General features: G+C 38.5%; 4 protein-coding genes across 4 annotated transcripts; 2 read left to right on the forward strand and 2 right to left on the reverse strand.

Annotated features, from left to right (window-relative positions):
- The first annotated feature begins 27,627 nt into the window (after positions 1–27,627).
- LOC121999735 (ethylene-responsive transcription factor ERF110-like) lies at positions 27,628–29,459 on the forward strand. The gene is made up of 2 exons (XM_042554376.1): positions 27,628–27,970; positions 28,988–29,459. Exons 1-2 carry the CDS (start codon positions 27,628–27,630, stop codon positions 29,347–29,349), a joined length of 705 nt encoding a protein of 234 aa, XP_042410310.1. The 3' UTR covers positions 29,350–29,459.
- Positions 29,460–38,301: 8,842 nt separating this feature from the next.
- Positions 38,302–40,676, reverse strand: LOC122002672 (thioredoxin Y, chloroplastic-like). The gene is made up of 5 exons (XM_042557940.1): positions 40,437–40,676; positions 39,581–39,669; positions 38,844–39,021; positions 38,682–38,755; positions 38,302–38,576 (listed from the first exon to the last, which is right to left on the reverse strand). The coding sequence occupies exons 1-4, from the start codon at positions 40,614–40,616 to the stop codon at positions 38,690–38,692; spliced, it is 513 nt and encodes a 170-aa protein (XP_042413874.1). The 5' UTR covers positions 40,617–40,676; the 3' UTR covers positions 38,302–38,576; positions 38,682–38,689.
- A 1,314-nt stretch (positions 40,677–41,990) lies between these two features.
- LOC122002673 (probable helicase MAGATAMA 3) lies at positions 41,991–87,207 on the reverse strand. Its single transcript, XM_042557941.1, has 21 exons — positions 86,893–87,207; positions 86,589–86,801; positions 86,359–86,506; positions 86,133–86,269; positions 85,846–86,043; positions 78,002–78,199; positions 77,872–77,907; positions 77,014–77,099; positions 76,799–76,849; positions 76,169–76,277; positions 75,986–76,091; positions 62,032–62,129; positions 61,839–61,955; positions 61,669–61,761; positions 49,195–49,248; positions 43,489–43,547; positions 43,304–43,388; positions 42,881–43,240; positions 42,681–42,803; positions 42,508–42,594; positions 41,991–42,423 (listed from the first exon to the last, which is right to left on the reverse strand). The coding sequence occupies exons 2-21, from the start codon at positions 86,694–86,696 to the stop codon at positions 42,196–42,198; spliced, it is 2,481 nt and encodes an 826-aa protein (XP_042413875.1). The 5' UTR covers positions 86,697–86,801; positions 86,893–87,207; the 3' UTR covers positions 41,991–42,195.
- A 50,543-nt stretch (positions 87,208–137,750) lies between these two features.
- LOC122002675 (abscisic stress-ripening protein 5-like) lies at positions 137,751–138,496 on the forward strand. The gene is made up of 2 exons (XM_042557942.1): positions 137,751–138,054; positions 138,132–138,496. Exons 1-2 carry the CDS (start codon positions 137,812–137,814, stop codon positions 138,312–138,314), a joined length of 426 nt encoding a protein of 141 aa, XP_042413876.1. The 5' UTR covers positions 137,751–137,811; the 3' UTR covers positions 138,315–138,496.
- Positions 138,497–144,179: the final 5,683 nt, after the last annotated feature.

Consider the following 144,179-nt stretch of genomic DNA (forward strand, 5'->3'; position numbering starts at 1 on the left):
TATTATCAATGATTATTTACACAATTGGAAGGAGTGACCAATTAGACCATGTAAGAATAACTATATCTTATTCAAACCTCAACCTCACTTCTTTATTAGTCCAATTGCAAAAAATAAAAAATATTTTATGTTAATTAATTTGGCAACGAATAATAAATTACTATAATATTATTAATATATATTTTAATTGCTATTTTTTAAAAAAATATATCAATCAATTTTAATTTTGATAAAGGAAAGTCTTAACGCAGTGGTAAAATTATTATTATATGACCTAGAGGTAATAGGTTCAAGTCGTAGATATAATCAGTACATACAGTTGGCTCTTCCCCAGGAACTCTCATTAGCGGGAGCTTCGTGAACCAAGTTACCTTTTTTATCAATTTTAACATCGATAAATTATCAATTAAATTTATTTAGCCAAAAATATTTAGTTAGTAAATATCAACAATGAATTATTAAAAAAAATACCCTAAACTCTAAACCCTATAAAAAAATATCAATTAAATATAACCAATAAATATTTTAAATTTATAAACCAAAATTAATTTCAATTAGTAAATTCAATTTTCATAAAAAAAATAAAAATTATGAAGTAAATTTAATAAAAAATAAAAATAAATGATCACCCAAATCTAACTTTAATAGTAAAAAATTAAAATTATTAATTAAAAAATTTAAAATTATTAAATAAATATAATTTGAATAGTAAAAAAATTAAAATTAATGTTGAAAATAAATCTTGAATAAAATTTATTTTAATCATGATTTTAAATATTTAATATCCAAACTCATATTATATATATATATAGCGAGTAGACGAACACTGGATAGACGGCGCTCACGTTGACTGGCTGTCGACCGAAGATGACGTGATCCTCCGACGAGCTAAGCCTGCAACTACAAGTCGTTAGTGCTGAGCCGAAGAGGGGTTCCCCAACGATGGCCCTCCGACGCTCAAGTCAATCACAAGCAAGCGAATGAAGAATGAAGTAGAAAGGAGCAGCGTAACTGTGACTACAGTGATCAAATCATACCTCCGATAATGCTTTGGGACTTCTTATATAGAGCTCCCAGGAGGTGCGCGCATGCTTCTCGAGATGTGCACCCTTCCTAAAGTATACCTGGAAAGGTCGTGTTAGAAAAGCGTGTCTGTCGCCATACCTGAATAGACCGAGCATATCCTTGGCATGACAGTGGAAGCTTCCACCGTACGATCCTCTGCCTGGCCATGCCGCTGATCATGCCGGCTGTCGATGACACTGGTCCCTAGGAAGATATTGTCAACTGCTCCCGTTGTCTGCTATTAGGCCAAGTGGGAGAGCCGCTCGGCCAGTTCGTCGTTCAGGTGATGCGACGGCAGGGCTGAGCGTCCGCTCGGCCCATGAGCTGCTGTCCGGCTCCACCCAGTCGAGCGAGGGAGCCCTAATTGTCGGGTCGAAGCCGTGTCGCTTGCTTAGCCGAGCGGGATGTCCGCTTGGCCTTCGTCTCTTCCCGCTTTGCCTTATGAACGTCGGAAGCTCAGTGTCAAGTGAAGCTGTCGAAGTGTCGGGTCGGCTACTCTTCCTGCTGATCGGGAAGGTAGCTCGACCAATCGGGCACATACCCCGAATGTTGACCACTTTGACCTCCTACCGAGCGGGCCCCACCTTACCACCGGATCACATGTCTCCCCTTCAAGTCTAGTCGAAGGAGGCTGCAAGTCCGACTCACTGGACAAGTAGCCCGGTGAACGGTTGGCCGGTCAGCTAATAGGTGAGTTGGATCCCGCTCGGTCTTTGTAGGACTGATCTTTCTCTCCCGGTCGGTGCCTTGAGCCTTTGTACTTGGATATTTTTCCTCATCGCTTTCGGAGGGCGCGAGCCGGACAGTCAATGCTGACGCCGCCTGAATCTCCTCGTGATACGCACAAACCACCCTTATTAAGGCCGAGCACACGCCCCTTAAATGTTGCCTTGTGGGAGGACGCCATGTGTCGCAGGCGCAGCCACCGCACGTTCGAGGTGACAGCTACTGATGTGGCGTTTGGCGATTCGAATTCAACGGTCGGATGTGCACTCCAATTCCTGTGCCCTAATCGGACGCCTCCGGTCGGTCGCGTCTATCTTTATAAAGCCTCAGCGTCACCCTTTCCTCCTTTGCGTCTTCTTCGTGTAATCGTGTCCCCCGACAGTTTTGTTTCGGCAATTCTTCTACGTCCAGTGCTCCGACAGTTCTTCCATCTTCAGTGCTTCGGCGATCTCCTCCCTCTTGTAATCTTTCCCTTTCCATCTCCATTGTTGTTTTCCCGTTGCTCCTTTTCAGTCACTGTACTTTTCAGTCTTGTGTTTTCCGGCCATCTTTCCTTTCGTATCCTCTGCCTTTTTGCTTTGCATCAATGGCAAGCTTCTCGCAGCCGTCCGACCCCGCTCCCGGTTTCTGGTACACTACCATGGAGACTCGGTTCGAAGCGGGCGACGCCACAAGTCTCATAAATGTCTACGACATCTCCTCTGACCATGAAATAATATTAGCCTTCTCGTTTGATCGGCCCAATGACCCGCCGATCGGCACAGTTTGTTTCTTTTGGGATCAGTTTGTGGTCGGTCTTCAGTTTCCCATCCACCCCTTCATAACTGAGGTCTGCAATTACTTTCACGTCCCGCTCGCCCCCAACTCTTTCCGCTTGCTATACGACGTGGTAGTGTTGTTCCGAGTGCACAACATTCCACTGACCCCTCAGGTCTTCCATTACTTCTACTATCCCAAGTAGTCCGAGCTGGACACATACCTTTTCCAATCTCAGATCGGTCTTGTCTTCTTCGATAAAATGCCTACCTCCAACAAGCACTGGAAGGAGTACTTCTTCTTCCTGTGACCCCCCGAGCGGCCTTGCTTCCAGACCAAGTGGCAGGTCGGGCTCCCTACTCAGCCAGATCTGAAGAGATACAAAACCTGACTGAATTATCTCCACGCTGCTAATATGTTGGCCGGCCTGAAGTTCGACATTCACAAGCTGTTGCCAGAGGGAGTAATGTACGCGTTCGGGCTAAGTCCAATCTGAACGAAGCTCCCGAGCAGCCTAGGTGTGACATTTCTCAACCTTCTTCCTTTGAGTCTAACTGATTCTGTTTTTTCTTTTGCAGCCGACATCATGATGCGCGCCTGAGCAGCCACCATTATGAAGGCCAAGTAGGCCGAGATTAAAGCAGTCGCGGCCAAGGAGATGGAACGGCTCGGCCTGCCTCCGGTCGACTCACAGGAGGGCACAACTGAGGAAACAACAACTGCGGCGACGGGATCGCCGAGCGGACGCCCAGCGCGAGAGGGACAACCGACCCAGGATCGGTCCGAGCAGCGCCACCCATCATCCTTGCTGAGGGTTTGGGGTCCTCAGGCGATGAAGTGCCGCTGTCTCGCAAGAGACGTCGAATGGACGCACCTTCCCGTTCCACTACCTCGGTCGTCCAAGCCTCTGCAGGGGGAGGCACCCCCTCCCCGGCTCCTGCAACATTGGAGGCTATCTCTTCTGATCGAACGCCGTCTGTGGCTGAGTTACTAGAGCCGCTCGCCGTGCAACCGATCGCTTCCTTACCACCATCTAGGCGGAAGATAACCCGCTTCGCTGTCCTTCCAGTTCCCCCTGCCCACACTTCAGGCCTGAGCACTTCTTCTCACTCTGCGCCGAGCGAGCGACGATCTGTCACTGCCACTCTTCGCCTGTCGATGGAGGGCTTTCTTGCGCCCGACGACCAACCCAGCTCTCCCAAACATCACGTCTATTTTCATGGTCGGCTCACTCATATTTGGGAAGAAGCGAGGGCCCGAACGGCCATGAAACCCCCGGGCGTGCTTGCTGATAGTCATTTGGAGATGTCCACCGGGGTTAGTATTTTCAACAATCAATTCATAAGTTACCTCCGCTCGGCACTAATATTTGTTTGCAGTATTGGGTGGAGAATATTGCCATGTGTCAGTGACTAGCACAAGTGGAGGACGAGCTGAAGAGGCTCAAAATTTTTGGAGAAGCCTCTTCCCAAGGGTCGACGACCGCCCGTCTACAGGCCTACCTGAAGAAGGCCCAACAGCTCCTCGTGGAAGAGCAGCAGAAGTCGGCCGAACATGCCATTAGGATGGGCCAGATCGAGGCGCAATTGAAGAACTACGATCATAAACTCGAGTTGGCTAGCAAAAGGAAACAGCGAGCCATCACCGACCTGGAGCAGAAAAACCAGGATGCTCGGCAGTTGGCCGAGAAGCTGAAGAAGGCGGAGGACTTTCTGATGGTCGAGTGGGAGAGCCGCTCTGCTAAAGAGGCGGAACTTAAAGACCAAGTGAAGCACCTCGAAGAAGAGTTGGTGGCGTCCCGTGCTACTCTGACTACCTACCAAGAGGCCGAGCTGAGTCGCTTCGCGGTCCTGAAGCAACAATACCTTCGCTCAGACCAATTTCTGTAGAAGGCGACTGATCGGATCATCCGATCGTTTGAGCTAGCGATCGATGCGACGCTCGGCCAACTGAAGGCGAATGGTCATGTCTCCGAGGCTCTGTCTAATAAAAACGTGAACTGCGTCCAGCTCCTTGAGTCCATTCCTGACGAGGCCTTTGAATATATCGAGTGAGCGAGAGGTCGGTGGAGAATGTTTTGAATGTACTCATGTCGTTCGGCAGTAACAAATTATCAATGAAATCTTTTTGGGCTCTTTGTTCACATGCCATCTATTCGCTTAAGTATTTGGCTATATGGTTCCAATCGACTATTATGACCGTACTTTCATTATTGAAATATTCGATAGGTTTATACCTTCGGGGTTTATAGTCGTCGCTCGACTCTGGGTTTTAACGTCTCCACTAGACGATCTTCCAAGGCAAGAGTTTAAGGTCGTCGCTCGATCATCGATGGAGACATGGGTTTAACGTCACCGCTCGATGATTTGGTGAAGACCGGGGTTTAAGGTCGCCGCTCGACCGTTGATGGAGACATGGGTTTAACGTCCTTGCTCGACGATTTGGTGAAGACCGGGGTTTAAGGTCGTCGCTCGACCGTCGATGGAGACATGGGTTTAACGTCGTCGCTCGACGATTATTTGGGTAACCTTTCGTTTTTCATTTCAATCCTGCAATCAAAGGACACAGGAAGAACGGAAAGTACATCTCAATTACATTGGCGCACCTTTCATCCAGCTTCATACGGCTGGAGGTGGTCCGCGCTCCAAGGACGTTCTAGTTGTCGACTGTCTTCATCTTTCAGGTAGTAAGCGTCCGAGCGAAGCTTCTCCATGACTTTGAATGGTCCGACCCTCGGAGCCTCTAATTTAGTAATATCGCTGACCGGCTTCACCTTCTTCCACCCGAGGTCGCCGACCTAGAATGACCTCGGGATCACTCGTCGATTGTAATTCTGCCTCATCCTCTGCCTATAAGCCATCAGCCGAACGACTACTTTGTCACGTGTTTCGTCCACGAAGTCCAGCTCCAGAAGTCTTCGCTCGGCGTTGTCTTCATTATAGTGTTGTATTCGATTGGACTCAACTCCCACCTCGACCGGGATGACCGCCTCACCGTGGTATACGAGGTGGAACGGGGTTACACCCGTGCCTTCCTTAGGGGTCATTCGGATTGCCCATAACACGCCAGGGAGCTCGTCCACCCAGCTCCCTCCGATGTGGTCGAGCCGAACTCGTAAAATTCGCAAAATCTCCCAATTGGCGACTTCAGCTTGCCCATTGCTCTGAGGGTATGCTACGTAGGTGAAGACCTGCTGGATGTCATACTCCTCACACCACTCTCTGAGTTTCTGTCCGACGAATTGTCTACCATTATCTGAGACGAGTCGACGCGGAATGCCAAATCGACAGATGATATGTTGCCAGATGAACTTTTGGACCATCTGCTCGGTTATTTTGGCTAATGGCTCAGCTTCGACCCACTTGGAGAAATAGTCCACCGTGACGAGCAAGAACTTTCACTGCCCGGTCGCCATGGGGAAGGGTCTCATAATATCCATGCCCCATTAGTCGAACGGGCATGACACAGTGGAGGTCTTCATCTCCTCAGTCGGTCGGTGGGAAAGGGGGTGATACTTCTAGCATGATAGACAGTTGACTACTGTCCGAGTGGCATCTTCCTGTAGAGTCGACCAGAAGTACCCAGCCAGCAGAATCTTCCTTGCTAGCGACCGACCGCCCGGATGCCCTCCATAGGCCTTGGTGTACTTCCTGTAGTATATAATCGGCATCCTCTGATCCGACGTATTTAAGCAATGGCCTGGAGAAGGTCTTCCTGTAGAACTGGTCCCCGACTAAGGTGAAGCGACCGACCCTTCTTCTCAATAAGTGAGCTTCCTACCGATCGGAAGGCATAGCTCCCGATCGTAGGAACTCTATTATTGTCGTTCTCCAATCGCCAGGGAAAGTGAGTCCCTCCATCCGATCAACGTGCGCCACAAAGGATACTTGCTTGATCGGTTGAGTAATGACGATCGATGAGAGTGAGCTCGCTAATTTGGCCAGCTCGCCCGCTGCTTTATTCTCCGCTCGGGGGATCTTTTGGATGATTACCTCCTGAAAGCTTGCCTTCAGCTTTTCGAAGGCTTTGGCGTACGACTTGAGCCGCGTGTTGCTGATCTCAAAGGCTCCAGTCAGCTGTTGAGTGGCTAATTGAGAATCTGAGTGGATAAGAACCCTACCGGCGCTGACATGCCGAGCGGCTTGCAAGTCGGCTATGAGGGTCACGTACTCAGCTTCATTGTTAGTTACCCGGTACTCTAGCCGAACGGACAACTGCACCCACTCTTCTTGTGGGGAAATAAGCAGTATGCCGATCCCACTACCTTGCCGTGTAGACGACCCATCCACATATATTTTTCATACTGAGTCGGGCTCAGGGTTTTGCACCTCCATTACAGAGTCGGCTAAGGCCTGCGCTTTGATGGTCATTCGGGGATGATATTGGATATCAAACTCGCTGAGCTCTGTTGTCCAATTGATCAGCCGGCCGGATGCCTCTGGGTTAAGAAGGACTCTTCCCAGAAGGTTGTTGGTCATCACTATGATAGTGTGAGCGAGGAAATAAGGAAGAAGCCTCCGAGTGGCGAGTACCAATGCAAATGCTAGCTTCTCAAGACCGGTGTAGCGAGATTCAACATCCTTTAATATATGACTTAAGAAGTACACTAGTTGTTCTTCGTCGTTCTGTCGAACCAACACCGAGCCGACAACGTGTTCGGTTGAAGACAAATAAATCCGGAGTGGCTCATCGGCAGTAGGCTTAGCTAGTATAGGTAGTGAGTTCAGATATACTTGGAGTTCCTCAAAAGCCCGTTCACACTCCTCGTCCCACTGAAACTTGGTGGCTCGACGCAGGATTTTGAAGAAGGGAAGGCTCCGGTCGGACGACTTGGAGATGAATCGTGACAATGCTGTTATCCTCCCGGTAAGTCGTTACGCTTCCTTCAAGTTTCTTGGTGGTGGCATATCTTGGAGTGCTTTTACCTTGCTGGGGTTTGCCTCGATGCCCCGTTCGGTGATGATATACCCCAGGAAGTGCCCGCTTTTAGCGCCGAACAGACACTTCTAAGGATTTAGCTTTATTCCTTACGTCTGAAGAGTCTGGCAGGTCTCCTTGATGTCTACACAGAGATCGACGGTTTGGAGGGATTTAATTAATATGTCATCGACATATACCTCCATGTTGCGGCCGATCTGTCGCCGGAAAACTTTGTTCATCAGCCGCTAGTAAGTGGCTCTCGTATTCTTCAAACCGAATGACATTACGTTGTAGCAGTACGTGTGTAACAACCCACCTTCTACACTACTACTACTACTCTAAAGGTGGATGCTACTTAACTACTAACTCTACTTAACCGATATAATTAAAAACCACATGAAAACCCTACCAAAAAATTTCGACAGAGTCTCCCCTGTACCGGTGACCTTAAACTGATATACAAACACTATATATGCAGCCACAGGCGGCTGGAACTTATTTCAAACAACCACGCAGTTTATATATAACAAAAAGAAGCAAAATACCAAAGGAAACCAACTCTATCAAAAATAATACAAAACAATCCAAAAAGTAACATGTACAAGTTCTAAATACTTTAAACAATTAAACCAAAACACTCTTAATAAATTCTTGACAACTTCTTAGATCACTCCATAGTCCAAACATCACACGCCCATCAAGCCTCCCCTTGTCGCCTCCTTCATATCGTTTTGGCTTTTCCTTTATCTACAGTAGGAGGAAATGTAAACTATAAGCATAAAGCTTAGTGAGCGCTATCTAACTCACAAAAACTCGATATGCATGTATATAAATAAAAACATGCTAAAACTGAATGCTAACATGTAAAGCTACTCATGCTCATACATAGCAAAGGAATCATACTAACTGAAATACTAAACATGTATAGGTAATCATGCTCATAATCCAATACAGGAATCATACTAACTGAAATACTAAACATGTATAGCTAGAAATAAGAAGAACTAAACTTACTGATTCTAAACATATGTGAAGCTTGTTTTACTTGTTTAATACTTATACTTTAATACTTTTATACTTCAAAATAATAATAAACTTCTCTTGGACCCGGCATTGTACCAATTTACGCGCATCCTTAATAAGAGTCGAGGTAGCTAATCTCGAAACTACTAAGGTACTTCTAGGCGATCTTGTGCCTAGGGGCGATCTAGGAGCCCACCCAATGGACCTTGTGTCCGGTACATGTCATTTAAAAGTAAAATACTTATTTTCTTTTTAACTATTACTTCCTTATACTTGTTATTCTTTTAACTCTTCTAATATAAAATGCCTTGGCATTTCTTCAAGCACCTTGCGTGCTGCTAATCCTCAAATGTTGGAATTTGGGATCGTTACCAAAACTGAATGCTAGCATAGCTACAAGAATCCCAACTGAGTACTCAAAGAAAACTAACAATAAGAGTAGGAAAACTGAACTGAAATGCTAAAACACATGCTGTTCGTGCTCACTGAAATAACAAGAATTCCATAACTGCATGCTTAAGAGAAAGGCTGAAATCTGAAACTGTAAATAACTAAAGGCTGAAAACTAAATCTACATGCTTAAAACTTACAACGGAGAGATCTAAAACAACAATTAAACTAAAGGCGAAACTGAAATGCTAAATCAAGGAATCTGGAACACATGTTAAAGTAGCACTAAAAGCTAAACTAAAACTTAGTTTAGTTGCTCAAGTTAAACCGATCTTGCTTAATTATTAGCAAATGGATAATTGCTCATGCTTAACTATCAGCAAACGAAAACTAAACAGCAAGGGAATAATCTAAACAACATAGGAAAAATCTAAACAACATGCTAAACCCATTCAAATTCCTTCTCCTCTTCTTTAACAAACTCATGGCAGCAAAGGTAGATTAACCAAGCTAGGGCAGCAAAAAGGAAATTAACCAACAAAAGAGAATTATCATTGATAACCTAGATTTGAATCTGTTCTTCATGCTTACTGCCTAAAACAACAAAAGACCGAAACTAGAATCTGCTGAAGTTTAAAACCTATGTAAAGCTTGGTATGGCAGCAAAGGAAATTACATCTAACTTATCAGTCATCTTAATTCATAGTTTAGGAAGAACAAATCAAGAATCAACTAAATTAGTTATTGGTACAATCAGTGACCAAGTTTAGTATATATCAATTGATCCGGCGGTAAGAATGGGGGACCCATTTCCTAAGGGTCTCAGCTTGATGACCGATGAAGGGCTGACTAAGCGGTTAATGGCTACGCCGAGCAGCTGAGTAGGTCCGAGCGGAGCTAGAGATAACCCATCCAGGGGCTTGGGTTTCTGACGCCAAGGCAGGAGAATCGAAGGGCCGAGCGAGATTCCGCTCGGCTGGAACCGAAGGGCCGAGCGGGCCGTCCGTTCGGCCAAGATAAGGGCGAGGGTACAAATGTGGCCGAGCGGCCTATGCGCTCGGCTCGGGATATGGGACATCAGCAGAAGCATGTCTGATGAGTAGGCCGTACACAAGATCGCACAAGGGAGGATCTTGCCGTCACATCATGGCAAGGTTGATACAGTAGCAATATGGCCTCATGGACATCTTCCTGACATATCCATATTTGGGCATGGCCCTTCTGACAGACCCATACCTGGGCATGGTCAAAGGTAGGTGGTTACTTTGATTGGTGCGCCCAGGCTTCTTCAGGAGGTCTATATAAGGCCTCCATTTCTTCACTGGAGGTATGAGAAATCTTGATCTGGAGACCACCTTCTTGTTATTCCTCGCCTGACTTGAGCGTCGGAGGGCCGTCGCCGAGACACCCCTCCCGGCTCGGTTTTGCTGCAGGTTCACCGGAGCCCTCGAGGACCCAGCAAGGAGCGCCACATCCCCAGCGTTCGTTGACCCTTGGTTCGAACAGGATCAAATTGGCGCCGTCTGTGGGAACGCACCTGCATTCGAACAGGAACAATGGATGAGGCTGGACGACAACACATCGTGACGCTTTCAACAGAAGAACTCGATGCTCTAGTCGAGATGAGGGCCACCAAACTCATGGAGCAAAAACAAAAAGCATCAGCCGAACAGCCGGAGCAACAAGCAACATCTGCGTCTGGTGGCCGAGCGGAAGCACCTCAAGCCACCGTCGCATTCCCTCGGGCCTTATTTCGCACCCCTGAAGCCGCACCAGCTCGAAGAGATAGAGGCTCTTCTTCAGACGAAATGCCAAGGCGGGATGACAGGAAGGGGAAAGCTCCCACGTTTCCAAGCGACTGGAGGACACCTATTATAGAATTCCTCCGTTCGGGCACCACACCCTCCGATGAATATGCAGCCCAACTCCTCAGGAGAAGAGCCGGTCGGTTTACACTCATTGGAGATCAGCTTTACAAGAAAGCTTTCTCGCGCCCAATGCTGAAATGTGTAAGCTCGGAGGACTCAGCTTACATCCTCCAGGAAGTACATCAAGGATCATGCGGGGGTCATCCGGGCGGGCGCTCATTGGTCAAGAAGATCCTCTTGGCCGGATACTTTTGGCCAACTTTACAAACAGACGCCGCTCGGACAGTATCTACCTGCCTTTCATGCCAGAAGTATCACAACTTCTCCCACCGACCGGCCGAAGAAATGAAGGCGTCAAGCGTTTCATGCCCGTTCGACCAATGGGGAATGGATATTGTCGGTCCATTTCCGATGGCGTCCGGACAGAGGAAATTTTTACTAGTGGCGGTCGACTATTTCTCCAAATGGGTGGAGGCCGAGCCGCTGGCAAAGATCACTGAACAAATGGTTAAAAAATTCATCTGGCAACACATCATTTGTCGTTTCGGCATCCCTCGTCGACTAGTGTCCGACAACGGGCGGCAGTTCACAGGGAAGATGTTAGAGGATTGGTGCACGAGCTACGGCATTGAGCAACATTTCACATCCGTGGCCTATCCTCAGAGCAACGGTCAAGCTGAAGTGGCCAACCGGAAAATTCTCCGTATCCTGCGCGCTCGGCTCGACCACTTGGGAGGAAGTTGGCCAGATGAAGTGTCGAGCGTTTTATGGGCCATCCGAACAACTCCTAAGGAAGGAACGGGCGTTACATCTTTTCATCTGGTGTACGGAGGTGAAGCGGTCATTCCGGTTGAGGTCGGCGTTGAGTCCATCCGGGTCCAGTGTTATGATGAAGGCAACGCCGAGCGGAGGAATATGGAGCTGGATTTGGTCGACGAAGAGCGTGCCAAGGCATCCGTTCGGCTGATGGCGTACCGTCAACGGATGAAGCAAAACTACAACCGGCGTGTCATCCCCCGATCATTCCAGGTCGGCGACCTTGTCCGGAAGAAAGTCAAGCCGGTCGGTGACGTCGGCAAGCTTGAAGCTCCGTGGGCAGGTCCCTTCAAAATCATCGAAAAGCTCCGCTCGGGCGCGTATTATTTGGAGGATGAGGACGGTCGGCAGTTAGATAGGCCGTGGAGCGTGAACCACCTCCAGCCTTACCGGGCGGGGTGAAAGGTGTGCCAATGTAAATCATTCTATGTACTTTTTTCAACTAATACTGGAAATGCAGAAATGAAGAATCAAGAGAACAAATATAAGGCATTGGCAAGAAACGAAGGCCACGAGCCGCTCAGCCGGAGGTAAATGGGTCGAGCCAAGCGCTCGAGGATCAAAGACCCAGTACCTTCCGGATGGAGATAAATTATCCGAGCCAAAATGCTCGAAGCAGACCCTGAGCCGTTCGGCCAAGAGTACGTTTTCCAAGCTGGGTAAAAGGGGCATATGGATTATCCGAGCCAAGCACCCGAATAAGTGAAGGCCTCCCAGCCGATTAGGTTCGCAAGCAAATGACCCATGCCATTCGGCCGGGCACAAAGACTGTTCAAGCGCGAGATAAGATATGAAGGCCAAGGTCGCTCGACCTGGTAAGGAGTTAGTCGTGAAGGCCGTCTAGCCCAGACGTTAAACCGTAGAGTCGCGCCGACCGGCTATAAATAACCGCGCCGTCTAGCCCAGACGTTAAACCGTAGAGCCGCGCCGACCGGCTATAAATATCCGCGCCGACGAGCACCGTCGTTAAAAATCGAGAGCCGCGCCGATCGGCTATAAATAACCGCGCCGTCTAGCCCAGACGTTAAACCGTAGAGCCGCGCCGACCGGCTATAAATAACCGCGCCGTCTAGCCCAGACGTTAAATAGAGCGCTACCGACCGGCTATAAATATCCGCTCCAACACCGCCGTTAAAAATCGAGAGCCGCTACCGATCGGCTATAAATAACCGCCGTCTAGCCAGACGTTAAACCAGAGCCGCCCGACCGCTATAATATCCGCTACCGACGAGCACCGTCGTTAAAAATCGAGAGCCGACGAGCATATCCGCGCCGCGACGAGCACCGTCGTTAAAAATCGAGAGCCGCGCCGATCGGCTATAAATATCCGCGCCGACGAGCACCGTCGTTAAAAATCGAGAGCCGCGCCGATCGGCTATAAATAACCGCGTCGTCTAGCCCAGACGTTAAACCGTAGAGCCGCGCCGACCGGCTATAAATATCCGCGCCGACGAGCACCGTCGTTAAAAATCGAGAGCCGCGCATCGGCTATAATATCCGCGCCGACGAGCACCGTCGTTAAAATCGAGAGCCGCGATCGGCTATAAATATCCGCGCCAACGAGCACCGTCGTTAAAATCGAGAGCCGCGCCGACCGGCTATAGATATCCGCGCCGACGAGCACCGGCGTTAAAATCGAGAGCCGCTACCGATCGGCTATAAATATCCGCTACCGACGAGCACCGTCGTTAAAATGGAGAGCCGCACCGATCGGCTATAAATATCCGCACCGACGAGCACCGCCGTTAAAATCAAGAGCCGCGATCGGCTATAAATAACCGCGCCTACGAGCTCCGTAGAGCCGCGCCGACCGGCTATAAATATCCGCTACCGACGAGCACCGTCGTTAAAAATCGAGAGCCGCGCCGATCGGCTATAAATATCCGCGCCGACGAGCACCGTTGTTAAAAATCGAGAGCCGCGCCGATCGGCTATAAATATCCGCGCCGACGAGCACCGTCGTTAAAAGTCGTGAGCCGCGCCGATCGGCTATAAATATTCGCGCCGACGAGCACCGTCGTTAAAAATTGAGAGCCGCGCCGATCGGCTATAAATATCCGCGCCGACGAGCACCGTCGTTAAAAATCGAGAGCCGCGCCGATCGGCTATAAAAACCGAGCGGAAAGACCGACGAGCCCCGTCGTTAAAAATCAAGTCGGTCCGGCGACTATAAATACCCCGAGCGGACGAACGAATATCAGAGATCGCGGAAACTACAAATATTAAAACATTCAGGCCCGATTGGGGGTTGGTCCTCCAATACTCGGCGTTTGTTGACTTCACGCAGGCAGGATGCGTGCAGAGCGAGTATTCCTCCTCGCTCGGACTTTATGCAATGTGCCAAGCCGATCGGACGCGTGAAGGAGAACGCTTAAGAGCATGACTGACTCTAAGCATCAACGTTAGGCAAACAGAAGAATATTATGGACAATGAGTAGGAAGACAAGCAAAGGGGCATCGTTACATTAAAAGAAAAATTATGCCGAACGGCACGTACAAAAATTTTACATCCGCCGAGCGGATGAAATACAGAAAGTACTTGAAATAACCCGCATCACTCCGGATCCTCAAAATTAAAAAAGGTGTCCGGGATGTCGTCAATCATGACTGCCAGTTCGGGAGGGGGAATGCTCAGGTCAGCAGGAAGATGCCCCCCCTTCTTAAAGTACGCCGTGGTGACCTTGACCGCCTCGAGGAAGGTTGAGGAGACGTTGCCACCAAACTTTTCGCCAAAGCGCTCCGAGCGGAGGTATTCCTGGCGCGCTGCTGCTAGCCGACTTGGCTCTCCCTCCTTATATTTCTTGAGTGCCGCTCGGGAAGCGGTTAAGGTATCTTGGACAGCCTTCAAGTCCATCTCAGCTTTTGTGCGTTCGGCTGCACGGATCTCCCGCTCGGCATTCAGATCGGCCTCTAGCTTCTTAGACTGCTGATCTAGGGCCCGGACTTCGACTTTCATTTTGTCCAGATCAGCAATCGCCCGCCTCTTCCGGCCACTGGCGCGTTTCACGTCCCCGTCCCGCTTCTTCACCAAGTCTTCGAGTCGGGCCACCTCTGCAGCCAGATCAGCAGCTTTCTTCTGTTCGGCCTCGAGAGTTTGTTTCTCCCGCTCGGCCGATGGACCCGGCCCCCTGATACTTGGAGTTTTTCTAGGAGATCCTCCAGCTCGGCCAGCCGGTGGCTGGTGGCGATTTGCTCAGCCCAACGCTGTAAGGAAATAATAAAGTCAGGAGTCAAACAATAGCATGGCACATGAAGAGAGATGAATTTACCTGTGTGGCCTGCTGCATATTGTTATTGCCGAGCTGCTTGGGCGTCATGAGGGCAACCTGAATCTGGGCGTCCTCAAAAAGCTTGGCGAGCGGACCCGTCAAGGTTATTTCGTGAACAGGGCTCGATGGCCGATCGGCAGACAGTAAATATTCCTCCGATGGGAATCGGAGGGTGGTCTTGATGGTCGGATGGCCGGACGGCGCTTCTTCAGCTGTAGCCGCTTGTTGCGAAGACTCCCCTATGGTGGAAGTTTCGCCCAACCGACGTAAACGGCGACGAGTCCGGGGAGGAGAGCCGGAAGGCTGTGCGGTAGGCGAGGCCGCTGGAGTCCCGATCTGTGATGGCGTGCTAGCAGGCGAAGTTACGCCGATCGGCACCTGTGGTGCTCCCTCTTCTTCGACGCTTTCGCCGAACTTCCAGCGGTGGATCCCCGACCTGAGGGACCCCCAGCTCGGCGGGGGCTGAGGAAACAGGATCTGCCTCAACCTCTGTTGAAGCGGATGGGACAGCATCTGTTTCAGGGGCGGACTGCGCCCCCCCCCTCTCCCGCGTCTGCCGGGCGGCTGGGAATGAGACCCCGCTCGGCGAGCTCCTTTTTGGTGGCCGCCTCAATTTCCACGGCCTTCAGTTTCAAATGAGCAGTAGCCTTAGAGCGCCACATGACTTCAGCTGCAGTAAACGAAATTAAAATCAATTAGACAAAAAAGACTAAGAGAGTAAAGAATCCTTACTCATGCGGACGGGGAGATTTTCCCGAACGGGAGACAATCCGAAAATATACAACACCCCCTTGAGCAGCAACTGATCGATCTTGTATCGCTGACCGGACAACCTGTTCGCCGCATGAAGATAGGCTGGATTGCTTCTGAACTTACCGAGCTCCGGCTGAGTCGGCACAGCGGTCTGCCATTTGGTTCGGAATGCTGGCCGCTCGGGAAGTCGGATATAAAAGAAAAACTCCTTCCAGTGTTTGTTGGAGGTCGGCATATTGTCAAAAAATTTAAAGCCTATTCTACTTTGGAAAATAAAAGTCCCCAGCTCGGATTGTTTGGGGTAGAAGAAGAAGTGGAATATTTTAGGATCAAGAGGGATACTGTGCAGCTTGAAGAGGACGACCATCCCGCTCAGCAGCCTAAAGGAATTCGGCACAAGTTGGCCGAGCGGGATGCGAAAATAGTTACAAACCTCTAAAATAAAGGGATGGGTAGGAAATCTAAGGCCACCTTGGAATTGGTCTAAAAAGAAACAGATTGTGCCGATCGGCGGGTCATGTGGTCGGTCGGTCGGGTCGGCTACGACTATTTCATAGTTATCGGGAATTCCATACGTCCGAACAAGACGCCGAGCACCCTCCTCATCAAATCGACTCTCCATGGTCAGGTACCAAGGGCCATGAACACCAACAGCGGGTGCAGAGGAGCTTGCCATCTCGGAGAAGCGAAAGAATGGCAAGAAATCGAAGGAAGGGAAACGAAAGGGGCGAAATGAGCAGAGAAGATCTAGTAAGTGAAGGAAGAAGACTCACTGGGAAGGAAACGGGTGGAAAGAATCACCGATGATATGATCGCCGCCTAAAAACAGACACTAGATCGCCGGAGACCGCAGCAACAGAACGAGGCAGAAGGCAACGCGCGAGCTAATATGCGGCCAAAAAAGGGAAGGAGGCTTTATACGGCCGAGGACAGCCAGCCTCCGCCGTCCGATCTAGGTCACGAGAAACGAGGACGCCCTCGGGCCGTCCATTTCAAACGGGGGCGTCCCATCGTGAGTGACGCCGCTGTCACACAATGGGCGACACGTGGCGCCCTGTCACCGAGTGCAATTAATGCGCCCATACCGCGCATGCTCCGACTTAATGGAGAGGATTTGCATGATTTTCGAGAAGATCTAGACAAGCAAATATCCACATTAAGCGACAAGACAACCGAAATAAAGAGCCGAACGGCTGAGTTTGGCAGAAGGGCCGAACGGCCCCAGGGATATTATAAGCTACGGAAAGGCGGCGACCGCCCGCTCGGACACATACAGTCCAGTCAGTCGGACTCACTGCCTCCTTCGACTAGACTTGAAGGGAAGGCAAGTGATCCGGCGGTAAGAATGGGGGACCCATTTCCTAAGGGTCTCAGCTTGATGACCGATGAAGGGCTGACTAAGCGGTTAATGGCTACGCCGAGCAGCTGAGTAGGTCCGAGCGGAGCTAGAGATAACCCATCCAGGGGCTTGGGTTTCTGACGCCAAGGCAGGAGAATCGAAGGGCCGAGCGAGATTCCGCTCGGCTGGAACCGAAGGGCCGAGCGGACCGTCCGTTCGGCCAAGATAAGGGCGAGGGTACAAATGTGGCCGAGCGGCCTATGCGCTCGGCTCGGGATATGGGACATCAGCAGAAGCATGTCTGATGATTAGGCCGTACACAAGATCGCACAAGGGAGGATCTTGCCGTCACATCATGGCAAGGTTGATACAGTAGCAATATGGCCTCATGGACATCTTCCTGACATATCCATATTTGGGCATGGCCCTTCTGACAGACCCATACCTGGGCATGGTCAAAGGTAGGTGGTTACTTTGATTGGTGCGCCCAGACTTCTTCAGGAGGTCTATATAAGGCCTCCATTTCTTCACTGGAGGTATGAGAAATCTTGATCTGGAGACCACCTTCTTGTTATTCCTCGCCTGACTTGAGCGTCGGAGGGCCGTCGCCGGGACACCCCTCCCGGCTCGGTTTTGCTGCAGGTTCACCGGAGCCCTCGAGGACCCAGCAAGGAGCGCCACATCCCCAGCGTTCGTTGACCCTTGGTTCGAACAGGATCATCAATCAAACAATGTAATATTTTCAATACTTCTTTTATTTGTTATAGAAATTGTAGTTGATTCCTCATCATGATTAATAATATCAGTTCTACAATAAGATCAGAAGGTCAATGATATCAAGATGATGGCAGGTTAGTATATTAGGAAGGCATCCCTGTCATGGTCAAGAGTTCCAACTAGCCTATCCACATGGATATAAAATTTCGCATCAACTTCAAAGTTCTGAATATACAATACTAATTACAAGGCTTGGAAGGAATTCTAATCCACCCGCTTGAACTGAACTAACCCTTCCCTTTCTTTCTTTGGGGTTCACGACAGCAAGCAAAAAAACAAAAGCTCCATGAAACATGCTCCGAAATCAACACAAGAACTAACATAAATCCGAAACCACTCCTACAACAACTCAGTGAAACAAAATCACCCAGTCCGAATGAATCTACCAAAATCAAACTACAAATCCCGAAAGCAAACAAAGAAGAATCAAAGCTCGCGGAACTACTCCTACTACAGGTGAGTAGCAACTCACCTCGCTGTTCATGGACTTACAACCGAAAAGAGAAATCTAGGGTTCGGCTAGCTCAAAATCCAGCGGCTCCTTGCATCCTCCGTGCTCTCTTCGACGAGGGTTCGTGAAGACGGGAAGAACTTCTTGGATTGAACCCTTGGCCGGCCACCGTGACGAAGCCCTAGCTTCGTTCTTCAATTCCGCCCGGGAGGAGCCGGCGCCGCGCACGCGTGAGGAAGAAGAGAGGTAGAAATTAGGTCACGGGAAATCAAGCCCTAAGTTCTCCCTTTATAACTCCAATATTTCTATTATCAACTATCCTTTAAATTATTTCCGTTCTTTCCTTAATTAACAAAACTCGCTAGCACAGCTGTCAACCGGCTTTTAACCGAAGCCACAGATCGTAGCTTCGATCCCTCAGTCGCGCCTTCATTTTTGAATTTCTTTTAAATGTTCCAACTACTGCATATATACATTTCGTTCCATATATATTCACAAAAGACCCGCGGCTCACTTGGTTGCCTCGCTTCGCTTAAGGCTTATGACTTGTTCGAGGTCTACGGGTTGAATCTCGACTTACACAATTTTTATCTAAACTTCTTTCGTTTTGTAAAAATACCAAACGACCTCCAAAAATTACGTAAAAATATTCTAAAAATTTCTAAAAATCTCTAGAATATTTTAAAAGTATTTCTAAATGTTTTTGAAGACATTTAGAACTCGAAATAGGAAAAATTAGGTCGTTACAACGTGTCATCAGCGGTGATGAAGCTGACTTTCTCTTAGTCTTCACGGGCGCGTGACACTTGATGATACCCCTGATAGGCGTCCAGCATGCATATCAGCTCGCATTCGACCGTGGAGTCTACCATCTGATCGATCCTGGGCAAGGGATAAAAGTCCTTCGAGCATGCCTTGTTAAGATCCCAAAAGTCGATGCAGTCCCTCCACTTGTTGCCCAGTTTGGAAACCAGCACCACATTTGCGAGCCAGCTCGGAAACTGAACCTCGCTTATGTGGCCGACCTCCAACAGTTTCTCAATCTCCGCACGGATAATCAGGTTTTGCTCGGCATTGAAGTCCCTCTTCCTCTGCTTCACCGGCCGAGCGTCCGGTCGGACGTGGAGCTCATGGTGTGCGACGTTCGGGGAAATGTCGGGCAGCTCATGGGTAGACCAGGCAAACACGTCATGGTTCTGCTAGAGACAACTAATCAGCTCGGCCTTCTGCCCGGCCTCTAGGTAAGACTCTATGAAGGTCGTTGCCTCCGCTTGACCCGGATGTATCTGTACTTCCTCTTTTTTTCATAAATTAAAGTAGGGGGTTTCTCAGTTATGGTGTTTACCTCCATCCGAGGTGTCTTCCGAGCGGTCTTTGCCTCGGTCTTCACCATCTCGACATAGCATCTCTGAGCAGCCAGCTGATCCCCCTATACTTCTCCAACTCGATCTTCTACTAGGAACTTAATCATCTTGCAGAAGGTTGAAACGACTGTTCAGAATTCATTGAGGGTCGGGCGGCCCAAAATGATATTGTAGGCTGAGGGGGCATCTACTATGATGAAGTTCGTGGCCCTTGTCCTCTAGAGTGGTTCCTCCCCGAGCAAGATGGACATCTTGATCTGGCCGATCGACAAGACTTCATTGTCGGTGAACCCGTACAGAGGGGTCATCATTGGCAACAGTTCGCCTCTGTCAATTTGGAGCTGGTCGAACGCCTTCTTGAAAATGATGTTAACCAAGCTGCCTGTGTCAACGAATATACGATGAATAGTATAATTGGCAATTACCGCTCGAATTATGAGTGCATCATCGTGCGACACTTCGACTCCTTCGAGATCACGAGGACCAAAGCTGATCTCGGGTCCGCTGGCCTGCTCCCGACTGCAGCCCACCGCATGGATTTCTAACCCCCGGGCGTGAGACTTCCGGGTCCGGTTGGAATCCCCACCGGTCGGCTCGCCGACTATGATGTTGATCTCACCTCGAGCAGCATTGTTTCGATTTTCTTCCTCCCAGGCGGACGACCTACTTCGCTCGCGCCTAGCTCTTGTTGGCTCCGCGCTTCTAGGATGAGACCGCCTTGGTGATCGCCTGGCTTCTTCCCGTTGATCGGCCCGAGGATGCTCGTGTCGTCAATCGGGCGAAGGGGATCGGCGCCGATAACTCCTAGGCGCCAGTTGGGCGACAGGATCGAACCCGCCACAGTCGCGGGTGTTGTGAGATGCAGACTGGTAGAATGAGCAGAACAAAGGGGTCCATACCTTCTCCTTGGGCTTAGGTCGTATTGCGGCAACATGCTGGACGACATGTGGCCTTGCTTCCTAGTGTGAGCGTACTCCCTCAGCTCGGGGCCCGCTTGGAGGTTGATGGCTGGACGACGGACGTCGCTCGGTCGGTGCTGATGGTTCGAATGGAGCCTCCTTCCTCCGGGTCACCTGGGCTTCTTCCACATTTATGTACTCATTGACCTTCTTTAGCATGTGGTCGTAGTCGCGGGACGGCTTCCTGACGAGCGTTCGGAAGAAGTCCCCGTCCACGAGCCCTTGCGTGAACACGTTCATCATGGTCTCGGATGAGACCGAGGGGATATCCATCGCCACCTGGTTGAAGCGTTGGATGTAGGCTCGTAGAGTTTCCCTCTGGCCCTGCTTCATGGAAAACAGGCTGACGCTTGTTTTCTGATAGCGTCTGCTGCTCACAAAGTGATGAAGGAAGGTCGTTCGGAAGTTTTTGAAGCTTCGGACAGACCCGTCAGGCAACCTTCGGAACCACCGTTGAGCCGAGCCAGAGAGAGTGGTAAGGAACACTCGGCACTTGACTCCATCTGTATACTGATGAAGAGTGGCGGCGTTATCAAACTTACCGAGGTGGTCGTCTGGATCAGTCGACCCATTATACTCCCCGATCGCCAAGGGAAAGTAGTGCCTCAGCAGCGGATCTTGCAAAATGACTTCGGAGAATTGTCAGTTGATCCGCTCGGGCGACGAATCAGCTCGGGGCGCTTTGCCTTTTCTTTCGTCCCGAGCGGGGGCCTCATCTGAGGAACCCCTATCCTGGTTGGTCTGAGCTATCTCTGAGGGTGTCTGAAATAACGCCCGATGAAATGGAATGGGCGCTGGCGGAACTTCCCCAGGAGTGCTGGTCGGCATCTTGTTCTGTCCCCATATGGAGAGTTGCTCCGGCCGGTCTTCGTGCGTCGCTCGACCTCCCGAGGCCGATGTTGCTTGTTGTTCCAGCCGATCGGCCAGCGCCTTTTGTTGCTGCTGTTCGACTAATTTCGTTGCTCATATTTGAATGAGCGTGTCAAGCTCTTCCGGAGTGAGTGTCACGGTATGGAGACGTCCAACTTCCTCTATCTTCTCCGCTCGGGTTCAGGTGCGTTTCTACAGACGACGTCAAATTTGATCCTGTCCGAGAGCGAGTAGACGGCGTTGGGTAGACGGGGCTCACGTTGACTGGCTGTCGGCCGAAGATGACGTGATCCTCCGATGAGCTAAGTCTGCATCCACAAGTCGTTAGTGCCGAACGGAGAGGGGTTCCCCGGCGATGGCCCTCCGACGCTCAAGTCAATCACTAGAAGGTGAATGAAGAATGAAGTAGAAAGGAGCAGCGTAACTGTAGCTACAGTGATCAAATCATACCTCCGATGAAGCTTTGGGACTTCTTATATAGAGCTCCCAGGAGGCGCGCACATGCTTCTCGAGACGTGCACGCTTCCCAAAGTATACCTGGAAAGGTCGTGTCAGAAAAGCGTGTTTGTCACCATACCTGAATAGACCGAGCATATCTCTGGCATGACAGTGGAAGATTCTACCGTACGATCATGCCAACTATCAATGATATTAGTCCCTAGGAAGATATTGTCAACTGCTCCCTTTGTCTGCTATTAGGCCGAGTGGGAGAGCCACTCGGTCAGTCCGTCGTTCAGGTGATGCGACGTAGGGCCGAGCGCCCGCTCGGCCCATGAGCTGTTGTCCGGCTCCACCCAGTCGAGCGAGGGAGCCCTAACCGCCGGGTTGAAGCCGTGTCCCTTGCTTAGCCGAGCGGGATGTCCGCTCGGCCTTCGTCTATTCCCGCTTTACCTTATAAACGTCGGAAGGTCGGCGTCAGGCCGAACTGTCGAAGTATCAGGCCGGCTACTCTTCCTGTTGATCGGGAAGGTAGCTCGATCGATCGGACGCATACCCCGAATGTTGATCACTTTGACCTCCTGTCGAGCTAGCCCCATTTTACCACCGGATCATATATATATATATAGTCGGCCTTGATAGATCAAATATAATAAGATTTAATTTAACCCGATTGATTATATCTAAACTCATCCGAAATCCTTACACCTACGATTTGAGTGAACTGCATCTTTTTGATAAACTCAGCAACCTCTTTAAGCATATTCCACTACACTAAGGACTTCGACCATGCATGCATAGTGCTCTATTTTCAGCGGAATGCCATAGAGGAAGTCATGGCATCGAAGATGCTGCGAGCTTCGGTTACTGCCCCGGCATGAGCATAGGCCGACATCACCGTCGTGAAGGTCACATCATCATGAATGTCACATCGTCGGGCTTGATTTCTGCTTTGAGCATTTCATTGAACAAGTGAAGGGCAACTTCTATGTCACCATGAGTAGCGGAGGCTGATAAGATTGCAGGCCAAATGACGAGACTTCTACTGATCGTTGCATCGAACAGTCGTCGAGCGGCTTCAAGTGAGTCAGCTTTCGCGTAGGTATCGATGAGAGTAGTTGCTACGTAGATGTTTTGCTCGTGGTAACTTCTGATTGCGAAACCATGGACTTGTTTAGCGCCAGTTAAGTTCGAATAGAATGCAGGTGTTAGGAAAACAGAAGAAAGTGCTACTGCACTGGGACAGAAACCAGAACTTGACCATGGTTGTCATTATGTGCTAGACCAGCGATCACAGCATTCCACGTACTAAGAACTGGAGAATCCACTCTCTGGAAGAGCTCAATAGTCGAAGCGACAAGCCTGTAGCTCATGTACCCAGTGATCAACGTGCTGTAAGTGACACGTAACATCTCCGTCGCTCATTTCATCGAACATTTGGCTGGCAAAATCCAAGCACCCACACTTCGTGTAGAAATCGATGATCAAACTCTAGCCAGCATGGTCCATCTTGACATCATGCTCCACAGCGGCGTTAGGAAGGACGCCGTCAGGACCTGCTTCCATTTCCCGATACAATTTCAAGCATTCCTCATAGTGGCCATGTCCCTCGCGAGCATTTCGTCGAACAACCTTCAAGCTGAGACTAAATTATCCGCGTGCGCGTATGAGGTGTTGAGGTCGTTGGACACGAAGATTTCGCTGACAGGGTCTCGTTGGGGGCAAGAATGTGTATGGACCGCGAGAGAGGCGTGGCCATGGAGAGCATAGGCAAGGGCGCCGAAGACGTCTTCGGCGCCGAACCAACCCTGTCTCTCACCTCATCATCATCGGATGAAGGATCTACCGTCTACGATAAAGATGCCAAATAAGTTTGACTTCACCGTACGTGGCTGATTAAGCTTCACAAAAATAAGTGCCATGGCATCACGCGTGCGTAAACGGTGAGCAAAGAGCGCGACCAACTGATCGATCGAGTTGATTGCAACGTAACTCAGAGAAGAGAAATATTGAAGCGTTCAACGCCCTGCACGACAAAAAATTGCATACTCCCTGTAATATTTATTTAATTTGACCAATAACGGCAACACCAGCCTGCCAAGTCAACGTTGTCCTAAAGAAATAAAACGTAGGATATACTCAACTTATTGCTGGGTATGCAGAAGAAACAGCGTGGAAATGGAATGAGGGCTTGCTCAACTTAATTTATACTCTCTCTCTCTGTTAAGAAGTAAATTGTATATATTAAAATAAGTCTACTTGTTGCTCATCAAAGGGACAATCGTTCCTAACTCTCCATACAATATGTATCAAAGCCGACATTATAAAATATCTGGTTTTAATTAAGATTCGGCCTCTGATGCTCCTCTATAATGCCGCCAAAGGAGAGCACAAAAACAATGTGTCTATGTGTCTTCATCTCCTACCTATAGAATGCGCATTAGGACTGATACTCTAAGTATTTATTCTTGTCTCTAATAGAAAATCACCTCTAAGCTATCATCTAGAGTGTAACTGCATGGTTAGCTTATATATAAGATTTTCATATCATCTACACCCAGGGCATTTTAGGGTTGAGACGTCTAAAGAAGTCGTATACCCTGTTCACCTCTAGCCTATTCGAACCAATATCTGCCAGTCTCTACATAGCACTTGCCATTGACCCATGGTACCCGCAAGAATGAGGCCCTAGATCTGTAATACCTACTTGATCAACGGGAAATCCGAGTACTCTACCTCCCAAATCCATATGTTCGTCTGTCTAGATAGGTATGATGCGTCCACTTGATCCAAAGAACATCTTTCTTTACATGAATCTGCCAAAGTACCTTAGCCAGTAAGATAAGATCCAAGCTTTCAAGTCATGGAATCCTAGTCCTCCATCCACTTTAGGCCTACACATATCCACTCAAGACATCGAGAGATGTTTAGACATCCATATAAAAGACCAGCAAAACCTATAAATGAAATCAATAATTAATTCTCAAAGGAAACTGCATAACAAAATGTCTTCTTCAGTCAACAGTTAATCTATCAGACTAGTTAGTCAAGAAACAGATTATAATATGAAATTCTTAGACGCTCTACAGTAAATAGTATCCTAATATACAGAAAAGGCATGGTGCCCTACTGGAAGTTCATGAGAGAGAGAGAGTAGTCACATGCATGTTATGTCATCCACTCCGATTAGAAATATGTTCGACTTCTGAAGATTAACCCGAAGACCTATCGTCACCCCAAACTCTTGTAGATATAAGAAGATAATATTAACCCCACGGATAACTCATCCCCTGACTGAATAATAATATATCATCTGCATATGTCAATTGTGCCAAGTTGAGGTGCCCAGTACTATGAGGATGGAATTTGAAATCTAATTTGCCCGTATATTGCTATATCTAAATCCAAGAATCTCTACACATACTAAATATATAAGGGAGAGTAGATCCCCTGTCATAGTCTTCTAAACCCATTAAAGAATCCAAATGACCTTCCCCGCTCCTCCAATGGCCATCGAAAATGATATGGTGGTTGTACATTCATTATCTAGGATATAATTAAACAACGTATAAAAATATAATCCAATAAGTGCCTCCCGTAGAAAATCCCAATGCACCACGTTGAAAGTTTTCTGAAGGTCCATCTACCTTCACAATGCATCTATGAGAGATGTTCTTCTTATAATACCTCTGGAATAGCTCTTGTGTCAAATAGATATTATCATATAGTGGTGAAACTAATATCTTCGTGATGACTTTATAAAGTGCAGGGCAATAGGAGATTGACCTATAATCTATCATCTTACTAGAATATGCTAACTTTGGAACAAAGGCAATCAAGGTGTAGCCACATCTCCTCAATAATCTCCCACTAGTTAAAAATTCCATAACTACAGTGAAATCGAACATTGCAATGCTCCAAGAGCACTTGAAGAACTTAGAGTTATATCCATCCAATCCGGACACCCTCTAATCTCCAATGTTAAATAACGTCACCTTAATTTCCTCTGTTTTAGGGAGACACTCCCGAGCATCATGTTGATCCGAGATAACACATTGGTCGAAACTTATACAAGATTGAGGAAAGGAGGCGGTTCTCCCCGGAGCCAAACCTACCTGGTGTGGAAGTGATCATTGAATGCCTTTACCACTTCTTTAAATGATTCTGAAAGATTACGATCCGATTTTTCCATAATAATGATCTCATTGTGCTTGTTGTTATGCTTCACTAGTGAATGAAAGAATGATGTATTTCGGTCCACCTGTTTGAATTATTGGATTAGAGTCGAATAAAATCCATCAGATAAGCACGAAGATAAAAAAAAAAATATGTTTGTTCGAATCGAAATTATTTTTGACTTGATTTATCAAATTATGGCCGAACTAAATTTAACTGGGTTAAAGTTGTTTAATCAATTTAAAATGAGTTATGGATTATGTCAACGCCTAAGACAAGAAGCTATGGATTGAGGTCCTACGCGAGATACTCGAGCACGGCCTCGCGTAGCGCTCATAGATCAACTACCTCTACCTCACTACTGGCAGCACGCTCTCTAACACTGTGTCAACTGTCAGGCCTTCCGCCATGACCTAAATGTCCAACATCTATGAATTAGATATCATTATTAGTAAATTAACTTAAAATTTTCATAAATAATAAAAAAAATCATTCGATAAATATTTAAAATTTGATAAAATACAAGAAAATGCAAGATGGTAACATGCTTGCACATAATAAACTCGGACCTTTTCTAACTCTGGCTAACTCGAAATCATGCCTAAATTGATAAGTTTTCATACTTAAATATTTTTATGTTTTATAAATTCTCTAGTGTCATCCTACACCTTTTTTTTCATTTACCATTCTAATTTTATTTATTTGTTTCTGTTTTTTCTTTTCAGTAGATTCGGTAAAGCATTAATAAATTTAACAATTCTATTAAGGGGGAACAATTCAATCCAGCCCAGGGCTTCTTCTGAGAGAAATAAATGGGAAGCATCGTATCAGCGGCCCCTAGAATAAACAGGCAGCGATATCTCAAGGATTAACCTCTGTCTAATTCAAACAAATTATCATACTGCCATCTATGCTAGGGTACCCTAAGGAAACTTCTTCAGAGAGAAATTGGTAAAAGAGGTCTGCATTCAACCCCGCGCCCTGTGAACCTGTCCCCAAAAAAATCTTCAGAAACCCTGATAACTGCGAAACGCTCAGTCAAATTAATGCATGGGAACGACAATTTCTTCCGGATATAACATGATACACGTGGCGCCCAGACTAATAGACACAATTCCCGATGTGCATGCATAAACCCTCTACGTGGCTTCGCCTGTTTCATGCACCCGACATCAACTGAATTGGCTTTATATAAACTTCAACGGCCGGCGTGCCAACGTTGTTGACGTCCGTGTACCACCACCTCTTGGCTAGCTACCAAACATGCCAGTGTTCTAAATGCAAAACGTTTCAATTTAACGATGGCACAAAAAACATCTGCCGAATCCACAAAATCTAGCACGCAGAAGCTCGCACTGTTCATTCCATCCAAGTAATAAATTATGTCGGAAAGTAGCTTGCTAGCTAGCTAGCTAGGCGAATCAGGAGGTCTTGACCGTCTAAATAATCGGTAAAACCTCGGCATCTGAATTATTAAAAAACTAAATAAATAAATTGGAGTGTGTTTGTTTGATGGAGCCAGCGGCGGCGTTTGTACAAGTTTGAAAATCTATAATTATTATTTTAATTTGTGTATATTCGACGACTTCCACCGCTATATAATCCTCCATTTCTTCTTCTGATCTAATGAATTGTTGAATTGAATCGATCCTCTCCTCCTCCGCACCATGGACAGCAGCCTTCTTCGGGATGACCTAGACGTCGACGAGCTCGATTGGCTACTCGGCCAGAATATCCCGGCGAGCGCCGCCGCTTCTTCGTCGCTTCTGCCGCCGGCGACCGCCCAGCTGTTCGCAGAAGGGAGCAGGACCGAGCGCGAGCTGTCGGCGATGGTGTCGGCGTTGAGTCATGTCGTTTCCGGAGACCAGCAGGTCGCGTACTCGAGCGGTTCGGCGCTCCCGCCTGAGAGTATCGCCGGAAGGAAAAGGGAGCCAGCGCCGGAGGGCGGCTCGACTCCGAAATATCATCGAACGGTCGGCGATCAACTCGGCTGGCCACCAGCAGGAGGAGGTAATTTAATGAATGATTTTCAGAATGTCTTCGAAACGTTTTTTTTTAAAAAAAAATAAATCAATATATATTTTTCAAGTTAAACTAAATTAATTTTTAAAAGTTAAAACTCGTAGTGCGCAAAAGAATAGGGAAATTGAATAGGGAGTAAAGGGGGGTTAAGTGGGCATTTGGGGTTTAATTTGGGGATTTTCTATTCAAAATATATTATTTAGAGTAAAAATTTTACTATTAAATTTAGATATTCAGTTTTCAATATACCACATATCAATTTTTATATTTTTTTCTTTCTTTCTTTATAAAATTTAGGGATTTCATTTCTTAAATTTAATGAAATACGGTTAATAAATGTATAATTTAATAAATGGATAGTTAATAAATGTATAATTTAAGAAATAAATAGTTAATAAACGCAAAATGAATAGGGTATTTGATGAGTTGGATCATCTGTCCTCAAATTTTTCTGTCCCCGTATCCTCTTACCGATTGGACGGATCAGATTACATCTCAAGGATGCCTCGCACATCATGAGGATTATTGCACACATCTTAAGGATGTCATGATACCTTGAGATGTAATCTGGTCCGTCCGATCGACAGGAGACACGGGGACAGAGAAATTTGAGGAGAGAAGATCTGAACTGGTATTTGATTAGGAAGTAAAGGGAGGTTAAAGGAGCATTTGGGGTTTAATTTGGGCATTTTCTATTCAAAATATATAATTTAAGAAAAAAAAATAACTTATTAAATTTAGATATTCAGTTTTCAATATACAATATATCAGTTTCTATATTTCTTCTTTTTGTCTTGATATATTATATTTCTTCTTTCTTTCTTGTAAAATTTAGTGAATGAGTTTTATTTCTTAAATTTAGAGAATTGTGGTTAATAAATATATAATTTAGAGAATGGATAGGGTAGTTGATGTAAAGATTTTTTAGTTACCTTATCAAAACTTTAAAGTAAAACTTTTGAATAGGGTATCTGATGTTGATATTTTAAATTTGTATTACTACAGCAGCACCAGTTGGCAGAGGAAGTAGTATGATCCCATCTCCGACGATGGAGATAGCAGAGCGAAGGAAGTACAGAGGAGTGCGGCAGCGACCGTGGGGTAAATGGGCGGCGGAAATAAGAGACCCCCAGAAGGCGGCGCGCGTGTGGCTGGGCACCTTCGAGACGGCTGAGGCTGCGGCCCGAGCATACGACGCGGCTGCCCTCCGATTCAGGGGCAGCAAGGCCAAGCTCAACTTCCCCGAGGACGCGCGACTCCTCCCTCGGCTGCCGCCGATGATGCGCTCTGCTCTTCCGGATGCACCTCCTGCGCACAGGAGGATGCCATCGCCACCACCGTCACCGTCTTCCTCCTCGCAACTTTGACCTCTGTTTTTAAATTGTCGTGGCCGCGCGTCTACTTGTCCGCATCATGTTTGTTGCTACAATTGTGACTGGCTAGCTCGTCGTCGCTGCATGGGCAGTAGCAGCTACGTACGATTTGACAGTGATTTTTTTTTAAGCATGAAATGTATTTTAGTATTTCGTGTTGGAGTTTGATTTGTACTCCTCCGATCCGATGGGTGGAGAAAGTTGGCAGTCGATGGAAACGCCAGGTTCTCTGCATCAGCGGGACGATGCCAAATTGGCTTCCTCTGGTAAACGAAGAATGACTTTGTCATGGGTCGAGTCCAAAATCTGAAGAGACTGCTTTTAAATATTGTTTGGTAATTATCAAATCGAGCATTTATTTTATTATATATACTCCTCAATACGACAATATATGTGGTTATTAATCCCCTCTTTGAAATTTTTAAGAACATTAATTTGGGTCAATAAGTAAAAAAATAACATAAATTGATACGTAAGAGCATGGCAAAATCCAATAATGTCCTTTTGAAAATTTTTTAAGGTTAATTGACATAAGTTGAATAATTAGTGCCAATTAAAAAAATTTTTAAAAAAAATAAAGGAAGATAATAATGATCATATTTTGACCGTTATCAAGGCCAACAAGCTTTCTTATTTATAATGTTAAATTATGGTTATTTGTAGGAAACTACCTAATCCTATTGGTTGCTCATACAAAGTTTTTTAATCATGCTTGATGCTTTGATAATGTTTTTTTTTCTTGGTCAAGTGCTTTGACAATATTTTAAATATTAAAAAAAAAATTAATCCAACCTCTTTAAGATTAAAATAATAATATTTGAGTTTTGGAAACGTCTAAGATTTGTTTCAAAAATTAGATAAATATCAGAAAAAAATAGATGCAGAGAATATTATGATCATCAATAAGCATACATTATTGACAAGTAACAATGAAACGAAATTGATAGAGCAAAAACAAAAAAAAACAAAATAACCTCAATTAATTAAAAAAAACTCTATGAAAAAAGAAAAATTGAAATATTATAAAGGACTCTGAACTTCTTTTATAAATTTGACTCACATGACAATAAATATGAAAATATTTTAAATAAAAAAAATAGTCTAATCTTATTACAATTATTTTCTATTTACTATCAAAATAAAAATAATTAGTAAATAACAAAATTAAATCTTTAATTTGTTACAAAGTAATCTTTAATATCTGTAATTTATTTTTATTTATTACAAATGCAATAATTTTAAATATTTAATATATTTTTTAAAAATAAATCAATTTCTTTCCTTATATCATAGATGATTTCAAATCAATCACGTAGCACCTATCATAGTGTGCTACGAGTTCACACACTGAATTTAGTGATCCTCACATTTCACAACTCATATAGAAAATATATCATGTCGCAATAAGAAGAAACAAAATTGATCAATCGTATAAGTAATTATAGAATTATCAATTCAAATAAAGGTGATACAAGTTTAAACATAATATCAAGTTTCATTTTGATGTACACTAAATTATCTTGAGTTTATAACCATGAGTCATAAGCTATAAATAATTCAGAAATATTATCATCGATCATGGATTTAATTAAAGATCATGGGTAAAGGCTATATCATTAGGTTTTGCATTATATATACTCTTAATATTTCATCATCAAGATGATATATCAAGGTCAAGGTACAAGGAAAATCACACAGAAGGTAATTAATTAGTTTCTAATGGTGACATCCTATGGATACAAATTCATAGCTTACTTAAGTTTCTTTTATTCCCACAAATCTAGAATATTTAGATCATCTAATTAAAAAATTGAATTAGCTAATTAGATTAAACCAATTATATTTTTCTTACAAAGAACCTTACAAGTAGTCCACTTGGTATTAAACAATCATATGGTCTAATAAGATCATGTCAATCTAATCAATTGCTCTATGCACATTGTAAATTAGTGGAACACTATAATTACACCTAACTCAATGACATTGACGAAATGAGTGATTAAATAGGTTTGACTACTTAATGAAAGCCAATCATTCTACAATTCTCGAATAAGAATTCAAGCTCACTAATTCCAAAGTATGTGTTTATCTAAACTACCAATTCGTCTTGATCTACTATATCCAAATTCATCGTCCAAATGGACATAGGCTAATAGTTCTTATTCATTACCTGATAATTTAATTATGGTTGGAATATAATTAAAGTCTTATATTGAAAAGATATAAAAAAAATCATAGATTTAAAAGGATACAAGATACTCCATTGACATGAGACTTTTTTTTGGATAGAATCCAAAAATAAAGTCATAAGAAAAAAAAAATGTGGAACCGCCACATCAGCGGCCTCCCTAGATCCGGTCCCACGGATATGGAGGGAGGTAAATGCAGGTACACAGGTGGAAAGTGCATAGCGGAGACGTTAACCCCAGGCAGTGACACCCCAGGGATCGACCCCTGGACCTTTCAGTCACAGAACCATGCACTCCCCATCTGTGCTACGCCCTGGGGACAAAAAAAAAATAGTATCAGAACTATGATCTAGACCAGATACCATGTGGAGCGGCCTTGAACGAAGTTGCATGAGGCCTGAAACAGGTCAGCGGTGACTAGATGCTCGTGGGGAGGCTCGGAGCAGGTCAAGAGTGATCGGATACTCGCGGAGAGGCCCGAAACAGGTCAAGAATGACCAGATGCTCGCGGGTGTTAGGGATACAATTAAAGTCCCATATTAGAAAGATATGAAAAAGATCATGGGTTTAAAAAGATGTAAGATATCTCTATTGGCATGAAATCTTTTGAGTAAAGAGCCTAAAAGTAAAATTATGAGGGTTTGAGCCCAAAGTAGAAAATATCATACTATTGTAGAGATATGTGAATTCCTTTTGATCCCAACAAATGGTATCAGAGTCATGGTTCAGACCAGTGTCATGTGAGGTGGCCTTGAACGAAGTTGTGGGGAGGCTCTGAACAGGTTAGGGTGACTATGTTAGTATTAGCCCTAGTACAAATTATGAGATGATTGAAAAGAGCACTTTTTGTATCATATTTCACTTATTAATAAAAGACAAAGCTGGTTATTATATTTATTTCAGTTCAGTGCCGAATGAATAAATATAATAATATCCTAGGGTAGTAGGTTCTAGTGTACATCATATCAATTGGTTGAATTGATAGTGGGATGTTGTGGATATATAGAACACTACTTTTAACTATTCCTAATCAAGCATTAATATACAAGGATAATATTAATGCGTTGAGACTAGTATATAGGTCAACGGATGCCTTAATCTTATAAGTTATGGATATGAGATATCAGGTTGACACAAGAATATATATTAGAGAATGTGTACTAAATGACATGCCATGAGAATATTTCATAGATCATTATATGAGTGTCATAAACATTCTCATGTGACTATTAATATAAATAGTCCTTAGACCTAAAGTCATTACGGTTCCCTACATAAGGAGTTGTATACTTTGGTATCGATAAACGTCACCTGTAATAGGGTGGACGATAAAGTCAATCACTGGTATACAATAAATTATGCGAATGGATGTGAGTGATGTAGATAGGATCTATCCCTTTCATATGACGAAAGTGATATTTGTGGGCCCCTTGATTAGTAGGATATCAGAATGCATGGTCATGCTTAAATGAGTCAATATGCGATATTGAACTTACTTGATTGAGTGTGTCTTCTTAGAAATCAAGAAACACAAAGATTGATAAGAGGATGACACGGTCTATGCCTCATTGATCAATTTAGATATCAAGGATTGAAGGATTAAGTCATACAACATAATAGATACGGAAATGTTAAGTCGGTCTCAATATTCTCGCGACTTGGATAACAATGATGCCTTGTTAGATGTCACTCATTGTTTATATATCTAAAATAGTTTTAGAGACATTGCTAACGTTACAAGAACCTATTGGGTCATACACAAAGAACAAGTCAATGGAGACGGATTCATATGATGGATCATTGGATTAAGTCTAATTCAAATTGGACTCATTGAATTAGACTCAATTGGATCTGACTATTAGATTGAGTCCAATTCAAATTAGACTCATTGAGTCAATTTAGATTGATGATCAATGAGTTAGATTCATTGAGTGAATTAATGAATTTGTATTCATGAAGGAAGAGGAGTGATCAATTTGGAATTGATCATGCATTGAATGAAGAGTGATCAATTTGGAATTGATCATGTATTGGATGCATTAAGGCAATTGGCATTAAGGCTATTTTTTATGAATGAGTACAAAAGGGTTTTTTTATCCATTTTCATAAAAGTGGATGTGTTCTTGCTCTTCTTCCTCCTCCTCTCTTCACTTGGCCGAAACCTCCAAAGGGTTGCTAGCACAACCTTTGGTTGTTTCTTTTCTACACTTCTTGAGTTCATGAGACGGACGAGGAAGATTTGTTCGTGTGGATACCGAAAGAGGCTCGAACATTTAATCGTGTTGAGATCCTAGCGACCAGGAGTTCGTGTGTTACGCAACAAAGATAACTCCCTTTTAACAAAACTTAGTATATGGTTTAATTCGCATGGATCTTCAGAAAAGGAACTTATTTTTCCACTGCGCTTTTCGACGTGTTTAGCGCTATAGTTCCTTAAAAACTAGATGCTCACGGAGAGATCCGAAATAGGTCAAGAGTGACCGGATGCTCGTGAAGAGACTTAGAACTGATTAAGAGTAATCGGATACTCGTGGGGAGGCCCTGAGTAAATCAGGGTGACCGGATGCTTGAGTGGAGACTCGGAACAGGTCAGGATAACCGGATACTCTCAGGGAGGTTTGAAGTAGGTCAAGAATGACCGGATGCTCTCGGGGAAGGTCCGGAGTAGGTTAGGGTGACCAGGTGCTCGCGGAGAGGTCCAGAGCAGGTCAAGAGTGACCAAATACTTATGGGGAGACCTGAAATAGATCAAGAGTGACCGGATTGCAGAGAGACACATACCATGAGAGTAATAACAGTCCTTCATTTGAGGGGAGGATTGTTGGGAATATAATCAAAGTCTCATATTAAAAAGATATAGAAAAGATTATGGGTTTAGAAGAATGTAAGATATCTTGGCATGAGATCTTGTAAATAGAGGCTAAAAATAAAGTCATGAGAGTTTTTAGGTCCAAAGTAGATAATATCATGTTATTGTGGAAATATGTGTATATCATTTAGGCACAATAACTGAGAGACCCCAACCATAAGAGTAATGGTGATCCTTCATTTGAAGAGAAAATTATTAAGTATATAATTAAAGTCCTACATTGGAAATATATGAAAAAGATCATGGATTTAAAATGATATAAGATATCTCCATTGACATGAGACATTTTGAATAGAGCTAAAAAAAAGTCATAAGGATTTAGATCCAAATGGATAATATTATATTATTATAAAAATATATGATTTTTTTTATTATAACAAATCTAACTAACTTTTGAAATAGGGAGAAGATACTAAGTACAATCTATTCAAAGTTCACAAATTTAAGTAGTTGACACGAGCAAGTCAAGTCAATCACTAATATTACTGATTTGTTAACTTATGGAGCAAGACCAATTAAATTAACAACACGGAAATATGCTTGTGAATGGGAATCCAGATTATTATGATCTCCTTGATCTTAAAAATATTCTATACCGTAGACGTCATAGAGAGCTGAGAATTCTAATTTATTTTAAATCTCCTAATTAGGATGTTGTGAATAGAAATCAAATATTTTAGAATGAAAATAATATACAAAACTCCACATAATTTCTGAATGAAGACAAAGTCTTAATCCTAATATAGATTCAAATATAAAAATATAAGTTGTTTCTTTAGCCTCCCACTTACCTATTTAGAAGATTTAGCTTGTATGAATGGTTTGAATTTCTCAAAGTTGCATCGTACTTTTGGTTTTTACTAAAATATTTCCTATCTATTTTAGGCTTTAAATTAAGGTAAAAAATTATTATTATTTAAACAGTATCAAACGAATCGAACGGAATTAAAAAAAAATAATTATTGAGTTTCATACAAAAGCATACTAAAAAACTCAATTTTTTTAAAAAATTACTCATTAAATTTATGATGTTCGATTTCCTAAATCTATTCAAATTTTTTTATTTTAAAACTTTAATTAAAAATCTTAAAAATACAAAAGAAGATTAATAAAAAAAATTTAAAGTACTTTTTTTAAAAATTTTTTTGCTATTTAATATCTAATTACAAGAAAATAAGAAAAAATAATAAATAATAAAAATAAACAAAACAAAAACACTTAGTTATTTTATCAAACGCTCTAATATAAAAATCATTGACAATTATAAAAATCTAAACTCTATGTCAAGTTAATATTATTCACTCTGAATCACTTTAATTTATTTATATAGTTTATTAAAAACATTAAGATTTTAAGTACATCAATAAATTTTCGATAAAAAATATTGATGGCTCTAAACAGCACACTTTTATTTTAAATTTATATCGTTATATTCATTGTTCTCTAAATTTATCCATTTTTTTAATTTTGAAACCTTAATAAAAAAAATTAAAAGAAAGTTAATAAAGCAAAAAACAAAAAATTTCTATAGTTAATTACAAGAGAATAAAAGAAAGTGAAACAAAATTAAAAAGGAAAAATTAAAAATTAAAAAACTACTTTGGTTCTACTTTAGTTAAGGAGCATCATCACCTTTGTGCTACTTTTGTTAAAGAATCACCATTGTTGATTTCGTCAAAGCATCATTATTTTGATATTAATTTCATTAAACCATCATCATCTTGATGCTTCAAAGATGGAATATCATCCCTACGACTATGATACCACGGTAGAACATTCAGGTTATTACTCAGGCACCTACAATTCGATCCCCAGCTATGGTGTATTTATAGTAATTTTTTCTCCAAATGAAGATCGTAATCAAAGGATGTTGGACTTTTGGGTTGTCCGTCATATGCGCTTCTCGATTTACCTTAACTTGATGACCGATAGAAAATTTTCGTAGGACCAAATCAGTTGCCCTACAAATATTCAATAAGGCTAACTCAAAAGATTTAGTCCAATAAAATTTTTTCACTCTTTTATATCTCATCACGCAAAAAAAAAAAACACTAAAAACACTCTTCATTCATGAACCCTGTAAGTTTAGAAAAATTGTTTAAAAATTCCAGTCTTCTTGACTTTAAGATAGTGTCAATGATGATTAATTTCAAATCAAACTTTATTTGATATGATTCTTGTATTCTCTTGATCTTCTGTACTAAAGTTTTAAAATTTTAAAAGCATGTAAGTTAAGTGTTTTGATCAAAACTGACCTAAATTAATTAGTTTCAAGTTAAACTTTTTTATTTGATAGGTTCCTTTCACTCCTTGATTCTTACTATATGAAAAAAAAACTATTGATTCATGGCCCATATCAGTTTAGAGAATTTGTTAAAAAAAATTAATTTTCTTTACTTTTGACATAGTATGATATCTGGAGCTAAACATGTTCAAAGTTTATCTACCATGCTTAAAAACCCTTGATATATGATATCTGTTAGTTTAGAAAAATTATTTAAAAAATTTAACATTCTTTACTTTTAGTATAGTGTTACCTAGACATCTCTGATATACTTAGAATAACACCAATAATTTTCTTGTCCTGTCCCACTCTTATCCATGTTAAAGTTTTAAAATTTTAGAAACATCTAAGCCATCAATAAATTTTGAGACCTAGATAACTCAATTTGAGACCAAACTTTACCTAATAAATTCTTTCACTCTCTTTATCCTTATGACTCTATCAATTTAGAATAATTGTTTTAAAATTTTATTTTTTTTATTTTTTTTTACTTTGGCACAATGTCATATTTGGTCTTATAAACTTTTCATTTACTCTTCGACGATATCAATATCTTCCGTGAACTAAAATGTTAGGATTCCAGAAGTAGGAAAGTTATTAGTATTGTCCTATCGTAAATTAGAGATGTTTAGATCCAAATATAATACTATGTTAAAAATAAAGAAAACTTTATTTTTCCGAACGAACAATCTTGCCCCGCAATGTTCAACTCTAATTTTTTTATTTACATTCTCACAAATGGTTATGGGATTGATCGTATGGGACCGCTGGATGGTAGATTTCACCTTTTGCTATAATAAATCAAGAGTTTTTGAATATAATGACACTCAAGGAAGTGAAAGAAACTTATTATATAATTTGACTAAAACTTACTTATTTAAGTTCATTAATGAATTTTGATCAAAATTTATTAATAACATAAATGCTCTTGTAATTTTAGAACTTTCGAACAGACAAGATTAGGAGAGTACAAGAGAACTATCGATGTAATATTAAAATAAAAGAGAGAGATATACAAAAAAAAAATTTTGACCTTGCATAACATGGAGTGCAAGGTGGTGATATTTTGATGGAATCAATGCCAAGGTAATGATGTTTCGACGAAATCGATACCAAAATAGTGATGTTTTAACCAAAATATTTTTTTTTCACTTTTTTTATTTCTTTCTCTCATAAATTAAAGATGACATCCTAACTATTGGAGACATTCTTATTCATCATCTGATACTTTGATTCTAACTATAGCTTTTGGAATAGGGAGGAGATAGTAAATGCATTCTAAGTTCACAAATATACGTTAGCGCGAGCAAGTAAAGCCACTAATATTACTGATTTATTACCTTATGGGGCCAAGACCAATTAAATTAATCCCTCTATAATTTGGTAAGCAAAGGTTTGAACCAAACTTTAATTAGCATTTAATCAAACAGAGTATCTACTCAAAGAGACATGTAATTAAACATTCTTCATATTTAATTACAGTATCTTGGTTTAAAAGATTCCATCATAATTTTTTGTAACCCCTTTGGTAACTCCCATAATTTGAAGAAGTCAAACAATGAAATCTCATATGATAATAAAGATCTTTTTGTTAAACAAATAAATTAAAAATTAAGACAAAATATTATTTTTATAACATCAATGCTTATAACAAGATTGTTGGTGATAATTTCATGAATCAGAAGAAATCCAAGATCAGTTCATTTTAAGAAATTCAAAATCTTGAGAATTCCAATGCAACAATGCACAGTATTACTAAATGAACTGGATTGTTGGATCTACAACATGAGCTCATATCTTGTTGCATTGAAACTACACTGCTGCAGTGACTCTATCAACCTCCTGAATCAGAACTTATCAAATACCACCAATTTTAGAGCTGTTTGATAATGGAGAAAAAACAATCAACAATCCAGTAACTTATAAGGAAAGGCAAACAGTTTCACCATTAAACAAGGAGATCAAGTTGGTCTTAGAACCTTACTTGAAAAGCTACTGATTCACTTTCAGTGCAGCTTCAATGCGTTGGATAAGCTGATTAGCAGGCAGAGCTCCTTCCTGGGTATTGAAAAAGATGCACCTTAGTCTAACAGCATGGGCAGAAACAGTGAAATATAAAAGGCAAGCGATAGTATGTATATCTTACAAAGCGGTCAAGTGGATTCCCATCCTTGAAAATAATGAATGTTGGCAATGCCTCAATTTGGTAGTGGCTGGCAATGCTAGTGTATTTTTCTGTATTGATCTTGATCACTTGAATTTTATCTTTCATCTTTTCACCCACTTGTTCAAGAATAGGACCCATTAATTGGCAAGGACCGCACCTATAAAGTCCATCAGAAGAAACAAAGCATCTTCATACAAATTGGAGACCCTCAGCAAAAGCTACTTCATTTCAAGACCATTTTTTTATCACTATAATTATACAAATGATGCATAATTGTTCTCATGTTTTACCCATTATATATAACAAAGATAAAAGAAAGCCTTAGCACAACAGTAAAGTTGTTGCGGCGTGACCTAGTAGTCACAGGTTTGAGTCATGGAAAAAGCCTCTTATAATGCAGGGTAACGCTACGTACAATACACCCTTCCCTAGGACCTCACAACGCCATAATAACAAGAGCTTCGTACACTAGACTGTCCTTTTATATAGAACAAAGATAACCTTTGGTTGCACAATACGTAAATCTAGCATCCTAGGACCATCAAATATAAGAGAGATATTCTCAGACTTGGTAAATATATTAACTAAACATAAGCTCAGGACTATTGGGTGAGCAAAAGAAGATGCTTTCTGCAAAATGATTTTGTCCCCATGTTGCAAAACAATTGCATCAATGAGAAAGAAGATAAGTTCTACAAACCATAGAAAGGTATTACCATGTTGCATAAAAGTCAACCAAGACAGGTTTATCAGATTTCTCCAGTAATTCATCAAAGGAAGAGAAAGATTGCTTTTTTGCTCCTATCTGTAACCAGAGGAAATATATGTTGTCAATTGCAATGATTTTGTTTGCTAACTGCAATTAGATATAGAGAAAACAAGATACATGCATTCCAGAATAAGAAAGACAAAATCCAAGTAACTAAAATAGTATGTGTGCCGATTTCAACAAAAATAAACATAATGTTACTTCTCGAGCAATCCAAGACATGAAACAAGATCGTAGCGCATAGAAAGAAGTGATTGGAACTCAAGTGTTCAACATATGCATTATAAGGAAAATATCATATATGTCAAGATCATTAAAAAAAAAAAATCATTGGCACGCCGCTCGCAAAAGGGAATAATAAGTTCTAGACGTTCTTCCTATTCAATTATCTGAATGAGTGAGCCTTGATAATAACACGACAACAGACAACAGTGAACCATTTCTATCAGGTTTTTCACCATACAGATACTTAGCTTCCTGAAAACTTCCAAACACGTAATTATGTAGTCAAACAACAATTCATCTAAACTTACAGAAGTGATTCCAACATCAAAGTAGTAGGCATGAAATTAGCATTGTTATGTGTTTTTAGCCATATATTCCCATCAAGCTTATGTCTAGGTAAAGAAGATACAAGATATGCTTATCCGCGACCCGGCAATTCAAGATACATCAAACCGTGCAAAATAGCGAGAGGCATCAAGTTCTCCAAGATTAGTTCTTTGAGCAAACGAAAAGGAGAGCATCAACCTCCAACCAAATCAGATGAAAGAAAAGGGTTGATAAGGGGATATGCGCATGACCCTTGGAAGGAGGCGGCGTCGCGGGAATGCAGCGAGTCGCCCGCTACCCGCTGCGGGAAGAATATGCGATGTGACGTGCAGGGACTGGAAGGAGGGAAGCTCGGAGAGGCGAGGGGAGGCGGGACACCGGCGGATGCAGGCGGTGGGCAGCGCTGCGGCAGCGGCGGAGGAGACCGCCATTTCTCCTCTCTGCTTTTGGTCGTAGGGTAAGGTTCGGGGTCCGCCCCAAAACTTAGTCTGAGAACGTTGGGTTTCACGACGTTGGGTTTAACGACGTCGGATTCGGGTAGGGGAAACTACCCAATTAACGGGGATTTGAGCCCGACCCGTTTGTCCATTGAAATTAAACATATTAAAATTTTAATTTAATTTAAAATTTAATCTAGTTTTATATTAAATGGTTCCAAGTTTAACTTGGATTAATCAAAATATGATATGAAATAATAAACATTCAATTACTTCCATTAAATCAATTTATAAAAATTTAACTTAAAATATAAATCTTTAATTTGTACTCCAAGAGACGTGATAGAATATTTAAACATTCAAACCGCTAATAAGGATTGAAAAGAATTGAAAATCATTCAAATAAGGAAGGAATTGAGTGATTTTTATTAATTATATTAGACAGTAAGTTGTATAGTAAATTAGGTTTTATGTAGATATAATATTTTATAACCCAATGATACGTGTTCACTAGGTATCATATCTTATAATATAAAATTACTCATATTTTTTTTCATATTTTCTTTTATTCTTTATTTTATTATATGGCATGAGAGCAACCAATCCTTCTAATTTTTTTTTTAATTAACATCCAAGCCTTCGCCAACTATTTTTTATTGAACTATGTATCATATTTTATAATACAAATTTCTTTCCTTTTTTTTCATATTTTCTATGGTATCATAGTAACAAATCCCCTCATTACATTTGGAGTAAAAAACAATTTAATATCATCGATAGATAAATAAATTACTAAAAATATTTTATCCTATCATAATAATCCTTTACATGGAACATGTACGATTCATTTGCTAAAAAATCTCCTCATTACTATGAACCATAATTGTGTCAAGTTATTAAAGCAACCTATTAAAAATTTGATCACTTGGGAGAATTATTACAATAACAATCTCTTTTTTTCATTTTTATGCTTAATAAGTCATTTTAGATTAAACATTTAAAAACACAAGGCTCTCCTGAACCTAAGATCCCCTACCCTAGAAATTCCATCCCTAAATAATATTTCATTAAGGTGATCCTTTATTTTCCATACCCTTCATGATCCTCTTGATGTCCCCACGAGGATACCTAGTTACATAGAAAATGATAGATTTATTATAATAAAATAGAGATGAATTCCCAAGAGATTCATAATCGATTATAAATTAATTTTATAATTTATCTTTATTCACGTAATCTATAAAAACTGACTATAAATAACGTCTGAACGTAGTGAGCATCGGAATAAAGTTGATGACAACTAACAGCTGATTGAGGTATATATGCATCACTGCTCATACTCATGTTTGAAACTCTCATCAGCAATGTGACTTGAATGGCTTAGGAATAGCCAAAATGTGATGATTTGTAAACACATCTGCAATGTGACGTATGTCCACACCAGTATTTGAGCTTTAAAATAATTATAATTTTGGAATTGAGCCACGAATGGAAATGCTTTCATATTACATACATAATTGCGTAGTTTAAATTAAGACATTTGGACTACTAGAAATTGTAATATATCTTGAAATTAATCTTCACCAAAACCACCTCCATCATCCATGCCACAATCCTGTGCATCTTCTGCATTTTCTTCGGCATTATCATTATCGGCAACGATGTTTTCAATTTTAGCCATTTCATCATGAACAGCATGTATTGCCTGGGCCTTCTTCAGGTCCCTCTTCTGCTGGATGAGATCTACTTCCATTTTCTTCAAATTCTCATCACTAAAGAATGAAGCATATGGCTTCGTAACCTGTCAGAACAACACAACTGTTGATGAAATGCTACAAACAAAATGTTTCAGTGAATTTGTCGAGTAAGAACCAAGAAAAGTAACCTTAGAGTAGCAATTTCTCTCTTTTGCACTGTTCACTAGATTACCCCAGTGCTTATCTTGGCTCAGTGCTGAAGCAGATCCTACCACCTGATATATAAAGGTGGATTATACATCTAAAAAAAATTATATGCAAACTTAATGGAAGCTAGAATGGTAGTGAAAATAGTGCTTACTAAAACAGAGGATTTTGCCCTTGTTATGCCAACATTCATTCTCCGGAAATCAGCCACAAACCCGATTCCTTTACTAGTATTTGCTCGAACACATGAAAATATAGCAATATCTTTTTCACGGCCCTGATGGCAAAACAGTTTCAATTTACATGGAAAAAAAAAATCAAATCTAAGCAAGACCAGTGATTTAATTGCATCACCTGAAACCCATCTACAGTGTTTATGTCGACCACTTTATCGGATTGCTCTCCAAATGTAGCACGAAATTGTCGACGCAAAAATTTGACTTGATAGCTATATGGAGTTATGACAGCCACTTGTGGACTAGCTCTCAGCTCTGGATGATTGTTTGCTAGCTTATGATACAATAGTACTATAAATTCAATCTCGTCTTCATTTACCCAAGAGCCACTTCCTAATGGCTGGGTCTCAGTTCCATCTATATCGAAGAAGTGAAATGGCCCAAAGCAACGATGTGCATACCAAGGACGCACTTTTTTGACCATCTCACCATCTTCCAACGAGCCGCCATAAAATTCTTTTGAGGGAAAGATACTGATCTGTTACCAAGGGGCATATTTAGGATGTCTAGCTTTTTTTCAGCAAAGAAAGAAAAAACTAACCTCTGGATGCATGCGGTACTGAATTTTTAGCATCTGTACAGGAAATCCAGCTTCCTGAAATCTCTTAAACAAACTTGTGCCATACCTGATAGAATTAAACGATATGCCAAAATAAAGGATCCATATCAGTGTTTCAGGAATTAAAAAAACACAAGGGACTAATTTAAAATAAATAAATTATTTACCCAAAGCGCTCAGCAGTGGTAGAGATTACGGTAGCTGGAAGTTGAACTGGATCACCAACCTAAAAAGTAAAGCACCATAATGAAAATGGCATTCAAACAATGCACTAGCTAAACATAAATTGTAACCAATGAACCAAAAGGCACTCTATATGGCTTTATTGCATATGCACCCGCATATATTGTCATGTATTAGTTTAATCTTGAATTGATTGACCTAAACAAAAATAGTTTATTTATTTAAACTGGCAATCTCTGAAATCAACACGACATGAACTGAAATAGACAACTGATGTAGTTTGTGTTAAGTTTTTATTTCAACAAGAGCTATATAGAATGATCAATGATGGGTAGAATTGTAGGAAGCCTATTTAAAGCAAAACAAATGAATTATTAAAAAGGTTAAAAAAAGAAGTGTGGATAAATGTGATTAGGGTTGGTTCGGTATGGTATACTGAATTTTCCATACGAGACCGTATACTGTATTGAAAATTCAGTATACCAAAATTTTAGTATATCGAAGTTTCGTATAGTATAAATTGCACACCGATCATACCGAAAATTTCGGTATACCAAAATCACTATAACACTAATAAACATAACCAATTCAGAAGTCACACAATACGCTTGTTCATAATAACAAAGCATTAACAAATAGACAACAATAAGATTTTAAAAAGCATAACCAATCATTAACAGCCTTTACTAAAGCATTGATTACAAAATAAAGTTTATGAACGACAATTAATGTACTGATTACAAAAGGAAGTATTTTTTCATATTCAACAAAATTTCTTATACAAAAATAAAATAAAAGGAAATACTTTGTAATTTGCATTAGGTCAAATCAAATCACTTTCTAAACAAATGGGAACATCTGAAGATGCAGGATGAGGATAATGGACTATTAATAATTTTAAGATATCCATCGATGAGAACTTTAGAGTCAACAATTTCAGCACCAAGGTGGTGCTGATTTTTAAAAACCACCACCTCGGTGGCTTAGTGCTAATTTTAAAAATCAGCACTCACGATGGTGGTTTGTACAAACCAGCACCAACCTTGTGGAGCTGGTTTTTAAAAATCCAGCACTAAGCTGGTTTTGATGCTAGTTTGTAAAATCCAGTACCACCTTGGTGTACGTCCCACCTAAATGGCCAAATCCCAATACAACTTTTAAATTTAATAAAATAATATATTGGGTGTTTCAGTATATATGGAAAAATCATAAATCTTATACCGATATCAAAATTTTCAATATAAACGGTAAATATCGGTATGGTATATGCAATATACCTGAATTTTTTATATTTTCTCCACCCCTAAATGCGATACAAGTTGAATGAATGTTATTTGTAGATTTGAATTAAAATAAGTCGTACTTGATGGCACTTGACGGGAGATTTATTTACAAAAAGTCAAAAACTATGAGAGCAATAAAATCATCTCAAGTCACATACTTGATAATGAAAACTAACAAATTGATCCTGGTTTAGACTAAAAGGATGACGAGGAATTCGGTTCTAATCAATTCTAAAAAAGATTACCAATTCTGTATCACATATTCTGTAGCATTTTGTATTTTAAAAACTTTGATTATATTGTTCAGATAAACATATAATATTAAAAAAAAGCCTGGATCGTAGGGTAAACTTTTATTAGTCAATATTCACAGAAATAACATTAATAGACACAAAATCCATGTTGAATAATGTATTAGTAACAATCAGGTCAGGGCTGCATGCAGCACTCCACGTATTTCTACATATATGTAATATGTAGCAATGCCATTTCCACGACTTCAACAACTTAGCACATCATAGACAAGAGAAATCTCAATTTTAAATAATTTCTGAAAAATAATGCTTCTACATATATGTAATGCAGTGATTTAACAATTTGACTGCATGCAGCCAGCATATATATGGTTGAAAGCCTTGTTATAACACAAAATTTAAACAAAAACAAAAGTGAGGGGAATATGAACAATTGAACATGTCTCTGAAGTCCAAAATTAGAAGGGACATACTACGTATAAAGAAAGTCTCCACGATTCTACCATGTTCATTGGAACAGTAGAATACAAGAGAATGGAATCAGAGTGAAAAAGTATTCAGTGGAACGAAATGAAAAAGGGAATATGATCCATTCCCTTAATTTGTTGATTGTAATAATGGAATGATGCTATATCTAGTTGAATGACTCATTGTAAATTTGACCCGTTTGGTTCATCTAATTGTTTTGATGAATATGACCGATAGTTTATCTAATCTATCAAATATATCTAATATACATTATCTTGTCTGTTCAACACATGCACGCAGAGTTGAGTCAATCCAACTCACATGCTAGGCACATCCAAGATACAATATCGCGATACATGTTGTTTCCAGATGATATTGTCTTAGTACATGAGATACATGAATGAGTAAATGTTAAACTCGAATCTAGGCAAGAAACGCTAGAAGTGAAAGGTTTTAGACTTAAAAAAGTAAAGACAATATATGAAATTTAAGTTTAATAATATTAGACGTAATGAGACAATTGTTAAAACATGAGACGATGAGTTATTGTAACTAAGAGTTTTAAATATTTAGAATCATTTTTGCAAAGGGATGGAGGGATTGAAAATGATGTCTTATATAAAATATAAGTAGGATGGTTGAAATGGAAGAGCGTCAGGTGTTCTTTGTGAGTAGCTCTAAGACTTAAAATTTTACAAAATGGTGGCTTTAATAATAAAATTTCGGTTAGATAAAATACTATTACTATATTGATCTTCTAAACAATCCTTTAACTGCAAAATTCTAACCGATGAAACATGGCTGACTTTAATTTTACTTCTCTTTTAACATTGAAGAAATAAGTATCGCGCCATATGGCAACTGTCTACATTGTTATTCCACTCCCGATGAATTATAGCAAAAAAGGTATTCTAGTGTTTAGTCACAAAATAAATAAGTAAATTAACAAAGTAAAATATTATTTTTCACATTTTTTATTTTTTTTCTTATTGATTTTGATCCTTTCAATCCTACTACCTATATGATAGAGTCAAAATCTAAGCTTTAAGAATGATTGATAAGTTAATTTTAAATTATGCCTTATAGTACCAATCTCCCCCAACTTTTGTAATTTATATTAATAATCCCAACAGAAGACCAATTTGTATTAATTAATCCTCACAATCTTGTACTAATTAACTCTATTCGCTCATCTTCCTCAATCTTTGTACCCACTCATCTTCTTCCCTAACCCATGCATTTTAGCACTCGTGTGACAAATTGTGTTACGCACAAATAAGCCCTATACCTACCCTCCCTTGTGTTTGATTTAGATTGATCTCTCTATAGCACCACCTCCACTCTCTGGGTCCAATGTGAATTCTCAGCATACTTTTGGATTATAATTCATTAGCTAAAACTGATAGGCAGCATGTATTGGATGATTTAAGTTGAATCCCATTCATTATAATCGGTCAGAACATCACAATTTGACAGTGTAGAGCAGCACTACATGAAATTTCTAATTTGTTGAGTATGCAAAAGACAAGCCACCAATTCTACATATCACCATCAGACCACTGTTTGTAGGTCATATTAAAGAATAGTTGTCCTATGTTACTTTGACTAATATGTCATAGCTTATGAAATAAGCTATAATGTAACATATAGTATAAGTTACATAATTTGATAGTATAAGATAACAGTTTATAGTATTAATTATTATATCCCTAATTTGTCACTAGGCTACTCCTTTTCTCCGGCACTAGACGAGCCCCTGCCTTCACCCTCTCAGTCACATTAATACACCAGCAAAATCCGCATGACACATGCCACCTACAAAGCCCAGCAGGAAGTAGCTAAAGCTTCCTCCATCTCTTTTCTTCCTCTTGTTCTCCAGCTACTTGGACAAAGTTTTCCATATCCATACCCATCTCGCATCATGGTGACACAGGTACAAAAAGGGTATTAGCCGAGTCTGAGGAACAATTGTACTCTAGATTAAAATGACATTGGTCCTGTATATTCTCTTAATAGATTATCCCTTCGTGCTAAGAAACCTGAAAATCTATTTCAACAATTTGTCCAGTAGCCTATTGTTTTGGTGGCGTTAGGAGAACAACGTTCTTTCTAAATAGGTTTGTGCTTCATTGTAGTTCACTACCAGATACACCATTGTATATTTGTCATACAATTATGCATGGTGTAAAGTTAGCTAATAATATTCCAAAAACAAATTGCAATTAGATTGCTTAATGTAAAATTATCCTGACTATAAGCACTAAAATACCAGATCATTTGATCTGATGATAGAAGATCAACCACTATTCAAGGAATAACATATAACAATACTTTTATGTGGCGAAAATGAAAATATGAGAGAATGAAGAGAAGATGAGAAGATGAGAAGAGAAGAAAATAGAGGATGTAGAAATGAAGGAAAGTAGACAAATGAAAGTTGCAAGATTGCTATGATTCTCCAAACTTTACCCTAATATTAGCAAGGATCATGGGAACCCTTCACATAATGACCAACTCTAATCCAATTAATTAAAGAAAATAAAAATATACATTTAACAGATCTTTTTTTTCACCATATTAATAATCAGAAATCACTTCTCTGCTAGTTACACAGATCCTAAAAATAGGAGTCCAGTAGACATCCTCTCATCATAAAGTTTGAGTAGAAATTCCAAATTATCAGCCAGGATGATTATAGTTACAACTTCCTTTGGATAAGAATGGTGCATATGTATATCTAGAGGAAACTTTAACTATAAAGCATAAAGCAATGAATTTTGTAGTTCGAAAAGGAGATAGGTCGGCTTAAATGTTGTGGATTAGTAACAAAATATCGCAGGCAATCAAGGTTTAAAATCTAGACCCGTGCTGAGTTTCGATTATGGATCAGAATGATACGGTTTCGGTATCGTACCGTGCTAATATAATTTTAGTATTTTTTAAATATATAATATATTAATTAAAAAATAAAATATTTAACATAAATATTTAAAATATAAAAATAATCTTTTAAAAAAGGAAATAAATATGAATATAGATAAATAAATAAAAATTTTATTTATATTTTTTTTGAAACTTAAATAAATAAAATATATAATTAATTAGATGATTTTATTAGGATTAATAAAGTTTCTTTATATTATCCCTATCATAACTAGGAGTTGATTAAAGTAATAAACTTCAGTTTTAATTTTAAAAACACCCGGCTCACTCGACGTGAAAAAAGTCACACGACTGCAGCACTGTCGCAAGTTCGTGCGACTTCGGCACAACCGCGGGGGTTGCGCAACCCTTCCGTAGCAAATGCGGGGTCACGCGACCCCTCCGCGGCGGCCACGAGACCTGGTGTTGGGGTCATGCCGGTGTCGATCAATGGACAAAACAAGATGTTTCGCCTGTTTCGACCGTTCAACATGATATTTTAATCCTTGCAGACAATAGATCGATCTTGGGACAATATTCATTGAAATTTATACCAACCTCAGTAGATAAAGCAAGATAAACAAAAAGTCATCATAGAAAAGGACCTCAATGAAACAATTACTAGGCCCTTGGAATCATGTATTAAAATGCATATGTTTATGCAGGTTATATTACTGAAAAGAAGAATTGAATCAGTATGTAAAAGACTGAATTTGAATAGTTAAGAGTAGAGGCGAGTGTTAAAACTATCAAAGTAACATACCAGATAAACTTGTCTGCATCCGTGCGCCAATGGAACAAGAGTTGCTGGTTCAACCTGAAAAAAATAAATCAGGAAAGCATAATTTTAGCAGGGCTAATAGAATTTACTATTTTATAAATTTTTGCATACTGCAAAAGCAAACAAAGAAAAATAATTTGTAATTATTCCATAAGGCAAAGTTAGAGTGAAGCAAATCAGGAAAAAGGCATAGAAAAAATCTATAAATAATCATAACTATTCTTAGATGATCCGAGAGAACAATCAAACACCAAAGGTACAAATATGATGGGCTACCATTTTTCAGAAGGTTACATATAATTTTTCTAAAATGGAAGTTTGTTTTTTTAAATGGAGTGTGCAAGGAAAACTCCAACGTAAGGGTTGTTCATATAATTCACTCTAAAGAGAATATACTGCATATACTGCATAGAACCCACGTGCTTGAGATAGCATGAAATAGAATTTTCGTCAATGTTGCCTATTCCTAACCAACTCCGCCGTGACGAATTACCCCGTCATGGTTGGTCCCAAGTCCAGATAAACGAGAAGGGTTACATTAGGTTGTCAACCAGTGTTAAACTAAGTCAAATGTTCAATGAATGGATCCATTAAACTATTGTGTTAATGCTAGGTTGTTTCCCGAAAGGAACACGTTGCAGAATCCGACTGTAACGTTTCGGCAAGGAGTGCTAGATCCCCACAATTCAAGTGTATGGTTAAATATGCCAGAGTTCAAGTTGCAAAGATCTGACTATAACGTATCGGCAATGACCGCTACATCTCCATGAGAACTTGGATATAGTGTTAAATAGGCAAGAATTCTCACACCATAAGTTCAATAAAAATAAATATTATAGAAAAACTAATAGTCTAAGATTTAGAATATAGAAATTGTAAAGCAATGAAGGTAGTAGATACGATAATTAGGAGAAAAATTAATATTTTATGTGTACAAGAAATAAAATGAATAGACAAGAAGGCAAAGATGATAGAGAACTCGGAATTTAAATTATGGTATACAGGAAAATGTAAAACAAGAAATGGAATGGGTATTGTTTCGTTAAAAGATAAAGATACAGTAGTTAGAAAAGGGGATAGAATTATAACTCTCAAGATATTAGTGGCGAAGGAAATTATGAACGTAATTAGCATATATGCACCTCAAGTAGAATTAGATGAAGATATCAAATTAAGGTTATGGGACGACTTAGATGAATTATTATAAAACATTCCGCAAAATGAAATGATTTTAATAAAAGACGATCTAAATGGACATATTGAAAAATAAGTAATATGAGAGGGTGCATGGGAGTTATGAATTTGGAATGAATAAGAGAAAACTATATTGGATTTTACGATAGCATACGACCTTATACTATCTAATAAGTTTTTTTAAGAAACACTTAATCATGTTCAAAAGTGGGAATAATAAATCACAAATTAACTTTTTTATGGTTAGGAAAAGGGATAGAAAGATTTGTAAATATTACAAGGTCATCCCTGAAGAAAGCTTAACTACCCAACATAAGTTAGTATTGTTGGATATATGTCTCAACCATAGTATCAATAGAAGAAAAATTTAAACGACTCTTAAACTAAGTGGTGAAAGTTAAAGGATGATGAAACAAAAAATATTTAAGGAGAATGTAGGTTATAACCATTAAGTGAAACAAACGTGACTCTAATACAACATGAAATAAGATGGTATCAAAGTTAAAAATAATGTCAAAAGTGTACTCAGTGAGTCAAAGGGGCATGCACCGCCAAGTAAGGAATCTTGGTGGTGGAATGAGAAAGTACATGAGTAAGTGAAGGAAAAACAAGCACTCTATAAGAAATTATATATTTGTAAAAACGAGAAAAACTTTAAAAAATTTACAATAGCAAAGAAAGAGACTAAGAAAGTAGTGAATGAAGCAAATAATGAAATTTTTGAACGGTTATATCAAAAATTAGATTAAAAAAAGAGGAAAAGAACATTTATAGAATAGCTAAAGTGAGAGAGAAAAAGACAAAAGATTTTATGCAAACTAGATGTATTAAAGATAAATGCAATAGGGTAGTAGTAAATGATGGAAAAATAAATAACAATGGAAGATGTATTTTCTTCAACTTTTTAATGAAGATGTAGGTGATCAACTTAACTTAAGTAATTTAAGTAGGTCAAATGATTATAGAATTTAAATTTTTATTGTAAAATTAAAATTTTAAAGTAGAACAAATTTTAAATGGGATGCAAAATGGAAAAACCGTTAGATTAGATGATATTCCGATAGAGGTACTGACTTACAAAATTATTTAATATGATATTGAAAATGGAAAAAATGTATAATCAATGAAGGGTAAGTACTCTAGTTTTCTTATATAAAAACAAAGAAGATATACAAAATTATGTAAACTATACGAGTATTAAACTAATGAATCATACTTTAAAATATGGTACCCAAATAAAAATTTAATAAAAAGGTTTAATAGGCGAATAACCTTAACGGAATTTTTAGGAATTTTTAGAAATTTTCTGAGAATTTTTCGGAACTCGTATAACGAGTTTAAAGGGATCAATTATTAGGCCAAGGGAAAGTCTGTTTAAGCTACCCCATTTAAACGAGGAAATGTTGAATTTCTTTAAATAATTTTTATTCTTTTTCTTTTCTTTATTTCCTCGCGCGTGCCCTAAGCTCTCCCCGGCGCATCCTCCTCTCCTCTGTGCGACGTCGAACTCTTCCTCTTCCCCAATCGATGCCAACCTCTTCCTCTTCTCCTCCCACACATACAAAGCCTCAAGCCCTCTCCTTTTCTCCTCGCGTCACCTTCCTCTCTGCGCTGACACCCCAAGCCTATCGCCCTCCCGAGTCACAGCCGACGCCGATTTCTCCGAGACCTACCTCAGCACCCGATCGCGATCGCGCCGGCGCTGCCCACACCGACGTTGGTCGAGCATCTTGTTCCCTCTACCCCTCACGGGAAGCCCACCAGTTACTCTCCTCTCCAAGTCATCGTTCCACACAAGGCGATCTTTGGCCAAAGGGAAGGATCCGAGCCCTAATTTGGGTGGAGTTGATCGTAAGCGGCTTTTCCGACGATTTCTTCCTTCTCCCGTGCGCTGGTATCTAGCTACTACCGGTGATCTTTGCTTTGTTGATCTCCACAACCCTTAGATCTAGCCTCCGCCGAAGAGGGGACCACCGATTAGGTAAGTTGCCGGTTTGGGGTTCGAGCTCGTTATGCAATATTGTCTAATTGTGATGAATGTTCCTGGCAATGACATCTAGGTAGTGTCGGCCACGAATCTTTGGCAGCCCTATCTTCTGGCAAGCATTGTCCAGCAGCTGCTCTTCCTTTTCCTGGCTGTGAGTCAACAGTGGTGACTTTAAGTTGAGGTAAGGTGTTGAGAGTCTGATCCTTGTTGTAGCTTGCACTTTGAATTGAAGTTAGGAAGGATTTGAAATGGTTAGGATTGCTTAATCTATTTGATTATGGGTTAGAGATTTATTTATTAGTTGACATCTCTAGTTGATTAGTTTAAGGATATTAACTATGAAGGAAGGATAAGATTATCAAATGGAATTGAACCCTCGCTTCCTAAGCGGATTAGGATTTTGTTTAGCTATTTTGTTGATAATGAAACTTAGCTATACTGTGCCTATTATATGCAGGACGTTGATTCGAGACGAGCATCTCGACGTAGGATTTATGGATACGATCTTCTTTTTGAGAGGGGTACCTTGACTTATCTCTTTTGATAATGTCATTTAGATATGCGTAGTAAGTTATAGTCACTAGTAATGATTATGTTTACCTTTGCTTTGGTATGTCACTACATGATACCTGTTGCATGCTTTTATTTGTTCTGCATTTATGTTTTATACCCTCTTGCTTATTGCCATGTGTATTTATGTTCATAGAGGTAGTGACATACCATACCTTATTGTGCACAGGACTAGTTATATCTCATACCTGACATGTGTACCTTGATCATTTTATTTGATCCATTTACCTTTTTGTACATACTTTATGGAGGTGGTTATGGTCAGGATTTACATGCTTAGTGACATGCACCATCTTGCATGATCGCATGCTGAGTGATTGTCGGCGCCATTATTGTTGAACACATTGCCAATTACCTGGATTTGCACACACAACCACTCATGGGTTAGTGGTATATCAGGCAGGGTGTGTTGCAGCAGGTTGCTCTGTCAAGGGCTCCACTGGCCCGCTCATGGGTAGTAGGACAAGGATCCCTCCTCTGAACTATGTCAGGGAGATGAGAGCATTGAGCTCTCCCACTCTGTTTGGGGTAGGAGGATAGGTGTACTCCGACAACATCCTATCCACTCGGTCACTTGGGAGTAGTGATGGTAGAGTGCACAGTTGTCATAGCCCTACCCACTCGGTCTCACCATCGCGTGTGAGATGGCTGACTGGCGTCAGGGGTGACCAAGACATTTTGCATCATATGCATGGATTCTATTTATTGCTTATGATTGCTGCATATTAAATGCTGCATTTCTGTGGTTGCATATAATTGACATGCATACAGAAGACATAATAGTTTGGTCTGACAACCTTTATGTCAAGATAGGAGGCCCTGGTGAGTACAGTTTCTCCTATCCTTTTTTTAGTTTTGCATTTCCAACTATTGTCCAGGAGACTGTACGACATGATGATTATTATTGGTCATATTGTACTATGCATGTCAGCTTGATACCCGCTGAGTGTTGGACTCACACCGTTGCTTTATTTTCCTATTTCAGGTTGAATCTGTTAGGAGGTTCCAGTCGCTAGTCCTCCACTAGTGTCGAGATGGTTTTCTGATTTCGGACTTTCTTTGTTTCCTTGTTTTGTTATCTTTACATACTTATGATGTGTAGTTTTTGTACTTATGGATTTTATATCATGCTTCGGGTATGATGCCCATGTTTTCCACTGTGAAGGTTTTTCCGTTGTGTTGTGTTTTTTTTCCTCGTTGTAGTGGAGTAGGTATTATTATAAACTACGTGGTTGTGTAATCAGCCGGAGGCTGATTTATTATTAACTGCGTGGATTGTTTTATTATTGTATGGTATATGTTCTAGCCGTGTTGGCTGATGATTGTGAGCCCTGAGGGCTTTGTAGTCAGGTCCCAGATTGTCACCCGTACAGGGGAGATGCTGTTGGACCCCGTGGGTGTTTTGATGTGATCAACCAAGTTAGGTTAGGTCCTACTTGTTATTTAATCCCTGTGTCTAAGTGTGCAGGAACTTAGGAGCGCAGGAAGTCGAGCGGAAGACGCAACTAGCGAGAAGGACGGCACGGGAAGGGAGCCGACGGGCTCGGTGCATCCGAAGGACGAAAGAGCTGCGGAAGAGTATACCGGTGGACGAGAAGAACGTGTGCGGCATTCGAGGGACGAGAAGCTGGGTAGAAAGCCTGCTCAAGGAAAAGGCCGGAAATTGGGTTCGGGTGAGCCCTATTTCGATTGGTCGAAATCACCCAAGCGATCGGAGCTTCGGAAGAAGAGGAAAAAGAGAAGTTGGAAGCTATTTATACCATGCAGGTTGAAGGCAGTATTTATACAATGCAGGTTGAAGGCGCCCTCAACATCATTGAGGACGCCCTCAACATTGAAGGCGCCTCCATCCCCTTGAAGGCGCCTCAGACCAGTCCGAGGTGTCTTCAAGGGCATTGGAGGCGCCTCAGACCCAGTCTTCGTGACCGTTTGCAACCGGATAGAGCTTTATCTCCGTTTGCAACCGGATAGAGCTTTATCTGGTCAAACTGCTTGGAGGCGCCCTCAACCCTCTTGGAGGCGCCTTCAACACTCGGGATAAGATTTCCAGAAGTTATATAAAGGCCCCTGGAGCTAGGAAATTGATCAATCAACTCAGTATTCAATTTCTAGCAATAGTTTAGAGCTTTCAGTGTGTAAAAGGCTTCTCCGCCTTTAGAGAAAGAGATCTTTCTGAGCTTTTTCATTGCCTTGGATTAGCAACCCCCTGGGTTGTAACCAAGTTAAATTCTCTGTCTCCTCTTTATTTCTATTAGTTTATTTCTTTATTATTATTGCATTTTTTGAGTTGAAAGAAACGAGGAGGGTATTTTTATTGTGCAGGCAATTCATCCCCCTCTTGCCGGTCCCGCTGCACCAACAGATGCTGTCGAAATTTCCTCTGGCAGGGACTCCCGGGGCGTGACACATACCATGAAACTTTGAGAAAGAGTAATATATAAAAAAAAAAATTAAAGAAGACGACCATGATGACCGAAAATCAATTTGGGTTCATGATGAAAGATTGACAATAGAAGTTATACATCTTCTCGGGTAACTAATAGAAAAGTATTAGACGCAAAAGTAAGATGTAAACATGGTATTAATTGACCTAGAAAAATTTACAATAGAGTCCCCAAAAAATTATATAGAGGATTCTAGAAAAAAAAGGTGTTAGTGTAACATATATTAAACTAATTTACATATGAGAATATAACAACTAGAGTGAAGACTTCACACGGATTAACTAAAGTATTTTCAATAAAGATAGGGTTACAGGATCAGCTTTAAGTCTCTATCTTTTTATACTAATCATGGATGAACTCACTGAACACATTCAAAACACAATACTATGGTGCATGTTGTTTGCAGATGATATTATTTTGATAGATGAAACATGTGAAAGAAACAATGCTAAACTAGAATCTTGGAGGGAACACTAGAAGTGAGAGGTTTTAAGTTTAGTATAATAAAAATAGAATATATGGTATTTAAGTTTAGCAATATTAAACATAACGAGACAAATGTTAAGATAGGAGATGACGAGCTTTAAGTATTTAGGATCATTTTTGCAAAACGATAAAGGAATTGAAAGTGATTCTTACATAGAATACAAACAAGATAAGTTTTGCATAAGAAAAAACTTCGTGAGACACATTTAAAATGGTACGAACATATACTTAGACAACTAATAAATGTTCTAGTTAGACAATGTGAAACTATAACAAATACACACATCAAACGAAAAAGAGGAAGACCAAAAAGAATTGGTTAGCAACAATAAAATAAAATAAAATTTAAGTAAAAATGATGATAAATAAGGGATAGAGCCCACGTAGAAGGATCCAGATAATCGATCCCACCTAGTGGGATAAGACTTGGTTGTTATTGTTATCGTCGCCTATTCCTGACCACCATAGTGCCCTAGGTAGAACTGTTAGACGGGCCAACCAATAGCGGGGTGGAGCGGCCAGTGACAGGCTGGCAGGGCGAGACGGGTCAACCCGTCATCTTGGCAGATTGAAAAATCCCCAACCTAATCTAATCTAAGACGGGGTCAACCCACGGGCCCATAAAAAATTTTTGAAAAAAATTTTAAAAAATCAAATCTTCAATATTTTACTTTGGAAAGGTTTCATCAATCAAATGTATCCAGAAATAGGTATTTTAAATGTAAATGGACAAAAACAAACATGAAAAATATTATTTTTATTTCAAAATTATAATAAAGAAAAATAATAAATTGACATAAAACTTGATTTACATGTGTTTCTCAACCCGCGGGCTAACTCAAGTCTATCGCGGGCCGACCGACCAGCGCAGGTCACGAGCCTCAGTGGGTCAGCTCGCGGTGGGCTTAGATTGATAAAATTCCAAACCAATCCGCTTAAATTGTTTTACGAGACGGACCAACCCGACGGACCCTACCCAAATTAACGGCTCTAGTCCTAGCCTAATTTTGAAAAAAGGATATGTTAACATTTACTGAACGACAATGTTCTAAATAGCTTCGAGTGGCTCCTTGAATTGATTTTTTGTTTATCTCTTTTAAACCCATAAACATCAATATTATTTTCTATCATTTCTAAGGTTTGAAATCTCAAGCCAAATTGGGGTTTTGTTCCCCAACTGACTTGAGACAAGGCGTGTCAGGTGCCCATGTCAGTTAGTGTGCTGAGCGGACAAACGAGGAGAAGAGGAAAAGAGAAAGTTGATTGTTGACTTCATTGCAAACCATGAGGGAAGTTGTTGCTGTCTTGAGATCATAAAGAAACCATAGTCATCTTGTCTCATGGATATCACACTAAGATTATTAATTTTGCTTAAGGTTTGCAATTTTGTTATCATCAAAAACCATGATTGAAGCTTGTTATGTGATTACTAGGTAATGACATAACCAAGGTTATGGGGAATAAAGCATAACCAAATATTGTTTGGTTCAACCTAGGTAATGTAACAAAAACTTGTTTGTTTGAAGGTTTTAATGAATACCCTAGTTTAATATTTTACTATATTACCCTTAGTTACAAAACCAATTATACATATTATTATTATTATTATTATTATTATTTAATTAATTATTTTTTTTTACTTTTCTTTTTCCTATATATTTTTTTATGTTTTTATGTGTTTTTTTTATTTTTTTTTTATATTTTTATATTTTTATATGCTTTTACGGTTTTTTTTTATTTTTTATATTTTATATTTTTTATATTTTATATTTTTTACATTTTTATATTTTTTTACATTTTTTTATTTTTTTTATTTATTTATTTTATTTTTTAAAAAATTCTTTATTTTTAAATTTTTTAAATTTTAAATTTTAAATTTTTTATTTTTTAGATTTTTTATTTTTTGTATTTTGTATTTTTTATTTTTTATTTTTTTAATTATTTATTTTTTAAATTTTTAAATTTTTTATTTTTTTAACAATTTTTATCTCTTTTTAATATTTTTTTACATTTTTTTCTCTTTTTTCCATATTTTTTATTATCGGAAGGTATTTTTGGTAAAAAATTCGTTAACCCCAGAATCAAGAAAAACCTTAATTTTCTGAGGTTTTCCGATTCCGGGTTACATGACCCTTTTGCTGACGTGTCGGAGATGGAACATTACTTGGGAATCATTGATTACCTAAACCAAACAGGGTTTTCGTTGATAACCTTGGATGAATAACCAAGGTTATCAAGGATAACCCCTAATCAAACACACCCTAGTTGTTTTGCAGATCTCGCACAAAGCTCATCAATTTTGTGTGAAGGTCATCCCCATGATCATGACGAGTCAAGCTCTAGTTATCATCTTGAAACAGTTCCACATATAATGAGAAGTTTTGCACTGTCAAACGACACAGAAGAATACTTTAATCTTGTCTATTTCCCAACCTTATGTAGTATTTATGGATTGATATAAAACCTTGCACATACAATGTATAAGTACTGACCTAGCCTATTGGTCTACCTAACAATACTAACATGGTACTATTAAGACTCATGTCACTTTGAACTAAGTTTGGGTTATTAAGCTGTTTCAAAACTGAAGTCCCAAAATTTTCCATTCAGTATAATCTCCCCTCCCAATCATCCTAGGCACCCTAAGCTTAAACGTGCAATCTCTTAAGTGTTGTAGGTGAATGCAAGAGATGATGATTATGAAGAACTTTTTCATCCTTCAATTTCACAATTGAAAGCAAAGGTTTGATATGAGCCAAGCAATGATGATAACGTTTTGTCGATTAGCACTAATAATAGCTTGTGTAGCAGCTTAGCAGACAACTACAATCCCTAAACTCATGGACTTTTTTTACAAACTGAAGTAAGACAATGTCAGGTTTAAATATTTTATTCCATCTGGTTTACTACATCTCTTATGTTTCAAATATAAGAATACAGAAATATAAACCAACAATATCATACAAATAACAAACTCATAAAGGGAACTATTATTAAATTGAAAATGACTTCCCTTAGAGATTGATGGTCCTTTTATATAATATGGCATAGTTAATTATAGATACTCATTCTAAGCATATAGCTTTACTTAATTAATTATGATGTAGTCTAGCATAATTATGTATGATATAGGAATTAAAGTATATGTTATAAATATATTTATATAAATTTAATTATATCATATAATTAGTTATATGATATAACTAATTACGTATAGTTAGAATTTAATTATAATATACAGAATTTATTATAGTATGGAATTAATTATAACTTTATTTATTTTTTATAAAATTATATAATTTTATAATAGATTCTTACTCGGAACCCTGCGTTGGCGGAAGCTTCGTGCACCAGGCTATTTTTTTTAACAAATTTATCTATTTTTGTTACTATCATATCGGTGGTAATTCTCAACAAAGTTATCAACTTCATTCGCTATCATATTGGTGGTCATTTTCAACAAAATTATATACCTTTTTTCAACTACGTGAGTGTGCATGTTATCAATTGAGTAATGTGTGAAGAGGACATTGTTCATCAAAACTTTTTGGATTCCCAATCAAATTACCATAAGCCTAAGCTTGTCCTCTCTATCAACTAAGTTGGTTCTAGAACTCTCCTAAAATTTACATCACTCGTATATTTTGTATATTAATGTTGTTTTCTCTCATTATATTGATCTCAATAATCAACGTATTCAAATAAAGTGCTGTGATAAACTAAGAGCAATTCAAAAAAGTAGTACTTTTTCTAATGATAAATTTACTATATGAACTAAAATATGATGGATGATGGTTAACCTGGTCAAAAGCAACAAGATTATGCATATGATGAAATTTTTCTCATAAATAAGGTATAATGACGTGTAGGATATTGTGAGAAACTAATTAAATGTAGAAAATCTAAACTAACCAACTAAAATAACAAAAATAACTTTAACGCAGAGGAATTGCAATTTTATCAAGATGATGCAAGCCAAGTCCACTTTCAAAATTGTGATCCAAGCTTTGATCAATTGGTCAGATGATATGTACTTGAGGTGTAATCTTCTACCCTGCAGTTCGAGAATTACAGGTTGCCTTGTATCAAATCTAGAATTTTGCACCAGATCTCAAACTTTCTTACAGTTATTGTTTGCGCTATATTGGATTGAATCCGATAACAAAACAAAGGGTCATCCGATGCATGAACCTCCTACTAGTACGGATCCCGGAGAAGGGTCAAACCACATTGGATCTATTGTACACGGTCTTACCTTGCATTTTGCAAGAGATTATTTTCGCGACTCGAACCCGTGACCTCAAAGTCACATGACAATAACCGTTGTGCCAAGACTCCTCTTCATTGGATTGAATCTAATACTTGAACAAAATCCCAAAGTAATAGAGGCGCCACTTAGTATATTTATTTTTTTCCTTCGTTTCATGTATAAGAGAAGGTAGTTTCTCTTCTCTTCTCTCCATCCTGAGAAATCCAAGTGAGAAGTGGGTGCGACCACACCGAAGGCCCAATTGATTTTTGTAAGGAGTTGACAAGGGCAGCCTCACATGCAAAGATGGTTCTAGTGCAGATGGGATGCAAGAAGATTCCTGGCATGGGCTTCCACTATGCTATGGAAAGACAAAGGCAATAGCTCAGCACATCAATTACTGGTATTGATGGAGGTGGTGCCTCTTGCAAAGCAGGGGGCGAAGTACATATTATGGGTTTCCACATCATTCACTATAAGAGGAATGGTGTTGTGGGATGGATAGTGGGGAAAGAACCCACAAGGAATGAGAGGGTCTGCAACCAGCAGGATTAAGATATGGTTTGGAAGCGAAAGAAAAGGATAGGAGGAAGTTGGATTTTCAGAATATTGAGTTCAGAATTCAACTCTGGTACCAAATGATGCAGCACAACGAACCAAGAATCTCAAACAACAAGCAAACTAAGTGGAAATAATTAGACTGACGATCATTTGCATGATGGTTTGAGGAACCTTTTACTGAACCAAACTGAGACACATCATTCTCCTAAAAATATGGTCTAGGTTACCCGATTTATAATGACTAATAGCAGAGTATAATAATAGCTCTCACAAAAAAATTTAAAAAAAAAAGGAACCTAAAATAAAATATCTACTACATTATATAATCTTCAGAATCCAACTATTCTTCAGATTGAATTAGTTTATTTACATACAGAACCAAAGGCGTGTATAGGAATCTGAACTACCTGTTTTCGTAAGTCAATTGTAATTCTTCATCAACTTATGCTTTGTTATTCAAATAGAAAAAAAAAGATTTGATCTTATAGCCTAACACACAGAAAACTACAGAAATTCAGGAGTTCAAGCAGCAGGATTATTTGTCACAAAATGCCAACAAAAGAAAGAAGGTCCTACAACATATTTGAGTTGACCTATGTTCAAGACATGGAAACAACGTGTTTCCTGATGGCAGCAAAAAGGTTCATAAGTTGGTGTTCTTTATGATTCCAGGAGTAATTAGCAATCTAATCATTTCATTTATACATAAGTCTTAAACCTTAGTCTGTGCCTATCCTACATTTTGCTTACCAATTAAATCAACGTGTTTTGTAAATATCAATATCATATAAATCTGTTACAAAGCTGCTCCCTATCTCATTCAATGTCATCACTTATTATGTCCTATATAAGGAAAATAAGTTGCTCGTGTAAATGAAATGAGAAAAATAAAATGGAATTACTTTTTATGCTAAAAATTCTAAAGCAATGAGGCTCAAGGAAGGAAGGGAAAAAAGAAAACTCACAGCTTGTGCAGCTTCATCAATTATAACCACATCAAACACACGATTCATCCTAGTGAAGTGAACAGATCCACTAAAACTAAGAGTAGAAAACACCTGGTAGAGAGAACCAAAATCAGGAGAAAGACAGATGAAATTTGAATGAACATCTCAAGGAAAAACACCTAGCATACAATTGCTGCTTCGTCCAGTATTGCAGCTCGAATACGTTCTCGATCAGCTGCTCCTCCAGATCCATGTTTCGCTGCACCAGATGTTATGCGGTCTACACCAGCAAGTTTTTGTTCTACCTGCAAAAAGGAATTTCAGGAACAGTGGCTCGGCTAAAATTTCAAAAGCATAAATCACAATGGAGAAAATACACACAAGGTAATCCATGGAGACAGCTTGCACCAAATGATGAGCCTTTAGACCAATCCGTACAATCTTAGGATTATATATACGACCATTTTCATCGTAAATGCCTGAAAATGATAGATACGTCAACCAGACAGATTGAAGAGCATCATGGGAAAAAAAATCAATTGAAAAGGTATGCTAAAATGCATTAAAACACACAAATGTAAGCTGATTAGCACCTAAAATAACAAAACAAATAAAAACAATAACAATGAAGGCATGATCTAAAAAAACATACAAAGCCACAGAAAATATACAGAGTATCAGAGATACTGAGAAAAATAATCATTCACATCAAAAAGCACACTAATACAACTATTACACTAGCCACACAAATTAATATATTATTTAATTAACACAAATAATCAAAATACAAATTATCTAATTTATATATAGATTATTTTGAGGACAAGTGCATTTGCATCTCTCTATCCACAAAATTGCAAATACATCATCGACCTCTATCACTTGCCACCCCTTCACTGTCCAGCCTTCAACAAATCAAACCTACCACTGGAAAGGCGACCTTGTTAAATACCCACAGGCCACCTTACCTTAGATCCTCTTCACCGATGTAACTAGTCATAGTCCATCATCTAAGCTCCAAGCCTCCAACAGCTTTGATTAGTTCCAGTATACCTTCTCTCAATGATTACGAGCCCTTTTAGTCTCCTCCTCTCTTCTTTCCCTCCCTATAACCAGCAAAATCATTTCAATTTTCATGGGTTAAGATTGGACAAACTCGTTTGATTTTCACATAGACAAAATAATGTACCAACTACCTAAATTGGCACATTGACATTGTTCTAGCACAGGTGATATAGTCTTTAATTACTTGCTATCTTGTTTCCTGTTTCAATTCTCTAGAAGAAGGATAAATATCAGTCATGCTAAGCACAGGTGACACAGTTCAGGATGAACGACATAGGGTTTAATCACTTGTTGTCTTCTTCCATGTCTCAATTCTCTAGCAGAATGATAAGTATAGGTCATGCTAGACGAGATGGCTCGATACTTCAAACTCTAGTTTAAACCATGAAAGCTCATTTGTGTGTCAATAATCTCAAGCAAACATATGGAATGAAACAAAATCAAGTTTACACAAAAGGAATGATATGTTTACATGCATTTCCCTAATATATTGACAAGGTATTGTTGTAGCAAGTGATATGTTCCTTTTCCTTGACCAATATCAAGTGAAAGCATATAATATAAGAAAGAAAGGAGGATGCACAAAATTAAACGCAAGTGATGAAGCTCAAAATGAGAGTTGAGACAAATGGCAAGAGATGAGATACGTGCAAAGGTTTTGCAAGAGGTTTACATCAGAGTGAGCAAAAAAGCTATATTACATTTTTAATATCAACAACGGATGCAATTAGCAAAGATCAAGAATAGATGACCACATAAAGGAGAGAAGAAAAGACATGTTCAACAATAACAAATTGACTTAGTATAAATTAATAGGTATATACCCATATAATACAATTAACTCCACCCATGGCAAATAAACTCCACTATGGCCGAAGTAAAGCTCAAATAAAGGAGCGTTGCGTTAGGTTGCTAGCATAAAACATAGGTAAATGTTATGTATGGATCCATCAAACTATTACGTTAATACTATGTTATCCCAAGAAGCAACGCATTGCAGGGCCTAACAACAACATCACTATGAGAACTTGAATAGATATTATAGGAATAATCGATTACCTTAGATAGTAGATATCAGTGTTCTAAAATGCCTTTAGGCGCTCAACGGCCGGCAACTACACCGAAAAGGTGCTAGGCAACCCTAGGCATGGCATAAATTTCGATTTTTTTCATTTAAAGCCCTAAATCCTATCTGATTCACTTGCTCATGCTACCTCTCACCTCCTCCGGAAGCATCTGCTCCACGATCGATAAGTTTTTCAATATTTAATTTTATGTAATTTTTTTTCTTTTGCCTCCTGCGATGCTTCCGTTGTCATGGGATGCGTTCGACGCCACCGGACGCGTCGTCGAAAGCTTCCAACGACACCGAATGCTTCACAGAAGGCTTTCAGCGATGCCAGAAGCGTTGGAGACGCATCCAGCGATAGCGTCGCGCAACACCATATGCGTCCCACGATGCTTCTGGCATCGCCGGAAGCTTCCAGTGACGCATCCGGTGTCGTCGAAAGCTTCCGATGACGCGTCCGGTGCCGTTGAAAGCTTCCAGTGATGCGCCCGATGGCGTCGAACGCATCCCGTGACATCGGATGCTTCGCCGAAGGTTTCCGACGATGCCAGAAGTGTCGTGGGGATCATTCGGCGTTGCGCAACGTTGGCGCTGGATGCGTCCCTAACGCTTATAGCACCGCAGGAAGCCTCCGATGAAGCGCTTGGCGCCACCGGAAGCTTCCAACGACGTGTCCAGTGATTCATGTCGCCAGCATTCAACGCTGTTGTACCACGATGTTTTTTTTTTTTAATTTATTTAATTTAACAACTTCTCACTTATATAGAGTAATTCAAATAAGCTTTTATGCACCCTAATTAAATTATCCCAATAAACTATATAAAAAAATAAAAAACTCTAAGAAACCTTATTAATTCATATCAGTCATATTTATATTCATAATTTTATATTTAATTTTTTTAAAAAAAAATCTAATAAATTTTATTAATTTATATAAATCACATGTATATTCTATATAAATCACATTTATATTCTGATAATATTTTTTTACTTATTTATATTAATGTTTTTTTGCTGATTTATATCCTAAATTTATTCTTAAATCACTTTTCAGGTTATCACAATTACAATGTCAACATTGACAAGCAATCCAACTTCGACAGCATCCGTCACTCAACCTGCATCCGGAAATCTTAGGAAAAAGTCAAATGACATGGGTAGAAGTATGGGATGTTGATTGATCCTAAGAATCTCAACAAAATTAAATGCAAATTGTGTGAAAAAATGATGTTGAGAGTGTATAGATCAAGTAATACATAGGAAATATACCTTGAAATGTGTCTGGTTGTCGAAAATCATCTCAAGAAGATAAAAATAAGTGCAAACACGTTATTTTAGAAGGAACAGAAAGAAGAACAAATAATGGAAGAACAAAGTTGTAGAGTAGAGGTGACTATTTCTCTAAACGAAGAAAGTCCTAAAATTGAAGGGATAGATGGAATTAAAAAACCTCTTCTACTTGGCCCCATGGATATATATCTATTGATAATTGCTCTAGAAAATGTGGGTTCCAGTGTTTCACCAAAAAAAATATAAATGAGGTTTTTTTTAAAGAGAGAACTCAACAAGTTCAACAATATGTTAGGACATGGGTTTATGAAAATCGAATCTTATTCAATGTTGTTGATCATAATAGCTTCAAGCAACTCATGGAGACAGTGGGTCAATTTGAACCAGGATTCAAGCCTCCAACTCAATATCAACTTCAAGAGTCACTGTTGAAAGCCTAAAGAACAAAGCAATTGCTGAAGAAATATGAAGAATAGGCAAAGGATAAGTGCTCGATCATGATAGATGCATAGAGCAATAAAAAAAGAAACAACATCTTAAATTTGTGTGTTAATTGCAAGGAGGATACTACATTTTTAGAGTCTAAAGAGTCTTCAAACGAGGCACATACAGCTAAACCTATTTTTATGTATGTTAACAAGTGTGTTGAACAAGTAGGAGCTCAGAATATTGTTCAGATTATAACAGACAATGTCACCAACAATATGTCTGTAGTTAAATTGATGAGAGAAAGGCGACTTGGGATCTTTTGAAGTTCATGTGCAACTTACTATTAATCTCATGCTTGAAAGTATTGGCAAATTTCCACGATATAAAAAGCAAGATTTAAAATATCGACCCGTGCCGAGATTTTGATCCTAGACCGGAACGATACAGTTTTGGTATTGTATCATATCATGTCGATACAATTTCGATACTATATATATATAATTTAAAAATAAATTGTTATATTAACTTTATGTAACTTGATAGCATACATTTATCAAAACTTCCGAAATAAAGAATAGGTAATTTAGAGCATTTTCTTTAATATTTATGGTTCTAAATCTCTTATTTTAAGATAAAAAAATATATATTATCTATAATAATTATAAAAATTAATAGAAAAATTCTAATTTATATATAATAATTATATAAAATTTTAATTTATTTAATTTTAATTATATAATATATATATTTATATAATTATAGTTTAAAAATATTCTAAATAATCTATCTTAAATATTTTATATAGAGAGATAATTGTTAACTTGGGCTGCATTCTAAAATCAAATTTATTTTAAAAAATTATATATTTTTTAAGTTTTTAACAATTAAAATTTTAAAATTATTTATAAACTTTTAAAATTATTTAACAATTTTTAAAATTATTTTAAATATTTTTATAACATTTTAATCTATTTCTAATTTATAAAAATAATTTAAAGTTTGGTTTTAAAATTATTTTAAATTATATAAATTATCTATTTTTACTTTAATTTTTTTATATTTTTAATAAAAACAAAATAAAATAAAATTATATATTATGATTATATTAATTAATTAATCATTTATTTAATTAATTAATAATTTATATAATATATAAAATAATTAATTAGAAATTATATATAGAATGACAAATTTAAATTTTAATTATAAGTTTTTTAAAAACCCTACTTTTTCTTCTCATCCAAATGCGTGATTCGCCGCCTCCCTTTGCACAGGAGCCGTCGTCGCCTCACCACTGCTGACGCTTCGCCGCCACTACTGATCTCTCATTAGTGGCCCCACCGAGGCAGATGTTCCGAATAAAAAGATTCATTCTTCCTTCTTCCTCCTCCTTCCTTCTGTCGTGCGAGCACACAAGATTCCTTCTGTCGTGCGATGATGAGCGCGCACGATTCCTCATGTCGCGTGACACACGTCGAAATCATTTCTCTTCCGATGCTGGTTATGCTGCACGGGCAGAACGGTAAGTTTCGCCCGTTCTGCCGGGCACGGAACGAAACCCTAATCCCTGATAAAAAGATTATTGAGCAATCTAAGTCTTTTATCATTTTCATTTATGCTCACCATAAGACTTTGTCATTGATGAGAAGTTTCACGAAGAAGAGACATAGTCCGGCCAAGAGTTACTAGGTTTGCATCAAATTTCCTCATATTACAAAGCTTGATTAAAAAAAAATCTAGTTTAAGGGTCATGTTTACAAATGATACGTGGGAGAAATGTAGATGGTTAAAAACAAACAAAGGAAAATTGACTTACTCTACTGTGATAAGCATGAGTTTTTGGAATGGTGTGACACTATAAAAATATTTACTCCTTTGGTAAGAATTCTTTGATTGGTAGATGGAGATAGAAAGTCACCCATAGGGTTTATATATGGGGAGCTTCTTTAAGTTAAAAAAAGATATCAAAATGACCCTGAACAACGTGGAATCAAATTATCAATCTATCAAAGTGATTATTGAGTCAAAAATGAAGGATAGACTTGATACATCATTACATACCACTGCCTTTAGGTTAAATCCCTATTTTTACTATAAAGATAGCTTTATTGCTCTTTATGAGGTCGTGGCAGGGATTTTTTAATGCATAGAAATTTTACATGCTTAGATCTACAAGATACAATTATTACCAAGGAATTTATAAAATAGTGAGACAAAACTAGGTTATTTGATAAAGCATTGGTAGCAAAAGCATGTGAAAACAATGATGATACATATGATCCATGTGCATGGTGGAGTACATACAGTGCTCACACATCCAAGTTGCTAATAGTGGCATTAAGGATATTTTCGTTAACTACAAGTTCATCTGAATGTAAAAGAAATTGGAGTACATTTGAAAGAGTAAACTTTAAGTTTTAATTAAAGTAAAAAAAATAATTTTTAAAGTTTATATCCATATTCCTAACTATAATATTTACTTTATCTTTTTTTTTAAGATTCATACAAAGAAAAGAAATAAGTTGGATGTGTTGAACAATCTAGTATTTATCTAATTTAATGCTAGATTATTGAACAAACAAACAAAAAAAAAAAAGGAATGTCTATGTGCTTCTTGCAAAAGATGTTTCAAATGCACAAGGTTGGATTATGGATGGTGGGGAAGATGATAAAATTAAACTAAGTTCATGGCAAATGATTAATGAAGCAAGTGACGCCGATGAAAATCTACAACCCGAAGAAGCTCTAGAGTGAGAGAACTTCACGAGGATAATTTTGCATCTGAAGAAGAGGATCACAATGATGATATTGAGTTTATGTCCAATGAAGAATAAGTTGTTAAAAATTATGGAGAAGTGGAATAAAAATGTGATATTTTATTGGTTGTGTAATTTTTGAACTCATTTTAAATTTGATGTTCCTGTGTTAGAGTTATAGTATATGATTTATTAGGTAATTTATGCTGATATCGAGGAATCCGCTTAGGCGGCCTAAGCGCTGGTTTACCGCCTGACTTGCACCTGGCGAATTTTAGAACCTTAGTAGATACGATGATTAGGAAAGAAAAATAATATTTTATATTTATAAAATACAAAATGGATAAGGGAGAAGACATTCAGATTTTAAGTTATGCTAAATAGGAAAAAATAAAACGAAAAATAGAATAAATATTGTTGTAAATAGTCCATTAAGAGACAAGATAGTAGTAGTAGTTAGGAAAGAAGATAGGATTATAATTCTTAAGATAGTTGTATCAAAATAAACTATTAATATAATTAGCATATATGTTTCTCAACTATGATGAGATAAAAACACTATACACATATTTTGAGAAAACCTAGATGAGGTAGTACAAAAGAATTCCAATAAACAAAATGATTTTAATAGAAAAGATCTAAATAGGCACATGGAGTAAGAAATGAAAAATATAATAAGGTGCATGAGAGCTATGATTTTGGAACAAGAAATGAAGAAAAAACTATATTGAATTTCACAACAGCATATGAATATATAATAATTAATAAAGGAGAGTCTTGGCTTAATGGCAAAATTGCTAACGTGTGATCTAGGTCACGGGTTCGAGCATATGAATATATAATAATTAATAAAGGAGAGTCTTAGCGTAATGGTAAAATTACTATCGTGTGACCTAAAGATCACGGGTTTAAGTCGTGGGAATAGTCTCTTGCAATGCAAGATAAGTGCATACAATAGACCCAATTTGGCCCGACTCTTCCCCAGGACCCCACATTTGCAGGAGCTTCATGCACTGACCTATCCTTTGTATGAATATACAATAATTAATATATTATTTAAGAAAAAAAACACTTGGCTATGCTTAAAAGTGAAAATAATAAGTCACAAGTTGATTTTGTCAAGGAAAAGGGATAGACAATTTTATAAAAATTATAAGATCACTCCTAGATAAAATTTAACCACCCAATATAAGTTAGTCATGTTAAATACTAAGTTAGTCATGTTAAATACGTGCTTCAAGCATAATATCAGTAGAAGGAAAACATGCATGACTCCTATAATCAAGTGGTGGAAATTAAAGGAAGGGAAATAAAGTATCTTTAATGAGAATGTAGGAGCACAAGTATTAGACTTCCAAACGCTTGCATTAATAACTTGATACAAAAGAAGATAAAAGGAATATTTATAGGCTAACTAAAGCAAGAAAGAAGAAAATAAGGATTCTTACTCAAATAAGATGCATTAAAGATGAATCCAATAATATACTAATGAAGGATGAAGAAATAAAAGAATATGGAATATATATTTTTATAATTTTTTTAGTGAAGGTTTAGTCATTTAAGTAACCAACCTAAGTTAGGAAATTTAAGTAGGTCAAACAAAATAAAAAATTTAAATATATCGAAGAATTCAAATTTTAAAAGTAGAACTAGTGTTAAATATAAATGAGATACAAAATAGAAAAGTGGTTGAATCGAATGATATTTCAATAGAGGTAAGAAAGTATACGAGGAAGCAAGGCATTATTTTAAGTTACAAAGTTATTCATAATATTGAAAATGAAGAAAAAACAAAAAGGATGCATAAAATTGTGCGAATTATAGAAGTATTAAGCTAATGAGTCATACAAGAAACTTTATAAAAGTGGAATAGAAAAAACATTAAAGAGATCAAATGATTAAAAATTAATTTGAATTCTTGCCTAAAAGCTCAATATTAGTTTCTAAATGACAGCTGAGGTGGCCGCCAAAGTGGGAGGCAACCATCAACCGCACCGCTTGCCTAAGGCAGTAACTCACCTCCTTCCGCCTCCGCCGCACCTTGAACCATTATTGCCACACCTTGAATAGCCACCGTTGTTGTCGTAGTTTAGCCACCGCAACCGATCCGAACTCATCGCACGAGCCTAGAGACATCGCCCGAGCCCCCCAACGATGGGCTTGGACACATCGACTGGCCCTACGACTCGTCCAGACCCGTCACTCGAGCTCGACGACTAACCCGAAGGCATCGATCGAGCTCGATGACGCATCCAAACTCGTTGCTCGATCCCAACAACACGTTGAACTCATCGCTCGGCCGAAACAAGGTATGCGAGTAAGTTGTAAGATAAGGTTTGATTAAATAATTTTAGTTTAATAATTTTAACCAACTTCTAGTTATGTATGGGATAATTTAAATAGACTTAATTAAAGTCTAATAAAATTATCTCATTATATATATATATATTAAAAATAATTATATTTTTATTTTAAAAAAATAGATTAAATTTTAAATATTTAATATATTTTATTAAAAGTAAATATTATAAAGTATAATGATTATTTATAATATTATGTAGAAGGTAGAAGTACAAGCATTAGGTGAAATATACGATGACTCTAATACAACATGGGATAAGATGGTATCAAAGTTGAAAATAGTAGCTAAAAGTGTACTCGGTGAGTCAAAAAGACATACACCACTAAGTAAAGAATCCTGGTGGTGGAATGAGAAAGTACAAGAGAAAGTGAAGGAAAAACGAATAGCTTATAAGGAATTATATATTTGTAAGAACGAGGAAAACTTAAAAAAATATACTATAGCTAAGACAATAGTGAGTGAAGCAAAAAATGAAACTTTTGAATGGTTATATCAAAAAATAGATACAAAAGAAGGGAAAATAGACACTTATAGAATAGCTAAAGTGAGAGAAAGGAAAACAAGAGATCTTAACCAAATAAAATGTATTACAGATAAATTTAATAGGGTATTAGTAAACGATGGAGAAATAAAAGAGCGATGGAAGAGGTATTTTCATCAACTTTTTAATGAAGGTTTAGGTGACCAACTTAACTTAGGTAATTTAAATAAGTCAAATGAGCATAGAAATTTTAATTTTTATCGTAGAATTCAAACTTCAGAAGTAAAACAAACTTTAAATGAGATGCACAATGGAAAAGTCGTTGGACCAGATGATATTCCGATAGAGGTATAGAAGTGCTTAGGGAAACAAGGTATTGAATGGTTTACAAAATTATTTAACATGATATTGAAAACGAAAAAAATGTCTGATCAATGCAGGATAAGTACTCTAGTTCCCTTATATAAGAACAAGGGAAACGTACAAAATTGTACAAACCATAGGGGTATTAAACTAATGAGTCATACTACGAAACTTTGGGAAAAAGTATAAAAAAAAAGATTAAGGAAGGAGACCACAATAACAGAAAATCAATTTGGGTTCATGCCTAGAAGGTCGACAATAAAAGCTATACATCTTCTTAGACAATTAATTGAAAAATATCGGGAGCAAAAACAAGATCTACACATGGTATTCATTGACTTAGAAAAATCTTATAATAGAGTCCCAAGAAAAATTATATGGAGATTTTTAGAAAATAGAGGTGTCAGCGTAACATACATTGAACTAATTAAAGATATGTATGAGGATGTAACGACTAAAGACTTCAAGCGGAGTAACTGAAACATTTCCAATAAAGATAGGGTTACATCAAGGATCATCTCTAAGTCCCTATCTTTTTACACTAATTATAGACGAACTCACTGCGCACATTCAAGACACAATACCGTGGTGCATGTTGTTTACAGATGATATTATTTTGGTAGATGAAACCCGTGAAGGAGTAAATGCTAAACTAGAATCTTGGAGGGAAACACTAGAAGGGAAAGGTTTTAAGCTTAGTAGATTAAAGACAGAATATATGGAATTTAAGTTTAGCAATATTAAAAGTAATGAAACAATTGTTAAGATATGAGAGAACGAGTTGTCCGGAACTGAGAGATTTAAATATTTAGAATCATTTTTGCAAAATGATGGAGGGATTAAGAGAGATGTCTTACATAGAATACAAGCAAGATGGGTGAAATGGAGGAGAGCGTCGAGTGTTTTATGTGACCGTAAAGTACCTCTTAAACTTAAAGGTAAGTTCTTTAAAACCGTAGTTAGACCTGCTATGTTATATGGAGCTGAATGTTGGGCTATGACTCGAGCACATAAGTAGAAGATGAGAGTTGCAGAGATGAGGATGTTAAGGTGGATGTGTGGACATACGAGGATGGACAAAATAAACAATGACAGCATTAGAGAGAAAGTCGGAGTTGCATCTATTGAGGAAAAACTCCGAGAGACGCGTTTAAGATGGCACGAACATGTACTTAGACCACCAATAAATGCTCCAGTTAGGCGATGTGAAATTATAATAAACATACATATCAAACGAGAAAGAGGAAGACCAAAAAAGACTTGGTTAGCAACAATAAAACAAGATAAAATTTATTTAAATATAAATAATGATATAATAGGAGATAGAGCTCAATAGCGTAAAAGTATTCAAACAGACGACCTCACCTAGTGGAAAAAGACTTGGTTGTTGTTGTTGTATAATATTATGTATAAAAATAGTAAAAAAAAATCAACCTCTTAGGCAGCCAAGGCGGTAGGCGGTCAATGATCGCCCCGCCACCACCTACCGCCGTTACAACACTGCTCGATATAAGTTATAAATCTTTCCATACAACTAATTGAAAAGTATCAAAAAAAGAAACAAAATTTACACATGGTATTATTGATTAGAAAAAGCTTTGGATTAGTCTCGAGCATAGTTGTGAAAAATGCACGCCTAGCTGCACCTAGGCGCAAGGTGCAGCCAAGCACGTCATTTGCGCCTAGACAGTGAACCAGAACAGTACTTGAATAAAGAGCACGCCTTTTGAGAGGTTAAGGCGCGCTTAAGGCATGATTTTCCTCACCTTATTAAAGTTTTGATTTTTTTTAAAGCCTAACTCATACTTTTATTTACCCTTTAAATTAATTAGATTGCCTTAACTTGCATGGATGCAACACATTTTTCTTGCGTGACGCTTCCTCTCCCTAGAAAATGAACATCAACCTCCCTTAGTCCCTTACAAACTTATTTAACTAATTTTCTCTCTACATGACTCTTCCTCTCCCCTAAAAATTGACATCAACCTCCCATCCCTTCTTAAATGTGAACTCTTCTCTCGCCTACAACGTCATTGTTCTTTTTGGCTACACTTTCTTGTTTTTTCCTTTTGTTTCATCATAACGGTATGCTTTTTTAACTTCACAAGTTTTTAAAAATCAGGATCACAATGGTGCTAATTTTTTAAAACAATGGTGTCGATTTTTTTTATTATGAAAATAAATTATTTTAATATATGAATGTTAGTTAATTTTATATTTATATTACTGTTTAATAGTATGTGAAATATTTGAATTTTGCTAGTGAAATATTTTGGCAAAAATTCCCTATATACGTATGAATTGTAAAAATTTAAACCCAAAATGTCTTTACTTCGGCCAAGCTTGCGCCTCACCTTGCGCCTCAGGCCCCACAAAATCTATCCTCTTTTAGACATCTCATACTTGAAATAACTATTGTCCTTAGAGACATTATGTGGAGAATTATAGAAAAAAAGATGTTATCGCAGCATATATTAAAACAATTAAGTCATGTTGTATGTTATTTATAGATGACATTATTATGATCGATGAGACACATGGAATATATACTAAGCTCGAATATTAGCAAGAAACATTGAAAATAAAAAGATTTAGGCATAGAAGAGTAAAAATAAAAATTTAAGTCTAGTACTAGTAGATGTAGCAAAACAATTGTTAAGAAAGCAAATGATAAGTAGTAAGTTTACTTGTAACTCTAAGCTCTAAGTATCTAGGATCTTTTTTTAAAAGGTTGGAGGGATTGACAAAGATGTTTCAGCTTAAGATGTTCTTTATGATCATAAAGTATCTCTAAAACTTAAAAAAAACTTTTACAAAATGGTGATTAGACCAGTTATATTATATAAAATAGAATGTTGGAATGAAAATCATAGAGTTGCAAGTGTTAAGATGGATGAAAAGACATGTGAGGATTGACAGGATAAAAAATAAGAACATTATAAAGAAAATCGAGATTGCGCATATTGAAGAATAACTCTAAGAGTCACATTTAAGATAATATGGACATATACTTAAAAAGGGAGCCTTAGAGCAATGGTAAAATTATTGTCGTGCGACCTAAAGGTCACTGGTTCAAGTCTCGGAAACAGCCTCTTGCAAAGCAAGGAAATATTGCATACAATAAACCCTTCTCAGAACTCCGTATTGGCAGGAGCTTCATGCACCAAACTGCCCTTTTATGGACATATACTTAAACAAACAATAAATGCCCTCATTAGGCTATATGAGACCATGACAAATACACACATTAATCGAAAAGAAGAGAAATGAAAAAATTAACGATAAAACAATATATAGTAGATGAGAATATAGTTGGGGGATCAAGCCCAAGATATAAAAGGATTCATATAGCCAACCCTACTTAATGAAATTAAAATTTACTTGTTATTGGTGTTGTTGTTGTTTATACCCATAAATTGGTTCAGCTTGTGTAATTATATAATAGATAAATTACTTGCACTTTAAAGATCAACAATGGATGTTGTTAGCCAAGGTCATAAATTGATGACCACAAAAAGGAGAGAAGAAAAGAGAAGCTCTACAATTCCAATTGAATTAAGTATAAATAAGCAGGTGTATACCATATAATTTAATTACCAGGTACAGCTCTTTTATAACTTGATTTTGGCTTTGATTTGACAAATCAACCCCATATAGAGACTAGACAATACATAGGCCTAATTCTATCCATTAGAAATCTAATTAGGCCTTAGTTGAAGATGGTTTTAGGCTGATAAAGAAACTGGTAAATAAACCAAAATTGTAATCATGCTAGTTCATGGTATGGCAAGATACATTCAATCAAAAACCAACTCAACCTAATTGAAATCAGGTTCAACATTTAATCCGTCCCCTAGTGGATCACCATTTTTCCCCCAAGTTTCTCATGCTAGTTCATGGTAAATTGTGACAATTTTTTCCTCGTACATATTTGTGCAACTTCTTAGCTTTTATCCTTTCTCATTACAATTATTTCTGCAGTTTTCTAATCCAGAAGCATATCCAAGCCCTTTCACATGGTAACAGAATTTTGAAAAATAACAGAACGCTGCAAAATTGTGAACAACAGACGAGAAGAATGAGAAGGGACGAGAGGAAGAAAACAGAAGTTGGATCATGCCTATCAATTTTTACTGATCAAGGCTTACAAAAATCAGCAACTTATCAGTCAAGGCCTAGGATTCAGGAGGACTCCCTCAAATTTAGGGTTCTGCATCCTGTGTTCTGCATTGTGCATAAGATCAACCTTACAAAATAGCTAAAGGCTCAGGTTACAAGTGAGTTAGGCATAGTACCATGACATTTTAACAAAGCACCATTATTTCGAAGAAGATGATCAGCTAAAAGTTATTATCTATATAAAAGGTCTATCAAGAAAAAAAATATATTCGCAACGAGAGATGTAGATTGCTCTTCCAGAGGCTAAACCAAACAAAAAAAGAAATCTACAAAAAAATCTGTCGATAAATATTCAAGAATAAGCAAAAAGAAAAAAGTATAGGTACAAGTAAAGCTCTCGCCTGTATGTAAAAGCCGCAATACTATCTCATCAAGTGCTGAGTTTGATGGAGCACAAACCAACACATGTACACGATATTTTCGGTTAGAATTGACAACCTCAGGTTTCTAAGAAGATAAAGCAATTTAGCATAGTGATATCACTAAATAAATTATGGATCATAACAAAAAGTTTGTGGATCTACCAATTCATTTCCAGTGGGATAAAAACCATCATCACCATCAACAGGCATAATTATATCTCTTGGGTTAGCACCAGCCAACCATGGAGATGCTTTTTTCCACTGGCAATACCTGAGAATTGAATTTTCATCGAAAGTAAGAAGCAATTGGCATAAAGTATTGGTTTAACTACACAACTGGCTCCATGGTTACATCATCTACAGTACATAACACAGAAGGAAAGACAAATAATTGAGCACGGAAACTGCACAAATCAAATATTACAAACTTTCTGCTCTGATGCAATCCCCTAAGAGGGAGTTGAGTTAGAGAAAATATGCCTAAACAATTTAGAACAATGATAAAATCCATCAACAAGACCATAGAGATTATTTGCAACATCCATTATAATTTTGACAATTTCAATGCCTAAACCCTGAACTTCTACAAGGTTCCTACATAGCATTTATAAATGTCGCAGCAACATAATGAATATCCAGAATATTGAGGATAAATAATTTCTAATCTAAAACTGCAAAATTACTACTGTCAAAATTGTAGAGAAAAGGAAAACATGTAAAAAAATTCCTCTAGAAAATCCGCAAGAATTTGATCTACAACATGAATGATGATATCAAGTACTTGCACCATACTTTTCTTCAATTTGCATCTCTGGCAAGCGTTTTTGAGCCGAGAAACCTCCCCTGACCAAAAGTATTAATCCATTACTTTTCAAAATTTGAAACAAAAAGGAAAATAACCTCTGGAGTGCATCAATTATACTAATAGAAATAATCAACCAAAGTGGATCCAATGATGACTATATCCTCTTGGACAATGTAGCAGATCATAAAAAGTGAATACTTACTTTGATTGCCCTCTTTCAGGAGATGAATGAAGAACAGCACTTAGAAGACCCAGAATTGTCTGAGTTTTTCCCGTTCCTGGTGGACCCTAGGAAACAAGATGTCAGGAGGATCTGGGTAGATGTTTTATAGACATACAACACCAACAACTAAGCTTTATCCCACTAAGTGAGGTTGGCTATATAGACCCTCCTATGTCATTAGGTTCTATCCCCTACTATATCATCATCCATATTTAAATAAATTAAATGTTTTACAGACATACCAAACAAAATATTGTTAACATATCTAAGAAAAGGAAAGAAAGAACAGAATATATATCCATGCTTGTATGGTTGTGTCTGCCCAATGAGAGGGGAGTCTACAACAAGACAATAAAAATAAGGGCACGAAAAGTTTTGGATTGGATGCCTTGTTTATGGATATCAGTGAGAATTTGCACTATCATTTGTGATGCACTTATCACAGTCTTCATCTTAGAAAACAAATTGACGCATAACTATAAGAATATTCGCTGGAATTGCCAGAAAGGTGAAAACTATGAGTGCCAACGTGCAAGAGGACCAAAATTAGTCCTCAGCAACTGTAAAAGTATTGTTGGTAGATTGTAATAAGAAAAATAGAGATAAACAATTTAGTCCGAGTCTTGAAATTATTTTAATCGTGCAGAACAAATGTAGTCAAAACCCTACCATGACTGATTTTGTTTAAATTATCATCTAATCTAAAATATATTTGAATCGAAAGTCTTAGAAAATAACATTAGGAGCCTAGTCTTTTATCATCTATATATTTCCATAAGTATTGGTATACATATTGCTCAGTTGAAAACAGTCCAGGAAATAAAGTTACAGCCATACTTGTATTAGAACAAAAGTTCTACGTGACAGGCCTGCCTGCAAAAGATAAGTTAAAGGTCAGCACCATGAATGTACAGCTGTCTTAAGAATATTACCAGTTTTATATGGCGCAAAAAAAAAAAAGACATACACGAATAGCATCTACTTGTGACTGATTGAGATTGGTAATGAGGTTATCCATGAGTGGTCTAGGAACATTCCAACCCCAAGGTTCATTATCTCCATGGTGTGACTTTTCACTTGCTGATAATATCAAGTCCTTGAATGGAAGAGATGAAACAGAATGCAGACCCACAAATTCTCGCATGATAGTTGATAAACTACAAATCTGATAGAATCAATATCAATAAGAGTATTATTCAGTTGCCAAAAAAGAAAATGGAAATTCTGTAATATTATTAAGACTTTCTATGCTACAAACAACCATATCAGAAAACTTGGTCTCAACTGGTTGAGATTAGTTGCATGGATCATATCCTACTACTAAATTACCACACCATATATTTTAACCAAGGTTTAAATTATCTTATTGTACTGGGTAGCCCGGGAAGTATAAGATGCTCGATAAATTAGCACATAGGTCCTCTGATTTAGGGAGTTTGTGTGAACTAGAAGTAGCACCAATACAAGCTCAAGTGCACAATGGGAATAAGTCATTGCACAATGTTCCTCATATATTAGCACCAACTAAGCATTTAAACTTCTATATGAATAGCAAATTAAACCACCATCTGTCCATTTATTCATGTGTTAATCCTGCCTACCAACCACATATAATCTGTCAACTGTATACATAACACCCAATTTTCTGTTTATCTTCTCCTCACCTCACATGTAATAACCAATTGTTCTTCGTTATGTTCAAAAGATGAAAAGTGACATAATTTTTAGAAACTATATTTTGCCAGAATTTGAAAAAAAAATGCACATGTTAAATACTCAATTAATATTTGATTAGAATATTTTTAAAAACATTAAGATTTAAGATGTTATCAAAGGCCATCATTAATGAGGTTTTACCTCAAGTCTATCTAATTAAAAACCAGTGTTATTAAACAACTAGAGTTTTCCTATACATGTTCCGCAGTATTATTTAAGATGATTAGATATGATTTGTACAAATATTTAAGAGAGCCTTTGGTTTGAGAATTTTCTGTTTTCATTTTATGAGAAAATGAGGTTTTTTGAAAAATAGTATTTGGTTTGTATTTTCCATATCTGTCTCGAGAAAAGTAGAGAATGCCTCAAAGTTATTTTCCATGAAAAGGAAAAAACACGGATACTCAAACCCATTGCACAAAACAAGACCTCGCGTGCCCTACTTTCCCTTTCGCCACTCCTCCCTTTTCGCCACACCGCCACTCCTCCTTCGCCCACCATTGCTCACGCGCCACCTCTCCTCCTTCGCCTCCTGGTGCTCACTTGCTGCCGCTCCTCCCCTTTCGCCGCGTGCAGTCCCGACATTGCAGCCATGTGTTCCCACAACCGTCGCAGCCGTTTTCTGGTGCCACCAATGATTTTGCAGTCGTCTTCCTCTCGATTGTGAACATAGCTCGCCAGTTGCAGCGCATCGTTCCCTCTGACGGTATCGTTCCCTCTGACAACATTTTGTCATAGAACACCCCTTTAATCTCATGTCTTCTTCCTTGATATTAGTAGTCTCGGACAATAGGACTATGGTGGAGCTCTAGAGAGCATTCGTACTTTATGATCAGTTGCAGATTCACAATACCTTCTTATTGATTATGGTGGAGCTCCAGAGAGCATTTTTACTTTATGATCAGATAATGATCTTTCTTATCTATTCGAAGTGATGACCAAAAGAAAGGTGTCAATAAGGATAATGCGTAGTCCATCAAGAATTAAAAGGAAAATAAGACCGAACTATTTGTTACTAATTTGAAAGGGTCTTCAAAGAAGCATGTGATACTGAATTTTCTACAAGTAGAATTGTCAATATGTTGGTATTTTCATATGTTTTATTTACTCTAGAATTACATTGAAATTTCATAAATACTAAGGCAATTTTTTATAGAAGACAATATGGGAGTGTATAATCTCAATATCGAAGTCGAGAAATATGCGTGGTCAACGGTTAATGTTGCCATGTTTGTTAAGATCATTTACGAAAAAGCGAAGCAAAATAAGTTACAAACATCTACCTTTAGTAATACGGTTTGGGAGAAAATCAATAAAGAATTATACCAAGCTACGAAGACGAATTATGATATAGATAGACTCAAAGGTAAATGGAATCATCTACACACCAGGCAACGACTTTTTGCTACATTGCTTGCTCATATTGGTGTGACAATGGATCCAGACACCGGTAAAATAAATGCTCCAGAGGAAGTGTGGGCAGAATTTTATATGGTATATGTTTTTATCCATTCACCTATATATTTGTATTATATGTTAGTGTATAATAAAATGTTAATTTTCCTAATCAATGGTACAGAAAAATAAAAAGGAGTTACAAGGCAATAAGAAAGGAAGGTTGTGATCACTTCCACATTCTTAGTGAAGTTTTTGGTGGGCAAGTTTCTTGATTCTTTTATACTAGAAGTCAAACTGCAACAGGTGATATGCACAGGGCTTCTACTCAATTACCTCCCACATCTGATGAAGAGAGAGAGCTCGAAGAAACATTCATTAATAAAGGTATTAACTCATATGTTGAAGTTGTTGATGACAAGAATGAGGATGTTGGAAGGGAACCTAATAATCGGTGATGTCGTGGTGCAGAATCATTCAATAGTCGTCCACGTAAAGATCCTAAACTTTCAAAAATTGAAAAATATGAGGCTTGTATGGACAAGTGGAGTAATACCATACAACAGCTAAGTGGAGAATCTTTTGCTAGGCAAAAATACCTGGAGTTGAGGGCTGCAAAGGTAGAACGTGAACAAGATATATCCTACTCTTCTAGAACTAGCGTGTTCAATGATCCCTACTCTATAGACATGTGTATGCAGATTTTAAATGGGATGGATAATTTATCTACCCAAGTGTACACAAAAGCTACAGAAGCTTTCCTTAAACCTAGTCTACGTGAAATTTTAATGAAAATTCCATCAAATAGGAGAGTTAAACGGTTGGATTACCTCAATCTTGAGCACGTGTAGGATCATATGTTGCCAAGTTGATGGGGATTGCTTTTATTACCTAGCTGAAGACTATTTAATGTTAATGGAGTTTGTTTGATTTCCTGGCTTGAATATTTAATACTTGTTTGATATTTTGGAATTTAATGTGGAAGATTATGTTGAGCTTTTCAATTTGAATTGTTTATTAGTTTGAGATGAATCTATCAAGAATTTTATGCATGTGTGTGTTGATTTTAATATCGGTTTGTTGCAAATCATGTCAAGCTCTGATGATGAATCTGATGAAGTAGGCCCGCATATCAATTTACTTAAAGTTTTGGGTATCGCAAATTAATTTTTTCATGACATGATGACTGAATTTCTTGGATACATTGACCGAATGTCGTGTTAGACTTCATCTCTTACCGGGAGGATGTTCATGCAAGAAATACTTGATGGGCATCCCCAAGTTTGCTTTGACAATTTTCGTATGTCAAAACATATGTTTGTGAATTTTTGTAGAACACTAAAAGAGATGAATCTATTGCAAAATGGAACATAAGTTACAGTTGAAGAAGGTGTTGCTATGTTCTTACTAATCATCAGGCACAACACACAATATCAGATATGTGCATACCGATTTCAACATTCATTCTACACTAGTAGCAAGTGGTTCAAACGAGTTCTACGAGCTGTTTATACGTTGGGCACGTATATTATTTGACCGTATGAACACAATGGCGTCCATCCTCACATATTGAACAATCCAAAGTGGTTTCCATATTTTAAGGTATATATTGTACCCTAATGTGTCTAGATACATTAACAATATATCCTTAATAACACATTGTCAATTTTTAGAATTGTCTTGGAGCTATCGATGGGACTCATGTGTCGGCATGGGTACCAACATCAATTCAGACATCTTTTCATGGTAGAAAGATTATTGTTACACAAAATGTGATGCTTGCATGCGACTTTGATATGCTTTTCACATTTGTGTATACTGGCTGGGTGGGGACAACAAATGATTCTAGGGTGTTCATAAACGCATGACAAGGCATGAAAATAATTTCCTAAACCTCGCGGTGGTAAATAACATATAAAACTCTCTCTATATATATACATTCATTTATGTTGGTGTTTTACATCATTAATATGGAAACACTATCACAGATCAATTTTATCTTATTGATTTTAGTTACCCCTCGCTCCATATCGAAGTCGACGCTATCACTAGAGAGATTATCTAGGGCAAGGCAGACCAAGGGGGAAGGAAGTTATTCAATTATAGGCACGGTACATGTCGTAATATTATAGAGTGGTGCATTGGAGTGCTCAAAGCAAGATTCCAAATTTTAAAAGATATGTTAAACTATCCAATTACTAGGCAAAGATTAATTCCAGTTGCATGTTGTGCGGTACATAATTTTATATGTCGACATCATGCAATGGATAATTTGTTTATGGAATACTCTTCAGATGATATGCTCATGTCTGGAGTTGAAGATGATTTTAGCGATCAAGAGCCGATTCCAATTGATCCAAGCCAAACAACCTAATTATGTCACGACAAAAACCAAAAAATTATACCCATGACCAAATAATTTTACTTTCTTTTACTTTATGAAATAATTTTACTTTCTTTTACTTTATGACCAAAAAATTATACCCATGACCAAAAAATTATGTCTGGAGTTTATGAAATAATTTTATTTCGTTACATACCCATGACCAAAAAAAGATATACTTTCTTTTATTTTCACGACAAAAACCAAGACTCAATCTAATGAATCACACTATTATGTCATTCTGAATTAATTTAAAATTATAAAATTACATAAAAAATACATATTTACATTTTTTTTAAAAAACAATGAACTAACATTTAACATTATAAAATTTATTTGTATTGCATATATATCATTCTAAACCTACAAATCTCTCGTGGATATTATATGCACAAAATGTCATTCTAAAAAATTTAACATTTGTTTAATTTTTTTCTTTCATTTATTCATTTTGTTGAATATCACTCTAAGATATATAAATGTTATTTTAATACATTAAATAAATACATCTATCAAAAAAAAATAATTAACCAGGTAACGTTGAGCCTGGGGTGATTGGCCTGGCCCTACGGAAGTTTCCCACCGACCACTTGAGTAAATCGGGAAGTACTTGGGGAAGAAGTCTGGCATCCCTTAGTTGCAAGTACCATTTGGAGAAAAAATCTTTATAAATACGCCGTAGCTGGGAATCGAACCGTGAGTGTCTAACACTTTATATGTGTTTAAAATTTTAAAGATCATATTGTCAATTAAAATTAGTTTTGTTATTACTGAAGAAAGAAATGAACTCTAATGAAAAGGTATTTAGGCAACTTTGCCTAGAATTAAAAATGGCATTGTATGATTCTTGCACTTTATTTACATAGGTTAATAGCATTCAGTAATTTAATTTGGTCAATTCATTTGAAAATAAAATGCATGGTTATTTATATAGAGCACATTTTGTTTTTTTGTTTTTATTTTTAGTCTATGTCATAATGTAAAGTAGTTATGAGAAGAATTTGTCAAATCATAATACTATATGAGTTAAAGCAATTGTGTATCTATAAATGTAAGAATTGAATTTCATGTCTGATGTAACTTTGCATTTCCATAAGTGATGGGATAAATATGTGAATTAAGTATTCTTGGGTATATGCTTAAGTATCAAGAGATCTCTCAGCTGAGTTTCTTGGCAGATGGGATTGGATTGTGCCACTGTGGCTTTCAAAAATTGCATTTACTACTAAGTTGTGAATTGTTTTACATTGGCATATAGTTTCAGAGAACCAGTATTAGTGGGAATATAATTACCCACTCTTTGCATGAGCTGATCTATCACACAGGCTATATTACATACCAAGTATCCAAGTTGACCTAATTCTTTTTTGTCTAGGTATCGAAGAAGTCAACAAGATATGCATTCTTAGATACCTCTTTCATCAGGGGTCGATTCTCAGGAACTAACGACCTAGGGTTTACCCCGACATGCGCCTATGGCTTGTGTACCTACATGAACCTCCCTCCATATCCGTGGGACCGGCACTAGGGGGGCCGCTAAGGTAGCGGATCTACCCTTTTATTTTTTTAGATGCCTCTTTCATTCTCATTGAAGTAATTCTTGACTAACTATCAGGCACACAGTCCACATGTAATTGAAATCCGAGGAATTGCAGTGATCTGAGTTTCATGGGCACGAATCTTTAAACTCAACACTGCCCAACCAAATATGTGAAGCATCAAGTTGCAATTATGTTTGGCATACATAATAATTGTTGCAATGGTAAAGTTGTTGCTTCACGGGTTCGAATCCTGAAAACAACCTCTTGCAAAAAAAGGTAAGGTTGCATACAATGGATCCTTCCCCGGACCCCGCATGGCGGGAGCTTCGTGCACCGCGCTGCCCTTTTTATACATAATAGTTGATAGGTGTCCAGGGGTTGACATGTAGAAACTATGCAATGATGGTTAAGGCTTTACATCGGTCAAGGTATCTATTTTTCAATAATCAAACAAATCCATGTTTGAGATGTGATAGCACTTCTTTGATTGGTAGAAGTTGTCTGAGGAGATCCTACTAGTTAGAATCACTCTTGATAGCTTTACTAAGGTAGCAGACTATATTGTTAAGAGATGTTGGATATGCTCATGGTAGCTTAGATTTTTAAGGTTTGTCTGAATATGAATATATTGATATTTGTTGTAAACCTACTGGCATTTTTGCATGTTCACTCATTGATACTGCCTCGGGTTTCAAGGATTATTATTGAGTTGGTTGGAACAGATATTTTGAGTGTTGATGATATTTGTTTATTTGATATGTTATGCTTTGGAACTAGGAGTTATTCCATTAAGATCAAATCCTTCTATCTGATATCTAGAACAGATAGGTTGAACCTAGGCAAGGGTTAACATAAATGATCGAAGATACTAGAATTAGTTCTGATTATTCAAGGAATTGTTGGAAAACAAATGACCTAATAAGGAAGGGGAAGCTAAACAGCTGGCCAACTGACAGAAATTCAAATGGCATTGGGTCCTACAGCCACATATTGTAATTCAAGCTAAACATGATTCTAGCATTAAAGAAATGATATATATGGTAGAACACAAGGATGTGATTGCTACCTACACAATAGATCAATCTATTGTGAACTTTGATGCATTAAGGGATGAGCTAAGTGGAAGAGGCAGGGTCAATTCACCTCACGAAGCTTAAATGCATCGATATTAAACTTATGTAATAGGAAAAAAAACTCACTACGTTCATATATTTATTTTATATATATATATACCATGTGAATGATTTCTGGATATTTGATCATACAGTTTAGTAAAAAAATCATATATTTCAAATTTTAATGTTTATTTTATATTATTTGACTCACTCAAATCATTTCTTGGCTCCTCCACTCGATGTCTCAGTGGCACATAGTTACAAAATACTAGAAAGTGGTTCTTCAGAATGTGACACAATTGTCCATACGATGGCACACACAATGGCATCCATCCTCCTTACTAATCAATAATAGAATGTGATTATAGGTGCCAACATGTATCATGATAGCAAGTCACAGACATTATTTTCGTATGCTTGGTTAAGAAATAATGTATAGATTATACAAAAGCTCAAAAAAAAACAAATAATGCAGAATGACTATCGAATGGTTATTTCCAAATAATTTAAAAATTATAGAAAAAAGAAATAATGCTGCAAAAGCATGTGCTAAGTAAATAAAAGAATTAACCTAAAGCTAAAATGTAATTTCAATATGGAGTCAACAGAACTTGAAAACAGTAAATTACAAGTCATTAGAGGCTAGAAAGTGCAAACTTACTTTTAGAACCCATAAGAAACTCTCTGTTGCTTTAAAAACAGAAAGCATCTTCAACAACCTGTGGCTGGATTCAGGTTCAGCTTTCTCAGGATGCTTGACCTCTCCTGCAAGGAAGGTTCGGAGTGCAAGAGTTTCTCTACCTCCACGATTTTCAACCAGTGCAAATGCATACGCCTCTGGTGCTAAACCCTCTTGGAACTGCATGATGCAAAACAATTCCCACCAAATTGAGAAACATTATCGTTTACTGTTATAATTAATATGAAGGATACAAAAAATAATTTGACCTTAGTCTTTGAAAGGAGCAACAGATCATTCTCTGACACATCTCCTCGAAATTCATCCAGAACAGCTAATGATACCTTATGAAACCCATCTATTTCATTGCAAGAAGCCACTGCTCCCTTATGCCAATCCGTTGTATCTAGCAGCATAAGAACAAAAGGAGTGAAAAGGTAAAAGTTAAAGAACCTGCGGATGATCAGAGTCCTATAGGATAGAAAAAGGAGTCACCTTCGTCATCATTGCCTTGGACAATCTGGGCCTTGACCTCCTCAAAGAGAAGTGGCTCGAAAATACTAATGTACTCGTCAACGTCATTGAAGGTGTTCGTCACACGCTTCAGCTTGGAAGTGGACTCATTCCGAGCATTTTTGTTCTTCTAAGGAAATTACCGGGAAAACATCAGGAACTAGGTAGGGAACAAAAAAAAAAAGAGGAGAGACGAGAATAAGAAACAGTACACTGGTTTCTCTAACAAGGCGGAGATAGTCCCAACCGAGGACGATTCTCTGGAAGCGATGGAGGGTTGAGGGAGAAGATGCAGAGGAAACGGCCTTATCCACGGCCATCTCCCTGCCGCTCGGGAGTAAAACCCTTGCTCGAGAGCGATTATTTTAGCGGACTGGTGATAGATTGCACGGCGATTAGGGAACAATTCTCTCTACTTGTTTGTTCTGCGCAATAAAAAGGAACGCCCAGTGTTTGCGGCTTAATGCCTGCAGCAAAGTTGTGGTTACGGAAGGAGATCGGCGAACGGAGAACTACCTGAAATAGAACTAGGCGAATTCGAAGAACTCGTCCTAAGAGGCAATCCAGCGCCAACCCAGCGTCGTCGAGTATCTAAGAGATAACCACTTCAGAGGAGATCCTCCTTTCCGGAAAGTCGCGAAGAGGCCACCTTTGCCGAGTCGTCAGAGGACGCAAAGGCACAGCCGATGCTTGAGCACCGCAACGTGACCACCTCACGGCTGCCTCCCTCCGGTGGGGGGTGGAGAAGAGGAGATGGCTGCAAGCCGGGAGAGAGCGTGGTTGAGGGTTACGTGCTGGCTTGCTTTACGGCCGTCGGGTTGAGACGCGGCGTCGTTGAGGGTTTTAAAGAGGTTATACAATTTTCTGTGCCATATTTTTAAAAAGTCCTTAATAACTTTAAGTTTTAGAGTTACGTTCACAAACTATCTTTGACGATGGATTTCTTCAAAAAAAAAAATTTGATGAATAATTTAACTCCACCCACTATGAATGTCGGTCCAAACCCGAATACACGAAGAGGATTACACTAGATTGTCAGTCAATATTAAATTATGATAAATATTTAATAAATATATTCATTAAATTATTATGTTAATATTAGGTTGTTCTTCAAAAGAAATATATTGTAGGATTCGACTGTAACGTCTCAACAATGATCGCTACATCTCCATAACTCGAATATAGTGCAAGAATTAGTACATCTTCATGAGAACTTGGACGTAATTTTAAATAGACAAGAGTTTTCACATCATAGGTTGGATAAGAATAAATATTATAAAAAAATTAATAGTCTAATATTTAGAATATAAAACATACGAACTCTCACTTGTAAATCAATAGAGATAGTAAATATGATGATTAAGAGAAAAATTAATATGTTATGTGTATAAAAGATAAAATGAGTAAAGGAGAAAGTAAAATTCATAAAAAAAACTCGAGTTTTAAGTTATATACATGAAATAGTAAAATAAGAAATAAAATGAGTATTGTTGTAAATAGTTCATTAAAGAGTAGTTAGAAAATATGATATTATTATAGCCCTTAAGATAATAATAGTGAAGGTAACTATGAATGTAATTACCATATATGCAACGCAAGTAGGATTAGATGAAACTATCAAATCAAAATTTTGGGACGACCTAGATGAAGTATTACAAAATATTCCGTCAAATGAAATAATTTTTAATAATAGGTGATCTAAATAGGCATCTCGGAGTGAAAAATGAGAAATATGAGAAGGTATGTAGAGATTATAGGTTTGGAATGAGAATAAAGAAGAAAAAACTATATTGAATTTTATGATAGCATATGACTTTATATTAGCTAATATGTGTTTTAAGAAAAGCGAAGAACACCTGATTTCAAAAATGAGAATAATAAATCGTAAATTAACTTATTATGGTTAGAAAGAGGATAAAAAGATTTATAAAAATTACAAGATCATCCTTCGAGAAAGATTAACTACCTAATATAGGTTAGTAGTGTTGGATATATGACTCAAGTATAACATCAATAAAAAATATATATATACGACTCCTAAAATTAAGTGGTGAAAGTTAAAAGATATGAAGCAAAATATATTTAAGGAAAAGGTAGAAGTACAAGTATTATGTGAAATATACGATGACTATAATATGATATGAGATAAGATAATATCAAAGCAAGGTTCTAAAATTCGCTAGGCGCTAGTCGGGCGGCAGACCAGTGCCTAGCGCCTAGGCGGGGACTAGGCGCCGCTAGGCGGATTCCTCGGTATCCCTTGTTTTATGTGGACTATGGACAATGTTATATGTAAATCTAAATGTTGTCTTAAACAATTTCATAGCAATGAAAATCTAACTATGTATGCTGAAATAAATACATACTTTCCAATACAAAAAAATGAACATGCAGTAAGTTATCATAATCATATAGTAAACAGTAGAACATTGGAAAATAGTAGCAATAGTTCAATTCAAGATTACAATGCATTGTGAACTAGTAACCACTAAGCAAAATATAATTGGTAAATAACATAAATCATGTTTTAACAAAATGAGTTCAAAATTACACAACTAATAATATCTCATAGACTCATATTTATTCTGCTTCTTCTTCTCCATAATTTTCAATAACTTGTTCTTCATCGGACACAAACTCAATATCATTATTGTGATCCTTGTCTTCTTCTTCGGATTCAAAATCATCTTCATGGAGTTCTCTCACTCTGGAGCTTCTTCGGGGTTGTAGATTTTCATCTGCTCCACTTGCTTCATCAACCATTTGCCAAGTAAGCCCGGAACCTAGTTCAACTTCATCATCTTCCCCACCATCCACAATCCAACCTTGTGCATTTGAAGCATCTTTTGCAAGAACGACATCAACATTTCTTTCTTTTTCTCTTTTTTGTTTGTTCAACAATCTAGCATTAAATTGGACAAATACTAGATTGTTCAACCTGTTGGCATCCAACCTATTTCTTTTCTTTGTGTGAATCTAAAAAAACAGAGAAAGTAAATACTATAGTTAGTACTTGAATATACAGTATAGACATTAAAAATTATAACTAATTTAATTAAAGAGTAGACTGAAAGTTTAAAACTTACTCCTTCAAATGTACTCCAATTTCTTTCACACCCAGATGAACTTGTAATTAATGAAAGTATCCTCAATGCCACCCTTAGCAAGTTAGGTGTGTGAGCACCGTATGTACTCCACCATGCACATGGATCAAATATATCATCATTTTTTTCACATGCTTTTGCTGCCAATGTTTTTCCAAATAACCCAGTCTTATTTCTATATTTTGGAAATTCCTTGTTAATAATTGTATCTTGTAAATCTAACTCATTGGCATGCAAAGTTTCCATGCATTCAAAAATCCTCATCGCGACCTCCTCATAAAGAGCAATCGAACTATCTTTGTAGTAAAAATAAGGATTCAGCAAAAATGCAGTGGTATGCAATGATGTATCAAGTCTATCCTTCATTTTTGACTCAATAATGACTATGATAATTTGATTCCACGTTATTCAGAGCCACCTTAATATCTTCTTTAGCTTGAAGAAGCTCCCCATATAGAAACCCCATCGATGGCTTTCTATCTCCATCTACCAATCGAAGAACTCTTACCAAAGGAGCAAATATTTTCAAACAAAGCGTTACATCATTCCAAAAACTCATGCTCATCACTGTAGAGTAAGTCAATTTTCCTTTGTTTGTTTTTGACGATTTACATTTCTCCCACATATCACTTGTAAACATGGCCCTTAAACTAGCTTTTTTTCAATCAAACTTTGCAATGTGAGGAAATTTGATGCAAACCTGGTAACTCCTGGTCGGACTATGTCTCTCTTCTTCGTGAAACTTCTCATCAATGATAAAGTCTTATGGTGAGCATAGATGAAAATGGTAAAAGCCTTGGACTGCTCAATCACCTTTTTATATCGTGGAAGTTTGCCAATACTTTCAAGCATAAGATTAATAGTGTGAGTTGCACATGAACTCCAAAAGATCCCGGGTCGTTTTTCTCTCATCAATTTAGCTGCAGCCATATTGTTGGTGGCATTGTCTGTAACAATCCGAACAATATTCTGAGCTCCTACTTGTTCAACACACTTGTCAACATACTCAAAAATAAGTTCAGCTGTATGTGCCTCTTCTGAAGATTCCTTAGACTCTAAAAATGTAGTACCCTCCTTGCAATTAACACACAAATTTAAGATGCTTCTTCTTTTTCTATCACTCCATGCATCTGTCATGATCGAGCATCCATTCTTTGCTAATTCTTCTTCGTGTTTCTTCAGCAATTGTTTTGTTCTTTCAACTTCGGCTTTCAATAGTGGCTCCCTAAGTTGATATTGAGTTGGAGGCTTGAATCCTGGTCCAAATTGACCCACTGCCTCCATTAGTTGCTTAAAGCTATCATTATCAGCAGCATTGAATGAGATTCCATTTTCATAAACACATCTCCCAACATATTGTTGAACTTATTGAGTTCTCTCTTTGAAAAGAGCCTCATTTATATTTTTTTGCCGAAGCACTTTACTTCCACTAGAGCTTGCATTTTCTGGAGCAATTGCCGATGCATATCTATCCATGGGGCCAAGTGGAAGAGGTTTTTTAACTTCATCCATCCCTTCAATTTCAAGACCTTCTTCTTCATCTACGGAAATAGCCACCTCTGCTCTACAACTTTGTTCTTCCATTATTTTGTTCTTCTTTCTGTTCCTCCCTTCTAAAATAGCCTGTTTGCACTTATTTTTGTCTTCTTCAGATGCTTTTCGACAACCCGATACATTTCCAAGTATATTTCCAATGTGCTCCTTTATCCTATACACTCCTCCTGACATTGCTTTTCCACATAACTTATATTTAATTTTGTCGAGGTTCTTAGGATCAATCAATATTCCAAACTCCCATCCGATGTCATTTGATTTTCTTCTAAGAATTCCAGATTCGGGTTGAGTGACAGATGCTGTCGAAGATGGATTGCTTGCCATTGATAACAGATAATGTGAAGGAAAAAAAATCATATATAACAAGACATAATATGATAATAAAATTTAATTATACTATACCATACAAATATACAATACAAAATAATGAAAATATGAAATATAACATTAAGTCATTAACAAGTCTGAGAATATTTTTTTATATATCTTAATCTAATTAATAAAATTTATTAGATATTTGTTTAAATAAATTTAATTTTAAATATATTTTATTTTTTATATTATTAAATCTGTTATATACTTATATATAAATTAATAATATTTATTAGAATTTTTAAAATTTTAATTTAATTTTCATATTTTTAAAACTGATTTATATAAATTAATAATATTTATTAGAATTTTTAAAATTTTAATAATTAATATTTATAAATCCGATTAATATACATTTATAATATATAAAATTTCTAAATATGATTTATATAAATTAATAATATTTATTAAAAATTTTAAAATTTTAATATAATTTTAATATGTATAAATCCGATTAATATAAATTTATAATATATAAAATTTATAATTTATAAATAATTAAATATGCTTTATTAATTTATTAATATGTATTATATGTTTTTTAATTTTAAATATTTTTATATTTTTAAATCTGATAAAGTGATAAATGGTTATTAGAATTTTATATATAATTTTATATATTTAAATTTGTTTTATATAAATTAATAATATTTATTATAAAAAAGATAAATTTTAAATATATTTAATTGGGATCTTAATTTTATTAGGGTTTATGAACTCAACCTTATTAAAATTATCCCCGTTAGGAGTTAGGAATTGTTTTAATTTATTAAATCTAAAAAAAATAAAAAGCTAAAACCGCGTCTCTTTCGCGAGACTCGCGACTCGCGCGACGGCGCGGACGCGCGGACGACACGGGCTGCCACCGGCGGCTCGCCAGAAGAATCACGACTCTACCGGCGTTGCTCGAAGCAACGCCGGACTTCGCCGGACGCGTCCGGCGCGTCCGGCGAAGCTTCCGGCAGCGTCTAACACCTGCGATGCATCCGGTGTTGCCGCGACGAAGATTTGAGAAACAAAAAACGGGCGATGAAACAAAAATGAACGGAAACAAAAACTTACCAGAAGCAACGCGATCAGGGAGCGATCAGGGTTCAGGGAAGACGAACAGCCGGGGCGATGAAACAAACGAACGCCTGGCAAATACCTAAAAATCGGATTTAACATGCCTTAAAAAGCTTGGCTCGCCGAGCCCGCCGAGGACCGCCTAGGCGGCCCAGCCGCCTAGGGCTTTTGCCTCGCTGGTTTCCGGCGCGGCATCCTGCCGCACAGCGCCTAGGCGGCGCCTAGGCCGCCTAGGGCGCAATTTCGAAAACTGTATCAAAGTTGAAAATAGTAATTAAGAGTGTACTCAGTGAGTCAAAGAGACATATACCACTAAGTAAGAAATCTTGATGGTGAATAAGAAAGTACAAAAGAAAGTAAAGAAAAAAATAAATAGTTTATAAGGAATTAGAGTAGAACAAGCCTATAAGATATCAATTAAAAAGAAGGTAAGAATACAAGTATCAAAAGAAAAAAAATATGATGGAAGATAAAGGATGAGAAACAAAATATATTTAAAAAGAATGTAAGAGTACATGCATTAAGCGAAATATACAACGACTCTAACATGATGGTAAAAAAAAGGCGAATATGCTCGCCCCCAACACCCCCGCCAACCCGTCCCAGGGTCAACACGGAGGAGGTAAATCACGGGTGGCTACTAGCCTTTGGAATAATGACTAGCACATAAGGGAGATATTTACCTCAGCTTTGCCGAGATTCAAACCTCAGGCCTCAAGATGATGAGCGGCTTTACTTTCTTCCAACGTCCCCGACCGGCTGCTGATCCTATCCAACGTCCCCGACCGGCTTTACTTTCTTCTACACTAGGTCGCCGACCTGGAATGCTCTAGGGATCACGCGCCGGTTGTAGTTCTGCTTCATTCTCTGCCGGTATGCCATCAGCCGGACGGACGCCTTGGCTGGCTCCTCGTCAATTAAGTCCAACTCCATCTTCCTCCGCTCGGCATTGTCACCATCATAGTTCTGGATCCGGACGGACTCTACGCCGACTTCAATTGGGATAACTGCTTCGCCGCCGTACACTAAATGGAATGGCGTGACGCTCGTTCCCTCCTTTGGGGTCGTGCGGATAGCCCATAGGACGCTTGGTAGCTCATCCACCCAGCTTCCTCCCATATGGTCAAGCCGAGCCCGAAGAATGTGAAGGATCTCTCGGTTGACTACTTCGGCTTGACCATTACTTTGGGGGTACGCCACGAACGTGAAGTGCTGCTCGATGCCATAACTTTTGCACCATTCTTCGAGCTGCTTCCCGACGAATTGTCGCCCGTTATCAGATATGAGCCGGCGAGGAATGTCGAACCGACAGATTATATGCTGCCAGATAAACCTTTTGACCATCTGTTCGGTGATCTTGGCCAGTGGCTCGACCTCCACCCATTTGGAAAAGTAGTCAACCGCCACTAGTAGAAACTTCTGCTGACCGGTCGCCATAGGGAACGGACCTACGGTATCCATTCCCCACTGATCTAACGGACAGGACACTGTAGATGCTTTCATCTTCTCCGCCGGTCGGTGGGAGACGTTGTGGTACTTCTGGCAGGAGAGGCACGTCGCGACGGTCCGAGCGGCGTCTGCTTGCAGGGTTGGCCAGAAGTACCCGGCCAGCAGGATCTTCCTAGCCAGCGATCGCCCGCCCGGATGCCCTCCGCACGATACTTGGTGCACTTCCTGGAGGATGTACTCCGCATCCTCCGAGCTCACACGCTTCAAAAGTGGGCGGGAGAAAGCCTTCTTGTAGAGTTGGTCTCCAACGAGTGTGAACCGACCGGCTCTCCTTCTCAATAGCTGGGCTTCCTCCCGATCGGACGGTGTCGCACCCGAGCGCAGAAACTCCATGATGGCTGTCCTCCAATCGCTCGGGAATGCGAGGCCCTTCATTCGGTCAATGTGCGCCACCAAAGATACTTGCTCAATTGGCTGCTGGATGATGACCGGTGATATTGAACTTGCGAGCTTGGCTAACTCATTTGCCGCCTGGTTCTCTGCTCGGGGTATCTTCTGGATAACTTATCTGAAGTGGGCCTTGAACTTTTCGAAGGTCTCAGCGTAGAGCTTGAGCTGAGCGTTGTTAATCTCAAAAGTGCCCAAGAGCTGCTGGGCGGCCAGCTGAAAGTCTGAATGGAGTGTCACCCGACCGGCTCCTACATGTCGGGCTGCCTGCAAGCCGACTATGAGGGCCTCATACTCCGCTTCATTATTTGTGCCTTTGTAGTCCAGCCGGACGGATAGGTGCATCCGTTCTTCTTGGGGGTAGAGTAATAGCACACCAATTCCGCTCCCACGCCGAGTGGACGATCCATCCACAAATATTTTCCAGATAGCTTCGAGTTCAGGATTTTGCACTTCGGTAACAAAATCTGCTAAGGATTGCGCCTTTATCGCCGAACGGGGTTGATACTGAATGTCAAATTCACTCAACTCTGTTGTCCATTTGATGAGCCGTCCGGACGCTTCTGGATTCAGCAGCACTCTTCCCAATGGGCTATTTGTTCGGACAATGATTGTATGTGCCAGGAAATAAGGACGAAGTCTCCGAGCGGTGAGGACCAAAGCAAAAGCCAGCTTCTCGAGCCCAGTGTAGCGAGATTCAGCATCTTTTAGAATATGGATCAAGAAGTATACGGGTTGTTCTTCACCGCTCGTCCTCACTAATGCCGAGCCTACTGCCCGCTCGGTTGAAGATAAATAAATACAGAGCGGCTCACCTACAGCTGGCTTGGCTAACACGAGCAAGGAGTTCAGGTATGTCTTCAGCTCCTCAAACGCCCGATCGCATTCCTCGTCCCAATGAAACTTAGTAGTTTTGCGTAGGATCTTAAAAAAAGGGAGACTCCGGTCGGCAGTCTTAGAGATGAATCTTGACAATGCAGTTATCCTCCCGGTCAGGCGCTGTACTTCCCTCAGATTTCTTGGGGGCGGCATATCTTGCAACGCTTTTACCTTGCTGGGATTTGCCTCTATGCCCCGCTCGGTCACTATATAGCCCAAAAAACGTCCGCCTTTTGGTCCGAACAAACATTTCTGAGGGTTCAGCTTGACTCCATACTTCCTCAGCGTTTGGAAGGTCTCCTCCATGTCCGTAAAAAGATCAGCCGCTCGGACAGACTTGATGAGAATATCATCCACGTACACTTCTAAATTGCGTCCGATCTGCTCCTTGAATACCTTGTTCATTAAGCGCTGGTAGGTTGCTCCCGCGTTCTTCAGTCCAAACGACATTACATTGTAACAGTAAGTGCCATCGGCTGTGATGAAGCTGACCTTCTCTTGATCTTCTCGGGCGAACGACACCTGATGGTAGCCCTGATAGGCGTCTAGCATGCATATCAGCTCGCACCCGGCTGTGGAGTCCACCAGTTGATCAATCCGGAGCAGAGGGTAGAAATCCTTTGGGCATGCTTTGTTGAGATCCCGGAAATCGATGCAAACCCTCCACTTGTTGCCCGGCTTGGAGACTAGCACTACATTTGCGAGCCAGCTCGGGAACTGGACCTCCCTTATATGGCCGACCTCCAGGAGCTTCTCGACCTCCGCTCGGATGATGGTGTTTTGTTCGATGCTAAAGTCCCTCTTCCTTTGCTTCACCGGCCGAGCGTCCGGTCGAACGTGAAGCTCATGTTGTGCTATACTTGGCGATATTCCCGGCAGCTCATGCGTCGATCAAACGAAGACGTCGCAGTTTCTCTGGAGACATTTGATCACCTCCTTTTTCTGGCTTGCCTCCAGATCGGCCGCAATGAATGTGGTGGCCTCCGATCGGGTCGGGTGGATCTGCACCTCCTCTTTTTCTTCATAAACCAAAGAGAGTGGTTTCTCGGTTATGGCGTTCACCTCGATCCGTGGCATCTTCCGCGCGGAATTAGCTTCGGCTCGGACCATTTCGACGTAGCATTGCCGAGCCGCCTGTAACGACCCAAATTTCCTCAATTAGAGTTCTAAAAGTAATTTAAAAATATTTAAAAATGCTATAGAAATATTCTAGGGATTTTTAGAAATTTTTAGAGTATTTTTATGTAATTTTTGGAGGTCGTTTGGTAATTTTACTAGACGAAGGAAGTTTCGACAAAAAATGTCCAAGCCGAGAATTGAACCCACGACCTTTGACTCGGTCAAAACCCAGCTGACCAGGTGGGCAAACAGATTTTTCTGTTTAGAAGAGGCAGCGAATTTATTTAAGATAGTTAACAGAATATTGAATTATAAAAGGGATAAGTTGATCTTGGATTTGTTTGTTTAGAAAAAGTAGCGAATTTATTTAAGATAGTTAACAGAATATTATAAAAGGGATAAGTTGATGTTGGATTTGTTTGTTTAGAAAAAGTAGCAAATTTATTTAAGATAATTAACAGAATATTGGATTATAAAAGGGATAAATTGATGCTCTGTTTTTCCGTGTCTTAAACCATTCTCTCCTTCTCCTCTGCGTACGATGGCGGAGCTCGGGTAGAAAACGAAAGGGAGTTAGGGCATCATCTCCGGCGGCCGACCAAGGTCCTAGAAGCCCTTTTTGTTTGGTTGTGAGTCCAAGAATCAAGGTAAGTGCTTCTCACCTGCAGTAGGAGTAGTTTCGGACCTTTGTTCTTCTTGAATTCGAAGCATAGAAGCGCTTATAGTGCAGATTTTTAATTAAGCATATAGTGCAGATTTTAATTAAGCTTATAATGCAGATTTTTATGTAGAGCTTATATTGCAGATTTTAATTAAGCGCTTATAGTGCAGATTTTTAATTAAGCCTATAGTGCAGATTTTAATTAAGCTTATAATGCAGATTTTTATGTAGAGCTTATATTGCAGATTTTAATTAAGCGCTTATAGTGTAGATTGTTAATTAATCCTATAGTACAGATTTTAATTAAGCTTATAGTGCAGATTTTTATGTAGGCTTATAGTGCATATTTTAATTAAGCTTATAGTGCAGATTTTGTTTGTTTACATAGTATGCAGAAATAGTGTAGCATAGAATGTAGAATCTTAATTAGAATAGTATGCAGAATTTTGATTAGCATAGTATGCAGATTTTTGTTTATGCATTTCAAAGTTAGAATTTGTTTAAACATTTCAGTTTTTAAAGAAGCATTCTTTTATTAGAGGTATTAACAAATATAAGAAAGATAAAGAAAAGAAAGAAAAAAGGCCAAGGCCTTAAATAGATCCCAAAGTCAAGACTTTAGGGATTTTGGCACACAAGGTGCTCGTTAAAATGCCGAGGCATTATATATTAGAAGTATTAAAAGATAACAAGTATTTTACTTTTATCAGTGGCACTGTACTGGACTCTCAGTAGTCCTTGGGCTGGGCTCCCATAGTCGGTCCCTAGGTTTAGATAACCTAGTATGCAGGACTCTCAGTAGTCCTTGGGCTGGGCTCCCATAGTCGGTCCCTAGGTTTAGATAACCTAGTATGCAGGACTCTCAGTAGTCCTTGGGCTGGGCTCCCATAGTCGGTCCCTAGGTTTAGATAACCTAGTAACCCTACTAGATTCGGGACCAGCTATCTCGGGTCTAGTTAGGGATGCGCGCATAGCAAGTACAGTTGTCGGGCCCAAGAAGAAGTTGATTATTATTTTGAAGTATTATAAGTATAAGTTTTTGAACAAAAGAAATAAGTTTCACATAAGTATAAAAGTATAAAAGAATAAGCTTAGAACAAATGAATTAAGTTTCACTTTGTTTCAGAATCAGCAAGTTTAGTTCCCTTTTATGCTAGCATGTTATTTAGATTAGCTTACTGTTCCTTGCTATTAGAAGAGCATGAGTAGCTTTACATGTTTCGCACTTCAGTATGTTTGTTTATTCACTAGTAGATGAGCATGAGTAGATTTCCTTTTGAGCATTCAGTTTTAGATTCTGTATACATGCATATTCGTGTTTTTGTGAGTTAGATAGCGCTTACTAAGCAAATTTTGCTTATAGTTGCATTTCCTCTTACTGCAGATAAAGGAAAGGAAAAGTTATAGCAAAGGAAGATGACAAGGAGGTGCGGATGGATGTGTGATGCCTGGACTATAGAAGCCTTGGGATTTAGCATAAGAATTTATTAACAAAGAGTTGAGTAGAATGTATTAGATGAGTCTTTTAGTCTCCCGCTGTTAGTTAATTGTAAGTTTTGAGTTCTCTGAGAGTTTTAGGAATTACTATCAACATGTGTGCAATGTTAATGAACAACTCTAATTAAGTAAAGTTAGTAGTCCAGTAGCGCTCCGCCCTCACAGTCTAGTAGTGAGGAGGGTGGGGTGTTACACCGCCAGCTGGTCTCCCAGCACTTCTCCAACTTTATCTTTAACCGGGAACTTAATTTTTGGGTAGAAGGTGGAGACAGCCGCTCGAAACTAACTGAGCGCTGATCGCCCGAGGATAACATTGTATGCTGAGGGAGAGTCGACCACGACGAAGTTGGCAGTCCGCGTCCTTCTGAGCGGCTCTTCTCCCAATGAAATAGCTAGTCGAACCTGTCCGACCGGTAGAACTTCATTGCCCGTAAATCCGTAGAGGGGGGTTGTCATGGGCAGCAACTCAGCTCGATCAATTTGCAGTTGGTCGAAAGCCTTTTTAAATATAATTTTGACCGAGCTGTCTGTATCGATGAAAATGCGGTGAATAGTATAGTTAGCTATTACCGCTTTGATGATGAGGGCGTCGTCATGTGGCACTTCGACTCCCTCAAGGTCCCTGGGCCCGAAGCTGATTTCGGGCCCGCTCGCCCGTTCTTGACTGCAACCGACCGCATGGATCTTGAGCTGCCTGACACTCGCCTTCCTCGCTCTGTTGGAGTCATCTCCGGTCGGTCCGCCAGCGATGATGTTGATTTCGCCCTGGGACGTATTGCTTCTATTTTCTTCCTCCCGTACGGACGGCCTAGGCCGCTCCTTAGATACCCGGGGATTGTCCTCGTGCCCGTAAGGATGATACCGCTCGGGAGACTTTCTGGATATCCGCCGATCGGCTTCATGGTGTCGCTGTTGCCTGTCGGATGATGGCGATCGACGACGACCACTCCGGGAAGCGGGGTGGGTGATCAGGGGAAGGCTTCGGCAATCTCGTGTGTTATGCGTGTCAGTCCGGTGGAACGAGCAAAACATGGGGGTCCATACCTTCTTTTTTGGTTTGGGCCGCTCGGCGGCTACCTCTTGGATGGTGTGGGACCTTGTGTGGTGAGGGCGGACTGCTTCGGTTCGCGGTCCTCTGGGCGGCTGGTGGCCAGTGAGCGGCTTCCGCTCGGCAGGGGCTAGCCGCTCAGTTGGAGCTTCTTTTCTTCGGGCTGCCTGTGCTTCCTCCACATTAATGTACTCATTGGCCCGGTGTAACATATGATCATAGTCTCGGGGCGGCTTTCGAATAAGTGAACGGAAGAAGTCACCGTCCACGAGGCCTTGCATGAACGCATTCATCATTGTTTCTGAGGTGACCGTTGGAATATCCATGGTCACCCGGTTGAATCGTTGGATGTAACCTCGAAGCGACTCCCTGGGCTCTTGCTTGATGGCAAATAGACTAACACTGGTCTTTTAGTAACGCCGACTGCTCGCAAAATGATGGAGAAAAGCGATGCGGAACTCTTTAAAGCTGGTGATGGATCCGTCCAGCAACCTCCGAACCATCGTTGCGCCGATCCCGAGAGGGTGGTAAGGAACACCCGACATTTCACTCCATTTGTGTATTGATTTAATGTAGCTGTGTTGTCGAACTTTCTTAGATGGTCGTCCGGGTCGGTGGTTCCGTTGTATTCCCCGATCGCCGGGGGCACATAATGCTTGGGCAGAGGGTCCTGCAGGATGACCTCTGAATACTGCCGGTTGATCCGCTCGGGGGAGGCGTCCGTTCGGGGAGCCTTGCCTTTTCTGTAGTCTCGCCTGGGCGCCTCGTCGGATGAAGATCCTCGATCAAGGTTAGCTGGTGCGACTTCAGGAGGCGTACGGAATAGGGCCCGATGAAATGGAATCGGGGCAGGCGGTGCTTCTCCTTGGATGCCGATCGGATCCTTATCTCGGCCCCATGCTGCCGCTCGACCTCCTGACGCTGACGTCGCTTGTTGTTCCAGTCGCTCGGCTTGCGTCTTCTGTTTCTGTTGCTCCACGAGCTTAGCTGGTCTTGCCTCGATTAGAGCGTCGAGCTCCTCCTGGGAGAGCATCACGGTGTGAGGTCGTCCAACTTCGTCTATCTATTCCGCTCGGATGCAAGTGTGTTCCCACAGACGGCGCTAATTTGATCCTGTCCGAACGCTGAGTCGACGGACGCTGGGGACGTGGCGCTCTCCCCTATCTCCGACCAGCTGCACAAATCTCTGGCAAACCTGCAAGGAAGTCGAGCCGGGAAGGGGTTCCCGGCGACGACCCTCCGACGCTCAAGTCAGGTAAGAGGAAAACGATGAAGTGGCTCCAAAGATGAGAGATCGCCTACCTCCGGCGAAATCTGAGGGCTCTTATATAGAGCTGTGGGGAGGCTTATGCACACCTACCGAGGCGTACACGTGTCCTTTACCATACCTTAGTATGGGCTTACCAGAGGAGCATGTCTGACACCATATTGATACAGTCCGAGCACCTCTCTGATGGGACAGTAGAATCTTTCGTCGTATGATTCTGTGTATGGCTTGGTTGTCGAACATGCCTGTTGTCAGAAGATGTTCCCCAATGTCCCCTTGTCCTTGTCTCTTTTTTCCCCAAGCCGAGCATCCATCCGCTCGGCAGGCATCGGTCCGACCGGGCGTAAGTATCGGTCCGACCGGGAAGATTTCACTCCATCGCATGCTCGGCTGAGACTGTTCCTTCACAGCATTGCTGCTTTATGCCTCGACTGAGCGGGCAACCCGCTCGGCCCGGCGACCCTGTTCACCATGAGCGTCGGAAACCCGACTCCCCGTCGGGTTGTCTTTGATTCCGCCCGGACCCGTTCGGTCGATCGACCCAACCCTTCTCCGATCGGATGGACCCACGCTGACCCTTTTGACTTCTGACACGTAGGCTCCCCACAAAGGGGGTCCCCCGTCCTTACTGTCGGATCAGCTGCAATTTAAACTCTTTAGGTTGACTAGGGGGTTTTAACCAAACCCTCTTGACGGACCTAGACTATTTTGATTTCTACAAATTTACACTCATCTGGTAGAGTTGAGTGAGACACTACAAAAAATGCACCCATATAGGGGTGGTTTTTTTGACTTTCAAGAGCGGTTTTCAACCTCTTCTACACTTTTACCAACAGTTTGAAAACTACTCCTCTTATTGTCATTCCTATATCCTATAGAAGCAGTTTTCATGACTCATGGTAAAAATTAAAAAAATGCTCCTATTATACTTTATAGGTACGGTTTGGAACCGATCTTACACGTTGTACATATAACAATGGTTTTAAACCACTTCTATAGCTATAAATATAGGAGCAGTTCAAATCGCTCTTAAACTCTTTAGGTGTTAGAATGGTTTTAAACTGCTTCTATATGTCATAGATATAAGAGTGATTTTGAAATGCTATTAATGTTAGACATTAAGGAGCTATTTTAAACCACTCCTAAATATAGGTATAGGAGCACATCAAAACACTATTACTAAGTGTTTGGTTGATGGGTATGGGAATGAGGGAATGGAATGATAGTAAAAGATAATGTTTGGATTGTGGGTTTGGGAATGATTACTAGATTTATGGGAATCAACCAAAACTCATATAACTTGATGAGTTTTATTTCCATTTCTATTCCCATTCCACCCTACTATCAAACTCATACCCATAGTCATTCCCATCATTTAACCAAACGCCCCCTTAAAGTTTAAAATTTAGGAACAGTTTAAACCACTCTGGAACATGTTGGATGTAAGAACAATTTCAAACCACTCATATACACTATACATATATTTAATTCATGAAATTTAAGAGCGGTTTCAAACCACATCTAAATGCCACGAGTATAAGAGTATTTCAAAACATTGTTAATGTTAAAATTTATAAACAATTCAAACCACTCTAGCTCTAAAACCCATTAGATGTATAAACAATTTTCAACTAGAGCCCAATAGGTGTAAAAATAATTTTCAACTCATTAAAAAAAAAAATCTAATTGTGTATTCTTTAAAGATCTCTACTCAAATACATTTTGCAAACTTGATACGATAAGTCCTAATGAAAGTCTCCGTATGCCATTTTCAAATTAAAAGTTACAGAAACTTCCATCCTCCAAAATATTTTCAACATTTGCAATATTATTCGATCTCATAGGTGTTCTGACTCCAATTGCTGCAAGAACATTCAGTTTCTTTATTGAGATCGATGACTTATGATGTTGTTTTCCTGCCTTTGAGAGCCAAGATCTGCACATTTCCTTAGAGTTATTCATGTCCCAGTGATCATTTTTGAAAATTCTCAATTTACCTTAGATTGGAGTTTCTTGTTGTGTTGTTTTAGAGTCTCGTTCTGTGATTTGAATGCATCAAATTGGGTCTTGAGCAGCTCATAATTCATCTCCAGTTGCTTGGTCTTCCACCTGGCCCTCCCGTTCTGGAACCAAATGGTCACCTGCCTTAGATGCAACCCAAGCGTGGCAGCCAACTGTAATTTCCTCTCTGACTCCAGTTTGTTTCCCTATAGCTCGAAGCTCCTCTCCAGTGCCCTCACCTATTCCGTGTTCAGCCGCCTCCTCTTCTCCCCTGCTTGCATACCGTCATCAGAGAGGTCATCCTCTGCCATTGCAACGTCGTGTTTGTCATCACTTGCATTACCGATCTCGACTCAACAAGGACATGGATCTTTTCCCCCGCACGGGATAGAGCAGTGGAGTCGTAGCTGCAGCAACATTAATTTCCAGTGATTGAGTTAAAATTTGAAGTAGAAAGCAAGGCTCACCAGTGAGGTCTTGCAGGTTGTGACATAGAGGCATGGCTGGTGCAGGGTGTTGCCGGTGTTTAGCTTCATGGGGTGGTTGGAATTGTAGCATCTGCTTCATCTACTCTTGAAGTCCTACGCGATCTCATGAACCAAGCCCCAGAACGACAACTTTCGGATCAACAACTCCATGTTATTCTAGTACTTCTGGATCTCTCCCTCGATGCCAACGTGCCTGAAAAGAAGCGGTGTGGCTTATTTATGCCGCCAGTCACGGGATCCGACTTCCTTGGTACCTTGCCGCCAATAGACTTCGTGGGATGTGTGATGAAAAGAGGCGTGCATTTAAATAGGAAAGAAAGGGCATTTCTAATTTGAGCGATGCAATATTCAACCATTGGATTGACTCTAATCCAATGGTAAATAATATCAAAATCACAATGGATTCATGACACTTATTTTATCCAATACATGATCGCAACGTAGACAGAGTGTTAGATCCTTAAAAATCATAAGGAGCAAATTGATTTTGATCCTTATTAATATTGAGATTGTTTAACTATTATGATTTAATAGGCCTCCTTCCCATTTTAAAAAAAGTAATTTTAATGGCATATGTCGAGTGGTGAGCCTCAACTTGTCATATGTCGACAAGTAGGTGCTTGAGCCGTCGAGCCTTTTAACCACCACAGGTGAGGAGCACCGACAACTCCACCAATTGATCGGAGAATTCATTAAGTATTAAATAATAATAAAAATAACATTATAATAACTCATTTAAATATCATTAAATAAAACATAAAATTTCTATGAACCTGTTAGCTTTCCAGCAATGCATCTAAATAAGTGGAGGTCGAATCCATCCACATATTGTGGACCAGAGGATGATCCATATACATATATGGGTAAGAATTGATGGTCTCTACTTATTTTACAGATGAGAATCATCAATTTTCACCAATACATGTAAAGAGAACATCCCCTTCAGTAAGTGTACATCATAAACTTCTCTAACATCACAAAACTCTCCTAAATACATAATGATTAAATAATAAAAACCTTGATATTTAATATTTTAATCCAAAAAATTAATATATAACATTATTAAACAATTATCCTCCAAGACAATAGAAAGAATACTTCAATTGCTAATATAAAATAATTAAAATTATTTAAAATTCAATATATAACTAAAAGTACTAACATAAGACAAATATTTTTTTTCCAAAATTCTATCTAATTTTTATGTGACTCTAGTAATGGGGGAGATCTATGATCACTTTTATGTATATTTGATGGAGAACTTATATGTCGCCGCATAGTATCAGCTAAGATAGTTGCTATCTAAAAAATAAATCTAATTTAATATATCATGTTTCTATATAAATATTTTTGAACATTAATATTCAATATATGATTATCTGTATAGGCAATAATTCAGGGCCACGAGATCTCCCGGTAGTTCCAGATATCATACTTTGGATAACATTAGTAAAATTTTGAATCTGATGTTCAATATGTGACATTGGTGTAATTTTAATTAATTTTGAGAAAATATTATTTTTTTCATCTATGTGAAAATTGAAAAGAGCATAAAACTATCAATAAAAATTAAATATCATATAATATATTTTTAAATTTTAAACAAAATACCCCTCCCTTTTTGTTTGCTTTGTATATTAAAATAATATTTTTTAGTCCTATATGATTAATTTGATTTGAATAAAATAAAAATAACATAAATGTATAAATGTCTATAACTATATTAAATATTAAATAATTTGTACCATTTTCAAATACGAGGTGCATGGTCGGATTTTTTTTTTATATAAGTACTCTTATTAAAAAAATTAGAATTAAAATTGAAAAATAAAAAATCAAATTTAAAATTTTCTTATTTTTAATAAGTTTTTTTAATTGGTTTTTATCCAAGGAATAAAGATCATAAAAATTTTAAGTTAGAATGATCACATGGTTAAGGTGATTCTATTAATAAAGAAATGAGTATTTTAAAATATTGTTATAAGAAATAGGGGTATTTTGAGAGAGTGATATTGTGCTGCCTAACTCTCATGCTCGACTCCAGTGCCCGACTGAACGTGCGGGGCATCTAGAAGTGAACGGGCATCCGGATGTATGTGAGAGATTTGTAAACTGCTCTTAGAAGTTAGATTAATAGAAATAGTTAGTAGCAACGTTTGACACGGAATGACTGCCAAAAGTATCCAAAATTGGTTGTTTCAATATTGTTTCTAAAAGTTGTATCAATAAGAGAGGTTTATATCAGCGGTTTGTACAAATTGGCGCTAAAACTATACAATAGATGCAGTTTAAAAATCAATTCTAAACCATTAGAGCAATAGAAGCGATTTATAATAACACTTTACACAAGCTTCTGTTCCAAGACTCCAATATGAGCGGTTTGAAGATTGTCAGCAAAACTTAGAGCAATAGAAATAGTTAGTAGCAGCGTTTAACTCAGAACTGGTACTAAAAGTAGCTAATATCCACAATTTAAGATTGCTTCTAATAGTTGTATCATTAAGAGCAGTTTACAATAGCGTCTTTTTCGAATCGATGCTCAAGTTATGCAATAGGAGTGGTTTCGTAATTTTTCTTAAAAGGTTAGACAATAGAAACAGTTTAGTTCAAATTGATTCAGTTGGTCGATTTTCAAGAGCGACATTAAAACTACTCCTAAATAACTGCTCCTATACGGATATATATATTTTTTGTAGTGGAGAGGAAGATAGATATGGCGTCAAACCTTAATTCTGATAAAGAAAAATTTTGAACCTAGTGTGGGGAGACTAGGACCACTTTGGGTCTTATTTGGGAGCAAATAAAGACCAACTTGGTCTTTGTCTCTAGGAGACCAAGTCCACTTTGGGCCTTTAAATCTATATTATCAACTTTTGAGTGTACAAAAGTTATGCTCTAGATATACCCGATAAGTCTATGGTAAAAAAATGATAATGCTCACCTAATAAGTGAATCGACTGTCTACCTTTAAAATTAGTCAAGTGAAGCCTTAATACTTGATTATTTTTTTAAAAAAAAACTACACAGTTGTCATTCTCTTAAAGGGAACAAAGGATATATGATTCTCAAAATGGGCCTATGAAAGATCTATGATAGACTTATGTGGGATTTTAAGAAGGATAAGACAAAGTTGGCTAAATTACAAGTTATTATCTAGCTCATTATTGTGGGATTGAGAAATAGTGCTGGAGTGAACAATACTCGTAACTTTTTCACTTTTTTTATAAAAAATTTAAAGTAATAAAAGTAGCGAAATAATAAAAAGATAATTTTGATACTGTTGGTTTTACTTGATTCAAAGTCTGTGACGACTCTTACTTTAAGGCTCACGATCGACGATCGTTTTCATTGGACAATCCACTAAAAATTTGATAAGTACAAATAGATTATTATAAGTTTGCTTAAAGTAAATTATACCAACAATATAAATATCCGATGTAAAGAGCAGTTGTCGAAGTAGCATCGTAGTGTCATAGTTGAAAATTGAAGTATCACCGCATGCTTTTGAGCGTTCAGTTGTTTGAAGAGTTGTGTGTTAGGCTCTACTCAAACCCTCCTTATAAAGGAGTATCTAGACACCTCTATAGCATTGAGGTGCCTCAATTGAATATGATCTGATCCTAAGTCATCGCAGCTTATCCACGTCCAAGTGCCTTAATCCCTTTAAAATGCCTCAATCGCTAACGTGGTGACCACTAAGCACAACTCCCCTTAGTCACCTCTATCCGATCCCAAGCACCCCTTTGAGGCGTTTGGATTTGACTTAAGTTGACTAATTAGAAGCTGCCACCTCATCCTACTGTGCGCTGAGGTGATAGAGGCACTTGAATCCCTTTCAGGTGCCTGTATGGTTAGAGTGTATACTAAAAGCCTAGCTTTTGTAAACATTTGTTTTGAAATACAGAATCACATTGGTCAAAAATGTCTACATTTATGCTAAGTGTAGTTGTTCAATTAATTTATATTGTAGATAACATGGTGTGTGGTGTCACACACAGAAGATCATGTTATCGGTTCTTTATAAATTATAAACAGTAGCTCGTGACTTAGATGGAAAGGAACAAACTATTGAAATAGTCGTAGTGTAATTAGGTGTTAGTTTATCTTGACTGATAAATTACACTAGTACACTCTGAGTGTATTGAGCATGACCATTTAAGGTAAGTTCTTTTTATATTGACTTAATAAAAGAACAAGACCTTAGTTATTATGGAAGTATGTGCTCTTAATCCTAATATAATAACAAGCACATATATTTAGTATTTATTTCTTTGACTTATCAAAGGGTGAGATTTAACTCGATAAATCAAAAGGCCCAATAAGTTGGGAAATGATATTACTTATAGTGTGTGTTGTTGATTATAAAAGGAAACTGTATCCTAGTAATCTAGGTTGATAATGCCCCCAAGGGGAGCTCATAAGGATTGTCATGCTAAACCTTGCAGGTGAACTTAGTCCGACATGACGATAAGGTTGAGTAGTACTACTCTTGGATTAAGATATTAATTAAGTGAATCGTCAGTGACTTATTTAATTAGTGGACATTCGATATCTTAAACACAGGGAGACTAGCACACTCATAATAAGAATGAGCCCAAAATGTAATTTAGGATTGGTGCGGTAGTTCAATAATAATAATTCTTTAGTGGAATGAATTATTATTGATGAAATTAAGTTGGGTGTTCGGGGCGAACACAGGAAGCTTAATTTCATCGGAAGACCAAAACCAATTTCTCCTCTCGGTCCCTATCGTAGCCTCTTATTTATAAAGTATTATACCCACTTATACCCACCTTTATACTCATCCTAAGGTGGTCGACCAAGCCTTGCTTGGAGCCCAAGCAAGGGGTCGGTCAAGTTAATCATTGGATGAACCAAGTGGTGCCCGACCCTAGCTTGAGTCCAAGCTTAGGTGGCCGACCACATCATATTAAAATGATTTTATTTTTAAATTTTTCTTAAGTGGATCCCATGGTTTTAAAAGAGAATTTAAAATTTAAATCTTTACTTTTTATAGCTTTCTACAAAAGATTAAGAAAATATATGATATATTTCCTTATTTGTAGATTGAAAGGAAGATTTTAATTTTGAGAAAACTTTTCTTTTTTGTAACCATGTTCATGATTTAAAAGAGAGTTTTAAAATTATAAAATTTTCCTTTTATAAGTTTCTACAAAGGATTAAGAAAAGATTTGATATCTTTCCTTATTTGTAGATTGAAAGGAGATTTTAATTTTAAAGATAACTTTTTTTTTTGAAAATTATCCACATGTTTAAAAGAAAGATTTTAATTTATAAAATTTCCTTTTATAACCAACCATGAAGGGAAAAATTATTAGAGAATTTTTTATTAAAATTTCCGGAAACAAATTAAGAAGTTTTAATTCTTGTGTTGTTAAAACTTTCCTTGTTTGGAGCTTTAAGGTGACCGACCATAGGATTTAAGAAAAGGAGTTTGATTTTAATTAATTAAATTTTCTTTTTCATGGCAAAGAAATTAAGGAAGGTTTTATTTAAATTTTCCTTATTTGCCAAGACCAAGGATTATAAAAGAGAGGGCAGGGGTGCCTTTATGGCTAACAACTCTATTCTATTTTCCTCCCTCTCTTCCTTGGTGGTGGTCGACCCTTGCTTCTTGCTCTTCTCCTTTTCTCTTCCTCCTTTGTGGCCGGCGGCATCAACACAAGAGGGGAGTCCTTGGTGGCCGGTTCTAGCTAGGAGAAGAAGGAGAGAAAGGAGACTTTGTTTTTAGCATCCCTTGGAGCTTGGTGGTGGTGGCCGAACCTCACATCTCTTGGAGTTTTTTGTGGTGGTCGAAACTAGCTTGGAGAAGAAGGAGCTTGGGTGGTTCTCGTCTCGGTAGATCGTCGCCCACACGACGTCCGAGATAAGAAGAGGAATACGGTAGAAGATCAAGAGGTCGTTGCATACAAAGAAAGGTATAACTACTAATTATTTTCCGCATCATGCTAGTTTTTCTTTGTATGAATTCCAAACACAAGAGGCATATAATTCTAGGTTTCGAATTTGTGATTCGAGTTCGTGTTTTTTATGTTTTTTGAATTTGTGATTCGATTGTTCTTTTTGGTTAAACCAAATGTTATTTTAGGAAATTAAATATTGAATTTCTATAAAAGGCTTTGTCGAGACAGTGGAGGATGATCTCATACCCAAGAAGGCATAGTGTCTCGCCATGTTTGACCTAGGAGCCGATTTTAGAAATAAATATTTAATCAACTTTGTAATATAGGTCTGACTTGGATCAATAGTGTTAAGTTCCGCTTGCGATCTAAGTCTAAACCATTAAGAATAAATAAGTTAAATTTGGAATCAATAATGTTAAGTTCCGTTTGCGATTCCGAATTTAATTTCTAAAGAATACAATAGGTTGTTAGGAAAGGTTCGACACTTGTACAAAATTTTTGTACAGTGGAACTGGTACGATCTTCCTAGGACCAACCAACATGTATAGGCTTAAGGCACCTGGATCCATCTAGATGCCTACATCAATTGATCCAGGCTTCGTTAGCTCTATAAAAATTGAGTTAGTACAAACAAATATATAATATAAAATAATAATATTTTAACAGTCTTGGGCTGTCTTATCATGATTTTTAGGTTTCCCGTGAAACCCTAAATTAGATCGATGCCTACTGTTCCCTCAACGGGGAACACGTCCTCACCTACTCCTCTAAAAAAAGATTACCTTTTCCAAATGTCTGTTTGGACTTTTGCTCAACATATGATCTTGACCTCCTAGACTTTCTGCTAGATGTTCGATCCTCGACCTGCCTAAATTTTCATTTGATGTTCAAGACCCACAAGACTTCTGCTCAATGTCCTTGATCCACCAAGTCTTCTGCCCAGTCCACCCGACCAGGACTTCGTATCCAATCCCTTGTCTGGGACTTCGTACCCAATCCTCTCAACCAAGACTTCTTGCTCAATCCCTTGACCATGACTTCGTGTCTAATCCCATGACCAAGACTTTATTGCCTAGCTTCAATTAGGTTTTGCCTGCACACTCAGATAAGTTTGTTAGACCATAATACAACTTAACTTTGAACTCTTTATCATTATCAAAATCAGATTCGATTAGCTAGTACTTTCAACACTAATAATCTCCTTTTTGATTTATGACAAATATGGTTTAAAATTAAGTAAAAACATAACACTTAAAGAAATTTAACATAAAAGAAAAAAGCTTTACAAATAAGTTTAAGCATTTTTAGAGAAGCTTTTAAAATTTTAAAGTAAGGATTTTTCAACTTAGCTTTCCTTAATTTATGATTCTATATTTGGAGATTTCGAAAGGTTGCATATTTTGAAAATTCATTCATTTACATTTTTTTAAAAAAAATTATATTTTGAAAAATATTAACTTTTAACGTTTCTCTTCCCTTTTATATATGTCAAAAAGTTTTAGGAATAAAGAATTATGTAAACAATATTTTCAATAAAAAAATGTTTTAAAAAAATTGCTTTTGCAATTTACTAAGGCAATTTTCTAAGCAAATAAAAAAGTTTTTGCTTAAGGGAAATAAAGATATCGAGTTTGCAATTTATTTACTAGAATAGATAAGCAAGATTTCTAAGTATTAAAGACTGATTCACTAAAAATCTAAGCATGAATATAATTTTTATTTTATAAACATATTTACATTATTCCTTCTTCTTCTAATTTATTCAATTCTAAAGTAGTCATTTCTCGTTTTCCTTAATTTTCATAACTTCCTAGATAATTCAAATCTTTTATAAAAACTTGGTAAATTATTAATTATAATTGAGCATTATTAGATCTACTTAGTTTAGATCATTTTATGAGTCGCTATATCTAAGTGTAATGTTTAAGTATAGAGTTGACTTAATTATTAATTAATTTTGAGTTAATTGAGTTAATTAAATTAGAGTTATTCAATTTATCTTGATTAACACTATTTTTCAGATTAATTAATTGAGTTAGTTAATTAGGTTGACTTAAATTGATTAAGTAGATTAAGTAATTGTTAAAAAAATAATTAAGTTAAAATTTTACAAAAAAAAATATTTTTTTTAGAATTTTACAAAAAAATTAAATTTTAATTAAGTTCATTAAAAATTAATTAAGTTAACTTAAGCTCATTAAAATGAAGTTGAACTTTGATTAAGGATTTTGATTAGATTAATCAATCCGTTAAGAATTAAATGTTTCAATTAAGTTTGATTTTACTTTGATTAGTTTATTTAATCAGTTTAGATTTAATTAATTAAATTTATTTTGATTTGATTAAGTTAGATTAACGAGGTAGCTTTGATTAATTAAGGTATACTTGAATTAGATTAATTAGAGTGAATTAATTTTAATTGATTAATTAGATTAAGTTAATTAAATCCATTAATTAAGTTAAATTAATTTGGTTGAATAGATTAGTTAATTAGATTGAATTAATTAGATTAATAAATAATTATGTTGAATTAATTAGATTAATAAATAATTATGTTGAATTAATTAGTTTACGTTTGGTTAATTTAAGTTTGATTAATTAATTTGAGATTGAGTTTGATTAAGAGGTTTTAGTTCAATTAATTAATTAAGTTACTATACTTGTAATTCTCTATTTGTAAAGGTTTTCAGAAGTTATAATGATTATCCAATGAAAACAATTACAGGAATTGGAGTAAAAGTCATCATAAGCTCCGAACCAAGTAAATCTTAACTTGTGTTCTTGTGTAATCTTCTTCCTCTTTCTCTTTTCTTTCCACTGCATGATTTACTCTCAATTGTTTTTAAAAGAACCTAAAAGCACAAGTGTTATTCACCCCCTCTAGTGCAACGATTCTACACTTGTGACAGAGGGTATCCTTTTAACCGAACTTTTAGAGTTGTTTTTTACTTAATTACGTTAGAACTTAGGTAAACTCTTTGGTGCGACTTGCGCGGGGTTGTATCGAACTTTAATTAGAATTCTTACAAGAGTGTAAGCATGAAGTTAGGTAAATGAACAATGTATAGGGATATTAACTAGTATTATAACAAAATCAAAATCCTAAAATCTATTATCCTTCACTCACTTACGCTCATTCTCTCCCTCTCTACTCTCTACTCTCTACTCTTTCTCTCTCCCCTTCTCTTTCTCTCTTAAGCATTAGTGACCAAAACCACCATTCCAATTGTCTGAATAATTCATCGTGCGAAGTTAACTAGTGCTTGATCAACAATGCTCGTGGGATCGATATTTTTATTATTTAATGACACTCATATACTTGCGGGCTCACATCACTGCCCGACATGGAGCAAACTTTAAGGGAGTCTCAGCAATTGGAGGAGTCTTACCAAGAAGACAAGAGAAAGCTAGAAACTCTATTGGCTGCCAGTGAGTCTAAGGTCTGAACGAAAGTAGCCTTAAAAGCTAAAGCACTATCAAACTTAGTGAGGCAGACCACGTAGTTACAAGAGCTGAAGGCGTCGGATCTGCTGAGTGACTTAGAGAAACATCTTCCAGAGATATGTAGATCTTGGAACAACAACAAAACTTGGACATCAAAGAAGCCCGACTCGAATCCCTACAAGCTAAACTAGACACTACCAAGTCTGAGTTGTTATTTTACAAGGTTAAAGAGGATGACTATTTTAAGGTCAGCGAAAGGACTACCTTGAATCCTAGGAATTTGGCGAGGTCTTTGGGAATCTGATTGCAAAAACACCCTCACTCTAGGGGTCGAAGGGGCGATTCAACAACTGTGTGAGGGTGGTTACCTCTCAGCTGAACCTCCCAAGAGATTTATAGACAGACAATGACTGTTGAGAGAACTCCCCAAGAGTATTTTAAATATGTTTGACTGAATGCAAGACATGCTTATATGCTTGTACCATGCAACTATTGCAAAACTTGAATGCTAAGATTGGAATGATAAACTGGCTTAGGTCAAAATCAAATCATACGTGTCTTCTCGTGCTTAGTCTTTGTATTAATAGCTCCTCTTTTGTAAGAATAGTTCTAATACGAATATTACCCCCAGCAAGGCATACCCTCGTACAAAACAATCATCTGGCTGGTCATATTGAGAAAATCGAGTAGAAGAATCTCCGATCTAGGTCGAACCTTTTGATATTGCTCATGCTTATGATCTCACTAATTGGCGTGGATATTATGGGTGAAATAAATGTTTTGTATCCTGTGTGACATATAATTCATCCAAACGAGAAATTGACCAAGGCGAATAAATTTTTTGTATCATGTGAGGTATATAATTCATCCGAATGAGAAATTGACCCGAGCGGAATTATAAACAAGACACGCTGGAGTTGCTTCACTTGGAGCTTAAGTGGTCATTCTGAGTTTAAGAAGAGTCTAAGAATGTGAGAACATGCTCGCCTATAACCTATCCCGGTGTACGAGAGTTTGAGAGATATATAAGCACAAGAGCTTGCGATATATAATTCATCCAAACGAGAAATTGACCCGAGCGAAATTATAAACAAGATATGTCGAAGTTGCTTCACTTGGAGCTTAAGTGGTCATTCTGAGTTTAAGAAGAGTATAAGGGCGCGAGAACATGCTCGCCTATAACCCATCTCGGTGTACGAGAATTTGAGAGATATATAAATGCAAGAGCATGCTTGCTTATAACCTGGCCCGGTGCACGGGAGTCTAGAACATATTTAGTGTGAGAGAATGCTTGCTTATAACCCGACCTAGTGCACATGATTCCGGAACACATGTATAAGCACGAGGGCATGCTCGCTTATAACCCGACCTGGTACACGGGAGTCTGGGACACATGTATAAGCATGAGGGCATGCTCGCTTATAACCCGGTCTGGTGCACGAGAGTCTAGAATACACGTAGAAGCTCGAGGGTATGCTTACTTATAACTTGACCTAGTGCACGAGAGTCTGGGGCGCATGTATAGTGCGAGGGCATGCACACTTATGACTCGGTCTAGTGCACAGGAGTCTAAGACTAAGCGTGAGAGCATGCTTGCTTATAAACCAACCTGGTGCTCTGAAGTCTGGGGCTTTTTTATAGACGCGAGAGCATGCTCGTTTATAACTCAACCTAGTAATCGGGGGGCTGGGACTTTTTTATAGGCGTGAGAGCATTCTCGCTTGTAACCCAGCCTGGTGCTTGGGAATCTAGGATCTTTTATAGGCGCAAGAGCATGCTCGCTTTTAACCCGACCTAGTGCTCAAGAGTTTGGGACTTTGTTATAAGCGCAAAAGCATGCTCGCTTATAACCCAACCTGATGCTCGGGAGTCTTAGACTTTTTATACGTGTGAGAGCATGCTCGCTTATAACCCAACCTATTGCTCGGAAGTCTGGGACTTGAGTAATTTTTATATTGAATTTGCATGCATTCTCATTAAGCGTAAAAATATAACATAATACATAAGCTAATTATAGGCGTACTTTCACGCCCTATAGGGCTATCGATGATTCATACTTCAACGCCACTCTAACCTTTTTCCTTTTATACCCTCAAGGCAGTAGGATCCGGAGGTAAACTTCTGCACCACTTTATAAGGTACCCCCATTGTGGCTCCAGCTTGTTGACGTCTCCAACTGGCTTAATCTACTTCCAGACCCAATCTCCCACCTGAAAGAATCTTAGGATAACCCTTTTATTATAGTTTTCCTTCATTCTTTGGCGGTAAGACATTAGCGGAGTTATTGCCTTGTCTTTGATTTCTTCTATTAAGTCAAGCTCTATAAGGCACCAGCCATTTTTGTCCTCATGATATAGCCATTGTCGATCGGATTTGACACCAACTTCGACCGAGACGACTGCTTCATCACCATAGACAAAATTAAAGGAGTTATACATGTTGCTTCACGAGGAGTAGTGCGGTAAGCCTATAACATGTTGTTGGTGTGGTTAGCACTAACGATCTAACTCAAGTTTTGATGAATGATAAATCAGGTTAAGTTAGGTTTGTCGTTATCTAACACTCTGATCGAGTGTACATGCTAAGTCCAGACAGGTCGACGGGCTGACCGGATGTCAGGCACGAAGTCCAAGCGGGTCAACGGGCTGACCGGACACTTGGCACGAAGTCCAGCTAGGTCGATGGGCTGATCGGATAGCCGGCGAGAAGTCTAAGCGAGTCGACGGGCTGACCGGATGCTTGGCGAGAAGTCCAGCTAGGTCGACGGGCTGACTGGATAGTTAGCGAGAAGTCCAGACGGGTCAAAGGGCTGACCGGACGTCTGGCAGGTGAGTAAAGGTAAGTCACTGGAAGGGAGTGACTGTGAGGACGCGTTCCCGGGAAGGGAACATTAGGCGTCGATCCGGCTTAGATCCATTTCGGATATCTAAGTCGAGATCGTGACTAGATTCCGGTCTCGGAAAGACAGAATCTAAGTCATACTCTTGATATTGAATTTATAAACTGTGCTAACACTTTGTTTTGCAGGAAATATATTATATATTTGCCTCGGACTAACCTTGTCTTGCAGGAGAAGGAATCTCTGGAGAAAGGTGGTTCGGGTGCTCGGAGGGGATCCGGGCGCCCGGAATAGGTCCGGGCGCCCCGGGAGGTAATTTTTATCCTGATCGCGTCGTCGCCACGTGGAGCTCGCTGGTTAGACCTGCCATGTCTCACCAGGGCACCCGGAAGGGATCCGGGGTGCCCCGAGCCTCATATAAAAGGAGGGTTAGAGGTGGAGCCTAAGAACAACAACTGACAAGAAGATCTTCTACTGCTTGCTCTGCTGCTCTGCACTCCTGCGACGCTAACGAAGCTCCGCAACGCACTTTTTCCTTTTCGATTTATTCCTTTGTCAATATTACTTTTATTTTCATTAGCATTTTCTGTACTTAGTTTGTAATAATTTTTGAACTGCTAGTTATTGCCCACCGAAAGCACTCAACGAGTGCGGGCCTTGGAGTAGGAGTCGACACAGGCTTCGAACCAAGTAAAATTGGTCTGTGTTAGCATTGCTTACTTTTTCCGCTGCGCTTACGTTTATCGACGAATTTTATTTTAATCGATATTCACCCCCCCCCCTCTATCGAAACATCACGATCCAACACATGTTAGATAATTTATCGACCTGACTCCCTCCAACATGATAGAGCTTAGTCTTGAGTCCTCTAACGATCTCTCTGTTGGTAACTTTTGCTTGCCCATTGCTTTGTGGATAAGCTACTGATGGAAAAGTTTGCGTGATGCAATAGCCGACGCACCACTCTCAAAGTTTCCTCCCTTGAAACTGCCTTCCATTTTCTAAAATGAGCTTATATTGAACCCTGAACCGACACAAAATATTCCGCCATAAGAATTTGATGACCATCCTCTAGGTTATTTTGGTCAGTGGTTCGGCCTCTATCCACTTGAAAAAATAATCTACTACTACCAAGAGGAACCTTTTCTGAGCCGATGCCATTGAGAACAGTCCCACAATGTCTATGCCCCATTTGTCGAATGAGCATGAAACCATAGAAGTCTTTAGTAACTCGGTGAGGCGGTGCAAGATATTCTGATATTTTTAAGTTGACACCAAACGAGTTTTATCAATCTACAAGGTAGGCCAAAAATACCCAACCAGCACTATTTTTCGAGCAAGTGAGCACCCGCCGGGTGACTTTCACAAAACCCTTGATGTACTTCTTGCAAGATATATTGTATGTCCTCGGGACTGACACGTTTGAGTAGAGGTTGAGAAAAAGCTCGCTTGTAAAGATTATCTCCTATCAAGGTGAATCACCCTGCTCTTTTCTTTAACATCCTGGCTTACTCCCAGTCTTCGGGTAAGAAGTCGTTCTGAAAAAATGAAATCAATAACATCCTCCAGTCATCTTGTAGTTCTGTCTCAACCTGCTTCTCAATGTGTGTGATCAGTAATGTATGTTCCATGAGCTTATCCAAAATTCATGGGACTATGACAGAGACCAATTTAGCTAACTTATCTACTGTTTGATTCTCTGCATGAGGAATTTTCTGTATAATTAATTCTTGAAATTCAGCCTTCAACTTGTCGAATGCCTCTACATATAACTTGAGCTGCTCATTGTTAATCTCAAAATTGTCAGACAACTGTTGCGCGACTAACTAAAAATTTGAATAGAGTAAAACTTGGGCGGCATCTACGTGTCGGGCGGCCTGTAGTCCGACTATTAATGTCTTACATTCCACTTCGTTGTTAATAGCTCGATAGTCTAACCACACGGATAACTGTATTCTATCCTCCCTCAATGATATCATAAGAAATGTCTATCTCACTGCCCTGCCGAGTGGATGATCCACACTTAAGACCTAGGCTTTGATGACCTCTCAGGGTTGGTACGGTATATTATACCCACTAAGCTCTGTGATCCACTTAATCAACTTCCTAGAGACTTTTGGATTGATAAGTACTCGACCCAAAGTGTTGTTAGAAAGTGCTACGATGTGTGAAAAAGGAAATAAGGACGTAACCTCCGAGCATCTAAGACCAGTCTATATGCTAATTTCTAGAGCGCAGTGTACCGACACTTGACTTCTTTTAATAAATGGCTTATAAAGTATTCAAACTTTTGATCTTTTCCCCCCTGCCCCCCCCCCCCCCCCCCAATACTGACTCGACTGCATGTTCATTGGCTGACAAATACACCCATAAAGGTTCGCCCGTCACTGGCTTAGCTAGTCTAGGTAGAACAGACAAGTAATTTTTTTAATTCCTCGAAAGCTTTATCACAATCAACATCCCATTGAAATTTGATCACTCGATGAAGGATCTTGAAAAAAGACAAGCTTCGATCGGCCGATCGAGAGATGAAGTGAGATAGGGCTGTGATCCGGTCGGTCAGTCGTTGTGCTTACTTCAAATTGTGTGGGGGAGTCATGTCTTGGAGGGCTTGCATGTTTCTTGGGTTGGCTTCTATCCCTCGCTCTGTCATAATATATTTAAGGGGCCGCCCACTTTTTGCCCCAACAAACATTTGCTAGAGTCGAGCTTCAATCTGCACTGCCTTAGAGTCTAGCAGGTTTCTTCTATATCTATACATTGATCTGATGTACGGAGAGATTTGATAAGGATGTCATCCACATAAACTTCCGTATTTTGCCCGATCTATTTTCAAAACACTTTGTTTATAAGCCGTTGGTAAGTTGCCCTTGCATTATTTAGTCCGAACAACATAACATTATAACAATAAGCGTCTTCAACAATTATAAAGCTTACCTTTTCTTGGTCGTTCTTGGCTAGCGGCACCTGGCGATACACTTGATAGGCGTCCAACATACAAATTAACTCACGGCCGGAGGTTGAATCTACTACCTATTAATCCTTGGCAAGGGATAGTAATCCTTGGGACATGCTTTGTTGAGGTCCCTGAAATCGATGCAGACACTCTATTTGTTTCCTGGCTTGGATACTAGGACAACATTGACCAGCCAACTCGAGAAATGCACCTCTCGAATGTAGCCGACCTCTAATAACTTGTCCACCTCTGTTCAAATGATTTTATTCTAGTCAGCCTCAAAATCTCTCTTCCTCTACTTGACCAGACGAGTGTCCGGGAAGATATGGGGTACATGCTCTATGACCATGGGCGAAACGCCTGTAATCTCTTTGGGCTCTCAAGCAAAAACATCATTGTTATGTGTCAAACATGCAATAAGCTCTTCTTTAAGTTTCAAGGGCAGGTCGGTGACTACTTGAGTAGTGGCTTCCAGCCGGCTTGGTTAAATTTGGACTTCCTCCCTTTCTTCATATACTAGGGTGGGCGGTGCTTCCCGGATGGTGTTGACTTCTATTCTTTGGCTTTTCCGGGCAGCATTGACCTCTATCTTAACGATTTCTACGTAGCACTTTTGTGCTACCAGTTGATTCCCCTTAACCTCTCCCACCTGGTCGTCCACAGGGAATTTTATTTTTTAGTAGAAGGTTGAGGCAACTGGCTAAAATACATTTAGGATCGGCTAACCCAAAATGACGTTGTAGGCCGAGGGTGGGTTCACTACTATGAAAGTCGATCGATGCGTCCTCATTAGGGGCTTCTCCCCTATGGATACGACTAACTTTATTTGACTGAGCGACTGAATCACATTGCCTGTGAAGACATACATAGGTATATATTATATTTTTTAAAAATTCCTAATTTATTAGGTAATACCAAATTTAAAAAGATTTCAAAATTCTTTAAAAATGTAGATTTGAGATATTGTGAATTAAATTATAGAAATTATATTTTCTGATAATTTTAGATTTATTTATAATTTTTTGGATTTATTAAAATATTCTATTTTTTGAATGTTTCCTAAATTTTTAGGAAATACAAAATTTAGAAAGATTTAGAAAATCATAAAAAAATTAAATTTGAATTATTCTTTAATAAGAAATATTAATTATTTATTTTCTAAATTATTAGGAAATTAATTTGAAAATTTATTTATAAAATAATTAAATATTCTTGATTGATAGAAAAATTTTAGATGAAATATGTTAATTAAATTTGGATTATGTACTTCGTTGTCATCCCCTCCTCATCGTCAATATCAACGACAGGAAGGTACACCTATAAGAGACTATTGAGGCACCGATCGCCATCAAAGACGCTCCCGTGTCAAGGAGATCGAGCTCAAGCCCCCGTTTGAGTTCGACGGGAATAACCCCAAACACGACATGAAGAAATTGTAATAAAGCCACTCGGGGTGATATTAGTATGATCGTCGGACGACCGATTAATGGGGACTCCAACTGAATGAAAAAGTCGCATGCCCACAGGTTGAAAATCCACTTAGTCAAATGTAGCCAGGAAAAGACACAAGGGCATGAAATTATCTTCGGTCCCAAAGATTTAGAGGGGGTGGAAATCTCCCATGATGACATTTTGATAATTAAGGTTATTATAGCCAATTATAACATTCATCACACTTTTATTGACATAGGTAACTCGATCAACATTATTTTCAAGCAAGAGTTCGAGCAGTCACAGATAGAGCCGAGCAAGCTTCAACTCTCTTAAAATTCTAATTTTTTTTAGAAATAATAATTTTTAAATTAATAAAATATTTATAAATTTTATTTTCTAAAATTATTTCAAAAAATTTTCAAAAGTGAAATTTCCTAACAATTTAAGAAACTTCCAAAAATAGAAAATTTTTAACAATTCAAGAAAAAATCTAAAAAATAATTACAACACTAATTATGAACTGTAAAAATAATTTTATGATCATGTTGAAGTATGATCGGGCTCTGATACCACTGTTGGGATATGCCCGATGCGGTGTGTGTTAAAAACGTATTTCAATAATATGCATAGCGGAAGACTTAACGATAAATAATTAATTTATTACATCACACACACTACACGCATGAAAAATATAATCGTGCAGACAAGATCATAAAACCAAATGAAATCGAATAACAATTATTTCAGGTATACCTTATGAATGACCTATAATGAGAAGGGTATTAACCTTTTGCGACGTTATCAAACCTCACATCTATTTGTATCTATGTTGATCTTTTCAAGACAAGAACAAGCTTCACCTTCGGAAGGTACTAGCCACAAGCAAAAAGAGAAGGATCAAGAAGAGGAAGAAGAAGCAAAAGGAAGATCTTCTTCCCTTGGGTGGCTCACGACAACAAGAGGAGAACCTCTTGTTATGGCCTACGACGAGAAAGAGGGGAAGGGAGAGAGAGAGGTATTGAGTTTAAGTTTCCAAAACTTAATCAAGCATATAATGAATTGTTTATTAATTTTTTCTTAACTATATCAATATATAGTTCTCTTTAATGAGTTGGATTAGAAAACTCAAATCCAACCTATTATGCCTTAACTAAAAATTAACCCATTAACCTCTTGGTTTGGTTTACAACTAAATCAAGTTGGTTCATGGTTAAACTAAATTGGTTCATGACTAAATTAAAAAGGTCCAATTCTTTCATAAGAAATGTGGCTCATCCGAGCTTTCATTTTGATAAATATTTCTAAATTTATCTTATGTATGGTCCAACCAAATATTTATCTCTTGATATGAGAATCCTATTCTCTAACTTGTTTTACACCTTTTAAAGACTCGTAGTGAGTGTGACCTAATAGGTTATTGATTTATCTTGGTCGTCCATAATTAAGTAATTAATTTTAGAACATTATAGGTGACACTTAATAGTACATCACGATCCCCAATTAATCGAAAAATCACAATTGATCTCAAAACAAATTCTGAACCTTTCAGCAGTTACATTAAGTCATGCCTCGTTCCTTTCACTCGTCTTATACCCACTTGGTTCAAGACATGGTCTGTGTGTCTGCCCCCACTAGACTGACTACGTCACACCTAGCCCAAGTAATATTTCCTCATTTTGTGGATTCAAATTACTAATGCATGTGTACCAAAATCTCATACTCTTAACATGTGATGCTTTGATCAAACACTTTGAGTAATAATCCTAACGAGTGGTCAAGGGTATACGTCTCCTTGCAAGGAGCGGTGAATCCTCTATGGACTATCCAGACACCTTGCGACACTTTGACTTATACCCAATCATCTCGGTTCCATACCTTCAAGAGATGTTTGTTTAAGATGTCAAAGTATAAGTCTTCATGACCAAGATGACTTATATATCTCAAGTCGAAGGAAACTTGCACCTGAGCTATAGTAAAAACTTCACAGACATATCCATATATGTAGAGAATCATATGAAGTCTTACAGCAAGTCACTCCAATGAACTAGTTACCATTACTAGCATCCACGTTTAACTATCGATATCCCAATATCTCCAGCTAGTAAGAAAAAAACTGTATGACTGAACCAAGGAGTATAACTCATGGTAGTCTTACAGAATTGATGATATCCAAATACTCCAATTCGATAACTAGGAAAATTATAATACGTCCATAATTGCACATGCAAAGATAATCACAAGTTGTGATCCAATCACAAATTCTCTCATTCTATGAATTGTATTGTGGACATTCAGTAAATGAGTTTAAGACTATTTAAACATATAATATGTACTCAAATAGTGAATCAATATTTATCACATAAATAGTAAAACCATAAGGCAATTGCTTTAGGACATCCCTCAAAATCTAACCTTCCGTATATTGATGGAGGAGGGCGCATTTTCAAACTTCAGGAGGTGGTCCTTATTAGGACCAAAAGATTTTAGATATCTCCATAATGGTATGATATTGTCTACTTTAGGACTAAGTCCTCTTAGTTTTCCTCTTGGGCTATATTCAAAAGACCTCATACCAATTGAGATATCTTTTTCTTATAAATCCATGATCTTTCCCTTATGTTTTCAATATGGAACTATGTTTACAACCTTGCAACCCTAATAATCCCCCATCAAACAAAGGATCACAGGATCCTCCTTAAGTATTGGGTCACTCTTGACCTTCTTAGGGTCTCCCCTTGAGCATCATGTCACTCTTGACCAGCTCAGGGCCTCCCATACTTCGTTCAAGGTTTCACCTACATATTTCGATCTTGGATCATGGTTCTGGCTTTTGCTTCTTCTGACGGTTAGTCCGATGAAGAGCGATCTTGCTCTAATATCACTTGTTGAATCGTAGAAATGCTAGAGTAGGGGTGATCAACATAATAAAGAAAATAAAAATAATGCTAACAAAACTAAGTTTTACTTGGTTTGGAGTCAATGATGACTCCTACTCTAAGGCCCGCAATTGTTGATTACTTAATTGGGCAATCATTATCAGTTCGAATAATGACTTACAAAGATTGAGTACAAGAACTAAAATTAATTGTTACCGATAAACAGAAAGGAAATTAAAATCTTTCATTCTTTAACTTTGGAGCAGCTTTCAGTGTTGTCGGAGCCTTTTCAAAATAGCACGCAAGAATAAAACTTGTAGCAGATGTTATATAGAAGCTGCTGATCAAAAGTCTTTATATAGGTCTATTCCGAGCATCTAAAGTCTCTCCTGGACGCCTGGACCGTGCTAACATGACGAGCTCTCGTCAAAACTTGATTCGTCAAGTTTATCCACTTTTGGGCACCTAGATCGTTGACGTGAGCTCGGCCAGTCGTCACACTCGAACTCTGCTTCTAGATGAAATGTGTGGTCTGGGAGCTTGGTCCAACTCTGGGCACCCGGACCGCCAGAGTGCCTTGTTAAGCACCTGGCCAAGCGAGTTAGTTGGAGCACCCGGACCAGCTTCGGGCGCTCGCTGTCCAGGTGGACATATCCTTTTCGAGCGCTCGGACTCCCTTTTTCATACTTCTCTTTCCTATGAAAAAGAGTTAGTCCAGGCAAATAAAAAATATGTTTATCATGCAAAATAAAGTTAGCACAACATAATAATATAGGAGTTGTAATTATATCTTGTCTCCCCAACTAGGATCTAGTCAAGGTCTCAGCTTAGGTTTTCCAAATGGACCTAAGCTGGACCGACGCCTACAGTTCCCTCAACCGGGAACATGTCCTCACTGGATCTCTCCTCTAGTCGCTTACCTCCACTTACCAACTGCAATCGCTTGACTTTGTCTATGACCCACCAGGTCTTTCCGCCAATTGTCAGGTCCCGCAGACCCAACTAGACTTCGATTGGTTGTCAGGTAATGCAGACCCAACCAGACTTCCCGTCAGATATCGGGTCTTGCGGACCTATCTAGACTTCGCACCAGTTATCAGATCCCGCAGACCTAGTTAAATTTCAGCCTAGTGTCAGATCCTTCAGACTCGTCAATTCCTGTATACTTGGTAAAGTAATTAGATCACAAAATACTCTAACTTTAAACCACTTGTCATTCAGCAAAACCTGAGTTAGATCATTACTGCAAATTGCACCAACAGTCCTCAAGATCAGTTGTTCTCGAATACTCACCTATGTTGGTGCGGGAAGCATCCGATGATCGAACCTAAGTTTTGATAATAGCAAAGGATTCAAAGTTAAGGTGCTTTGTTTTCTGACAGCGTTTGCTGAGTGTTTCAGGAAAGCCCTAACTGCGGTTAGGCAAGGTAAAACCCTAGGGGGTGGTAACCCTAGGTCATAGGGGGTGGTAACCCTATGCGGAAAGCCTTGGCAGGTCGATGGCTTCAGGCAAAAGTCCTAGGGGGTGGTAACCCTAGGTGGAAAGTCCTGGTGTCGTGAACCAGGTGAAAGTCTGAACTGGCCGGTGAAGCGGATGTTCAGCAGAAAGTCCGGGAGCATCGAGTGCCGAGCAAAAGTCCAGTCGATCTGGAGGATCGTACTGGCAACAGGTAAATCTCCTGAGTGGAGTAGGACGCGTTCCCCGTAGAGGGAACAGTAGGCGTCGGGTCGACCTAGGGTTTCCGGCAGGAAATCCGAAGTCAGACCCGGACAGTCCGGAGACTGTCATAATTTCATATTCATACTATTATTTTGTGTTAACTTTGTGTTGCAGGTATTTTTGGATTAACATACTTGCAGGTACCAAAAACACAAAGAAGAACTCGGATGAACAGTGTCCGAGGCCGCGCATGGAGACTGGAGGCGCCTAGAAAGGAGTCCAAGGCGCCTTGGCCCGGAGGTTGAAGGCGCCTTGGATAGGCTGAAGGCGCCTTGAACCAGATAGAGTTCGACCAGGTCCGTGCTGATCCACGCGGGTGACTCGGCTCGTTCAAGGCGCCTTGATGAACAGTTAAGGCGCCTTGAACACCCTTTATAAGGGATCTCGAGCAGTAGCACCAGAACAACTTCCAAGCTTCCATTCTGCTGTGTTCTGCTCAAGTGCTGCTTCCGAAGTGCTGTTGCAACATTCCGACGACCCGAAGCTCAGATTCCCTTTCTACTACTGTTGTCGGTATAATTTTAATTGCAGTTACATTTTTGTAATTAATCTGTAATATTCATACGAAATTATAGTTGTTGCCCACGGAAAGCGATCAAGGATCGCGGGCCTTCGAGTAGGAGTCGACCTAGGCTCCGAACGAAGTAAACCACTGTGTTCTTGTGTTTGTTTCCTTTATTCCGCTGCTTTAATTACTCTACGAACGTTTTACGATTCCGAAAATCAAACGAAATAGCCGCGAGCGCTATCCACCCCCCCCTCTAGCGCGTCTCGATCCAACAATTGGTATCAGAGCGGGGTCGTTTTGAATTGGTGCAACCACCTTTCAAAACCAATTTTTCGCAGTTTTTTTTTGTGTTTTCGGAGTCGAATTAGAATTTAGCCTTATAGCTATATTCTAATTTTTTTTCCCTCGAATCAACTTTTGCTCGAAGTAGGTGCAACACCACTCGAGTTCGTCTTTATTATTCTTTATTCCAGCACTACTAATCCAAGACTCAGTCTTGGAACATATTTTGTTGTTTTCTTTTGTTACATATTATAAATGGCCCAACAAGAGGGTTTCAGCACTGTACGTCCCCCGCTATTCTCCGGAGAGGATTTTGGCTACTGGAAGGGAAGAATGGAAACGTATCTAAAGATACAATTCGAAACGTGGATGATCATAAAGACGGGACTGAAACTGCCAATCGATGACGACGGCAAATCTACACCCTGCGAGAAGTGGGACGCTTCTTTAATAAAAAAGGTTGAAGCCGACGCCAAAGCTACCTGCACCCTCCAGTGTGGTCTTACCAAGGAAGAACTCAACAGAGTTGGCCCGTTCTCCTCTGCAAAGGAGCTATGGGAAAAGCTTATCGAACTCCACGAAGGCACTGACGACACCAAGGTAAGTAAAAGAGATCTTTTACTTAATAAATTATATAATCTAAAAATGCAGGAAGGCGAAACGGCGAGTTCTCTTCACGCGAGAATACAAGACATCCTTAACTCTCTTCACGGAATTGGCCAGAAGATAGAAAATCGGGACATAATAAGGTATGCCCTAAACTCGTTTCCAAGCAATACATTGTGGACATCAATGGTAGATGCCTACAAAGTTTCCAAGGATTTATCCTCTTTAAAACTAGATGAACTTTTTAGTGAATTTGAACTTCATGAGCAGACTAATGCACAGCCTACCGAGAAAGGTATTGCGTTGGTTGTAGGTACAAGCCGAACCCGGGAACCGAGACCACGACGGAGAACCGAACCAGCATCGGAAGCTGAACCAGACTCTGACGATGAAGAAGGTGACATTACAACCGAACTGGTAAACCTCGTGAAGAAGCTCTACAAGACGAAAGGATTCGACAAAAGAGATCTGAAGAAGGCAGTAAAATCAAAGGAAGGCCCACAAAATACAAAGATGAAGTTTGAAGTTACATGCTACGGGTGTAACCAAAAAGGGCACATCAAATCCAACTGCCCTAACTTGAAGGAGGTCAAAAAGCAAAGAAGGAAAAAGGTCCTTAAGGCAACATGGGACGAATCTTCATCGGAGGACGACGACGACGAGCTCGAACAAACGAGTCTACTCGCATTAATGGCTCGGGACCAAGTCGTTGAATATGGATGCGAGAGCGAGTCTGAGGCAGAGTCCGAGCAAAGCCACGGATCCGTATCCGTTTCCGAAGGACCAGACCCCGCTGTAAGTATCTCCCGGTTGAACATTTTAGTTAGCTATTTATTGCGCAAATTAGCTAAGTCAAACCTGAAAGTTAAGTCACTTCTAAAGGAAGTAAGTGTCCTTAAAGAAGTGGCTGACACCAAACCCGCACCTAACCAGAGTCAGACTGAATTTCCAACTCAAGTTCAAAAACTTGAGGAAGAAAATTCAACTCTAAGAAATCAGGTTAAAGATTTAGAAAATACCTTAGAACGGTTCACTTTGGGCTCCAAGAATTTGGACCTGATTCTTGGGACACAAAGAGCCGTCTACAACAGAACTGGGCTGGGATACAAAAGTAAATATAGATCTTATTTATCACTAATAAACAAACAAAGTAGTAAATCAGTCCAAGCATGGGTCTCCAAGTCTAACTTGGTCAATCAAGTTGGACTTGGCCAATACTGGGTTCCGAAGGATCAAATATACTACCTCGATAGACCATATCAAGGCCATGATCCAGGGGGAGCAAAAAGAAAAACAATCCTTAAAAATTAAATTCAAAATTCTAAATTGAAATTAAAAATTAAAATCAAAATTCCAAATTGAAATTAAAAATTAAATTCAAAATTCCAAATTGAAAATTAAATTCAAAATTCAAAATTGAAATTAAAAAATTAAATTCAAAATTCAAAATTCAATTAAAACTCAAAATGAACCTAATTTAACCAACTAAATTACCCGGCAGGGTAACTGAACCTAATCTACCCGAAATGGGTAAAACAAGAGTAGATCACCCGGCAGGGTAATTAAGGTTAGATTAAAACGGACTAAGGTTAACTTGAACCACAGTACTGGTGAAGTTTTTGGATGATAGTACGTTAGGGAAGCTTGGGCATCGCATGTCTAGGAAGATATGGCTTCGACCTGGTGCATTTGGCCAAGTGGAATTGACCGAAGCTACCCTTAAATGGATCCTAACTAGTTAGACCAAGGTTTAGTACTAAGCTCAATGGGTAGGACTATTTGGAAAACCTCGAAGGCATGGTTACTTTAATGAGTTCCTTGTGACTCACCATAGCCCAGAAGTTTATCCAAAGAATGCTTACTTGTTGAACCCAAAGCTAAACCTGAATCTAACACAAAGTTAACCCAAACCTTAAAATTCATCTCACAACAATTATAGGATTCCCTGATTGAAAATCTAGGTCGGGTGAGATGATTAAGAAATTTAAAATTAAAATTCAAAATTATTTTAAACTTAAATTTCAAAATTATTTTAAACTTAAATTTCAAAATTATTTTAAAAACTTAAATTTCAAAATTATTTTAAAAACTTAAATTTCAAAATTATTTTAAACTTAAATTTCAAAATTATTTTAAAACTTAAATTTTAAAATTATTTTAAACTTAAATTTCAAAATTATTTTAAACTTAAAATTATTTTAAAAACTTAAATTTCAAAATTATTTTAAAACTAAATCTCGAAATTATTTTAAAAAACTTAAATTTCAAAATTATTTTTTCAAAATTATTTTAAAAAATTATTTTAAAAAACTTAAAATTATTTTAAACTTAAATTTCAAAATTATTTTAAAAAACTTAAATTTCAAAATTATTTTAAAACTAAATCTCGAAATTATTTTAAAAAACGTAAATTTCAAAATTATTTTAAAACTAAATCTCGAAATTATTTTAAAAAAAAACTTAAATTTCAAAATTATGTTAAAAATTATTTTAAAAACTTAAAATTCAAAATTATTTTAAACTTAAATTTCAAAACTTAAATTTCAAAATTATTTAAAAAAAAAAAACTTAAATTTCAAAATTATTTTAAAACTAAATCTCGAAATTATTTTAAAAACTTAAATTTCAAAATTATTTTAAACTTAAATTCCAAAATTATTTTAAAAACTTAAACTTCAAAATTATTTTAAACTTAAATTTCAAAACTTAAATTTCAAAATTATTTTAAAAATTTAAATTTCAAAATTATTTTAAAACTAAATCTCGAAATTAAACTAAATTTCAAAATTATTCAAAACACTTTAAAAAATTTATCTCTAACAAGTTTACTTCAATTTAACTATCATGAAATCCATTAAAACAATTCAACCACTTACTATGTAGGAATTGGATCAATGGATGCTGGATAGTGGCTGCTCCAAACACATGACTGGAGATAAATTGAAGTTTACTAAACTAACGTACAAGAACTTAGGATCAGTTGCATTCGGTAACGAAGGTCAACTTAAGGTAATCGGAAGAGGTAATATTGAACTCAACTCCGATTTTATTATTCGAAAAGTCCCGTTAGTTGAAAATTTCAAGTTTAATTTATTAAGTATAAGTCAATTGTGTGATAGCGGATACTTAGTAACTTTTGACAAAACCAGGTGTTTAGTTAAAAACATTGAAAATCCTGAAATCTTACTTAAGGGACTTAGGATAAATAATATGTATTCAATTAATCTACCGACATCCTCAAAAAAGTGTTTTCTGACACAAGAAGAGGAAACTGATTTGTGGCACAGAAGATTGTGTCACACTCACACTAGACTCATTTCAAAAATGAGTCATAATGGTTTAGTTAAAGGTTTACCAAAACTAAAATTCATTGAAAATTCTATCTGTCAACAAGGAAAACAAACTAAGTCAACACACAAATCAACAAATCTTGAAAGAACCAGCTCCTTACTTGAGCTCCTTCACCTTGACTTATTTGATTCACATGGAGCTAAGTCACTAAGCAAGAACCAGTATTGCTTAGTAATAATCGATGACTACTCTAGATTTTCATGGGTAAAATTCCTAAAAACTAAAGATGAAACCTATGAAATATTTAGTAACTTTTGTAAATTAATAGAAAATGAAAAAGATACTAAAATTAAAAGAATAAGAAGTGATCACGGAGGGGAATTTGAAAATCATAAATTTACCCAATTTTGTAAAATAAATGGATATCAACATGAATTTTCATGTCCTAGAACCCCCCAACAAAATGGTCTGGTGGAACGTAAAAATAGAACTCTACAAGAAGCCGCAAGAATTAAATGAATATAATTTAAATCACCAATTTTGGGTGAAGCAATAAATACTGCAAATCATATTCAAAACGAATCTTGATCAACAAATTTCACAAGAAAACCCTTGATGAACTATATTATCATAAAATTCCTAACTTAAATTATTTAAAAGTATTTGGATGTAAAGTTCACATTTTAAATACTAAAGATTATTTAAGAAAATTCACACCCAAATCTAACAAAGGAATATTTTTAGGATACTCCTCAAACAGTCGAGCCTATAGAGTCTACAATCAAAAAACCCTAAAAGTTGAAGAAACAACTAATTTAATATTTGATGAAGAATATAATCTACCAAATATAAATGAGAATGTTGAAGTTGACCCAAGAAATATAGAAGATGATGAAATTCAACCAAATCTTAATATACCAGAGGAACCAGCCCCTGACCCACTTATCAGACCAACTAGGGTCAGTACCTCTCACCCATCTGATCAAATTTTGGGTGATCCAAATCTAGGGGTAAGAACTAGATCCTCCTATAGAATTCACAGTCAGATTGCCCTAATTTCTAAAATCGAACCAAAAACAATAGAAGAAGCACTACCTGACCCGGACTGGATCATAGCTATGCAGGAAGAGTTAGCCCAATTTGAGAGAAATCAAGTCTGGGAACTTGTATCTAAACCCTCAAATAAGTCAATAATCGATACAAAATGGGTATTTAGAAACAAGCTAGATGATCAAGGCGAAATAATTAGAAATAAGGCTAGGCTTGTAGCTAAAGGATTCAGCCAAGTTGAAGGTTTGGACTATGATGAAACCTATGCCCCAGTAGCTAGACTCGAATCTATTAGAATGTTGTTAGCCTATGCAGCAAACAAAGGATTTAAACTATACCAAATGGATGTCAAGTCAGCATTCTTAAATGGATTTATTAAGGAGGAAGTATATGTAAGCCAACCCCCAGGATTTGAGGACTTAGGATATCCTAATCATGTATTTAGGTTAAAAAAGGCCTTGTACGGACTTAAACAAGCCCCTAGGGCATGGTATGAACGATTGTCAAATCACTTAATATCCAAAGGTTTCAACCAAGGTCAAATAGATCCAACTCTATTTGTAAAAACTGTAGACAAAGACATCTTCATAGCTCAAATCTATGTTGATGATATAATTTTTGGATCAAATAACTCTAAATTTTTAAAAGAATTTATTAAATTAATGGAAAATGAATTCGAAATGAGTATGGTTGGTGAACTTAATTTTTTCTTAGGCTTACAAATAAAACAAACTAAAGATGGAATATATATTTATCAAACTAAATATGCAAAGGAATTAATTAAAAAATTCTGCATGGAAAATTCAAAAATAATAAATACACCAATGGCAACCAACATTAACATAGACTCTGACCCTGAAGGAAAACCAGTAGATCCAAAGTACTATAGGAGTGCCATAGGAAGCTTGCTTTACCTAACTGCAAGCCGACCCGACATATTATTTGCAGCTGGTATGTGCGCAAGATACCAATCTTGTGCAAAAGAGTCACATTTAACCTATGTTAAAAGAATACTTAGGTACATTAAAGGTACTCTAAATATAGGACTCTGGTACCCTAGAACTTGCACCTTTGACCTTCTTGGCTATTCTGACTCAGATTACGCCAGATGCAAGATAGATAGAAAAAGCACAAGTGGTAGTTGTCAATTTCTAGGACAATGCCTAGTAAGTTGGTCAAGTAGAAAGCAACACTGTGTTGCTCTATCTACCACTGAAGCTGAATATATAGCCTTAGGTGAATGCACATCTCAATTGCTTTGGATGATGCACACTCTTAAAGACTATCAACTGAACTATCATAACACAAAAATCTCAATTGATAATATAAGTTCCATAAATTTAACAAAAAACTCAATTCATCACTCAAGGACTAAACATATAGAAGTGAAGCACCATTTTGTAAGGGATCATGTAGCTAAGGGTGATATTATACTCAACTATGTTGAGTCAAAATCAAATCTAGCTGACATCTTCACAAAACACTTACCTGAACTTGAGTTCAGCTCACTTAGAAGACAAATAGGAATGTGTTGGGTAGAATAGACAATGTTTTTTTTGGTTATCATTTGCTTTTAAAATTCTAGGAAAAACAGTTTTCAAAACTCCAATTTTGTTAGATTTTTAAAATTTGGATTTAGCTTAGGTTTTCCCCTAGATATCATGTACCCCTAGATTAAAGCCAGAGCATCTCACAATCACCTAGGTATACCTTGCTTGTGTCTTGAAAAACTTAGAAAGGCGTGAGATGCATAGGGTATTGCCTGGACTCAAGAATGCTTATATCTGTGCATCAATATGAGTCTGGGCGTTAAATATGCAATAAACATTAATCAAGTTAAGTTCTCCAGCTCTAGTCAACTCTAACTGGACCAAATGGACTTAATTTGACTAACCATGTGAAAGCTACTGCCCTCTAGGCAATCAGCAAGTAGCTAAAGGTTAGACAATTGGGAAAAGTGTGTTTCAATTTTTTTTAAGCATGATTGTACTTTAAGGTTCTAATCAAATTACTTTACCTGATTATTTCAAGGCTCTGATACTTAATCAAATTAAACTCAGTAATTTAATTTGACTCATGCTTGGACTAGAAAACAAACTACTACTACTCCCTGTGAACCAAAACTATATATTTTTTAATATCAAAGTTCCTTCAAAATGCATATTCAAAACTTAATTACAGTTTTTTTAAAACTTGCCCATGTAATTAAGTATTCAAATATTTTCAAAACTAGTCAACTTTTCATAACGTTTTAAAGTTTTCAAGTGACCTCATATCTTACAACTTCTAAGCAAATTCCTTTATTGAAAATTCAAATACTCATATTTTCAAACTCAGTTAATTTTAAAGACTATTTTAACTAGACTCAGTTAGATTGTACTCTAAACTTAGCTATTTGGCAAAATATTTTCTCAATACAAATCATTTCGAAGCTAAATATATAGCTAAGTATTTTCAAATTTGGCAATCTAAGAAGAAAATTCATTGTTATCCATCTTTGAAAATATTCCTTCAGAAAAAATACAAATCTACTTTCAAACTGGTTTATTTTTGATATATGGCAAAGGGGGAGAGTAGGTAAATTAACGTTAAAAGAAAATTCAAAATATTTAATAAAAGGAGGGCTTTTATTAAGGGGGAGTCTAATATTACCAAGTTAAAAGTTTCCAGCTTAACTGTTATTGCATTTGAAGTTTATTTACTTAAACTTGGTTAACTTTATGCATATGTTGTTTTTTTTCTCTTAACTTTGAATTACGTATTGCCATAATCAAAAAGGGGGAGATTGTTGGTGCGGGAAGCATCCGACGATCGAACCTAAGTTTTGATAATGACAAAGGATTCAAAGTTAAGGTGCTTTGTTTTCTGACAGCGTTTCAGGAAAGCCCTAACTGCGGTTAGGCAAGGTAAAACCCTAGGGGTGGTAACCCTAGGTCATAGGGGTGGTAACCCTATGCGAAAGCCTTGGCGGTCGATGGCTTCAGGCAAAAGTCCTAGGGGTGGTAACCCTAGGAAAGTCCCGGTGTCGCGAACCGGTGAAAGTCCGAATGGGCGGATGTTCACAGAAGTCCGGAGCATCGAGTGCGAGTAAAAGTCCATCGATCCGGAGGATCGCATCGCAATGTAAATCTCCGAGTGGAGTAGGACGCGTTCCCGTAGAGGGAATAGGCGTCGGGTCGACCTAGGGTTTCCAGAAATCGAAGTCTCGGACAGTCCGGTCACTGTCATAATTTCATATTCATACTATTATTTTGTGTTAACTTTGTGTTGCAGGTATTTTTGGATTAACATACTTGCAGGTACCAAAAACACAAAGAAGAACTCGGATGAACAGTGTCCGAGGCGCCTCCATGGAGCTTGGAGGCGCCTCGGGTGCGAGCCAGGAAAAGGCCAGCGCAGCAAACTGGAGGCGCCTTGAAAGGAGTTCAAGGCGCCTTGGACCGGAGGTTGAAGGCGCCTTGGATAGGCTGAAGACGCCTTCAGCGCCTTGATGAGCTTAAGGCGCCTTGAACACCCTTTATAAGGGGTCTCGAGCAGTAGCACCAGAACAACAACTTCCAAGCTTCCATTCTGCTGTGTTCTGCTCAAGTGCTGCTTCCGAAGTGCTGTTGCAACATTCCGACGACCCGAAGCTCAGATTCCCTTTCTACTACTGTTGTCGGTATAATTTTAATTGCAGTTACATTTTTGTAATTAATCTGTAATATTCATACGAAATTATAGTTGTTGCCCACGGAAAGCGATCAAGGATCGCGGGCCTTCGAGTAGGAGTCGACCTAGGCTCCGAACGAAGTAAACCACTGTGTTCTTGTGTTTGTTTCCTTTATTCCGCTGCTTTAATTACTCTACGAACGTTTTACGATTCCGATAATCGAACGAAATAGCCGCGAGTGCTATTCACCCCCCCCTCTAGCGCGTCTCGATCCAACAACCTATTGCCAGAGTACGATAATATTTTGGCAGTTTGTTTCTAGCACCTCCCGAGAGAATGAGATGCTAATTCATTCAGTTGAGCTGTAAATTACCGGGGCTTTTCCTTTGCGCCCCTCTTGGACAGGTGCTTCTCCGGAAGATTCTTGAAGTAGTCTTTCTTAGCCTATGTACTCGAGTGGCGTGCAAAAGAGTGTTCGATAGCGCACAATTGGTGAGTGAGGTGCAGGAGGCAGATGGGCTAACAGAACATAAGGAGGGTCCAAACCAGTCACCGGGGGAATGGGCTAACGTTCCGCCTATCCTCCTTCCCAAGATCCTCTTTCCCTCTAAGGTGTCGTTGTCGACGTGATGGGATTGGATGGTAAAGTACCACCAGTAGTTGCTTGTTGTTGTTGCTACACTAGTTTTTTTGCCTGAGCATTGATGAACATCTCCAGCTCCTATGGAGTCAATGTGGCAGTGATGAGTCGTCCAACTTCTTCCATCTCTAAGCTTCAGATTCAGCCAAAAATTTCCACAAACAGTGCCAAATATAATTCTATCTAAAAGTTGGAGATGGCGAGCTGGGTAGGTCGCTATGGCATTTACCGGATGAAGACCTCCGTATTGGATCGAAGACTCTTGAATGATGTGCTAAGCTCCCTGCACACACTCAAGCGAGCTAACAAAACATAAGCGTCCAAAAACCAAGGGGTCTTTGGCGAAGACCCTCAGATGATCAAGTCAATGTATTGCCAGAGCGGGAAGTAGAACAGTAGTAATGAACAACAGGATGAGCGCTTAGTGCAATGAAGTGTGCATACTTTGCCATCGGAGAGGACCCCTGTTTATATATCACCTCTATAACCTCCGCAATCATGAAATGACAGAGAATGTCGGGTGTCAGAAGTTATTGAGCAACAGAGTATATACACCCTGGAAGGTGTATAGCCAGTCCGAAAATCTTTTGCTACCTATGTGCACCCTTTTTGTAACTAACACCATTAAGGAGGTGGTTGAAATATTATACTGTCATAATGTATCAACTGAGGCGAAGCATAATTGTCTCTGAGGAAGGTTCCCCAGATCTACATCATCTTAGAAGAATATTCGTTGACAGACGATCGTTATTCTCTGACAAGTTATTATGATTCTTTGACAATGTTGTTCTCTTAGTATATCTCGACCGGGCGTTGACCTGCCTGGGCGAATAATGCATGGAACCTTGAGTTTTATAAGGTTGGTCTGCACTCTGCATTGCTTTGATATACATGTGTGATAATGCTGAAGATCTGAGTGAAATATCATCCGATTCTTAGAGTCACTCGAATATATGCTGAGCGTCTGGAGATCTGAGTGGAATACTGACCAGTTCTTAGGTCGCTCGAATATATGCTGGGCATCTGTAGATCTGAGTGAAATATCATTCGGTTCTTAGTGTCACTCGAATATATGCTGGGCATCTAGAGATCTAAGTAAAATACTGTCCGATTCTTATGGTATCTCAAATATACATTGGGCGTCCCCATCACTAGGGACCGGTCCCTAATTACTGAAGTAATATCTCAAACTATTCAGATCCAGTCGGGTCATTAATTGTACTTGGGACTGGGATACTCGTTCCTCAGGCAGGACCGGTCATCCTTGAATTGAAGGCCTTAGTATTGAATGAGAGGCTGAGCTCTACTCAAGGATAACTCCTTGACCATCACCTTTTCTTAACTTAGACCTCTTCTTCATCTTAATTTCACCTTCTATTTCAGTTTGAGATTCCTATTTAACACCTCATATCAATCAGATAGACTTCAACTCATATATATATTTTTTTTCTTTTTCAGTTTCTCTTTCGTTCGTTCGTTCTTATATTGTTGGTATTCTTATAAAAAAAAAAGGAGGTTTTCTATAATGTTTCTTTACATCTTAAATGAGAATTACTTTTAGTAAGATTTTTGAGTGACTTGTAAACTGAGAAGTCCAATATGATCGTCTACATCATATTACACATACTAGTAACATAAAAGAGCCTCACTAATATATTCAATCAGGGGGTAGTCAGGATTTAAAATTACCTGATGATGTTGGTGTTCCGACGACAAAGATTGCGATCGAATCATGATGGCAACGCGGAGTCGACGTCGCTCGTGACAGGGAGAGCATCGATGACAAAACTATCAGCGGAGATCACAATGAATATGATATCGTGATAGTCAGGGAGGAAGATAGTGACGACAAGGGCACAATTACAGTTGCGACAATATCCCACATATATAGCGAGCTAATAAAGAGAAGGTTTACTGCGGCTGTGCTAGTCAAGTTGTTGCTAGACGCATACGAGGAGGGACAAGGAAGACAGTGACACTGACTACTTGTGCGATAGATAGAGTAGTATATATAGGGAGGTGAAACAACAAATAAGAAAAAAAATTAGATTTAATTAAAATTTTTGATAATTTAATAGGAAAAAATTAAGGACTGAAACAAAATTACTATAAATTATATGCATTTAAATAAAATAAAGGTGGAGCTGAAATAAAATTTTATTAGTAAATTTTTAATAATAGATGGGCTTAAGTCCACCCTAACTCAAGGTGACTCGCTCCTGCATCCAATAGTACTTGTATCGATCCATTTATAAATTATTTCTTACCTACTTTGATTATTCTAATTAATTTTTACTTATTTAATGTTTATGAAGGTATTTTAAGAACGGTGGAACGGCCGATAGTTATGAATCTAAGAATACTGGGTTGGGTTGCTAGACGCCTAGATTGTTTATTGTAAATATTTTTAAATTTATTTTAATAAGAAATTAAAAATTTATAAATTTATCATCTTAAAATTAATTAAAATAAGTTAATATTTAATGTCAATTTAAAGAAACATATTTTAATGTTGTATAATATAATATTAACTTTATAGAAAAAGGGGCACAACATGCAAGTAAGGCAGGCATCTTGTGTTGCTTACGCCAATTAAGATCCGTTTTGGATCAAATTAAGTAAACAATAAATCTCGCGGCAACCGAAAGGTAGCAAAGTGGACGGCCGATATAAGACCTAATCACGAAACGAACCGTCAAGATGGGAGAGAAAAGAATATGCCCGCCAAAGTCCTCCCTGGCCCACGATGCCCTCGCCCTTATCCTATTCCTTGCCGACACAGAGCGGGGTCCACCAGACACGCACATGCCTCACCGGCCACTCCTCCCTGCGTGGTCGCCATCTCCCTCCTCGTTCTGCCCGGCTAAACCCGATATCCTACGACGACGCGATTCTCTACCCGCACCCGAAAGCAGTGCGGGCCCGTCTCGCCCTTTCCGTGAGAACACTCGCACGCGATTGCTCGGTCAGTTGTTGGGTAGTCACGAATCACAAACCGCGTAACCGACGCTGTCGTACTAACCAAGCATCTCATCCCTTGATTCGATAGTCAAAAATAACTGAACGGCGGAGATCAGATTATCAAATGTGAGAGGCAGCCGTTCCATTGACTGCGATAATAATTAATGTTTTCTCGAGCGAGGATCACCGTCCACCTGCTCGAATCAAACGGCTCTCCTCGCTCCCGTAACGGTATATATGGAGCTCATCCCTGCAGTTCCCCTCCATCACAAACACATCGAGCACGAGAAGGCGCTGAAGGATGAGCGACGAGAAGCACCACCACCACCACCTCTTTCATCACCACAAGGAGGAAGAGCAGCCGGCCGAGGAAGTTTACTACTCGCAGCAGCCCGTCGAGGAAGTCGTCTACTCGGAGACCACCGTGATCGCCGACGACTCCGCATCCGACGACTACGAGAAGTACCAGAAGGAGGAGAAGCAGCACAAGCACAAACAGCACCTCGGAGAGGCCGGCGCTATTGCCGCCGGCGCCTTCGCTTTGGTAATTGATTAACTCGATCTTGATGCGTTAATCGATGTTATTACGGATGAACTGATCGTGTGGTAATTGTGGTGAAGTATGAGAAGCATGAGGCGAAGAAGGACCCGGAGCACGCGCACAGGCACAAGATAGTGGAGGAAGTGGCGGCGGCGGTGGCGGTGGGCAGCGGGGGCTTCGCCTTCCACGAGCACCACGAGAAGAAGGAAGCCAAGGAGGACGCTGAGGAAGCGAGCGGGAAGAAGCACCACCATCTCTTCTGAAATCTTAATTCTACGAGCTGGTTGGTGGCTGTCGCCTGTTGTGTGTCGTCGGAGTTGCATACAGTGCTTTTGATATATATCTGCTTTCTGCTTTCTGTGGTTTCTGTTTTCTGAGGATTTCAGTTGTGGTGGAATAATAAATAAAGGTTTTTCTATGGATAAATAAATGTGGTTAAATGGTTTGATGTGATTCAAAAATAAATTTAAACTGCAAGATGGCTTGAAGTCATTGTCCAAACGCAATGTAACTAAAAAAAATAAAAACCGCAATTTAGGAAAAGGGACGCCCAACTTTTTTTAATTGATGCATGTTATATTTTGGTAATTAGGTCTTTTCATTCTGCCCCTTCGTTCAATCGTATGCCCATCTCAATATTGCTCTCTACTCATGGATAAATGTCTCTCGCCTATCCATTTTTATTCCAATTTATTATTAAAAGTACTAAGAAAGATTGAATTTATTTTTCAAAATATTTAAGAAAGATCGAAAATAATAATAGATAGATGATATATTTAAATTTCTTGGCAATTCATAATTGATCTGAATTTAAATGGATACAATTGAGTCTCTTCAGATAGTGTTTAAAAAAAAATAAATTTTGAATAAATTGATAAATAATAATAATAATAAATATTTAGGGTGCGTTTGGTTTGCACGTTTTTCATTTTCATTTTTTGAAAAACGCACGTTTCTCTTCCCTCTACGTACTTCGCCATCGTCCAAATCGACTTTGAAGTCGACCTGCTTGTAAGTAGTCGATGGAAGCATTATCGACTGCCTCAAACAATTTTTCTATTTGTTTTCTTCCTTTCCGGCGCACCTCATGCTTCACCGGATAACACTCGTTGTTTCCCATCACGAGCAACCGGAGAAAAAATCTTCGCCTGTAGCCCGCCGCCATGAGACGACGACTCCGCCATGAGTCGACGTCGAAGCAAAGGCTGCAAGCGGTTGCTGTTCCATTCCAGCCGTTCTGATTCATTCTTTTGCCATTATAACGCCGGAGAACGACATTTCAGAAGACTCTTAGCTTCGCATGAAATGCATGCTGAGAGGTTGACGCATGCCGCCGAGAGGTTGAACAAGGACAGGACCTTTAAGATTAAAGAAATAATCAAAATCAAATAGCAAAAAGAAAAATGACTTATTTGTAAAAAATTAAAGCGATTTGAAATGATTTCAAGGATGAGGAGAAGACTTGGCCTATGATTAGAAATGTTCTTCTATAGCGCACCACCTCAATTGGAACGGTCAAGATGAAGCTCACAGAATGGTTTGTGGAAGGGGAAAACGGGACAACTTTGGCCTATGACTTCTTCAGCCCGAAAATGCCCAAAGTTCCCTGATTTTCAGTGATTTGGAAGCCAAGTTTAATGCCCAAACATCGATTCACAGCTTGGTTGCTTGCCCATGGAAAGTTAAGGACAGCAGACACTTTGTCATACGTGCCAAACAAGATGTGTGCATTATGTCAACACCATGAAGAGTCCAATGGTCACATTTTCTTTGAACGTGTAGTTGAAAGTCTCTTCTTGATAGGGTTGTGAGATGGATGGACATCAAATTTGATATCACTAGCATGACCAAATTACTTGATGTTTTTCAACGACATTATGAAGGTAAAGGCCGGCAAGTCAAGGCCTGGTATCTTGCTGTATCTTCGATGATTTATCTTATATGGGAGGCACACAACCGATCACGTTTTGAGGGCATTATACCTATTGTGTTGAGAGGATGTTTCACAAAGTCCAGATCCATGTATGGTGCTGTGTAGACATCAAGTGATGTACTTTGTACTTTGTATGATTCTAATTTTAGTAGTATAATACATTTACCTTCCAAAAAAAAGAGGAAAAAACTTTTTATTGTATTTTAAAAATTGTACAAAGTATTTTGGAGAGCTCTTATTGGTTAAAATTTATATCCAAGGATTTTTAAAAGAAACCATAAAAATATACTGAAATTTTGATACAAGAAAATTTTCATAGAGATTTAAAAAGTCAAGTTTGAATACCACATGATTTTTTAAAATTCTATAAATATCTAATTTGGATATCACAAAATTTTTATAAAGTTTATAAAAATTTAGATTGAATACACCTAAACTTTTAAAATCAACAAAAATCATTCAAAATAATTAAAAATATGAATATACTCCTAAATAAAAGTAACATACTCTTTGATAATTACTAAAATACAGTACGTTTTTTTTTTTTGTCAACTTAAAACTTAGGTGCCCCTTTCGTAAATTACAAGACATGAGTGATTTTGTTCATAAATAAATATATATATATATTTTGGAAAGATATCATATCACTGTCTATGGATTTTAAAAAACTAAAAAATTTAGCTTGAGGATGAGGTGGGGAATAATGAAAAAGGTGGAGTTGATGTTCTAGATGTCTTTTACAATTTTTTTTTAAAAAAATGATTGTATACTTACACGAACTCCTCATTTCTAGAAATTAAATTAGATTGGTCGTCAGACTCCCATCAGATTCAGTAGCTTGAGAGAATAAGATAGGTTAGGACTTTGTCGGCTCTTGTAGCATGATATTTCTGATGCTTAAGTTACTTTATTATTAGTAAGAATTAAGAAAAGAAAAAGAAGACGAAAAAGAAAAAACTTAACGAAGAAGAGTGACCACCCTCTTGATATTTATATAGTTGTTAAAAAAATATTTTCATATCGGTGCCTCTGACAATTATTATTTATTTCTCCACTCGCGTATTAAGAGGACGGTATTAAGGAGATCAGATCTAACATCCATTATTCACTTCTTCATTCATTAATCATCATGTATTAAGAGGAAGGAATTAAGAAAACCATGTCTGATATTCACTACTTATTTCTTCATTTATTAATCATCATATATTAGGAGAAAGGATTCAAGGGAATCATATCTAACATCAATTACTCATTTCTCAACTTAGAAGGAAAAAATCAAGGAAATCAAATTCGACATTCACTACTCAATTTTCCACTCATTAATTGCCACACATCCTTAACTAAAAACTTCGAAGCCTTTGATCGTCGATGGAAGATAGTTTTGAAGCTCGGTGTAAAATACTTCTGATATTGTGGAAGATATACTTCTGATGCTCAGCGTAAGATGCTACTGTTGGATATTGGGGCCTAAATAGACCAATACGATTTTGAGGAGGAAAAATCGGAAGCCATCAATTGTTGAAAGTCGTAATTGACTTCAAAATTGAAATCTACGTTTCGCGTAGATAGATTTAGACTATTAATTTGCTCAAAACCGATTAAGGGTGAATGAGAAATTAATGTTCAAAGTCGGCCCAAAATAACGTTGGTTATTCATTAAGGAAATGCAAGGGAGAATAGTCCCACATCGGAAATTTCCGATGTGCATTCCTTACTTATTAATGATGTTGAGTTATTGGAGTTAACTCAGAAAAGTACCAGGTACTCTCTGCTCAGGGGCGAGCAGGTGCTCGCACCTGTGAGTCTGCCACCCGCCACGTGCGCAATGGGCGCTTTGTATGCGCACTTCGCGAGGAGCATTGAGGAGCTTAAATTTATGCTCCAGGTGACATTGCAGTGCCTACATGGCACTCGGGTGACGTGTCAGGCTAGTACACATCGCCTATGTGGCATCCTCGTGGGCAAAGGGAGATGACTGGACAGTTGGTTGGGCGAACGGATGGCAGCCGTTGATCAACGTTGATCAAAGAAGTATGGTGGATCGCTTGTGATGCGATCTAGAGCGTTGGATCACAATGAGTCACGATCTGACGGCTTGGGATGAGACATGATCTGAAGCATCGGATCAATGGATCCAGATCCGATGGCTGATAGATCTGAGGGTCACAACTCTTAGATCTGATGGATGAGATTAAAGGGGCTATGTGAAGGGTTATAACTCTTCAGTCCGGACGGCCCAGATTAATCCACCCAAAGGTCACACCCCTCCCTAAAGCCTCTTCCTTCTGTATAAATAGAACCCTCCAGATTGGAATCAAATTACTCAACTTAATCTTCTCTTCCTCAAGTATTCACTCACTCATCTTGTGCATTCAAGAGTCCAAGAAGCCTACGAGAAGGTTCGCTGGTCTCGGAAGTCGGAGTGCTACGATTCCGAGACGATTGTCGTCGTTGTATCTTGGGAACGAATTGCAACAATCCGTTAAGCACCGTAGCGGAGCAATATCGTTTACGGAGATAGTGTCGAACACTAGCCTCGACGATCAGTTTGCATACTCCGGAATTTACCGGAAACAACAGTCGTAAACGATATTCCGTACAAACTGATATGGCTACCAACGACGTTCCAACCGCCATTCCGACCGCTGTTCCGACGGCCGTTCCGACATCCATTCCGCACGGAGAAAAGCCGGAGAAATTCACCGGAGCCGACTTCAAAAGATGGCAGCAGAAGATGCTGTTCTACTTAACAACGCTAAACCTTGTACGATTTTTGCGTGAAGACCCGCCAGTCGCTACGGACGGTAGCAAGGTTGCTTGCGATACGTGGACGCACGGAGATTTTCTGTGTCGCAACTACATTCTCAACGCCTTGGACAACACGTTGTATAACGTGTATTGTTCATTGGAGACAGCGAAATCTTTGTGGGAATCGCTTGAGAAGAAATACAAGACCGAAAATGCCGGACTGAAGAAATTCATCGTCGGCCGGTTTCTGGATTTCAAGATGGTGGACTCAAAGAGCGTCTCATCTCAAGTCCAAGATATGCAATTAATACTGCATGATCTGGACGCCGAAGGAATGAAGCTGAACGAGTCATTCGCAGTTGCTGCGGTAATTGAGAAGCTCCCTCCGTCATGGAAGGATTTCAAGAATTACCTAAAGCACAAGCAAAAGGAGATAGGGCTGCAAGACCTGATCCTGAGGCTACGAATAGAGGAGGATAATCGAAAGTTATCCGACTGCAGAGGAACCAAGCGGACTATAGACGATATGTCCAACCTGGTCGAGCCGAACGCTAAAAAGCCGAAACAGTTCAAGAAGAAGGCACAAGCGAAGAAGTTCAAGGGATCCTGCTACAACTGTGGAAAGGCAGGACACCTGTCCAAGGACTGCAGACGCCCGAAGAAGCCAACCAAGGGGCCAAAGGATGCTACGAACCACGTCGCAACCTCTCTTGAGGACTTGGATCTCACTGCGGTTGTATTTGAAGCCAACTTGGTGGATACCAACCCGAAGCAGTGGTTCATTGATACTGGAGCAACTCGTCATATCTGTTCCGATAAGGCGATGTTCTCCAAGTATACTCCGATAAATGGCAGGAAGCTCTATATGGGTAATTCCACGACGTCGCCAATTGTCGGACTCGGAAAAGTTGTTCTGAAGATGACGTCCGGAAAGGAGCTAACACTCATTGATGTACTCCATGTTCCCGACATCAGTAAGAACCTAGTTTCTGGAGCGGCACTAGTTAAGGCCGGATTTAGGGCTGCAAGTTAAGGCCGGATTTACTCAACTTAATCTTCTCTTCCTCAAGTATTCACTCACTCATCTTGTGCATTCAAGAGTCCAAGAAGCCTACGAGAAGGTTCGCTGGTCTCGGAAGTCGGAGTGCTACGATTCCGAGACGATTGTCGTCGTTGTATCTTGGGAACGAATTACAACAATCCGTTAAGCACCGTAGCCGAGCAATATCGTTTACGGAGATAGTGTCGAACACTAGCCTCGACGATCAGTTTGCATACTCCGGAATTTACCGGAACCAACAACTACTAATGCTTGTAAGATACTTATGATTCTCGATGGAATACACTTCTAATGCTCGGAGGAGGATATTTATGTTGCTCGGTGGAAGATACTTATTAGCTCAGTGAAAGATACTTCTAATGCTTGGTGAAAGATGTGTTAAATTGA

Source organism: Zingiber officinale, chromosome 7A, assembly GCF_018446385.1.
Source record: "Zingiber officinale cultivar Zhangliang chromosome 7A, Zo_v1.1, whole genome shotgun sequence".
Lineage (NCBI taxonomy): Eukaryota > Viridiplantae > Streptophyta > Magnoliopsida > Zingiberales > Zingiberaceae > Zingiber > Zingiber officinale.

Excerpts from the sequence above, each read along its gene's own strand:
- LOC122002675 (XM_042557942.1), top strand. The coding sequence starts at position 137,812 with ATGAGCGACGAGAAGCACCACCACCACCACCTCTTTCATCACCACAAG. Across the intron at positions 138,055-138,131 it reads CCGCCGGCGCCTTCGCTTTG|TATGAGAAGCATGAGGCGAA; the intron begins GTAATTGATTAA and ends ATTGTGGTGAAG.
- LOC122002672 (XM_042557940.1), bottom strand. The coding sequence starts at position 40,616 with ATGGCGGTCTCCTCCGCCGCTGCCGCAGCGCTGCCCACCGCCTGCATC. Across the intron at positions 39,670-40,436 it reads GACGCCGCCTCCTTCCAAGG|ATAGGAGCAAAAAAGCAATC; the intron begins GTCATGCGCATA and ends CTCTGGTTACAG. Across the intron at positions 38,756-38,843 it reads GGAATCCACTTGACCGCTTT|GAAGGAGCTCTGCCTGCTAA; the intron begins GTAAGATATACA and ends TTCAATACCCAG.
- LOC122002673 (XM_042557941.1), bottom strand. The coding sequence starts at position 86,696 with ATGGCCGTGGATAAGGCCGTTTCCTCTGCATCTTCTCCCTCAACCCTC. Across the intron at positions 78,200-85,845 it reads GTTTCTTATGGGTTCTAAAA|ATTTGTAGTTTATCAACTAT; the intron begins GTAAGTTTGCAC and ends TGATTCTATCAG. Across the intron at positions 42,595-42,680 it reads GGGCAAAATCCTCTGTTTTA|GTGGTAGGATCTGCTTCAGC; the intron begins GTAAGCACTATT and ends TTTATATATCAG.
- LOC121999735 (XM_042554376.1), top strand. The coding sequence starts at position 27,628 with ATGGACAGCAGCCTTCTTCGGGATGACCTAGACGTCGACGAGCTCGAT. Across the intron at positions 27,971-28,987 it reads CTGGCCACCAGCAGGAGGAG|CAGCACCAGTTGGCAGAGGA; the intron begins GTAATTTAATGA and ends GTATTACTACAG.